The sequence below is a fragment of the Phyllobates terribilis genome, unplaced genomic scaffold (assembly GCF_046119375.1).
Source record: "Phyllobates terribilis strain yellow unplaced genomic scaffold, ASM4611937v1 Scaffold_5__5_contigs__length_657084704, whole genome shotgun sequence".
NCBI lineage: Eukaryota > Metazoa > Chordata > Amphibia > Anura > Dendrobatidae > Phyllobates > Phyllobates terribilis.
In genome coordinates, this window is record NW_027362765.1 from 268,119,388 (window position 1) to 268,263,566 (window position 144,179).

At 45.5% G+C, this 144,179-nt stretch overlaps 1 protein-coding gene across 3 annotated transcripts; it reads left to right on the plus strand.

Annotated features, from left to right (window-relative positions):
• Positions 1 to 36,759: 36,759 nt before the first annotated feature.
• TMEM100 (transmembrane protein 100) lies at positions 36,760 to 107,458 on the plus strand. 3 transcript variants are annotated; one of them, XR_012322041.1, is made up of 4 exons: positions 36,760 to 36,875; positions 81,889 to 82,075; positions 103,358 to 105,902; positions 106,143 to 107,458. XR_012322041.1 is itself a non-coding variant. In XM_073684136.1 (4 exons), exon 4 carries the CDS (start codon positions 103,424 to 103,426, stop codon positions 103,826 to 103,828), a length of 405 nt encoding a protein of 134 aa, XP_073540237.1. In that variant the 5' UTR covers positions 36,799 to 36,875; positions 81,542 to 81,612; positions 81,889 to 82,075; positions 103,358 to 103,423; the 3' UTR covers positions 103,829 to 107,458. The 3 variants fall into 3 exon arrangements, 2 of the variants coding, with proteins under 2 accessions (XP_073540236.1, XP_073540237.1); XM_073684136.1 differs by adding an exon at positions 81,542 to 81,612 and having other exon boundaries at positions 36,799 to 36,875; positions 103,358 to 107,458; XM_073684135.1 differs by having other exon boundaries at positions 103,358 to 107,458.
• Positions 107,459 to 144,179: the final 36,721 nt, after the last annotated feature.

Genomic DNA, 144,179 nt, shown 5'->3' on the forward strand with positions numbered 1-144,179 from the left:
ATTTTTTCAGATCGATAAAGATGACCCAACTCGTGTTATCTGTAACATTTGTCAGCAAAAGCTAAGTAGAGGCCAAAAAATACATAGTTTGAGTACTTCATGCATGAACCGGCACATGGACATGAATCATAAGTTGCAGTGGGAAGCTCAGTGTGCTACAATGCGGCCTAGCCGGCCGGGCCAACCACCGTCTGCCATATCTTGTGCATCCGCGGCCTCTTCATCCTCTGTGACTGGGGGGACAGCAGTCACATCTGTTTTGGGGCGCAGACCTGCCACCTCTTTACCCGCAACAGCCAGCGTGATTGGCAGGTCATCATTTTCTTTGGAGGTGGTAACACCAGCTGGTGTTGAGCGCTGTCCGACATCGATAGCACCACCTTTGGATCAAGGCAACCTAACAGGTCCGCCTGCATCTTCCTCACAGACCGGCAGTTTGCCGGGGACACCCTTATCAACCCCGTCTAAGCACAATAGCCAGCCCTCGGTCCCTCAGATGTGGACAAGTAAAAGACCATTTCCTCCTAGCCATGAGAAAGCTAAGAGGTTGAATTTCACCATCTGCAAGCTCTTGGCTACAGAAATGCTGCCTTTCCGCCTGGTGGACACAGAGGATTTTCGAGACCTTATGTCCGTCGCAGTGCCCCAGTACCAGATGCCCAGTCGGCACTACTTCTCAAAGAAAGGTGTGCCTGCGCTCCACCAGCATGTCGCACACAACATCACCGCTTCTTTGAGAAACTCTGTGTGTGACAGGGTGCATTTCACCACAGACACTTGGACGAGTAGGCATGGACAGGGGCGTTACATGTCGCTGACTGGGCACTGGGTAACTATGGTGACAGCAGGACAAGGGGCTGCTGTCCAAGTCTTGCCGTCCCCACGAGTTGTGCGTCAATCCTCTTTATGTCAAAGTTCCTCCACCTCTTCTGCCTCCTCAACCTCCTCTCGGTCTTCCAACTGCACCCAAAGCCTGTCTGGTCATTCCACAAGCTTTCTAACTGCGCAGAAGGGATCCTGCACACCTCCTTACTATGCTGGCAGTAGGGCTCAACGTCATCAGGCGGTTTTTACTTTGAAATGTCTGGGAAATGTGAGTCACACAGCTGAGGAGTTGTGGTCAGCTCTGGAGAACCAATTTCATGAATGGTTGTCTCCACTGGACCTGAAACCAGGGAAGGCCGTGTGCGACAATGCTGCAAACCTGGGTGCGGCCCTTCGCCGGGGCAATGTCACACACGTGCCTTGTATGGCTCACGTGTTGAACCTGGTTGTCCAGCAATTTTTAGCCCACTATCCCAGACTAGATGGCCTTCTGCAGAGGGCACGGTCGCTGTGTGCTCACTTCCGCCGTTCGCATCCCGCTGCTCAGCGACTTACATCTCTACAGAAGTCGTTGGGCCTGCCACTTCACCGGCTAAAATGCGATGTGCCTACCCGGTGGAATTCAACTCTGCACATGTTGCAGCGACTGTGGCAGCACCGACAAGCCCTGGTGCAATACGTTCTGACGTATAGCCTGGGCCAACGAGATCCAGAGGTGGGGCAAATCACGCTGGAGGAGTGGTCTCAGATCAGGGACCTATGCACCCTTCTGCACAGTTTTGAAATGGCGACGAAGATGTTTAGTGCTGACGATGCCATTGTCAGCATGACTATTCCGGTGATTTACATGCTGGAGCACATGTTAAACAGAATTCGGAGTCAGGTGGTGGCACAAGAGAAGGTGGAGGAAGTAGAGGAGGAGGAGTTGTATGCGGAAGGGCTAACATCTGCAAGGTCCAGACGGTCGGCAGCACCAAGGCGGCAGGCATGTGAGGGTGGGGGAGATGGTTTTACCAGGGCGCATGGTAGCAGCCAAACTAGTGAGGAAGGTGCAGGAGCCCAGGAAGAAGTGGAGGACGAACTGATGGAAGACTCATCAGATGAGGGAGACCTTGATCACATTTCTGTTGTGCGAGGTTGGGGGGAGAGGACAGAGGAAGGAAGCATGATTGTTACCTCGCCACCAACACAACAGGGACTTGGTGCTCCTGGATGCGCAACACACATGAGTGCCTTCTTGCTGCACTACCTGCAACATGACCCTCGAATTGTGAGAATTAGAAATAATCCTGACTACTGGGTTGCCACACTGTTAGATTCCCGGTACAAAAGTAAATTTGCAGAAATTATTCCTGCCATAGAAAGGGATGCATGCATGCAAGAGTATCAGCAGAGACTGTTGCAGAATCTTACATGTGCTTTTCCACAAAACACCAGTGGTGCACGTAGTGAATCTCACAGTAACAACTTGCCAACCGTGGGACCGTCAAATGTTCAGCACTCAAACCGTAACAGAACCACAGTATCTGCTGGTAACATCAATTTTGCGGAATCATTTCGCCACTTTTTTAGCCCATCCTTTGCAAGGCCACAGGAGACAAGAAGTCTGACACATAGTCAACGCCTAGAGACGATGGTACAGGAGTATCTCCAAGTAAACATTGAAGCCATGACTGTGTCACTGGACCCTTGCTCTTTTTGGGCTTCCAATCTGGATAAATGGCCGGAGCTAGCCACTTACGCCTTGGAGATCTTGTCATGCCCCGCAGCCAGCGTTCTGTCTGAACGTGTGTTCAGCGCTGCTGGTGGTGTGCTGACAGATAAGCGCACGCGGCTCTCCACTGATAATGTAGACAGACTCACGTTCATAAAGATGAACAAATCATGGATCCGAAATGACTTTTCTACCCTTGTGTCATCCTGGGGAGAGTAAAAGCTTGATGATTGGTTAAAATCACCCTACCAACCATTTTAAGCTTTCAAATTACTAATCATGTTTATCTGTATCTTGGCTGGAAAATAATTTGGGCTTTGTAGCAGTGTGCAGCACTGATTCTATTAGGCCATCTATAATAAGCTCCACCAGATTAAAAATTACTAATCATGTTTATCTGTATCTTGACTGGAAAATAATTTGGGCTTTGTAGCAGTGTGCAGCACTGATCCTATTAGGCCATCTATACTAAGCTCCACCAGATTTAAAATTAATAATAATTTTTAGCTGCATCTAGCCCGGAAAATAATTTTGGGGCTCCGAGATGCGCAAGACACATAAGTGCCTTCTTGCTGCACTACCTGCAACATGACCCTCATATTGTCAGAATTTGAAGTAATCATGACTACTGGGTTGCCACACTCTTAGATCCCCCAAACTTTTCGATCAACCTTTTCATTTTAATAAAGACCAAAAAAATGGTCATTTTTGAAATTATAAGCATTAGCAGGTTATTAGAAACTGAAATCAAACAGTTTTCAACTCAAAACTTTATTCTAGGTGATGTTTCATTTTCAGATAGGACCCCTTGTTCGAAAGGAGCTTCTGAACTCTCTCGTCCATTGAATTTGTCAGGTTTTGGATGGTTTCTGCTTCAATTGTTTTGCATGAGGACAGAATACCCTCCCAGAGCTGTTGCTTAGATGTGAACTGCCTCCCGCCATCATAGACACTCCTTTTGATGATGCTCCAGAGGTTCTGAATGGGGTAGAGGTCAGGGGAGCATGGGGGTCACACCATAAGTTTGTCCCCTTTTATGCCCATATCAGCCAGAGATGCAGATGTTTTATGTGCAGCATGAGATGGTGCATTATCATGCAAAAAAATGATCTTGCTGTGAAATACACGGTTCTTCTTCTTGAACCATGGCAGGAAGTGCTGTTTGAGAAAATCCACATACATTATGGAGTTCATCTTTAGCGCCTTCAGGGATCCTAAAGGGGCCGACAATCTCTCTCCCCATGATTCCAGCCCAAAACATTACTCCACCTCCTCCTTGTTGGCGCTGTAGCCGTGTTTGCGTGGGGTGTCCATCAACCAGCCATCCTCCACTCCATCCATCTGGACCATCGAGCGCTGCACGGCACTCATCCGTGAACAAAACAGTTTTGAAATCAGTCTTCATGTAATGTTTGGCCCACTGGAGCCGTTTCTGCTTGTGTGAAGTGGATAGAGGAGGTCGACAGGATGGCGTATGCACAGCTGCAAACCTCTGAAGGACCCTGCATCTTGTTGTTCGGGGGACGTTGGAGGCACCAGCAGCTTCAAAAACTTGTCTGCTGCTATGACAAGGCTTTTTTGCCGCTGCTCTTTTAACCTGACGTAATTGCCTGTAGGAAAGAGTCCTCAATTTGCCCTTATCAGCATGCACACGTGTGTACTGTGAATCAGCTACATACTTCTTGATTGCCAAGACACTTCATCCTGATCATCGCACAATGTTGATTGTAGTCATGCCTTGACCTAAACACTCCACAATTTGTTGCTTCTCAGCAGCCGACACATCCTTTTTCTTTCCCATTTTGGCAGAAAATGTAGGCTGCTTAATAATGTGAGACAGCCTTCTTCAGTAGTCTTGCCTTTCATTGGACACACCTGCCAAACTAATTAGCACAGGTGTCTGCAATTGCTTACAGTGATATAAAGAGCCCTGACACACATCACCATCAATGAGTTTAACTGACAAACAAACAAATTCTTCCCTTATCACTCCTAAACACTTTTTGCATAATAATTTGGAACACAGTGTACATGTGCTTTTCCACAAAACACCAGTGGTTCACATAGTGAATCTTACAGTTCTAACTTGCCAACCGTGGTCTGTATGGAGTTGTTCAATAAAGGGCCCAAAATTAAGATAACATAGATGGGAGAGGTCTCTATGAATAGGAATTCCTAAGAATTTGATACCCTGTGAGGGCCAGGCAAAGGGAAAGTTGGACTGGATGGAATCCTATATGGATTTGGGGAGGGAGACATCGAGGGCCTCAGACTTCGCTGCATTGATTTTAAAATTTGACCATGTAACAAAGTGATCTATTTCAGCCATAACAGCATGGATGGATATATGTGATTGAGTGATATATACTAGGACATCATCAGCAAATAGAGAGCACTTGTACTCGGTGCCTCCCACCTCAATCCACCTAATATTGGGGTTATGGCGAATTGATGAGAGCAGGTGCTCCGTCACTAGGATGTATAAGAGAGGGGACAGAGGACATCCCTGCCTTGTCCCATTGGTGATTGTGAAAGGTGATGAAAATGTTCTGATGCACCCCCTGGGCCTTGGGACACCCGGAGCCGGACCCTTTTTGGTGGATGCTGGTGGTTGTAGTCTTCGTGGCGGCGACCCGGTTCCGTGGCTCAGGGCGGTCAAACCAGTGGCGGAACTATTTATGTGGTTTTGATGTTTAAATGTCCGACTACGCCACCCGTGGATTGCGGTCAGAGTGAACCGCCGCTGCAGGGCAGACCGCTGAGGCTGGTGTTGTGGGTGCAGCAGAGCGTAGCATAACTCCCCACGGTAGGAGTATAGCCTCAGGGCAGTGTATGCGGAGGATGGGGGTGATGGTGCAGGGCAGCAGCAGTAACGACACGGAGTCAGTGATGCAGTCCAGGGCCTTTACTCACAGTTCTTATTATCCAGACCACGTCTGCAGGTAACGGCTGCCCACGTCGTACTGTGCTCACCAGGTGAGGGGCTCAGACAACTCCCAGATAACTTTGGAGCGCTTCACAGGACCCCCTTTGTGTGTCCTTTGTCTGGCCTTTCTTACAAACCCTTCTGTCCGGCTGCCTCGGGCCTCCTCTTGGTAAACTTGGCGCCATTTTCCCTGACCCTATGTGGTGCCTTCCTAGCGGGTGTAGCGAGGGGCTGCGCCACATAAAATGTCACAGCCTCCAGTTTCTAGCTGAGGGTCGTTTCCTGCCTCCACTAGTTTCGGGGACCGGTCTCCCCCTTTGGCCTGACCTCTCCACGCAGGTGGATTCGGGCGTGCGGTGGCGACTCGCCCGTTCGCACCCCTGGGATCCCTTCATTCCTCGTTCCTGGAGCCTTCTCCGCTCCTCTTCCTTCCTTCTCCCTCTTCCAGGCCTGGGCCTCTGTTACTAGGCCCGCCTCCGGAGCAGAGTTCATGCAGAGCCCCTGCTCCCTGCCACTTCTGCTCAGACTTCTCTGCACTGAACTAAGATGGTGCCCACCTTTTATACTCCCTTCTCAATGCACCCAGGAACTGCTTCCTCCCTGCTCCTGCACTACAGGGTTCCCCTTCCTCAGTGTTCCCTCCCCCCACTCCAGCCAGGGACAGGGACTGTCGTGCCCATCTCAGAGGCATATTGGTCGCCCTGCCCCACGGCAATGTGGTGTAATGCATGCAGGTGTCGGGTCCTGATCCACACTCCATCCTTACCTGAGAGTGAGATATCACACCTCTGGGTGAGGTGCAATACCTCTGTAGCAACCGAGCCCTCAGGGTGCTCCAGTTCCATTTATCTTCAGCCTAGGTGACGTATTGTGATACAGGGCCGTGATTTTGGCTATAAAAGGGTCCCCTAGACCCCTACCCCAAGCTTTTTAAGAGAATCATATATGGCGTGCCAGGAGACTCTATGGAATGCTTTCTCAGAATCCAACGAGAGTATCTAATTACAAATTTTTAACTGCATCTAGCCCAGGAAATACTTTGTGCCTAGTAGCAGTGTCTGCTAGTCAGCGGATTATCCCGGCTGTTAAGCAAGCTACACCACCTGTAGTTTGGACACTTAATTTTTTCAAAGGAAATGCTTCGGGACCACGGGATACTCAGTGAAGAGCATCAGGAGGCACCCCAAGGCATAGGGGCTGGGACTGGCAGTAGGATGCCTTGCAGTGGACAGCCGAGCTCGATCCTTATAAAAGCTTTTTAACTGCAGCAGCTTTAGTGGACGCTACTGGAGCTGGAATTACGCGGCTGCTGGCATGAGACTTGCCCTCCAATAGATCCTTGTAAATGGATTTAAAGTGTATTCATTCAAATTAGAGAGACAATTTAAATTAAAAAGCTTAGAGCTGCCTCCACCACAGGGGGGCTCGCTCGACCCACCAGCGGACAGGCACCAGTATTGGGAGAGGGGGGCTGGCCGTCAGGGTTCACCGCGGCTCTGGCAGAAACCCGGCGACACGGAGGTGGCACGGGCAGGAGCGGACTGAACGTGTCGGCTTCTCACTTTTTGGATTTTAGAAGGGCATGACATGCCTATATCTGTGTCTCCCCCTCCTTTTACTCCTCCACCTCTTTTCTTTTCGCATGACTATATGTACTTGTCACTTTTCCATGTGTTAGTTGTGTCTTCTGAGCAGTTTGTCAGCTTTTGGACACCTTTGAAGGTGTTTTCTATGTGTTTCTATGTGTTTTTGTTTGCCTGCCATTGGTTTTAACGGTGTTCGAAGGTGTTCGACGAACAGTTCGATGAACAGTTCGGTGAACACACGGGTGTTCGACGAACTGAACCGAACTCGAACACTACGGGGTGGCTCAACACTACTCAGGACCAACCCCCTTCCAATCCACAAGAAAAAAAGGTTTTTCCTCTTACCCCCTTGGAAGCCAAAATGTTCTCTACCTCTAAAGCGTCCTTAGCGCTGACTGGAGCTGGACTGGTACCCGAATCGTCAGAAAAAGGATTGAGGACAACAGACCTGAGGAGAGACACATGGAAGAAATTGGGGATCCGTAACGAGGCAGGAAGTTTCAACTTGTACGCCACAGGATTAATTTGGCTCAGAATCTCAAACGGACCAATGAACCGCGGACCCAACTTGTAAGAAGTCTTCTTGAGACGAACATACTTGGAGGAAAGCCAGACCTTGTCCCCTGGACGGAATAGAGGCAGGTCTTGATGTCTCTTATCAGCATGTCTCTTCATCCTCTCAGAGGATTGTAGCAATGCCGTCTTAGTGTCCTCCCAAATCACCGAAAAGTCTCTGAAGAGGGACTCTGCAGCAGGGTTGTCAACAGAAGCAGAAACAGGAAAAGGAATATTGGGATTCTGACCGTACACCACAAAGAAAGGAGATTTGGCTGAGGATTCACTCACATGGTTATTGTAGGAAAATTCGGCCCAAGGTAGGAGCTCCACCCAGTTGCTATGATGAGCATTGACGAACTGCCGAAGGAAACTAGTGAGGATCTGATTGATACGTTCAACCTAACCATTGGACTGAAGATGATAGGCCGAAGAGAAGTCCAAAGCGACATTCAGCAGCTTACATGTGGCTCTCCAGAAGCGTGAAGTAAACTGAACCCCTCTATCCAAGACAATATGGAGAGGTAGGCCGTGGAGACGGAAAATGTGAAGGATGAAGTCTTTGACAAGCACTGGCACAGAAGGAAGACTAGGCAAGGGAATGAAGTGAGCCATCTTGGAGAAGCAGTCAGCGACCACCCAAATGACAGTACAACCGGCCGATACAGGAAGATCCATGATGAAATCCATCGCGATATGTTGCCACGGAGCAGAAGGCACAGGAAAAGGAAGAAGTCGACCAGTCGGAAGTTGTCTAGGCATCTTGTTACGGGCACAGGGAGAGCAATCAGAGACAAAATCCGCAACGTCCTTGCACAGAGTCGGCCACCAATAATGGCAGGAAATTAGCAGAAAAGTTTCCCTCTGACCGGCATGTCCAGCCAGTTTGGACGAATGACCCCAGAGTAAGACTCTCCTCCTATGCGGAGCTGCCACAAAGGTCTTACCAGGAGGAAGATGAGACAGGTCAAATGGGGTGACAGTCATTATTCTGGAGGGGTCAATGATGTGCATGAGCTCCTCCTCTTGATTAGAAGACAGAAATGAGCGGGAGAGTGCGTCTGCCTTAATATTCTTGTCAGCTGGATGGAAATGGAGCGTGAAGTTGAAGCAAGCAAAGAATAGGGACCATCTGGCCTGACGAGGATTGAGTCTTTGAGTGGATTTCAAGTAGGAGAGATTCTTGTGATCCGTATAGATGACCACTGAGTGCAAAGCCCCCTCTAGCAAGAACTGCCATTCCTCCAATGCCAGTTTGATAGCAAGCAGTTGTTGATTACCAATGGAGTAATTGCGCTCCGAAGGAGAGAAGAGCTTGGAAAAGAAGTCGCAGGTTACCATACGCCCGGATGAGGACTTCGAAGTGAGAACTGCTCTGGTCCCAGAGGAAGAAGCGTCAACCTCCAGGAAGAACTGCTTGCTACAGTCAGGACGATGAAGCATCGGGGCAAAGGAGAAGGCTTGTTTCAAGGATACAAAGGTATTTTCCGCCTCGGGAGTCCATTCCTTGGGGTTAACAAGTTTGTGGGTCAGAGCAGAGATTGGAGCTGTCCGGGAGGAAAAATGAGGAATGAACAGGCGGTAATAATTAGCGAACCCCAGAAACCGCTGAATAACCTTCAACCCCTCCGGTCGGGACCACTTAAGAACGGCAGACACCTTTTCGGGATCCATCTTAAGCCAAGTCTCTGAGATTATGTATCCCAGGAAGGGAAGAGAAGTCTGTTCAAAGACGCATTTCTCGAATTTGGCATACAGACAATTCTTCATGAGCCTCAGCAGCACCTGTCGAATGTCTCTTCGATGCGAAGGCAGATCAGAAGAGAACACCAGGATGTCGTCCAGATACACTACCATGCACGAGTACAGAAGATCTAGGAAGATATCATTCACCAGTTCTTGGAAGACTGCCGGTGCATTGCAGATTCCGAAGGGCATCATGCGGTACTCGTAGTGGCCATCCCGGGTGTTTAATGCCGTCTTCCACTCATCACCATGGCGAATCCGGATAAGATTGTATGCACCAATGAGATCGAGCTTAGTGAAGACCTTGGCGCCCTTGAGGCGGTCAAACAACTCGGAGATGAGAGGCAAAGGATACTTTTTTTTTATAGTGATTTGATTCAGGCCCCGATAGTCGATACACGGGTGAAGAGAGCCATTCTTCTTATTGACAAAGAAGAATCCTGCTCCAGCCGGAGAGGTGGATTTTTGGATAAATCCTCTTTATAGTTCTTTTCATTTTTTGAAGATAGGGACAACATTTGCCCTTCTCCAATCTTTTGGGATTTCTCCTGTTCTTCAGGATTTTTCAAAGATTTTAGCTAGTGGTTCGGCAATTTCCTCTGCAATGTCTTTCAGTACCCTAGGATGTAATTAATCTGGACCAGAAGATTTAAATTCATTTAAATTAGTTAAGTGTTCCCTCACCATCTCTCTGTTTATAGATAGTGTGGATTCTTTTATTCCTTCAATACCATGGTGAAAATCTGTTGATGTTACTATTGCTTTCTTACAGAACACATATACAGAATAGGAATTTAAAAGTTCTGCCTTCTCAACATAATTTTTGACCACTTCATCCTATTCATCCTGTAAAAATCCTATAGCATTTTCTATTTTTGTTTGCTTGTGACTTACCTCCAAAATCCTTTTTTACTGCTTTTGGTCTCCCTTGCAAGCTTCACTTCATTACTGGCTTTATCTCTTCTAACGCTTGCCCTGCATTCCTTGCAGACAGCATTATATTCTTCTTTAGATATGCCCCCCTCTTTCCATTTAATGTACATTTCTTTTTTCCTTTTTAACAAATGTTTAAGTTCTGTGTTCATCGATCCTGGTCTCTTTATTGCTTTCAATTCTTCCTTCTTTTCAGGATTGTTACTGATTGTGCAGTGAGAATTTCCTTTAGCAAAATTTCCCATCCTTCTTGGACATTTCTGCCCTTTAGAACATCAAGCCATTGGAACCTTCCTACCCTCTTTTTGAGTGCATTAAAATCTGCCTTTCTGAAGTCCAAACTTAAAGTATGAGTCCTTACTAGTCTTCCTCCTCTTGTAATCTAAAATTTGAGGATAGAATGATTGCTGCCTCCTAAATTCCAAGCCAGCTTTACTTTCTCAACCATTTCCTCCCTGTTAGTAAGAATTAGGTCCAAGATGTTCTCTCTTCTACCTTATGAAAGATAAAGTTGTCAACAAGAGAAGATAAGAATTTTCTGGACCCATTACAGAGAGAGATTTCCAACCAATATCTGGATAGTTAAAATCTCAAATGATCACTCTGTCATACTTTTTTGAGAAAAGAGACATCTGGTGTAAAAAGAGTTCATCCATATCTTCAGTCTGTCCAGGTGGCCTATATTAAACATCTACAATAGTGTCCTTTCTGTTCTTCTCTCCTAGTATTCTTCCCAAACAGTTTCTGCAGAGCTATCATTCTCTGAAACTTGGATCTCTGTGGAGATATATGTTTTTCTAACATACAATGCAACACCTCCACCCCTCTTGTTAATCTTTTTCTAATAAATAAGTTGGAGCCTTCGAGGTTTATATTCCAATCATGTGTGTCATGCCACCAATTTCAGTGTTTCCTGTGACATCATATCTCTCTTCCTGTGTTTACAGCTCCAATTCTCCTTGTTTGTTTCCCATGCTCTGTGCAGTTGTATAGACACATTTTAGTTTGCAGTCAGTGTCTCTTGTCCCTCTATTTTCTTTCAGAATTTGTTGTTTTTGTTCTTTATTTCCACTTTGGATAGCAGGGTTTTCAAAAGAACTCATTAGCTGTATATTTTTTCCTGGCCGTATGTTTTCCATCCCATAATGCCCTAGTTTAAAGGTCTTCTGATGAGTGTAGCAAGGCGTCTACAAAATATGTGTTTTCCTGTTTTCGTAAGATGCACTCCATCTGTAGCAATGAGTCATACAGTTAATTCAATCCATGGTCAAGAAACCCAAAACATTGCTCATGGCACCATCGACATAGCCAGTTGTTCACCTGTAGAATCATGTTCAATCTCCTTGGTCCATGTCCATCCACTTGGAGGATGAATGAGAAGATAACCTGTGCTCCCAGTTCCTTCACTTTCCGGCCTAGGTCTTCAAAGTCTCCGTATATAGTTTTCAGGCCCTTTTTTGCTGTGTCATGTGTTTCTTCATATATTAGTAGACATAGGTAGTCGTCTTTAGCACCAAAGAGTCTTGATACTCTATCAGACACATCTTTGATTTGGGCACCTGGTAGACAGCACACTTCTCATGAGATAATGTCCGGTCGGCAGATAGCGGCTCCTGTTCCTATCAGTAGGGAATCCCCCACGACCACCACTCTCCTTTTCTTCTTCACCATAGCGCTTCTTTTTCTCCCTTCAAGATGCTTCTGATTTCTTACTGGAATGTTCTTTGTGGGCAAAACACTTTTTTTATGTACATCTTCATAGTTGTCCTGCGTTAGAGCCTGGTAGTGGTTCTTCAGCAGTATGGGTCTGACTGCCTCCTCATTCTCCTGCTTCTTTAGGTTACATGCTTCCATTTCTCTTCTTCTGCAGGAACATTGAAAGGTGCTTCTCTCAGAACATTCTGAAGAGTTATTTCTACTCTCATTAGCTTCTGCAGGAATGCTGAAAAGTTGTTCTCTTGCAACATTCTGAAGAGATTCTTCTGCTCTGTCAAGGAAATCCTCATCTTCTTTAATGAGCTTCAGGGTAGCTATTCTCTCCTGAAGACTTTGCACCTTGCATTGCTGGCAAAGTTTGTCTTTTACTCTGGCAACTCTGTAAACATATAGCACACATTGCAGCACAACATATGGGTAATCTCCTTGCCCATGTTGAACAAAATTAATTTCTGTTGAATCGCCGTAAATAATATGCAAATTATCTCCCTCAAGCTTCAATTCCTTGTTGATAGACCTAGATCTCTTTTCAACCTATGTAACTATGTACTGTAGAGGACCTTTTTATTAGTTTTTTCTGGAAATTCTCCTTTTTGTGACACAAGGAGCTAAGCTATATATATATCCTGCACATACACTGTAATTTCAAAATGATTTATCTGTATCATCAAGTAAGTCCTTTAAGTGGTTGCATCTATAATTATAATTAAATGGGATATTCTGAATTAAGTTATTTTTTATTGGCCATAAGAAGATTTGCTAGGATAGGTTCCCATATTGTGGTCCCTGCTAGTGTAAGAGTGTGACAGGGACAGTCATACGCTTCTCCCTTAATATGAAAATGGTTATAACTTGTGTAATAAAAAATCTGTTTTATTGTGCATAGAACCTTATAGGCACCAAGGTGCATGGTTAATGTATTGTAATGTACATAGTATAATATGTGCAATTTCAAAGAGTTTTGTAAGGACTTAGTTATGTGGATCTCCTGATTTGTTTTTGATGAATGTATAATGTATTGCTGTATTAGGAATAAGGGAAAGTGTAGGATATAGGATATAGGATATAGCGTTAGTATCAGATACAAGTTAGGATTGGGAAAAGTGCAGTTGTGTGGGCACAATAGATTCAGGAAGTAGATTAGCACAGGTTAGGAATCAGTTAAAGTGTTCAGGAACAGCCCCAATATGGGAGACCCAGGTTTAGATAAAGGGGAGCACTTCCTGATTAGAGTTAGATGAGGAGATAAGGTAAAAGTGTAGATGGCAGAAGTTCAAGGCCAGAGGGTTGAAGAGCACAAGAGATAACAGACTGTGTGGGCAGCATGAGAACAGGCGTATCAAACTGGAACCCCCCTGGAACGTCCGAGGCCTATGGGCTGAACTAGGCATGGAGAAGCCTGCCTTATTCTCTTTCCACAAGGGAAAGCTGGATGGGGAATCATATGCAGAAGTTGGGATGGGACTCAGGAGTGCTGCGGAGCAGGACAGAGTATCCCAGAGGCCAGGGGATGCCAGACAGGAAAGTGATAGCTCTGGCTGAAGGAACCATAACTATGACAACATATTGTGCTGTAACTACAATTGAACTTGGACTGCTCAGTAAAGTTAATCTGTTTGAAAAGAACAGTGTCTCCTATTAACTGTGCGGCTGTTCCTGGATCCAGGATCACAAAGACAGCGGAGGCCTCTGGCCAAAATGTGAGTGTTATACAATTCACACAGAGCACAAGGGGAAACAGGACATTTTTTACTTGTAGGGTGCCAGGGTGTGGAACACAGCAGCCCCTCGCCGATGGCTACCGTCCTGCGCACGTTACAACTTGGCGTAGTTGGCAGGATTTAGAGTCCTCGCACACAGAAAGCAGAGGAACCCCTGAAACGACCAAGATGGCGGCTGTTAGAAGTTTTAAGTTGGTAGATGATGGCGCGGAGGCTGGTCATAGGCAGAGCGCCTATCGTGGACTTCCAAACAGAGCCCAGAATTCCGCCCCCTGTGAGCAGTACTCACCCTCAGTGGGCGCAACGAAGCAATATTAAACCCTGCCCCTTCATGGAAATCCTCTAAGAATGGTTGGAGACTGAGACTAAATGGGTGGAGCTGCCAGAAGTGGCCCCACCGAAGGATGGGTGGGGTCCAGAAGAAGAGTCCTTCGTGCCCAGCATCTTGGCTCAATTATTGGAGAAGAGAGCGAATAGGATGCAACTCATGATCATGTCTTTCCGGAGCAGTATCGGCCACATGGAGTGGGAGCGGCGAGTGCCGGGGCAGCAGGAGCGGCCTGGAGGCCTGCAGGAAGTGGACAACTCTGATGAGGATCCCATTGACGACTGCCTCCCCATACTGGTCAGGAAGATGTTCCAGTGACAGTCAGATGTGAGAAGTGGAAGCGGCCGCGAAGGGGATGCATCCAAGGCACCTGAACCATGCGGCCGTGGAGCTATTGCAGCCGTGGCACTGAAACCCTGGTTGAGATGAGCTCACCGTCGATGCTCTTTCACCCTGTCCACCCCCGGCGAAGTCCCCATACATGCGGCGTCCTACAGTTCCCTGCCATCCATGCATGAGAAGCAGGTTCCCATCCCTACCCCTGAGCAAGTGGAGTGGATAGCGGGGGTAGTGGAAGACTGCCTAACTACAATTGAACTTGGACTGCTCAGTAAAGTTAATCTGTTTGAAAAAAAACAAAGTGTCTCCTATTGACTGTACGCCTATTCCTGGATCCGGGATCATGGAGACAGCGGGTGCCTCTGGCCCAAGTGTATTCATTCTAAAATTCACACAGAGCACAAGGGAAAAGGGACATTATTTACTTGTAGGGTGCCAGGGTGTAGAAACACAGCAGCCCTTCGCCCATGACTACTGGCCTGCGAATCTTTCACTAGCCCACTGCGTAGCCAAAACACAGCCGAAATATAACTCTGTCATGAAAGTTACAATGGCTTTAAAATGGTTTATTATTAATTTTCATACATGTGAGTTTTAGAGTCACATGCTTAACGATCCAATGAGGTCGATCACATGTATTTGGGTCGACATGTTCCAATGAGTGATGAGCGAGCGTGCTAGTTTAACCTGCTTTGGTGCTTCCCAAGTATCTTCGGCGTGCTCGTAAGTTATGTTTGAGTCCCTGTGTCTGCATGATTGCTGGCTGTTACACAGCCTCAACACATACAGGGATTGATTGTTTGTTAATAAATCCTCACATGTGTTCAGTCTGTCTAACAGCCATAAATCATGCAGACGCAGGGACTGGAACATAATATATGAGAATGTCGAAGCTACTCGGTAAAAACGCTCGGTTAAAGGGTTAAAAGAACACACTAGCTGATCACTCGGTCCAATCTAATGACAGTAAATGGAGAAAATTATTGGCTTGAAGGGTTATTCTTAAATTATGTCTTGAGCAGCACACAGCTCTCCAGCTTACTTTTGCTCTGTGGGTAGGCATTCCTTCTTGAGTGACAGTTCTGGTTCAGTAGACTCATCCAACTTCTGAGCTAATGCTGCTACTGTGGTATATTAACCTCTTCACCTCTGGGCAATTTTCCAATTTTTCCTTTTCGTTTTTTTTCCCTCCCCTTCTTCTAAGAGCCATAGCTTTTTTATTTTTTCATCCATATAGCCGCATGATGGCTTGTTTTTTGCTGGACAAGTTGTACTTTTGAATGACATCATTCATTTTATAATGTGAAGCAGTAGAAAGCATGAAAAAAAATTCATTTGCTTCCTCCTCTGCCCAGGAGCTGTGGTATGATCAGACCATGTTCCATACACGGTCAGATACAGCCATTACACAGTACACAGCAGGGGCACATGTATAAGATTATCTAAGTACAGAAACATATTATTTAAACACATACAATTGTGGAAGTTATTATTATTCCAAGATGTATTGATTAAAATGAACTTTCGTTCGTGGGAAAACCCATTTAAATGCTGCTGTCACAGATTGACAGCCACGTTTGGAGCGGAGTTGTTAACGGCACGTGGTGGCTGATTAAATCAGCCATCATATGCCGGGAAAGATGCGGGCTTGTATGAAAGGCACAGATACGACTTTTGATGTACATGTACAGTACAGACCAAAAGTTTGGACACACCTTCTCATTTAAAGATTTTTCTGTATTTTCATGACTATGAGAATTGTACATTCACACTGAAGGCATCAAAACTATGAATTAACACATGTGGAATTATATACTTAACAAAAAAAGTGTGAAACAACTGAAAATATGTCTTATATTCTAGCTTCTTCAAAGTAGCCACCTTTTTGCTTTGATGACTGCTTTTCACACTCTTGGCATTCTCTTGATGAGCTTCAAGAGGTAGTCACCGGAAATGGTTTACACTTCACAGGTGTGCCCTGTCAGGTTTAATAAGTGGGATTTCTTGCCTTATAAATGGGGTTGAGACCATCAGTTGTGTTGTGCAGAAGTATGGTGGATACACAGCTGATAGTCCTACTGAATAGACTGTTAGCTGCTTTTTTCTTGCCATAATACAAATTCTAAGCAAAGAAAAACGAGTGGCCATCATTACTTTAAGAAATGAAGGTCAGTCAGTGCCAAAAATTGGTCAAACTTTGAATGTGTCACCAAGTGCAGTTGCAAAAATCTTCAAGCGCTACAAAGAAACTGGCTCACATGAGGATCGCCCCAGGAAAGGAAGACCAAGAGTCACCTCTGCTTCTGAGGATAAGTTTATCCGAGTCACCAGCCTCAGAAATGGCAGGTTAACAGCAGCTCAGATTAGAGACCAGGTCAATGCCACACAGAGTTCTAGCAGCAGACACATCTCTTCAACAACTGTTAAGAGGAGACTTTGTGCAGCAGGCCTTCATGCTAAAATAGCTGCTAGGAAACCACTGCTAAGGACAGGCAACAAGCATAAGAGACTTGTTTGGGCTATAGAACACAAGGAATGGACATTAGACCAGTGGAAATCTGTGCTTTGGTCTGATGAGTCCAAATTTGAGATCTTTGGTTCCAACCACCGTGTCTTTGTGCGACGCAGAAAAGGTGAACGGATGGACTCTACATGCCTGGTTCCCACCGTGAAGCATGGAGGAGGAGGTGTGATGGTGTGGGGGTGCTTTGCTGGTGACACTGTTGGGGATTTATTCAAAATTGAAGGCATACTGAACCAGCATGGCTACCACAGCATCTTGCAGCGGCATGCTGTTCCATCCGGTTTGCGTTTAGTTGGACCATCATCTATTTTTCAACAGGACAATGACCCCAAACACACCTCCTGTCCGTATAAGGGCTATTTGACCAACAAGGAGAGTGATGGGGTGCTACGCCAGATGACCTGGCCTCCACAGTCACCAGAACTGAACCGAATAAAGATGGTTTGGGGTGAGCTGGACCGCAGAGTGAAGGTAAAAGGGCCAACAAGTGCTAAGCATCTCTGCGAACTCCTTCAAGATTGTTGGAAGACCATTTCCGGTGACTACCTCTTGAAGCTCATCAAAAGAATGCCAAGAGTGTGCAAAGCAGTCATCAAAGCAAAAGGTGGCTACTTTGAAGAACCTAGAATATAAGACATATTTTCATTTGTTTCACACTTTTTTGTTAAGTATATAATTCCACGTGTGCTAATTCATAGTTTTGATGCCTTCAGTGTGAATGTACAATTTTCATAGTCAAGAAAATACAGAAAAATCTTTAAATGAGAAGGTGTGTCCAAACTTTTGGTCTGTACTGTATGTCAAAAGTCGTGACAGGGTTAACGACCTGTCAGTGTTTGTTCTGAAATCTACACTATAAAAAATAGGAGTTCTCATAGCAGGAGATTAACAGTAGATAGAAAAAGCAAGTAAATTGCAAACTTGCTTATTTTCATGCAATCTGACTCACTACACTAATTTCATAACATGAGAATACCCCTTTAAATATCCATAGGACAATATTTATTGAATTATTTTTAGTTTAGATTCCCCTTAATGACCACCAATACGACTTAAAACTGACCTGCAATATAAGAGACTTGCATCCTCTGACTTGTGACAATCCAGTAGCTATCAGCTATACACTATAGGTGACAACTTGCTGCATCAGCCATGATCAATGTTGGAACAGACCATTTAACCCCTTAAATGCTACTGGCAATAGTGACTACAACATCCAGATGGTTAACAGAGTGCGGGGGCTCCATCGTTAACCCTATTGGCTCCCTAAAATCTTGATTGTGCGTTCCTGATGTTTCAATGGCAATTCATATCCAAATAACGGCCTTAAAGTCTTTCAGCTACAGCGGCCTGTTCAGAAATTAGAACCATTTAGGTGGTAAAAATATATTTTGTCATGACACTTTGCATTAATTCTTGAAAAGCACCTGAAGGATTAATAAACTACCTGAAAGCTATTTTGAATATGTTGAGGGATGCTGTTTTTAAAATGGCATCATTTTTGGGGATTTCTGGTATATAGGACCCCCAAAGTCGCTTAAAACCTGACTAGGTCCCTAAAAAAATAAGTTTTGTAAATTTCCTTAAAAAAAAATGAAAAATGACTGCTACATTTTCAAACCTTCTAAAATGCTAACAAAATAGAACATTTTACAAATGATGCTGATGTAAAGCAGACATGAGGAAAATGTTATTTATTAATCTTTTTGTGTGGCCTGACTATCTGGATTAAAGGGATAATCATTCAAAGTTTGAAAATTGCAATTTTTTTTTACCATTTTTGTCACGTTTGATATTTATAAAACTAAACATAAGACATATCAACCTAAATTTACCATTATCATAAAGCATAATGTGTCACGAAAAAACTGTCTCAAAATCAATGGGATATGTTGAATGTTGAAGCATTACAGAGTTATTACTACATAAAGTGACACATGTCAGATTTCAAAAATTTGGCTTGGTCATTAAGGGGTTAATCCCAGGAAGACAGCTTTATAGTGTTGTTATATTTCCTTTATGTGTTTTTAGAAATAGTAACAGCAACCAGTATAAAAATCTCATAATGTTCCTTCCAAAATGTTGTTAAACTCTTCAACTCTGTTTACGTAAAGGCTATATAAGTTTTTTTTTTCCCAGATAAACACTTTCATTTACTTTTCATGCAGTATTTCTAATTTATCTAAACTGCTGTGACATTTGGAAGAGAGCTGCAAACATCAAAGTAGTGGCGTAAAGCATATTGTAATGTTTGTGCTAAAGCTCTTCACAAAAAATACAGTAGATTTCATTTTATCTAGTGTCCACAGGAATTAGTAGGTCAACACTATCCGCACTTCCTGACACCTAAGCCTACTCTACCCATAACCCTCATAAAATCACTTAACTGTACTTTCTTCCTAGCATTGGCCCTGTGCACATGTAGCAGAATCATTGCATTTTTCTTAAAGATTTGTCATGCGGAATTCAAAAAGAAAAATTCAGAGCAATGTATGTTAAAGGAAATTTACAAAATGCATCCTGAGGGAAAACTCTTTATCCTCATATTTCGGGGACTGCTGCTATTTTCCAACAGTGCAATTTTTTTCTTATAGTTTTCAACAATTGAATTGATATTCACTGCATAAAATATGTGTTATCCATATTTTGCTATGCATCTACAGTCTAACAGCTCAACTTAAAATATTTAGCACACAAAAGGATTGTCTCTTCATTGTGGATTCTGCCAGTGGAATATTTGGTCAACTGTACATTTCCTTTACAGCAGACACTGCAACATCTGAAACAACGGATACTGGAAGCCTGTGCTAGCATTTCTTCTGCGGTGTTGCTATCAGTATCAAGAGTGGGAGAAGAGGGTTGCATTGACAATCCAACACAATGGGCAGCACGTTGAACACATTTTATAAGTGGTCATAAACTTGTAAAAAACTCATGAAAGAATAAAGTTACATTAAAACCAAGCACACCATTGTTTTTCTTATGAAATTCTCAATAAGTTTGATGTGTCACATGACCCTCTTCACATTGAAAAAAATAAAGTTGGATCCAAAATGACCAACTTCAAAAGGGCCGCCATGGTCACCAACCATCTGGAAAAGTTTTCCCCCTCCCATATACTAATGTGCCACAAGCAGGAAGTTGATATCACCAACCATTCCCATTTAATTTAGGTGTATCCATATAAATGGCCCACCCTGTACATTAAATGTATATATTGACCTTTGTTCACCGGACCAAAGCCAAATGAGTCAAGTCTCCTTAGATATCAGGCAGCAGTACTCAGAGTTGTGATGAGATTTTGTGGATACATGTTAATGAAAGTGGACTACTACTTGCGCCAAAGCTTAACATGTCACACTGGTTTGTGGATAAAGCCAAAAAAGTATTTTTATTTCCGTGGACTAGTGCTATTCATGCAAGATACCTGCACCTAATATTAAACTCACCACTGCTATCGTTAGCTCCTCCCAGGGCCCCTCCGGTCCCACAGAACCATCTTGCGACCGCAACTTCTGACTGACTGAAAATCAGGAGTAACGATCACAAGCTCTGAATGCAAGTCTATGAGAGCCAGATTGAAGGTCTTATAGACTTGTGTTGAAAAGTGACCTCTGGCTCACCCAGCAAGCACTTGAGCGGTCCGGCAGGTCAAAAACTGCTGGAAAGCAACCGGAGTGGCGCACATAACAGCAGAGGATGGTGGAGGGTAAGTATAAAACTAAATGCAGGGGCTCCACCACTCCAGTGCTGCAATAGAAAAAAAACACTGGAGTGGTGTGTTAACTAGCAATACCTAAAGAAATAGAGGATTCGGCATGTAAGAATATATTTTAGGCTAGGTTCATGCTACCAGTCTTTTGCCTTTCACCTCTGTAGTACAAAATACAGGATCAGTCAGAAAAAATAGCCTGCATCATTTTAGTGTTTTGTGTTATTGTTTCAGTGGTAAATTTGAAAAAAAAGTACCTCTCACTAGAATGAAACTTAATGTGAAGCTAGCCTTTTTTGGGAAAATGCTGAAGAAGATTTAATTCTGCATTAAAAGTGCATTATGATGATGGATGCTTTTTAATAATCATTGGAAATGCTAAAGTGATTAATAACAGATGTAATAGTTAAAGGGAACCTGTCAGCTGCCCAAACCACAGGTAGTATGAATCAGAGCTTAGCTGCACGATTGCATCCAAGAATATTTTTCTTAATTTCTCTGTGGTTCTGTCTCTGGCAGGCTTTCCCCCCCACTGCTTTAGTTGATTGACAGATCTATCCCATGTGTGTGGATTGTGGCACCTGCGGCGGTGTTGAGAGAAGCCGGACTAGTCTTGTCTCCTGCTATGGTCCCCGGCCGGCTCTTCCAACTATATTTTCATTTTAATGCCGGAGCATTTCAAAGCAAAATATACTTGACTGCAATCATATAGCCAGGGTATAATTCATGCTGACAAAACCTAAGATACAAACAAAATGAACATATACCCTGCTGTAAGTAAATAAGTAAAAGCAATAGTGCATATAAATAACATAGGGTACTTGGGAAACACTGTTTTTGTTCAAAAAAAGTGTTAAAGCCATCTCACTAGTGTCAAAGTGAACCCAAATTCGGATGGTCCTAACCTCTAGTATTAAAACTCTACCATGTGTCAAAGTGACATCAATGTGAATAAGGGTTGAGCAGGACTGGGTCCCAATTTGGACACCCATTAATGGGAAGCTATATAAACTGTAATGTCCCTTGTTGACGCCCTCGCATGAGTCTCCAACTCTCTCCATGCGGGAACGGCGACATACTCACTGTCCCAAACACAGCAGTATCCTCGCAATGCTCCTCCTCCTGTGCTCCCCTGCTCTTAAAGGGGCCTCCAGACAATAACTGGGAGGTATCTTGCATATAAGGCACCCTCCCCAATAGGGAGGTGCTGTCATGCAAGGTGTGGGAAAGACTAAGTGCAACACAAAGGGAAGAGGGGAAGGGAGCCCCGACTCTAGGGAAAGGGGGAGAGGAGAACCTCTAGGCTGATCTGATATCACCCGGTCTCAACTATCGTCCCTATATTGATTCCTCACCAATCGCCCCACAGGAACCTAAACTCTGTATTTCCCTAGCGCTTGGCCCTGGATAAGGAAGGGAGAGATGAGCACTAGTCAGTCCCCACTAACAACTAAAGACAACAAAGGAGACAAACACGGGGAAAAGTAACTTAGCTTGAGCTGACTTTAGAGAGATTACTCCTAATATCCTCCAAGCACCAATGAGGAAGTAAGCAGACTGCAACAGCTCCAAGCCTTCACAAGAAACAAGTGAATATCACCGGTGCCTCCCTATAGCAAACAGCAAGTATTTAAACACCCAGGCCTGGTTGCAATTAGCTGGAGGGAGGTAGCCGCTGGGTTCTAGAGTGAGACAGCTAAGAAGGTGTCTGTAATGCCAAATGAAGAGATCTTCTGCAACCAACTGCAGGGTGACTGTCTGTCACTTCTGACACACCCGTGACAGGTGCCTGAGCAACCCTTATAGTTAGTTTGTAGTAGTAGAGTGTGCAACTGTATGTTGTGAGATCCCCCATCCTTAGTCTCTTTATAGAATTCCCCTATTTAGTATATTCTCTTTAGCGCTGGGTAGTCTGTACGTGATCCTATGGCCGCTCTGACGGTGCCCGAACCCTGAAACCGTGTCGGAGGTACCTGAACCGTTTCCCGATAAACTGCATGTCTGAACGTGAACCTATCTACGAGATCCATGTTATCTGGACTGTCCATCAGTCTCCGAATTTTGCTTGTAAATGACACCAATCACATCGCCCTGCCCAATGAACCCGATCAGCTGTGGTACCGGGGACTGCCTAGGAGTAATACCTGGTGGCTACCTGCAGTTCAAGCCTGACTCCACCATCAGGAGCTCCAGTGAACATCAGGTAGCTGCTTAGCTATGCCCCTCCCAGGCAAGCCAGCTCCCGTGGTCCACGAACCAGGTGCCCCACCTGCGAGCATGACAGTTTGCTCAGGCCGTGGATCCCATTGATCCCAAGATCCACCAGTCCTCTGAGCTGTACCAAGAGCTGACTCGTCAGTGAGATCATCAAGAAAAAATGTTGTTGCATCTACGGACTGTGAATACTCAGTTGGATGCTCTGACCACAGCTGCTTCTTCTGCTCCAGCTCAAATTGCCACAGCTATGGTCGAGTCTACTCTGCCTGCAACCTACGTTTCAGGAGTTAATCTTCATTTATCGGCTCCACCACGTTTCAACAGAGTTCCCGACTGATCAGGTTAAAGTGGGATTTCTCATGTCTCGCCTTGCAGGAGAAGCCTTAGCATGGATTAACCCCTTGTGGGAGAGAGGGGACCCTGTGACTATGGATCTATAGCCCTTCCTGGTGGCCTTCCAAAAGGTCTTCAATGAGCCTGATCATGCTTCCTCCACTGAATCTTCTTTTCTCAGACTGCATCAGGGAGAATTGTCCATAAACCAGTACACTGTATGGTACCTCACCCTGTCCTCCAAACTTGGATGGAATGATGAAGCATTGGTAGTTGCCTTCTGAGAGGGATTAACCGGAAGGATCAAGGACGTACCATCCCAGCCACTTTAGACTAATTAATCTCCCTGGTAATCCGAATCGACCGCAGGTTTCAAGAGCGGACCAGAGAGGTGATGCGTGAAAGGAAACAGTTGCTTCTGGCTCCTTCCCTCCATAGACTGCTTTTTCTTCAGCTTCCAGAAACAGTCAGCCTCATGGAACCCATGCAGATCAATCAAGTTAGGCTGCGAGAGTGGCAGCTGGAATGTGGTTGTACCAAGCAAGTGTGCTTCGGCTGCTGTAGCGATGAGCACTTTATTCGTGGCTGTCCTGAGTGGTCTAAAAAAAACATAAGCCTAGGGCCTGTAGGTGAAGCTTCCCTAGGTGAGAGAGGAGATTCTTCACCACTGACTTTGAACGTATCCGTGTCCTGTGGAAGTATCCGGTTCAGTGAAAGAGCATATATTGACTCCAGTTTGGCAGGAAATTTCTTAAAGCAGGCCGTGGTGGATCGGTATCGGATTCCCACCGACGCCTCCAGATCCCGCTGAGAGTACAATCCATTGAAAGAAAGGATCTATCTGAAGTTGGTCAAGTCGTCACAGAACCTGTAGAACTCCAGATAGGAGGACTGCATTCAGAGAAAATTGCTTTGCATGAGCTGTCTGATATTTTTCACCCACTTCCATGGCTGAGAACTCATGAGCCTTTGCTAGACTGAAAGTCCAGTGAAGTGCTTAGTTGGGAACAGTCATATCACGAGAGGTGTCTGTTCCCTATACTTTCAGCTGGGCCGAAACTGTTGCCATCTTCTACACCAGGCGACTATTCCAATGACCTGTTTCCTGGAAATTCCCCGCCTCAAGGACATATCCTCGGTGAGACCAATTTGAAGATTGACCCAGAGAATGTATCTTCTAGTTCCAGGTGGTGACAAGATGAGAATGTCAAGGTGGAGGCATATTCCGAGTCTCTACTATCTACCAACCAGGACGAAGCATCACAGTCCATCTTTGATCCTTCCAAGCGGATAGCTAGTCTTGCCGGGCTAAGAGAGACCCAGCAATCTAAGGCTATTTCCAAACCCACTCCGTTATACTCCATGGATGTCCAGTCTGTGAGATGCAGATGCAGACCAAGAAGAAGGTGGAAGATTTAACCTGTCTTCCAGTGGCTTGGAGAAAATGTGGTCTTGATGAGAAGTTGTGGGAGTTCGAGATGAAGAGTCTGGCTCAATCTTCTCTGCAGGGAGTCCTCGCGGACTTGAAGCAGAGGGGGCGTAAAGGGGGGTACTGTAATGTCTATTGCCTGTGCCCCCGCATGGTTCTCCTGCTCCATGCGGGGATGCCGACATACTCAACGCCTCAGCTGCAGCAGCGTCCTCACGCTTCTCCTTCCCCCTTTGCATGCTGCACTGTCTTCCTAGTGCATGTGCGCATTCCCCTGCTCTTAAAGGGGCTCCTGGGAGACATTTTGTGTATAAGGCACCCTCCCCAATAGGGAGTTGCCTGAACAATCCCTATGGTTAGTTTGTAGTGATAGTGTGTGCAACTGTATGTTGCTAGGTCCCCCGTCCTTAGTCTGTTTATAGTATTCCCCTATTCAGTATATTTCCTTTAGCCCTGTGTAGTCTGCACGTGATCCCATGGCAGCTCTGGTGGAGCCCGAATCCTGAAACCGCATCTGCGGTACCTGAACTGCCTTCCTGACCAGGCCAATTTTTTGAATTCTGACCACTGTCACTTTTTTTCCCGATAAACTGTGTGAGTGAACATGAACCTATCTCTGAGATCCACATTACCCGGACTGTCCGTGAGTCTACAAATCATGCTTGCCAGTGACTCCTGTCAGATCACCCCATTAAGAGAACCCGACCCCTTCGGCTTGTCAGCTGCGGTACTGGGGACTGCCTAGGAGTGGTACCTGGCAGCTATCTGCAGCTCAAGCCTGACCATCAGGAGCTCCAATGAACACCAGGTAGCCGCTTAGCTGCGCCCCTCCCAGGCAACCCTGATCCCGTGGGTCCATGAACCACGTGCATCACCTGCGAACATGACATAAACATATTGTCAAGCTCAAAGAAAGGGAGGCCACACCCTTACCTCCACTGAGTGCAGAAACCTGAAACTTAACCGACAAAAATTAACTTGAGTATAAGTTGGTATGCATGCAAAATATAGGAGCATGTTTACACTGGCCATTAAACAGAAAAAAAGCTAAGATAGAAGCAAAATGAACATATACCCTCCTATAAGTAAATAAGTAAAAGCAATAGTTCATATGAATAACACTGTTATGATCTGCAACATAAACTAGGGAAAGAAGAGGAGAGCTGTCCCTACAGTAAGACTAAGCTGAGTCCCTACGTTGTAGCGGGCGACCTGTTCCTTGTGAACAGATCCGCCTTCATCCTCGGCTAGTCTGAACGGAGACCTATAGAGAAAGGGAGGGGTCCCTAAAAGAACTAAGGACTGGGACAAAAATGGGACACCTCCGAACAGAAGTTGTTGCAGAGCAAAAGATAAACTGACAAAAGTACTAGAGGTCCAGAGGACCAAGCAAACTAGAGATAGATAGGCACAAAAGCACCTGGCTAGAAAGACAGTCTAAACAACACTGAAGTCCAGCAAGGCCAGAAGGGAGGAGCTGGAATATATAGGAAGATGGTCATATGACCGCAAAACACCAGATAGAAACAAAAACAAACAGGAGGGTTCTAACAAACACATGGTACTGGGTAAACACAATTTTTAATCAAAAAAAGTGTAAAAGCCATCCCACCAGCGTGAAGGTGCACCCAAATTGGTTCTGATTCATGCTGGTTTGAGCAACATGAATCACCTGTCAGGTTCCCTTTAAAGAAGCACTCCCATAAATGTTTTATCCTCTTAATACACTGCTAAAAAAAATAAAAGGGAACACTTAAACAACAGAATATAACTCCAAGTAAATCAAACTTCTGTGAAATCAAACTGTCCACTTAGGAAGCAACACTGATTGACAATCAATTTCTCATGCTGTTGTGCAAATGGAATAGACAATAGATGGAAATTATTGGCAATTATCAAGACACCCTCAATAAAGGAGTGGTTCTGCAGGTGGGGACCACAGACCACATCTCAGTACCATTGCTTTCTGGCTGATGTTTTGGTCACTTTTGAATGTTGGTTGTGCTTTCACACTTGTGGTATCATGAGACGTACTCTACAACTCAGAGAAGTTGCTCAGGTAGTCGAGCTCATCCAATATGGCACATCAATGCGAGCTGTGGCAAGAAGGTTTGATGTGTCTGTCAGCGTAGTGTCCAGAGGCTGGAGGCGCTACCAGGAGAAAGGCCAGTACACCAGGAGATGTGGAGGGGGCCGTAGGAAGGCAACAACCCAGCAACAGGACCGCTACCTCCGCCTTTGTGCAAGGAGGTACAGGAGGAGCACTGCCAGAGCCCTGCAAAATGACCTATGAGGGCCCGACGTCCACAGATGGGGGTTGTGCTCATAGCCCAACACCGTGCAGGACGCTTGGCATTTGCTACAGAACACCAGGATTGGCAAAGTCGCCACTGGCGCCCTGTGCTCTTCACAGATGAAAGCAGTTTCACACTGAGCACATGTGACAGACGTGACAGAGTCTGTAGACGCCATGTAGAGCGATCTGCTGCCTGCAACATCCTTCAGCATGACCGGTTTGGCAGTGGGTCAGTAATGGTGTGCGGTGGCATTTCTTTGGAGGGCAGCACAGCCATCCATGTGCTCGCCAGAGGTAGCCTGATTGCCATTAGGTACCGAGATGAGATCCTCAGACCCCTTGTGAGACCATATGCTGGTGCGGTTGGCCCAGGGTTCCTCCTAATGCAGAAACGGCTGACACACTCCAGCCACATGAGGTCTGGCATTGTCCTGCAAGATGAAGGCATTGAAGCTATGGACTGCTCCGCCAGTTCCCCAGACCTGAATCCGATTGAGCACATCTGGGACATCATGTCTCGCTCCATCCACCAACCACCGTCCACTGTGTCTTGCACCACAGACTGTCCAGGAGTTGGTGGATGCTTTAGTCCAGGTCTGGGAGGAGATCCCACAGGAGACCATCCGCAACCTCATCAGGAGCATGCCCAGGCATTGTAGGGAGGTCATACAGGCACGTGGAGGCCACACACAATACTGAGCCTCACTTTGACTTGTCTTAAGGACATTACATCAAAGTTGGATCAGCCTGTAGTGTGTTTTTCCACTTTAATTTTGGGGGTGACTCCAAATCCAGGCCTCCATTGGTTAATAAATTTGATTTCCATTGATGATTTTTGTGTGATTTTGTTGTCAGCACATTCAACTTTGTACAGAACCAAGTACTCAATGAGAATATTTCATTCATTCAGATCTAGGATGTGTTATTTGAGTGCTCCCTTTATTTTTTTGAGCAGTGTATATTGCAGTCATCATATTATATGGCACTGAGTACTTACATTTCTACCCAGTTAATTCTTCTCTCTTCCATTATGTCTATGACATCACGTGATTAAAAGCAGACTAGCTAAATCATTCTAAGCTTTATGTAGAAGCTGGAAGTCTCTTTTTCCTGCATAATTCATCATTGCTAAAGTCCCTGGCTGGGGGAGAGGAGTGGAGCAGCTGGGTCAGGAGTTGAAGAGGGGATGACTTATGCATGGAAAAGAGACTTCCTGTTTCTACATAGAGCAGAGAAAAGAGAAGAATTAGCTGGGTAGAAATGCAAAATGAGCAATTGTAAGTACACAGTGCTATATAACATGATGATTGAAATATTTACATGACATAATTTATGTCTCTCTAGTATTTCCCATAGCTCTCAAACATCCTGGAATCAGCTGGACTGTCTTGATTTGAGTTCCGCCATGTCAGGGCTTTATCCTGACTGATGCTCCTCTTCGGGGGGCAAGGCTGCATCTCTCTGCAAGACATAAATTAAATTATAACATTCACACGTTTTTCTTCTGTGATTGGCTCTCCTCAGGCCTTGAATTGAGCTCTACCCTTTTTGCAGCCAGGTGCTGTATCTATGAGCCACAGCCCACAATGATAAACATAGGAGAATTTGGTATTCTTGAACTGTATTTCAGGGAGTGAACCCAGACACTGATTTTACATGTAAATAGAAATGCATTGTATATAACAATCTATTTCTATGTTTTCTGTATACTAGAAGTGAAAAATAAGTCAGATTTTTTGTTCCTATAAAACTGCTGAAAATAATAAAAACAATTACAAAAATGTAATTTTTTCATTTTTGTGAGTTTCCCTGGGACTTCAACCCACAAACTTCAATATTACAGGCAGGAGGTAAAGCAACTGAGTAACAGGTTCTGGTGACATCAGAGGAATAATTTTGTGTACTTGATTCGTGGCTCTCACTCCATAGGCAGATTGTACTGATAAATTGTGCACCGCAGTGTATTTCTATGTATTTGTATTCTAGAGGGAGAATAAAAGAGATTTTTTTCATCCTATGAAATTACTAAAAAATAATGAAAAACACTTGATAATGAAAAAATAATGTAATTTTTAATGTGTTTTTTAAAAAATTAATAAACATCACAAATCAGCAAATAGCAGACATAATTGGTTGTCACTGTAATCGTGACAACCTGCATAACACAGTGATGAGATTATTTATGGGGATTGGTAAATGACTTAAAAAAATGGCATGAATGATATTTTTTCTCTATTAACCCCATAAAAAATGTAATAAAATGTAACGCTGAGGCCGTGTTCACATGTAGCTTAAATGCTGTGTTTTTTCTACTGCTTTTTTTTCAGCAGGTGTCCTCATCATCACACAAAGCTACAACAATCTTCTCAGTTTATTGTGTGTTTGCTGCTTTTCTTTTTTGCATTATCCCCCTTATTTGATGCGAATTTGGTGCAGATATGAAGCAGAGTTTTTAATAGTACAGAAAAAATTTTATTCTGCGCTTAAAAATGCAACAGCGTTTTTTTTTCTTGCTTTTTTTTTTCATGCTTTTTTTTTTTCAGATGAAGCCTATAGAGAAAAAATAGATCCAAATTGCAGGGTTCAGCAGCGTCTTTAGATGCATGGAGGGCAGAGATTTCTTGAAATCACATCCACTTTGCTTGGAAATTTAGGTTGTGTTCACATGTAGCGTAAATGCTGCATATTTTCTGCTGCTTTTTTGCACAGGAATTCTGCTGTGTTTAACAGTAAAGTGGATGTGATTTCATGAAAACTGCGCCCCCTGTGGTCTAAAGAAACCGCTGAACTGTGCTAATTTGGTCCTTTTTGTTCTTTAGAGGCTTCTTCGTGGAGCCTGAAAAAAAGCATGTAAAAAACTGCAGTTACTTTTTCAAGCACAAAATAGTGATGGGCGAGAACTAAAATGCTCGGGTGCTTGATGCTCGGGTCGAGCACATTGGAATGCTCGGATGCTCGACCCGAGCAACGAGCCCAATGTAAGTCTATGGGAAACTCGAGCATTTTTTAGGCGACTCCCCCCGGCGGTCTGCAGAGGGCCTAAAAATTGCCAAATCGATGGGAACAGCATGGGGAAGACCCCTGGAAGCATTTATGACTCCCAGGTCACTGCTGTCAACAACGTTGTCAGAGGTATTACACCACTTTTACGGACTCACAATAAAACATACAAAAACAAAACCAAAATGGATTTTCCTGGGAAATATGTTAAGGAACATCCTTTCCAGGGTAATGACTTGTATATAAGGCAAAATAAGTATACAAAAACAAAAATTCTCCTTCACACCTTGGACTATGTTCACGCGTAGCATTTTTGATGTGTTTTTGCACATTTGCATTGCTTTCAACCAAGATTAATGCATTCACAGGGAAATGTAATGTTAACATTTTACAACTTTATCTGGCCATGTGGTGTGTGACACATCATCAGACACATTCTGTTTCATTTATGATGGAGGGACTCTGAAAGTCACAAAGCCTATTTTTATAGGGCCATCAGGCGGCCCTTACTATTCTTAAAGGGCCAGCAGTCGGCCCTCGCTATTATTAGAGAGCCATCAGCCGGCTATGCTTTGTTGTTCCCATTATTAACGAGTGGGTCTCCAATACTGTTATTGCATATGCAGTGACTGCAAGGGCTGCCAAAAATTTGGAGGCACTCCAATGCCCCTTGGAAGAGACGTAGAGGTCGGACAGTCTGCTAAAAACAATGTTTCCATTATTAGGAAGTGGGTCTCCCATAGTGTTTGCCTATGCAGTGAATGCAAAAGCTGCCAAAAATTTGAAGGCACTCCACTGTCCCTTGGCAGAGACGTAGAGGTCGGACAGTCTGCTAAAAACAATGTTCCCATTATTAGGAAGTGGGTCTCCCATAGTGTTTGCCTATGCAGTGAATGCAAAAGCTGCCAAAAATTTGGAGGCACTCCAATGCCCCTTGGAAAAGACATAGAGGTAGGAGAGCAAACTAAAAACTGTAACATCCCTGGCGGCGTGCTTGCATGGCTTACCATCTCCCACCATGCAAGACCGCAATCTTACCTTTCATGCCAGGCTGCACACTTTTGCTCCAGTGCCTGCTGTTTGTATGTCTCTTGTCTGCTGGCTTAGGGCATCGGCGCTGTTGCTTTCTGATTCTTAAAGCTACAGTGAGCCCAGTCCTAATGCGTCCCCAGCCTATTGATATGAGTCACTGGATACTTAAACCCCCTCCACCCAGTAGGAGGTACCTGAGCAACACTTTCTTACAGTCTGTTCTGTGCAACTGTGAGTTGCCAGGTCCTGTCCTGACTCTAGTCTGTCCACCACCCTGGGGGCTGAGTACCCAGGGCCTCTACCTGTACCTGTGACTTCTAGTCAGTTTCCGGCACCCTGGGGGCTGAGTACCCAGGGCCACTACCTGTATCTCTGACTTCTAGTCTGTTTCCGCCACCCTGGGGGCTGAGTTCCCAGGCTCGTTCCTGTATCTTGTTCCCGGTTCAGTTCCTGTCTGAACAGTGTCCTAGCCCGTTACCTGTTCGTCTCTATGTCCGAAACTTCCCTTTTCCTGCAGTGTCTGAACCTGCACCTAACTCCAACTCGTTGTCTCTGTACTTCTGTTTGTGAGTTTTGTGTCCACTCGCTATTTTGTTGTAAGTACCTTGTGTGTATCGGGTTCTGCTTGTCCCCTTTCCCTTCCTCCGTATCTACCTCCTGTGTTCTAACCATCTTACTGTATTTTCCAGTCTGTTGCATGTGAACAGAGCCCTGTCCTGTCTCCCTGCACCTTCTGCTCTGTTCTGCTCTGCTTGTTCACCGCACCCGCGGTTCCGCTCTGCTCGTTCACCGCACCTACGTTTCCGCTCCGCTCTGCTTGTTCACGGCACCTGCGGTTTTGCTCCACTCTGCTTGTTCACCGCACCTGCATTTTTGCGCCGCTCTGCTTGTTCGCCGCACCTGCGGTTTTGCTCCGCTCTGCTTGTTCACCGCACCTGCGGTTTTGCTCCGCTCTGCTTGTTCACCGCATCTGCGGTTTCGCCCTGCTCTGTTTGTTCACCGCTCCGGCAGTTCTGCTCTGCTTGTTCACCGCATCTGCGGTTTCGCTCTGCTCTGCTGTCCACCACACCTGCGGCTCCGTTTCTGTGTCCCAGTCTGTACTGGTCCCTATCCTGCCTGCGTTCCTACCTGCCAGTACCCACCTGTCTGCATGTCAGCCGTGCCTGCCTATGCCCACCTGTCTGCATGCCAGCCGTGCCTGTCAGTGCCCAGCTGCCTGCATACCAGCTGTGCCTGTCAATATCCATCTGTCTGCATACCAGCCGTGCCTACCAGTGCCCACCTGTCAATATGCCAGTCTAACCTGCCTGTTCCTGCATTTCCCGGTGTGAGTCAACAGCTGTGACCGGGGTCTGACCTGGAGTAGCACCTGGTCCCTCTGCTCGGTTCCTCCCTGGTTCACGGAGTCGACTGAGCTGCCGTGCGACCTTGGTCGGACCGAGTTGATACTTAGTTACGCCCCTCCAGTCACTCCTCGGTTCATGGTACAGTGGGATCACTAATCACGCTCACGCCAGTCAGTCAGGGCGCGAGCGTAACAAAAACAATGTTCCCATTATTAGGAAGTGGGTCTCTCACAGCGTTTGCCTATGCAGTGAATGCAAAAGCTGCCAAAAATTTGGAGGAACTCCAGTGTTCCTTGCAAGACACGTAGAGGAGGTGATATGGTAGATATGGTGGTGAATGATATGGTGATGGAGGAAGAAGAGAAGGAGGAGGACAAGAGCAAATAGACAAAATCAGGACCAGGACCTCCAAGGCGTAGAGAGCTAGTTCATTCCACATGTCCAGCTTGGATACCCAGTAATTATAAGGCACAGAGGAATCACGGAGGACATTGGTAGGGTCGGCAAGGTACTCCCTCACCATCTTCCCAAACTTTGCACTCCTTGTGAGAGTACCCCACGCCTCAGGGCCTGTAAGATGGGAGGGTCTGAGAAAACTGTCCCAGAACTTTGACAGTATTTCCCTGCCTCTGCTGGATTGGAGTTGTGTCTCTCTCGCCTGTACTCCTTGGTTGTCCAATAAACTGTGACCTCTGCCGCCAGCCTTTTCAGATGGGAATTTTTTTAACAATTCCTCAACAAGGGCTTTTCTGCCCCATTTTAGTAGACCTGTCCGCCTGGGAAATAAGAAATAGAAAGTTCTCCTTGTAGCGTGGGTCACCAACCAGTAATGCTTGTCACCCGAAATTTTGCGAATGTGAGGGTCATGGGAAAGGCAGCGTAATATAAACTCAGCCATGTGTGCCAGACTGGTAACAGGCAAGACTTCCGTGTCCTCACCAAGAGGATGACTGACCATGCTCTCCTCCTTCTCCTCCTCCCTGTCCTCAGGCCATCCACGCTGAATAGACGGTATGACACTTGTGCAGGTAGTACCGTCTATAGCGCATGAAACTAGCTCCTCCTCCTCATTGTCACCCAATCCACGTTGGGATGAGATGAGGCTGGTCTGTGTGTAATCACCCTGTATGGTTCCTTGCTCCATCTCATCGTGCTCTGCCTGCAATGCATCCTCTTTGATTGTGAGCAGAGAGCATTTCAGAAGACAGAGAAGCGGGATGGTGACGCTAATTATGGCATCATCGCCGCTCACCATCTTGGTGGAGTCCTCAAAGTTTTGGAGGATAGTACATATGTCTGACATCCATGTCCACTCCTGAGGTCTTATGTGTGGAGTCTGAACTGAATACCGACGGCCTTGTTGATGCTGGTAGTCAACAACTGCCCTCTTCTGCTCATAAATCCTTCCCAACATCTGTAATGTAGAGTTCCAACGCATGGGGACATCACACACAAATCGGTGAGCCGGAAGCTGTAGGTGATTTTCTAAAATGGGCACACAGGCAGCGTACTTTGACAAGCAGATCCTGCAGCTCCGGGTAGGTTTTGAGAAACCACTGAACCACGAGGTTAAGCACATGGGCCAGGCATGGTACGTGTGTGAGCTCGCCTCACCTCAGAGCCGCCACCAGGTTCTGGCCATTGTCACACACGACAATGTCTGGCTGTAGATTCAGTGGTGTCAGCCACAGATCTGCCTGCTCTTTCAGAGCTGTCCACAACTCTTTAGCATTGTGTGGTTTGTCACCTAAGCATATTTGCTTCAGCACAGCCTGTTACCACTTGGCCGAGGCAGTGCTGCAGTGCTTCCAGCTTGTGACTGATGTGGTCATTTCAGAGATGGATGCTGAAGAGGAGGAGGAGGTGCAGGAGCTGTAGAATGTGGGGGCAACCCTGATTGACCCAGGGCCCGCAATCCTCGGCTTTGGAAGGACGTGTTCCGTCCCATGGTCTGACTGGGTCCCGGCTTTCACTATATTAACCCAAGTGTGCCGTCAGCGAGACGTACTGTCCCAAGCACTTGTCCACGTGTCCGTGGTTAGGTGCACTTTCCCAGTAACTGTGTTGTTGAGGGCATGGCTAATGTTGTGGGACACGTGTTCATGTAATGCGGAGACGGCACACCGGGAGAAATAGTGGAGGCTGGGGACCGAGTACCGAGGGACTGCCGCCGCCATCAGGTTGTGGAAAGCTTATGTCTCCACAAGCCTAAAAGGCAACATTTCAAAAGCAAGCAGTCGCGAAATGTGTGAATTCAGTAGTGTGGTCTGTGGAGCGTTGGCTGCGTATTTGAGCTTGCATTCCAAGGACTTGGTTAGGGATAACTGAACGCTACTTGCTGGTGGTGCTAGTTGACAGTGTGCAACGACAGGTGCAGGGCAGGAGGCATCTTCTCATGCGCCATGGACAGAGGATTGGCTTGAACGCACAACAGCAGAAGAAGCAGTGGTGCCACCCGCAAACACTGTTCCTGGAACCTGGGGTTCAGCCCACTTAGTCGGGTGCTTTGCTGCCATATGCCTAATCATGCTGGTGGTGGTCAGGCTGCTAGCTTTGCTACCCCTGCTGATTCTGGCATGGCAGGTGGTGCAAATGGCCTTTTTGGGGTTATCGGCAGAGTCTTTAAAAAACAACCAGACTAGGGAAGACCTAACAGTTGTACTTGCAACTTCCTTCGTGTTGATGTTACGGTGAATGGTTGCCCGCCTTCTGTCTGCGACCACCACACTCCTTCTTGCTGCCTGTTGTGGTTTTATAGCTGGCCTATAGGTAACTATTTTTAACAGCGACCTTGTGTAAATAACTTCACTAACACACTGCAACAAAATTTCAATGGAGGCCAGAAATGGCTGAATTTTCTGCGCACTTATATGTGATTCGTGTGATGCACAAACCACAGTTTTAAATAGATGGATTTTTAGTGCTGTAAAATGGAAAAGACTTGGCTGTATTCTGCAGTGCCAACAAGCAAATGGAGCAGAAAAACGGTGTTCTCTGGATTGCTTTTTAAGCAAATAATCAGGATTAAGATCCAAAAAAAAATTATTCCTGGCCCCTGATACCTGGGGCTATTTCTAGAAATATCTGTAAAAGCACCAGCAGACAGAACTGGAATGGACCCTCTTGATATGTGCACTGCAGTCTGCTATATACCCTGTCTGCCTAGCAGTGATATCTATGCAGCTGGATTAGTCCTCAGAAGGACTGTTAGTTGAGATGGATATGTGAACAATATATAGTGGTATACCTACACTAACTAAGAAACAAGCAAATCTCTCCCTAGCTCAGCAGCATCTCTCCCTACACTGTCTGATTCCGGAGTGACTGTGACGAACATGGCGGCGCCAGGTCTGATATAGACCTGATGACGCTGTGCGGCCAGCCAGTCATTGTAATGCCACAACCAACATGGCTGCGGCATTACAGTGTGTGGCAGACAATCCCTGCATGTTCATTGACTCTCTAAAAAGCGCCAAACATGCAGGGAGGGGACCCGAGCTCCCGCCGAGCAACTCCGGAAATACTCAGCGAGCGCCGAGCATCTTGAGCAGTGAGATGCTCGGGCGAGCACCGAACAGTAGCGAGCATGCTCGCTCATCACTAGTGCAGAATCAAAACTTTTCTGTACTATAAAAAAACAGCTTCACATCTGCACCAGAAACGCATCAAATAAGGCAGAAAAGGCCTAAAAAATGCAGCAATGATCAGAGAAGATTGGTATTGTGGAGTTTGGTGCGGACATCTGCAGAAAAGAAAGCACAGTATTTATGCAACGTGTGAACACGGCCTTACAGACACAAAAAAAAACGGATGTCATATAGTAAAGCTACATAAAGATGAGAAAGTTCCGGCTGCTATGACTATAAATAAATGAACAAAAAAATAAATCCACAGGTCGCAACTAGGGCATGACACACATATGACGTCGCACCAGCCCTAGGTGATCCCATGGTGTGGACGCCGGATGTATGAGATTCGCAGCCTCCCATCAAGTCGCCAGGTAGCACTGATCTGTACACTGGACCGGTGTGCCCATGAATCGATCCGCTCATCTCTAGTCCCAACTGTTCCGGATACAGCAAGACAATCCCGGCTTTGGGTCTATGCCCTGCAGTCTCAGGCCTCAGCTGATATCTCCTCCTGCCAGGGTAGAAAGAAATGGTAAATTTGCGTGGATTGGGGTGTGGTCAGAGGCGTCGCCAAAACTTGCATGCCGCACGATTTCTCCCTCTTTCTGTTCTTCCAAAAGTTGGAAGGTATGGTATTGCCCCTACAACTGTATAGTTTGTACTGATAATTACGTAGAAAGAATGAACATAGGAAGCAAAGTACAGATCAGATGGTTCTCATTAACATACCTCCTCCATACATGTTTACATGGTATTATATGTGGAATAGTCGAACTTTCTTCTGCATGGATAAGACTACAGAGAACTGTTGTCACCCTGTCACATATTTTACCACCCTCCCTAAGAGCTCTTCCCAGCCAAACAGCAATTTGAAGCCATTCCCTTACAGTGTGTGCTTTGCATTCAGTCACTGATTTTCTTCTGTACATGTGTCTGCCTCAGTTCAGTTGCAGCCTGCCTGTGGAAAGGTAAGGTCTGGCTCACTGCTGCTTTATCTGTTCATTTCTGTAGAACATTAGGCATTCTTTATTTATTTATTTTTTGTTATATTGCTGATTTATTTGCAAAAATGTGTAATATATATGCATGACTTAGGATTATGATTAAACTTTGGGCTAATTGTGTAAAGTGAGTGTACAATAAATCATCATAATAAAACCCTGTTATTTCATTTAGATGCCTGTTATTATAATGACTTTTATAAAGTGAAAATAGTGTATAACATATATATGTGATATTGTGTAGAGATATAGTCAATAATGTGCCATGCTGTGGGCAGCTGTTGTACTGTGTTGTTGCAGGAACATTTTCATATACTTGCATTTTATTATTGGCAATGAATACATATTATCTATGGAAAAAAACACCATATTCAGACTTACGGAGCCCTTATCCTGTATGAAGTGAGCAAATAAAAATGTTTTTCACAATTTTGTACTTCTCCATAGTAGCATTAAAAAGGGTGATTGGAGCCATAGTGGCCGAGCATCTTTACAGTCTCTATAGGCTCAATATGTTAGCGCTCCAAACTGATCCACGTATCGTAGAGCTAAACGTGTCACTCCGAGCAATCCATCAGCATAATATCAGAATGTGTTAAGAATGATTTCATATCGGTCTGTGAGTAAATTTACTGCATTATCTTGCCTTTGAGATAGCAGTGTGCACAAATCTAACTGCAAAATCAGCTCTTCTTCATCTATATAAGCTTGTAGTCCCTACAGTTATGTATAACTACATACCGTTTAGGAATGAATATCCGAAACACTGGAATCCTTCATTTTTATGCCATGATCATAAACTTTGCTGGAATGTCTTGAATTGACTTGATATGTTTCGATGCAATATTTATAGGCTTGTGATGATAACGCTTCTTTTGCAAATGTAGGATTGGACACATTACTGTAAAATGATATTAATTGAGATCAGTTCCTAGAGAGGACTTTACTTGTACCTTGTTTTCATTGTAGGGCAGAAGCATTTCTTGCTATGTCATCTGAGGTGTGTACATCTGTTTGCTATGTCTGTGGTGCACCTATAGATGATACCTACTATCTATCTATCTATCTATCTATCTATCTATCATCTATATATCTATCTATCTATGTTCTTTTGATGAAAAAAATAAAATAAAAAAGATATGAGTAGGGATAAGCGGACCCAATGTTGTTCGCGTTCGTCGGGTTTAGTCCAAAGTTCGGTTCGGGTACCAGAACTCTACCTGAACTTGAACGAGAACCCAAATCCTGTATAAGTTAATAGGGACCTGAACTTTTGTGTTGTTAAATGGTCTCTCTCGGTTCCGTTACCAACCCCAAACTTTACAGTTTGTGTTTGTTCATCTCTAGATATGAGCTACAGATGATTGATAATAGATAGATAGATAAATAGATATGGATAGATATTGATAGATAGATGGATAGATAGATGATAGATAGATTTATGAATAGATAGATACAGATAGATAAATAGATATGGATGGATAGATAAATAAATAAATAGATAGATGATAGTTATGGATAGATAATAGATAGATATATGGATAGAACCCTAACCCTTAACCCAACCTACTGTATCCTCTCCATTCCCGTAGAATGTAAGCCTGCAAGTGCAGGGTCCTCTTCCCTCCTTACCAGTCTATCATTGTTAGTTTGTTTACTGTAGTGATATTCTTATTTTGTATGTAACCCCTTATGTACAGCGCCATGGAATCAATGGCGCAATATGAATTATTAATAATAATAATAATAATAATAGATGAAAGATGGATCGATAGATAGATATGGATAGATAGATAATAGATAGATAGAGACCTATAGATGATAGATAGATAGACAGACAGATAGATATGACATAGATAGATAGATATAGAGGGATAGATAGATAAATAGATAGATAGATAGATAGATAGATAGATAGATTAGATAGATAGATAGATAGATAGATAGATAGATAGATAGATAGATGATAGTTATGGATAGAGGGATAGAGAGATAGATATAGATATAGATAGATAAAAGATAGATGGAGACGTATAGATGATAGATTTATAGATGATAGATAGATGGATAGATGAGATATATACTGTATATATATATATATATATATATATATATATATATATATATATATACAGTACAGACCAAAAGTTTGGACGCACCTTCTCATTTAAAGATTTTTCTGTATTTTCATGACTATGAAAATTGTACATTCACACTGAAGGCATCAAAACTATGAATTAACACATGTGGAATTATATACTTAACAAAAAAGTGTGAAACAACTGAAAATATGTCTTATATTCTAGGTTCTTCAAAGTAGCCACCTTTTGCTTTGATGACTGCTTTGCACACTCTTGGCATTCTCTTGATGAGCTTCAAGAGGTAGTCACCAGAAATGGTTTTCACTTCACAGGTGTGCCCTGTCAGGTTTAATAAGTGGGATTTCTTGCCTTATAAATGGGGTTGGGACCATCAGTTGTGTTGTGCAGAAGTCTGGTGGATACACAGCTGATAGTTCTACTGAATAGACTGTTAGAATTTGTATTATGGCAAGAAAAAAGCAGCTAAGTAGAGAAAAACGAGTGGCCATCATTACTTTAAGAAGTGAAGATCAGTCAGTCCGAAAAAATTGGGAAAACTTTGAAAGTGTCCCCAAGTGCAGATGCAAAAACCATCAAGCTCTACAAAGAAACAGTCTCACATGAGGACCGTCCCAGGAAAGGAAGACCAAGAGCACCTCTGCTTCTGAGGATAAGTTTATCCGAGTCACCAGCCTCAGAAATCGCAGGTTAACAGCAGCTCAGATTAGAGACCAGGTCAATGCCACACAGAGTTCTAGCAGGAGACACATCTCTACAACAATTGTTAAGAGGATACTTTGTGCAGCTGGCCTTCATGGTAAAATAGCTGCTAGGAAACCACTGCTAAGGACAGGCAACAAGCAGAAGAGACTTGTTTGGGCTAAAGAACACAAGGAATGGACATTAGACCAGTGGAAATCTGTGCTTTGGTCTGATGAGTCCAAATTTGAGATCTTTGGTTCCAACCACCATGTCTTTGTGCGACACAGAAAAGGTGAACGGATGGACTCTACATGCCTGGTTCCCACCGTGAAGCATGGAGGAGGAGGTGTGATGGTGTGGGGGTGCTTTGCTGGTGACACTGTTGGGGATTTATTCAAAATTGAAGGCATACTGAACCAGCATGGCTACCACAGCATCTTGCAGCGGCATGCTATTCCATCCGGTTTGCGTTTAGTTGGGCCATCATTTATTTTTCAACAGGACAATGACCCCAAACACACCTCCAGGCTGTGTAAGGGCTATTTGACCAAGAGGGAGAGTGATGGGGTGCTACGCCAGATGACCTAGCCTCCACAGTCACCAGACCTGAACCCAATCGAGATGGTTTGGGGTGAGCTGGACCGCAGAGTGAAGGCAAAAGGGCCAACAAGTGCTAAGCATCTCTGGGAACTCCTTCAAGATTGTTGGAAGACCATTTCCGGTGACTACCTCTTGAAGCTCATCAAGAGAATGCCAAGAGTGTGCAAAGCAGTCATCAAAGCAAAAGGTGGCTACTTTGAAGAACCTAGAATATAAGACATATTTTCAGTTGTTTCACACTTTTTTGTTAAGTATATAATTCCACATGTGTTAATTCATAGTTTTGATGCCTTCAGTGTGAATGTACAATTTTCATAGTCATGAAAATACAGAAAAATCTTTAAATGAGAAGGTGTGTCCAAACTTTTGGTCTGTACTGCATATATATATATGACTCGCCCCCTGGGCCGTGGGGCACTCGGAGCCGGGCATTCGGGAAACGATGGGGGTAGTAGTGGCAACCCGGTTCCATGGCTCAGGGTGGTCAGACCATTGGTAGTCTGCGACGCGCTGTTGATGTGTCCGACTACGCCACCCGTGGATTGCGGTCAGTGCGGACCGCCGCTGCCAGGTAGACCGCTGGGGCTGATGATGTATGCAGCTGGGATAGTGTGACTCCCCACGGGAAGAGTGCGGCCCCAGGGCAGTATAATGGAAGATGGGGGTGATGGTGCAGGACGTCCCAGTACCGTTAGTGCTGGAGGAGCAAGGAGCACACAGACAACAGGTTGCAGTCCAGGGTCTTTACTAGAACAGGTGAACTGACCCACAAACAGGCCCGGCTAGGAGGGGGCCTGGACGTCTGAGAGCAAACGGGAAATTGGCCCTGGTCAGGGTGAGGGTGTAGGCCTACCTTGCTCTCTGCGCTCCTTCTGGCTATCTCCGCCTGGTAGGGTAACAGCCCACGGTCCCGAGCTCACCGTGTCCTCTCGCCCGTATGGTTTGCAACGTGGGTTCCTTTCTACTCCCGGCCTGGTACGGCTCTGCTGGTCCCTTCTGCTGTGGCAGAGCCTCCGGGCTTCTTAGGCCAAGGAACGTACAGTCCCCTGCGGACTGGTTATCTGCTGTAGGACGTGGAATCCTCACAGCCTCAGACGCCAAAGTCTGGTAAATTTGGTTCTTTATCTGACAGGACAGGCGTACTTCACCTCTTGTCCCTGGCTTGTGGCTCTCCTACTGCCACACGTCCTCTTAGGGTGCTATACAACTGTTTCTCACTGCTCTGGGACACCTCTCAATCTAGAGACAGGTCGTCCAGTTCTCCCTAACCCTGCCCCCAGTTCCAGCTTTTATAGGGGCAGCCTGCTCCCCCTACTGGCCTGAGACAGGAGGTATTGCATGCTAATGTTCCCCTGACCAGAGAACCTCCCCCTTGCTCTCAGACACAGCTTTATTATATTTGTGGCATCCAGGCCAGGGTGACACATATACACTAGCTATTGAACCCATTCTATGCCCGGGTGGCGAGCATTTTTATTGGTATATGGTCTCCCATGCTGGTATGTGCTGCCCCCCTCCTGGTATTTGTGCTGCCCCCATCCTGTCCCCACCATCCTATCCTGGTATGCATGGCACCCCTCACCCCCAATCCTGGTATGCATGGCACCTCTCATCCCCAATCCTGGTATGCATGGCACCCCTCAACCCCAATCCTGGTATACATGGCACCCCTCACCCCCAATCCTGGTATGCGTGCCACCCCTCATCCCCAATCCTGGTATGTGTGGTACCCCATCCCTCATCCCTATCCTGGTATGTATGGTATCCCTCATCCTGGTATGCATGGGCTCCTCACCCACATCCTGGTATGCATGGCACCCCTCATCCCCATCCTGGTATGCATGGCCCCTCATCCTGGTATGCATGGCACTGCACATCCCTATCCTGGTATGCATGGCACCCCTCATCCGCAATCCTGGTATGCATGACTCCCTCATCCGCAATCCTGGTATGCATGGCACCCCTCATCCCCAATCCTCGTATGCATGGCACCCCTCATCCCCAATCCTGGTATGCATGGCATACCCTCATCCCCAATCCTGGTATGCATGGCTCCCTCATCCCCAATCCTGGTATGCATGGCTCCCTCATTCCCAATCCTGATATGCATGGCACCCCTCATACCCAATCCTGGCATGCATTGCTCCCCTCACCCCCATCCTGGTATGCATGGCACTCCTCATCCCTATCCTGATATGCATGGGCCCCTCATCCCCAATCCTGGTATACATGGTACCCCTTATCCCCAATCCTGGCATCCCTATCCTGGTATGTATGTTACCCCTCATCCTGGTATGCATGGCACCCCTCATCCCTATTCTGGTATGTATGGTACCCCTCATCCTGGTATGCATGGCACCCTTCACCCCAATTCTGGTATGTATGGCCTCCTCATCCCAGAAACCTGGCATGCATGGCACCCAATCCCTCATCCTAGTATGCATGGCACCCCTCATCCTTATCCTGGTATGCATGGTACCCCTCATACCTATTCTGTTATGCATGATACACCTCATCCTGGTATGCATGGCACCCCATCCCTCATCCTCGTATGTATGGTACCCCGCATTCCTATCCTGGTATGTATGGTACCCCTCATCCCTATTCTGGTATGCATGGCACCCCTCACCCCCCCAATCCTGGTATGCATGGCACCCCTCACCCCCCAATCCTGGTATGCATGGTCCCCTCACCCCCCAATCCTGGTATGCATGATCCCCTCACACCCCAATCCTGGTATGCATGGTCCCCTCACCCACCAATCCTGGTATGTGTGGCCCCCTCACCCTCAAATCCTGGTATGTGCGGTACTCCTCATCCTGGTATGCATGGTCCCCTCACCCCCCAATCCTGGTATGTGTGGTACCCCTCATCCCCCAATCCTGGTATGCATGGTCCCCTCACCCCGCAATCCTGGTATGTGTGGTACCCCTCACTCCCCAATCCTGGTATGCATGGTCCCCTCACCTCCTAATCCTGGTATGTGTGCTACCCCTCACCCCCCAATCCTGGTATGCATGGTCCCCTCACCCCCCAATCCTGGTATGTGTGGTACCCCTCATCCTGGTATGCATGATCCCCTCACCCCACAATCCTGGTATGTGTGGCCCCCTCACCCTCCAATCCTGGTATGTGTGGCCCCCTCTTCCCTTTCACACTGTACACACATACAAAAAAATAAACAGTTATACTCACCTTTCTTCTCTGTGCTCCAGCGCTGCTGCGTCCTGTTCTGCCGGAGGCCGAGGGAGGAGTGCGGCACCAGAGCACCGCGCTGTCCTGCGCCATTTTGCTGAAGACACACTTCAAATGTGTCTTCAGTAAAATGGCGCCGGGTAGGGCTATGCGCATGCGCCGATCCGACGCCTCACTCCTGCCCTGGTCTCCGGCGAAGAGAGGCGCCGCGGCAACGCTCCTCCAGGTCAGGTAAGTATGTATGTATGGCGCCGGAGATCCCGGTACGCAATCAGTGCCTACGCATACCGCGATCTCCGGCGCCATACACTCCTCTTACCTGTAACGGCTGGATGCGTGATTCTGTCTGGAGTCAAACTGCGCGTCGCGCATTCTTCAGTCTATCGAGGCTTCAGACAGAGACACGCATCCCCGGTTATATTATAGATATGGATAGATAGATAATCTATGTGATAGATAGATGATAGATTTATAGCTAGATAGATATACTCCAGAAACATTTAAGTGAAAAAATAAGCCTTTTTTCACCCATAGTGTAGTTGTGTTGTTTCGGTACCAAACACAATACTGAACCTTGCTCAGGCTGAAATGTTGAAACTACACTATAGAAAAATGAGTCTATTTTTTCTCTTGAATGGTTTTGGAGGTCTGCCTTTTTCCCAGATTGTGTACTTTGGACATTTTGGTAATTGTCCTGGGACCTGCACCCATAGTTATTATATAGCAGTGCTGCTTTAATTCTGTTCAGATAGATAGTTATATTTCATTATTTTACTCACTTATATAGCACCATTAATTCCACCGTGCTTTACATACATCAGCATCACTGTCTTCATTGAGGCTCACAATCTAAATTCCCTATTACTTTGTTTTTGGAAAGCCGGAGGAAACCCACGCAAACACAGGGAGAACATACAAACTCCTTACAGATGTTGTCCTTGGTGGCATTTAAACCTTGGACTGCAAGACTACATTGCTAACCACTGAGCCACCGTGCTGCCAAATAATGTACATCTTCCATTCTAATAGTGCATATTCTCAAAGATTTCTTATTGTAAAGATCCATTTTCTGGAAATTTTAGCCTGCTCTTCATACAACGTTCAAACATCTTAATAATTTACAGTTTTAGTTAAAAAAAAATGAGCCCATTTGAGAATTACTCTACAGAGTAGAATTGTGTTTTCGTGCCTATCTCTTTTGTACAATAATGCACATGAACACCCGGTCTATTGTTTCCCCAGACACAGTGCTATATAGATAATTGGGAGTCGGGACTGTGGCTGGTACTGCAGCTCACAGTTTCTCAGTCCCATTTATCTGAGTGAGGCTGACCTGCAGTGCAAGGCACAGTCACAATCTAATGTACATGGCTGTGTCAGGTAAACAATGAAGGGGATGTAATGTTACATGGAGTGCTTGTGGCCCCGTCATCTTCAGTCAGCTTGGGGGGCTTGGCAGTGTAGCCTTACCCCTACTGATCAAATATTCAATGACAATCCATGAAAATGACTTTGTTGCTTCATATACATGCTATCCTTTGTATAATGTTTTTTATTTTATGACATAATTGCAATGCCCCTGATTTGGTGTTACAGTCTTTCGATGGATCATTTTTAGTGTTGAGCGAGCACTAAAATGCTCGGGTGCTCAAAGCTCGGGCCGAGCTCGCCGTGATACTCGGGTGCTCGACCCGAGCAACGAGCCCAATGTTAGTCTATGGGAGACTCGAGCATTTTTGCGGTGGCACCCCCGGCAGTCTTTTAAAAGCCTAACAAGTGCCCAAAACGATAGTGACAGTGCTCAAATGACATGGGGACAGCATGGGGATCGCCCCAGGAAGCATTTCTGACCCCCAGGTCACTGCTGTCAACAACGTGGTCAGAGGTATTAAGCCACTTTTACAGGCTCACAATAAAACGAAAGTGAAACTTTTTTCCTGTGAAATATGTTAAGGAACATCCTTTCCAGGGAAAAGACTTGTGTATAAGTTAAAATAAATGACCAAAAACAAAAATACTCCTCCACACCTTCGGCTATGTTCACAAGTAGCATTTTTTATGTGTTTTTGCGCTTTTGTATTGCTTTCAACTATGACAAATGCATTCACCGGGAAATGTCATTTTAACATTTTACAACCTTATCTGGCCATGTCCTGTGTGACACATGCATAAAGTGCTGAAAAGACATGGGAACAGCATGGGGAAGACCCCTGGAAGCATCTCTGACTCCCAGGTCACTGTCTAAAAGTGTGCCCATCATATGTGATCCTTGCCGCATCAGAAGATGCAGACTTGCAACTATCCCCATGCAAGTTCTAGTCCCAGGGCAGTGTTCAATTGTACCTCCCCCATTCCTTGCAATACAAGCGCAAGTATGCAGCCTGCCACCCACCCACCCCCAGGCTGCAATACCATACTGCTTGCTTGAACTTGAAATTGGGCCTTTTAGGCATGTAGAGGCGGAATCCGGCCACCACGTCATGGCTGTTTTGGCGGCCTGGAATCCATACTCAGTCCCCAGCCGCCCGGCGGCCGGGTGTCCATACTCAGTACCCAGCCGCCCCGCGGCCGAGTGTCCACACGGTCCCCAGCCGCCTGGGGGCAGTCGGGTGTCCATAAACGGTCCCCAGCCGCCCCCATTTCTCCTTGGAACATCCCCCCACACACTTTTCTTAGCCCGGCCTGCTTTAGGCAGCATTGGACGAGCCCACCAGAGAACCAGACTCCTCCGGTGGACCCTGACTTCTCCATCGGTGGAGTTGAGAGTGCCAAGGTGAGGAGCATGATGATGATGACAGAAGTTAGCATCTGCTATGTTTTCTTTTAATGCAAGTGTAAGTGTGCAGCCTGCCACCCACCCACCCCCAGACTGCAATTCATACTGCTAGCTTACACTTGAAATGGGGCCTTTTAGTTTAGAGGAGGCCGAAGCTGGCCACTACCTCATGGCTGCTTCGGCAGCGAGGTATCCATACTCAGTCCCCAGCCGCCCCTATTTGTCCTGGTGTGCCTTATACATAAGATTAAGCGCGTATACCAAAACATTACCTGTGCCCTCCCCAGTGCATTTAGTGGGAAGGAGAGCCTATTCCGCTGTAGTGTGTGCATGCCAAACCCCTGTTCATGGTACATGCGAAGATGCCTCCCTCCTTGCACCTGTCATTGCAGACTTGCAACTATCCCCATTCAAGTCCTTGTCCCAGGGCAGTGTTCAATTGTACCTCTCCCATTCCTTGCAATGCAAGCGCAAGTATGCAGCCTGCCACCCATCCACCCCCAGGCTGCAATACCATACTGCTTGCTTGCTTGCACTTTAAATTGGGCCTTTTAGGCATGTGGAGGCGGAATCTGGCCACCACGCCATGGCTGTGTCGGCGGCCTGGTATGCATACTCAGTCCCCAGCCGCCTGGTGGCCGGGTGTCCCCGCTTGCTCCCCAGCCTCCAGGGGGTGGCCGGGTGTCCATACTCGGTCCCCAGCCACCCCTATTTGTACCGGTAACCTTTCCCACACTTTTCTTAGCCTGGCCTGCTTTAGGGCAGCATTGGCCGAGCCCACCGGACTATCAGACTCCTCCGGTGGGCCCTGGCTTCTCCATCAGGGGAGTTGAGAGTGCCAAGGTGAGGAGCATGATGAGGATGATAGAAGTTAGCATCTGCTTTGTTTTGTTGTAATGCAAGCGCATGTATGTAGTAGCGGCTAGGCCTGAGGAGGTCAGCGTTTTGGCGCATATCCTACCTCCTCCGAGGATTGCTGGATGTTTTCCTTCTACTATCCAAGTTCTATGACTCCCGTTAAAACAAAGCTTCAGGTGATAAATGATGGATGAGGTAGTGGCAAAGGAGAAAGAGCAGGAGGAACAGGGACCATTCACATCAATATCAGGCCAGTCAACCAGATATGTCTTGTAGGATATGTTTCTGTAACAAAAGGAGCGGTTCGGCTACACAGTTATAGGGCATACAGTGAGTGCAATGCCTACCAAAAATTTCGAGGCACTCCAATGCCCCTTGGAAATGACATGGAGGTCAATGGGCGTTAACTAAACCTTTTTTTCCATTTCTAGCAACTGGGTCTCCTGTGCACTGTTGGCCTAAGCAGTGAATGGAATGCTTTCCAAAAATTATGAGGTACTGCAATGCCCCTTACAAGAGCCATGTGTGGCACCCCAGGGGTCTGGTCACCACAGTAATAGAGATTACGTCGGAGAGCAAGTGGGAGGTTTCCTGGTCAGGATCCCTTAAACATGCAACATCCTCCTGCCCCAGTCCTGGGAGGGGAGAATTCTGCCCTTATAAACTGGATCTGGGGTGGGGTTGAGTGAGTCAGAGAACAGAGAACAGTCAGAGTCAGAGTGAGGGCAAGGGAAAGTAACAGCAAGGAGCTCTGTAGGAGCTAGGAGCTAAAGACGAGGGGCTGGAAGCTGAGCAGAGCTCGCCCTGGCAGAAGACAATAGGAACCGGACACAGGAGTCCGAAGCTGTGAGGACTTATATATCCAGCAGCAGAAACCATCCGGCAGGGTATTTCAGGTCCTCTGGCCATAGAAGCCCGGAGGCTCAGTCAGAAGCAAGGGACCAGCACCGCCGTCATGGAGCGGAGACTAGCAGAAGGCCCCAAGTCACCTGCCATACGGGTGAGCACTACACGGTACACTCAGGGACGTGGGCTACTTCTACCCGCTTACAGCAAGGTAGCCAGGAAGAGTGCAGACAGACGGGGAGGCCTACAACTCCACCTGGCCAGGGGAACTCCTGCTTGCTCACAGACTGACCAGGCCTCTTATGCTAGCCAGTACTCCCGGGAGGGTCTACCTTATAATCATCAGTAAAGACCCTGAACTGCACTGCAAAGGCTCTGAGTCATTCCTGCTGCGCTCGTGCACCATCACCCCCATCATCCACACTCACTGCCCTGAGGCTATACTCCTCCCGAGGGGAGTTATCCCATTTTATGCTGCGCACACAACACCAGCCTCAGCGGTCTGCCTCGCAGCGGTGGTACTCCCTGACCGCAATCCACGGGTGGCGCAGTCGGACAATTAACCTCAAAACCTAAGAAAGATTGCCACTGGTTTGACCAGCCTGAGCCACGGGACCGGGTCACCGCCACGGAGACTACAGACCCCAGAGACCCGGCACCGGGTATCTCACACACGTGTACACACGGCCCAGGGGGCGCATCACATGCAGTACAGCATATTACAAACATAAGTCCCATTATTGGGGAGTGGGTGTCCCATAGTATTTGCTTATGCCTTGCAAGCAAAAGCTGCCAAAAATTAGGACGGAGCAACTTGCAATGCCCCTTACAAGAGCCATGCAGTACAGCATATTACAAATATAAGTCCCATTATTGGGGAGTGGGTCTCCCATAGTATTTGCTTATTCTTTCCCAGCAAAAGCTGCCAAAAATTAGGATGGAGCAACTTGCAATGCCCCTTACAAGAGCCATGCAGTACAGCATATTACAAACATAAGTCCCATTATTGGGGAGTGGGTCTCCCATAGTATTTGCTTATGCTTTCCCAGCAAAAGCTGCCAAAAATTAGGACGGAGCAACTTACAATGCCCCTTACAAGAGCCATGCAGTACAGCATATTACAAACATAAGTCCCATTATTGGGGAGTGGGTCTCCCATAGTATTTGCTTATTCTTTCCCAGCAAAAGCTGCCAAAAATTAGGATGGAGCAACTTGCAATGCCCCTTACAAGAGCCATGCAGTACAGCATATTACAAACATAAGTCCCATTGTTGGGGAGTGGGTCTCCCATAGTATTTGCTTATGCTTTCCCAGCAAAAGCTGCCAAAAATTAGGATGGAGCAACTTGCAATGCCCCTTACAAGAGCCATGCAGTACAGCATATTACAAACATAAGTCCCATTATTGGGGAGTGGGTCTCCCATAGTATTTGCTTATGCTTTCCCAGCAAAAGCTGCCAAAAATTAGGATGGAGCAACTTGCCATGCCCCTTACAAGAGCCATGCAGTACAGCATATTACAAACATAAGTCCCATTATTGGGGAGTGGGTGTCCCATGGTATTTGCTTATGCTTTCCCAGCAAAAGCTGCCAAAAATTAGGACGGAGGAACTTGCAATGCTGGCACCCTGGTGGTATAGTGGTGGTGGAGGCTGAGGATAAGGAGAAGAAGATTAAACAGCCGAAACGAGGAAGCGTATACCCATGTGTGGGTGTGAAGCGGTGCATGTGAATACACCTCCCGAAATAACACAGTGCATTTGACTTTATGTTACTCTGCTGTCATTTGGTGGTGATGAGAAGTCTGGCCCAATCCAGCCCTTGTTCATTTTGATAAGGGTCAGCTTGTCAGCATTGTCAGTTGACAGGCGAGTGCACTTATCAGTTATAGTTCCCCCAGCGGCACTAAAAACACGCTCCGATAACACGCTAGCGGCAGGGCAGGCCAGGACCTCCAAGGCGTACAGAGCGAGTTCATTCCAAGTGTCCAGCTTGGATACCCAATAATTAAAAGGCACAGAGGAATCACGGAGGATGCTGGTACGATCGGCAAGGTACTCCCTCATCATCTTTTGAAACTTTCCACTCCTTGTGAGAGTACCCCGCGCCTCAGGGCCTGTAAGCTGGGCGGGTGTCAGAAAACTGTCCCAGAACGTTGAGAGTGTTCCCCTGCCTCTGCTGGATTGGAGTTGCATCTCTCTCGCCTGTACGCCTTGGTTGGGCAACAAACTGTGACCTCTGCCGCTAGCGTGTTCAGATGGGAATTTTTTTAAGAGTTCTGCAGCAAGGGCCTTCTGGTATTGCCCCATTTTTGTAGACCTCTCCACCTCAGGAATAAGAGAGTGAAAGTTCTCCTTGTAGCGGGGGTCTACAAGTGTCACCAACCAGTAATGACTGTCACCCAACATTTTGACAACGCGAGGGTCACGGTTAAGGCAGCGTAACATAAAGTCAGCCATGCGTGCCAGACTGGTAACGGGCAAGATTTCCGTGTCCTCACCAAGATGACGACTGACCTTGCTCTCCTCCTCCTCCTCCTCTTCCTCCTCCCCCCTGTCCTCAGGCCACCCATGCTGAACCGACGGTATGACACTTGTACAGGTACTACCGTCTACAACGCATGATAGCAGCTCCTGTTCTTCCTCCTCCTCCTCCTCCTCCTCTCCCTCATTGTCCCCCAATGCACGTTGGGATGAGATGAGGCTGGGCTGTGTGTAATCGCCCGCTACGGCTTCTTGATCCATCTCATCATACTCTGGCTGCAATGCCTCCTCTTTAATTCTCTGCAGAGAGCGTTGCAAAAGACAGACAAGTGGGATGCTGACACTAATGATGGCGTCATCGCCACTCACCATCTTGGTGGCCTCCTCAAAGTTTGTCAGGATGGTACATATGTCAGACATCCAGATCCACTCCTGAGGTCTTATGTGTGGAGTCTGACCTGAATATCGACGGCCTTGTTGCAGCTGGTACTCCACAACTGCTCTCTTCTGCTCACAAATCCTTTGCAACATGTGGAGGGTAGAGTTCCAATGTGTGGGGACATCACACACCAGTCGGTGTGCCGGAAGCTGCAAACGCTGCTGCAACACAGCAAGGGCGGCGGAAGCTGTAGCCGACTTGCGAAAATGAGCTGACAGGCGGCGTACTTTCACGAGCAGATCTGGCAACTCGGGGTACGATTTAAGAAACTGCTGAACCACGAGGTTAAGCACATGAGCCAGGCATGGTACGTGTGTGATCTCACCTCGCCTCAGAGCCGCCACCAGGTTACGGCCATTGTCACACACGACCATGCCGGGATGTAGGTTCAGCGGTCTCAGCCACAGATCTGCCTGCTCTTTCACAGCTGTCCACAACTCACAAGCAGTGTGAGGTTTATCACCTAAGCTTATGAGTTTCAGCACAGCCTGTTGCCGCTTGGGGGAGGCAGTACTGCAATGCTTCCAGCTTGTAACTGATGTGGTGATATCTGAGATGGAGGCTGAACATGAGGAGGAGGAGGAGGAGGAGGATGCGCAGGAGCTGTACACTGTGGGGGCAACTCTGACTGACATAGGGCCCACAATCCTCGGTGTGGGGAGGATGTGTTCCGTCCCAAGGTCCGACTGGGTCCCGGCTTCCACTATGTTTACCCAGTGTGCCGTCAGAGAGATGTACCGTCCCTGGCCACAAGCACTTGTCCACGTGTCAGGTGGACTCTCCCAGTAACTGCGTTGTTGAGGGCACGGCAGATGCTTTGGGACACGTGCTTGTGTAGTGCGGGGATGGTACACCGGGCAAAATAGTGTCGGCTGGGGACCGAGTACCGAGGGACGGCCACCGCCATAAGATTGAGGAAGGATACCGTCTCCACAAGCCTAAAAGGCAGCATTTCCAATGCAAGCAGTCGTGAAATGGGCGAATTTAGGACTGTGGCCTGTGGGGCTTTAGCTGCGAATTTCCGCTTTTGTTCAAAGGTCTGGGATATGGACAATTGAACGCTGCGGTGGGACGTGAACGTGGACGTTGATGCTGTTTCTTGAGAAACTGCCATAACAAGTGAAGACTGAGAGGAGGGGGCATCTTTACATGCAGTATGGACAGGGGATTGCCTTGCACACACAACAGGGGGTTCTATTGCATGCACAACAGTGGAAGAAGCAGTGGTGACACCCGCTGACACTGGTCGTGGACCCTGGGTTTCGCCCCACAAAGTAGGGTGCTTTGCTGCCATGTGCCTGATCATGCTGGTGGTGGTCAGGCTGGTAGTTTTCTCATCCCTGCTGATGCTGGCTTGGCAGGTGGAACATATGGCCTTTTTGGGGTTATCAGCAGAGTCTTTAAAAAAATTCCAGACTCTGGAAGACCTACCGCTTGTCCCTCGTGTTGGTGTTACGGGGAACAGTTGCCTGCCTTCTGTCTGCGGCCACCACACTGCTTCTTCCTGCCTGTTGGGGTACTCTGCCTCCCTCCCCCTGTGTGCTGCTGGCCTCACTCTGCGTGTCCTCCTTCCACGTTGGGTCAGTTACTAGATCATCCACCTCCTCCTCTTCCACTTGCGCACCACGATCCTCCTCCTCACTTCCTGGCAATTGTGTCTCGTCATCGTCAACCTCTTGTGACAGATTGCCAACGTCGACTTCCTGTGGCCGTGGCTGTTCAAATATTTGGGCATCGCAACATGGGATCTCCTCTTCCACCACTTCAAGCGTATCAGGCTAGGGGCCCAAATATGGAAATGGACCAGTGAACAGCTCTTCAGAGTGTCCAAGTGTGGGATCACTTGCTGTCTGACGACACTCGGCATGGTGGGAGGAAGGAGCATCAGGATGAGGAGGAGTATGCGGTCGAGACTAACGGCTACTAAGAGTTGACGGTGTGGAAGACAGACCGGAGGTGGTGGTGCCCAGGTAACTGGAAGTATTGTCTGCTATCCAATTAATAACCTGTTCACACTGATCAGTTCTCAATACTGGTGTTGTTCTGTGCTTCCCTAGTAATTCGGTCAAGAAGTGGGAGCGAGAAGATGTGGCTGTTGGTTGTGGCACATTTTCACCTTGGCCACGACCCCGTCCTCTGCACGAACCATCACCAGAACGTCCACTTCCACGTCCCTTGCCACGCGCCTTGCCCATTGTAAATTAAGTAAAATAGCTTACACTTGCACTATCAATGGAAAAAGGGTAATAAAGAGTAGATTAGAACCGTGGAAGAGGAAAACCACAGTTATTGTTTACTGGGGTATACCACACTCTTTTAAATAGAGATATTTGCGGCTGAACAGTGAGCGACACACTCAGACTGCTTTTTTTTTTAGATACCAAAGGCCCAAAACTGGATAGTACAGCGGATTTACCCGTGGAACTGCGAAACCACACTGGGATGTCGGGCCTACACAAGACTATTTTCAACAGATATATTTTTGTGTCACAACAGTCAGGAGACACTACTGTTTTTCTTTACGGAAAAAACTACCAAAACCTGAATAATAGAGATTTTTTACCGTGGAACAGCAAAACCACAGTTATAATTTACTGGTGTATACCAGGCTTTTTAAAATATATATATATTTGCGGCTGAACAGTGAGCGACACACTCAAACTGTTTTTTTTAGATACAAATGGCCCAAAAGTGGATAATACAGAGGTTTGTACCATGGAACTGCAAAACCACACTTGTATTTCTCGGGCCTACACCAGACTATTTTCAACAGATATATTTGTGTCTGAAAAATCAGGGAGACACTATTTTTTTTTTTTATAGCAAAAAATGCAAAAAGCAGGATAATAGAGATTTTTTACCGTGGAACAGCAAAAGCACACGTCTGTCTCTCTGGCCTACACCAGACTATTTTCAACAGTTATATTTGTGTCTGAAAAATCAGGGAGACACTATTTTTTTTTTTTTTACAGCAAAAAATGCAAAAAGCAGGATAATAGAGATTTTTTACCGTGGAACAGCAAAAGCACACTTGTATTTCTCGGGCCTACACCAGACTATTTTCAACAGATATATTTGTGTCTGAAAAATCAGGGAGACACTATTTTTTTTTTTTTTACAGCAAAAAATGCAAAAAGCAGGATAATAGAGATTTTTTTACCGTGGAACAGCAAAAGCACACTTCTGTCTCTCTGGCCTACACCAGACTATTTTCAACAGATATATTTGTGTCTGAAAAATCAGGGAGACACTATTATTATTTTTATACAGCAAAAAATGCCAAAAACAGGATAATAGAGATGTTTTACAGTGGAACATCAAAACCACAGTAATAATTTACTGGTGTATACCAGGCTTTTTAAAATATATATATGTAGCACCCTGAGGACTCAGCTGCTACAGGGGTATTACGCCTCAAGCCAGAGGTGTGGTATTCCACTCCCGGGTAAGGATGGAGTGTGGGACTGAGCTCAGATAGCTGCATACACTACATACATCCCATTTCCGGGGGACAGACCGACGGTACTCCCACCAGTATATGTGCAGGTACGACAGAGTCTGTCCCTGGCTGGAGTGGGAGGGGGGTGGAACATCTCAGTAGTGTAGGGGCAGATAGGGGGAGCAGTCTGGGTAAGGCTAGGAGCTCATTGGGTGCTGGTCACCTGAGCTCACACATAGAGGGAGTATATAAGGTGGGCACCATCTTAGATCAGGGTCAGTCTTCTGTAGAGGGTCAGTCAGTCCTGAGAGAGGTCCAGGAGCGCCTGCAGAGAGAAAGAGAGAGAGGAGAAGAGAAGGACCCAGAGGGGGAGAAGAAGGAACCCCAAGAACCCAGTATACAACCAGAAGGGTGAAGGGTTGGCACGCAAGGGAACCGGATCCCAAATTAGTGGAGGAGAGAAACTACCCTCAACTAAGAACCGGAGGCTGCGACATTACATGTGGAGCAGCCCCTCACCAAGTCCACTAAGAAGGCACACCGAGCATAGGGTCAGGGAAGCCAAAGAAGGTTCACCCAACAGGAGACCCGAGGGAGCCGGATATAAGTGGACCCCTGGTGGGAACGGCCAGTAGAGAGGACAGTCAGAAAGGGAGCTCAGGACCACGCTCCAGAATTGCTTGGGGGTTGGCCGAGTCCAGGACCTGGTGGACGCAGCACGGCTCGGGCGGTCACTCAAGGCCAGAGTGACCAACAGAACAGCAGTAAGTAAAAACCCTGAACTGCACAGCCCGACTCTGAGTCTTCTTACCATCCACACTGCACCACCACTACCACCATCCTCTACACCTGACCCCCTGAGGCTATACCCCTCCCGTTGGGGGTTATACTACCACAGCTGCACATATACCACCAGCCTCAGCGGACCCTGCTGCAGCGGCGGCCTTTTGACCGCTAATCAACGGGTGGCGTAGTCGACACTAAGAACAACTAATAACATCTGTAAAGACTGCCACACACTGAGTTTGACACCCTGGGCACGGACCGGGTCGCCGCCACTCGGAGACTACAACCCCCATCAGATCCGGCTCCGGGTAATCCCCAAACAGCACTGGCCCAGGGGGCGCGTCAACTTTGGCGTAGTCGGCAGGATTTCGTGCCCGCAACCACCGGGTACTGCGTGCCTGAAGAAAAGTTCAAATTTACCTCAAGAAGAAGTCTCCCGCCGGTTCCAGAGGGTCCCCTCCATGGGACGCCATCACGGATCGTTTCCCGCCGGTTGCCCGCCATCTGCAGCTTTTTCCCGCCATCCACGGAGTTTCCCGCCACTGGGAGACGATTCCCGCCATTTCCAGAAAATTTCCCGCCTTGGAAGAGCGGATGCCATTATGGGCGTGCCAGAGGGTGGCAAGAGGTCACCTCCCATCGTGGGCCAGGTAAAGGAATGGCGCCAAAAGCGGAAACCGCCCCCACCAACGGAGACTGTGATGCTAGAGATGTCCATCAGCGTGAGAGAACTGCCCCTGGAACTGACAATCACAAAGTTGCCCCGGGACCACCTTCAATGTGGGCGGAGACAGAAGAAGAGAGCGAAGATGGGTGCAGCCTGGAGGAGTCTGGAGAGAGCGCACCCGGAGACAAGAAGTCTGGAGAGGACTCCGGAGAAGTCGTACCCGGAGATGGAAGGAGAGTCAGGCAGCACCGACCCTGTGGTCAGGAGCCTGCTGCAAGCAACAACCCCACTAGGCTTAGTGGAGATCCTGGCACAGCTCCCCTGAGACCGGGAGTGTGCGCAGACCGCGCTGGAGCGCCTCGCATGGAGGATGGCCCAGGTGCAGCGAGAGACGCTGACGGAGTGGAGCCGAGAGATGGCCCTGCAGGCAAGAACCCGCCAGCGAAGCACGCCACCCGAGACGAGGAGACAGACCGCCTCTGAGGATGGTGCAGGAGGAGTGAAGGCCGGAGACGGCGCCGAAGAGGGAGCTGAACAGATGGAGGCAGGTAAAGGGGACGTCACTAGCCCGAGCCGAGAAACCGCGTGCCTGTCCCAGCTCCCCGTCGCAGAGCCCGAAATTCCCCCTGCCGTGCCCGTCGCTGCATCGTCACCGCTCCAGACAAGGCCTCAAGCAGAAGCCGCGGCCGCGACCCCTGTGACGTCACGCGCCTCAACCCTGAGCGCGGCAAAGCAGGAAACACCACCGGCCTGGTCGCAAGGTCTAGTACCCCCGGGCGCCGCAGTACCAATAGCGCTCTCTACCTCCACTGAGCCACCGGCCTGGTCGCTGGGCCAAGTAACCCCGGGCGCCGCCGTCTTCACGGTGCCCTTTACGTTCAGGGTACCCCAGGCCTGGTCGCAAGGCCTGGCGAACCCGGGCGCCGCTACCACCACCGCGCCCTCAACATCCACAGCGCCACACCTGGGTGAAGACCTATCTGCCCAGCATACGTGCCCGGATGGGCAGCCCTTTAGATGGCCACCGGAGTACTACCAACTGGAACTCCAAAAAGCAAGGCCCCTGTGCGAGCCCCTGATTCCGGCTCCGAAGCCCGTTAAGAGGACCCCGCTCCCGCTGGAAGACGCGCAGTTCGAGTGGGACCCCACCGGAGGAGACCTCATGGGGTTCACTCAGGAAACTCGGGCAGCCGCAGCGGAGCGTGTGGAGTGCTGCCGCCAGCAGTTGGCAGTCTTCGAGCAAGAACGGAGAGAGAGGCGGGTCCGTGAGCAGCGGCTGCAGGAACAGAGCGCAGGGCAGAAGAGCAGGACCAGGAGAGACCCCCGTGCAGCTCATGGTCCCCGTACCACCGGGACTGTGATTAAGTTTCAATTGCAGCACGGGTGGGGCTTCATCAGGGATCACCACACCCCCGGCGACGTCTTTGTGACCAGAAGAGACGTGGAGTCCCATCTGCCGGAGGGACACAGAGGTCGTGACCTATATGTAGGGGACGAGGTTACGTTCACCCGGCACAAGTGTGCCAAAGGACCCTACGCCCTCCATGTACACCGGCTGATGGAGGAGGAGCTACGGTGTGAAGAGGAGCAAGAGGATCCGGACGGGTCTGAAGGAGGAGCAGGAGTACGCCGTCATTAAAGTACGGTAAAGAGACTGTACATAGTTACCCGTCAGGGTATAAGAACTGTTACTGCTGCTAGTTAAAATATAGTCCCCGTTGGGACCAGCAAATTGAACTGAAACCCGTGTGTCCCTATTCCCACTGACCGAGGACTGAGAGTGGTCATTCCTTTCCTAATACCTGGCCGAGGACTGAGAGCGGCCATATTTCCCCTTGTATATAGTTGCGCTTTTTAAGGCGCCCCCTACTGGTTTTATAGGAAAGCTGTGTTTTTTCTTGAAGAGACTGTCGCACTTTACCCGGTCACAAGTTGCACCGTGGCCGGAGGAACAAGAAAGTTCACAAGAATGTTTATTATGAAAAAGTTTTATGCTGCAGAAATATATATATAATGTTTTATATGTTTATGTTGTTATGAAAAAAAAATTGTATGTTTATGGATGTTTTATTCTCTTACAGCCCGAGGACGTGCTGTGATTTACCAGGGGGGAATGTAGCACCCTGAGGACTCGGCTGCTACAGGGGTATTACGCCTCAAGCCAGAGGTGTGGTATTCCACTCCCGGGTAAGGATGGAGTGTGGGACTGAGCTCAGATAGCTGCATACACTACATACATCCCATTTCCGGGGGACAGACCGACGGTACTCCCACCAGTATATGTGCAGGTACGACAGAGTCTGTCCCTGGCTGGAGTGGGAGGGGGGTGGAACATCCCAGTAGTGTAGGGGCAGATAGGGGGAGCAGTCTGGGTAAGGCTAGGAGCTCATTGGGTGCTGGTCACCTGAGCTCACACATAGAGGGAGTATATAAGGTGGGCACCATCTTAGATCAGGGTCAGTCTTCTGTAGAGGGTCAGTCAGTCCTGAGAGAGGTCCAGGAGCGCCTGCAGAGAGAAAGAGAGAGAGGAGAAGAGAAGGACCCAGAGGGGGAGAAGAAGGAACCCCAAGAACCCAGTATACAACCAGAAGGGTGAAGGGTTGGCACGCAAGGAACCGGATCCCAAATTAGTGGAGGAGAGAAACTACCCTCAACTAAGAACCGGAGGCTGCGACATTACATGTGGAGCAGCCCCTCACCAAGTCCACTAAGAAGGCACACCGAGCATAGGGTCAGGGAAGCCAAAGAAGGTTCACCCAACAGGAGACCCGAGGGAGCCGGATATAAGTGGACCCCTGGTGGGAACGGCCAGTAGAGAGGACAGTCAGAAAGGGAGCTCAGGACCACGCTCCAGAATTGCTTGGGGGTTGGCCGAGTCCAGGACCTGGTGGACGCAGCACGGCTCGGGCGGTCACTCAAGGCCAGAGTGACCAACAGAACAGCAGTAAGTAAAAACCCTGAACTGCACAGCCCGACTCTGAGTCTTCTTACCATCCACACTGCACCACCACTACCACCATCCTCTACACCTGACCCCCTGAGGCTATACCCCTCCCGTTGGGGGTTATACTACCACAGCTGCACATATACCACCAGCCTCAGCGGACCCTGCTGCAGCGGCGGCCTTTTGACCGCTAATCAACGGGTGGCGTAGTCGACACTAAGAACAACTAATAACATCTGTAAAGACTGCCACACACTGAGTTTGACACCCTGGGCACGGACCGGGTCGCCGCCACTCGGAGACTACAACCCCCATCAGATCCGGCTCCGGGTAATCCCCAAACAGCACTGGCCCAGGGGGCGCGTCATATATATTTGCGGCTGAACAGTGAGCGACACACTCAAACTGTTTTTTTTAGATACAAATGGCCCAAAAGTGGATAATACAGAGGTTTGTACCATGGAACTGCAAAACCACACTTGTATTTCTCGGGCCTACACCAGACTATTTTCAACAGATATATTTGTGTCTGAAAAATCAGGGAGAAACTATTTTTTTTTTTTTTTTACAGCAAAAAATGCAAAAAGCAGGATAATAGAGATTTTTTATCGTGGAACAGCAAAAGCACACTTCTGTCTCTCTGGCCTACACCAGACTATTTTCAACAGATATATTTGTGTCTGAAAAATCAGGGAGACACTATTATTATTTTTATACAGCAAAAAATGCCAAAAACAGGATAATAGAGATGTTTTACCGTGGAACATCAAAACCACAGTAATAATTTACTGGTGTATACCAGGCTTTTTAAAATATATATATATTTGCGGCTGAACAGTGGGCGACACACTCAAACTGTTTCTTTTAGATACAAATGGCCCAAAAGTGGATAATACAGAGGTTTGTACCGTGGAACTGCAAAACCACACTTGTATTTCTCGGGCCTACACCAGACTATTTTCAACAGATATATTTGTGTCTGAAAAATCAGGGAGACACTATTTTTTTTTTTTTTTACAGCAAAAAATGCAAAAAGCAGGATAATAGAGATTTTTTACCGTGGAACAGCAAAAGCACACTTCTGACTCTCTGGCCTACACCAGACTATTTTCAACAGATATATTTGTGTCTAAAAAATCAGGGAGACACTATTATTATTTTTATACAGCAAAAAATGCCAAAAACAGGATAATAGAGATGTTTTACCGTGGAACATCAAAACCACAGTAATAATTTACTGGTGTATACTAGGCTTTTTAAAATATATATATATTTGCGGCTGAACAGTGAGCGACACACTCAAACTGTTTTTTTTCGATACAAATGGCCCAAAAGTGGATAATACAGAGGTTTGTACCGTGGAACTGCAAAACCACACTTGTATTTCTCGGGCCTACACCAGACTATTTTCAACAGATATATTTGTGTCTGAAAAATCAGGGAGACACTATTTTTTTTTTTTTACAGCAAAAAATGCAAAAAGCAGGATAATAGAGATTTTTTACCGTGGAACAGCAAAAGCACACTTCTGTCTCTCTGGCCTACACCAGACTATTTTCAACAGATATATTTGTGTCTGAAAAATCAGAGGCACACTTTTTTTTTGGGGGGGGGGGAAGCACCAAAAGGTTAATAAGATGGGTATTTGTACATTGTGACGGAGGAAAAAAAAAAGAGGATTTAGATAAAAAAAAAGGATTTTTCCTGGCCCCCGGGACCTGGAGCTAATCCAGCAATTTCAGCAACAGGAGCAGCACACAGGACTGTAATGCAGCGTTTGCTGGTATAACCACTGCGTCTCCTATACAGCCTGCCTGCCTGCCTGATATACCTGGGATGGATATTAGTCCTGAGAAGGACTGTTTCTTTGATCTGGCAGCCTTTACAGACCCTACACTAACTGTTTTGCAGGATATATCTCTCCCTAAATCAGCAGCGCTGTCCCTACACTGTCTGATCCGGAGCGACTGTGTCCAAGATGGCGGCGCCCGGTTTTAAATACTCGAGGTGACGCTGTGCGGCCAGCCAATCACTGTAATGCCCACAAACAACATGACTGCGGCATTACAGTGACTGGCTGGCAATCCCTGCATGTTCATTGGCTCTGTAAAGAGCGCCAAACATGCAGGGCGGAGACCCGAGCTCCCGCCCGAGTAACCCGGAAATGCTCGGTGCTCGCCGAGCATCCCGAGTAGCGTGATGCTCGGGCGAGTACCGAGCAGTGTCGAGCATGTTCGCTCAACACTAATCATTTTGCATAATTCATTTGTAACTCCTGTTAAAGTTTTGCATTGTATTAATACATTTTTTTAGTTATGTTGTATCCAATCACAAGGGGCTAGAGAATCTTTCTGCCCCATACATTTTGACACTTTAATAACGGTCTCCAAATGGAGGTTCTTCACTAACTGAGAATATGCTGTATATCTTGGAGTTGCTGTTTTGAAAACACTAGAGAGACACAGGTTAGAAACCACTGCTTCAGGTTATGATGACATGTTGGAGATTTGTTGTAGAAAGATCTACGACTATAAATCAAGTCAGTTAATTTTATTAGGGTTTTTCTCCATTCAGCATGTGATTTGATTTCAGCATGTCTCATTCAAATGAATTGGACAGTCATAAATACTTCTGCAACAAATCTACTTTATGTGAATATACCCTTGATCTTGAACCATGGCATCTTGATGGATAGACGATCTGTAAGGAAGATCAATCTTGTGCAAGCATAGATAGGTCCACTAGGGACTTCTCCATCATTATTTTCATAGTATGAAGCCAACCAGTAGCTGCTCTTCCTTTTCACCTTGTTCCTTCTTTTCTTCCAACAATGATGTCCTCTTCAGTGATTGCTCTCTTTGTATGATGTGCCCAAAGTTGACAAGACGTAGGTTAGCGATCCTTGTTTCAAGTGACATGTCTGGCTTAATTTGTTTCAAAATTGATTTGTTTGTTCTTCTTGCCATCCATGGTATTGATAACATCCTTCTCCAGCACCACATTTCAAAGGCATCGATTCGTCTTCTGTCTTGTTTCTTTATTTTCCCGGTTTTGCATCCATATAGTACCACAGAAAAGACCAAATAATGTACAGGCCGTGTCTTTGCTGCCAGTAAAATGTTCCTCGATTTAAAGAACTTGTTCGTTGACTTCATTGTTGATTTGCCCATAGTTGCATCGTGATTGATCATCAATCCGAGTAGGTTAAAGTCCTTTACAACTTCCAGTTTGTCGCCATCTATCTCAAATGTATCCATGTCCAGAAGTTTTGATTCCCTCTTCTTTGTTGACAAGTTCAGCCTTTCTGCAAATAGCTTATGCATATAAATGGAAGGTAAATTTATGCAGCCTTGTCTGACGTCTCGCTCTACTTTGAACCATGCCGGGTTGCCATGTTCCATTCGGACTGATGATTCTTGGTGAATGTAAAGGTTCATAATGAGGCTGATCAGATGGCTCGTCACACCCATATTCTTCATGGTATTCCAAAGTTTCTGTTGATAAACACAGTCTAAGGCTTTGCTATAGTCGATGAAGATAAAATAGATCTCCTTTTTGTATTTTCTGACTTTTTCCCATTTTGTAATGTAAGCAATCACATCTCTTCCTCTGCCTTTTCTGAATCCTGCTTGTTCCTCTGGCAGCATTTTATCAAAATAAACCTACAACCATAGGTTCTTCAGTAGTATTTTGCTTGCGTGAGGTATGAGCACAATAGTCCGATAGTTTCCACAGTCAGTAGCATCTCCCTTCTTTGGAATAGGAATAAACACTGATCTAGTCCAGTCCTTGGGCCATTTACCAGTTCTCCATATCTGTTGACACAGGCATATGATGACATCAACTGCTGCTTCAGAAGACTTTCTTTATTTTAATATTGTCACATCCAGGCGCATTGTTGTTTCACAGAAGCTGTATCGCAGCAACGACTTCATCTTTCAGGATGTTTACCTTTCTATCATTTCCAGTCTCAGTTTCTTCCCATATCACTGAATCATTCTTGTAGAGTTGCTCTGTGTACTCTTTCCATCTTTCCTTCGTTTATTATGGCTCAGTTAGTTTGTTCTCGTTGGCGTCTTTCAACATGCCGATTCTTGGTGGAAACTTTTGTCTTATCTCTTTGATCTTTTGGTATGCCTTCTTCATCTTGTCCCTCGGATGTTCACTTTATATCTCTGTACATATCTTAGTTAGATTAGGTAGTAAAGTTCTTTGTCTGCTCAAATGGCTCTCTTTAGTTTTTTTACTGATGTTGTCAGACTCCTGCTTCTTACCTTTTGCTTTTGCAATTCTTCTTTCTTCAATGATATTTAGGGTCTCTCCTGTCAACCATGGCTGTGAGGGTCTCGTCTACCTCTTATTTATTGTCTTACTGGCTTCTTCAGTAATAATAGTCTTTATATGAGTGCATAATTCCTCAAGCTTTCTTTCATCTGTGTCCAGTGATGTAAATCAGTTGTGCAGAACATTCCAAAAAAACTTCAAGTATGTTGGTCAAATCGAAGTTGGAAACGGCCTATTGCTTAGTCCATTGGCACACCTTGACTCTAATCTTTGATGTAAAAAATTCATGATCTGTTCCACAGTTAGCTCCTGGCTTTATCATGGTAATGATCGACAAACTTCATCTTTGGTGAACACATATGTAGTCAATCGGATTCTTATAGGCCCTATTCGGTGATATCCATGTGTAGAGTTTTTGATTTTAGAAGAAGGCGTTCCACCATTTTCAGTAGGTGACATCACAGCTCCCTTTTCCCTTCTCAAAGACCTTTGCACTTGGTAACTAGATGCTTTAATGTAAAGCATAGGGTCTGAATAAGCCTATTGCTGCTAATGTACATGTAAATTTCCTGAAAAAACAGGAAGTATGAGTCTATAAGTGGCCCCAGTGGCCAGTGTCAAAATTGCAAGATTTGGAATTTTATTTTTAAGACAAATTGGGATATAGAAAAAAACGAATTAACACAAAAAGATAATTTAAACAATGTATCTTTTTCTGATTAAACATTCCTTTGACAGCAGTACAGGCAGGATGGCAACGTCTAGAATTAAACTAATCTAAAATCACAATATGGAAAAATAAAAACAACAACAATAAAAAAATAGATTAGAAAAAAAAGAAATGTTTTTATGTGTCACTATCTGGAATTAATTATTAAAATTAAGTTGATACATTCCCTATTAATACATGGGTTAGGTATAAAACATATAATGGCACTTTAGAATCTTTTTTTTTTCCATTAACATTCATCTTTGTTGAGGTTTTTGAATGATTCACACTTCTGTTTATCATCCTTTTATTTCTCTTTCTTGATCACAACCCACATAGAACAAATAGTTGAATTCTAAGAAATGTATCAAAAAAGTTCTTACATATCATAACTGTCAGGCTGACAAGTGCAACATATTAATGGCTCAATCTTATGTAGATTATCCCATTATATGAAATGTAGATAGAATTTATAAACCATTTTCCTGTATTCAAATCCAAACATAAAATAGTGATTTGAAAGATCCTTGAATGCATAATATCTAACCTAGATCCAGCATTTACATCACACTCTTCAATTAGTCACATCAACTGTAGAATTAACTACTGAGTCACGATTCTATGAGAGAATGTCATCTAATTTAAGTCAATGACAATTTACTATGACCATATACTGATCTTTCTAGACTGCCATAAAATTGAACATTTTCCATATACCAGTGCTATTGCTTTCTTCTTGACTGCTTCCTCTCATATATTTAACTGGCTATTGCAACATGCATTTTTAAAAGTAAACATGTATTAGCCATTATAAAGGTAATCCGATAAAATATACCTCCCCTATAACTTGCCATTTTATTGGGGGCAATATACTATGCTACTGTGATGCTAGTCACTACTCAATGTGACGCTAGTCACTACTCACGGACCTACCGTGAAGCGGTCCGGGGTCAGTACCAAGAGTGCTCATAATAGACAAAGGGAAGATACAAAAGCTAGTCAAGTAACAGTCTGAGGTCAGAGTATTAGGAAGGTAGCGGATCAAGACAAAGGGGTAAGCCAAATGGATGGTCTAAGGTAAATCCAAGGTTGGCAACGGAGATCAGAATACAACTCAGAGCAAACACACACACCACTTGAGCAAAGCTACAATTGGTAATGGTCTGACAATTCCCAGAGTGCTAAATAGCCCTGTAATCACCCAGAATGGATAACACCTGGAGGAGATCCCACAGACCCAGCTAGATAGGACGGCTGAGCTGTCAATCACAATACTCACACCTCTGCCTCAGATTGGGTGGTAGAGCTGTCACTCACTATCCTGACAGCTCAGCAAGCCCTTGATCCCGTAGGGCAGCAGATCTGTCATCAAGCTCGTCCATAGGACACCGTGAGTGGTGGAATCGTGACAGCTACATATTCTACAACATATTCTAAATTGTTGTGCAGCAGTTATCAAGTTTTAAATCAGTCTCAGCCCTAAATCTGTTATGTCCATGTCTCAATACTCTCCAACAACCTCTGCCACCTAAGAGTGTTGAATATCTGTTGTATCAGTTGTAATCAGCTCTTTCCTGTGAGCCATGAGTGGAGCTACTCCTTTTTTAAACCCCAAACAGCTACTTCTAGTTGCCAGGTATCGTTTGTTACTACCCAGATCTGTTGCTTTGTTTAGTCCTTGTGACGCGCCCCTGGGCCTGTGCTGAGTAGCGTTGCGCACGCGGGAGCCTACCCGGAGCCGGATCTGATAGGGGTAGTAGTCTCGTGGCGGTGACCCGGTCCGTGCCCAGGGAGTCAAGCTGAGTGGCAGTATATTAGCAGTAGATGTAGGACGACTACGCCACCCGTTGAATGCAGCTATGGAGCTGCCGCTGCAGGGCAGACCGCTGAGGCCGGTGGAAGGATGGTGCAGCGTGGATGGTATAACCCCCAACGGGAGGGGTATGGCCTCAGGGCAGCCGACGTGGATGATGGGGGTAGTAGGAACCACTCAGAGACGATGCGGTGTAGTTCAGGGTCTTTACTGGTGACAAAGATAGACCCTCCCGGAGTACTGGCTAGCGGTCGGGGCCTGGTCAGTCCTTGAGCAGATGGGATCCCCCTTGGCCAGGCGGAGTTGTAGGCCTCCCCAACTAATTGTACTCTTCTGGCTTCCTTGCTAGAGGCGGGTAAAGGTAGCCCACGTCCCTGAGTGTACCGTGTGGTGCTCACCCGTATGGCCGGTGACTCGGGGCCTTCTAGTGGCTTCCGCTCCACGACGGCGGTGCTGGTCCCACGCGTGTGACCGTGCCTTCGGGTTTCTTGGCCAGAGGACCTGAAATCCCCTGCCGGGCGGTTTCTGCTGCTGGGTCTGGGTTAATCCCCACAGCCTCGGACTCCGGGTCCGGTGGTAACTCTTCAATCAGGGCGAGCTCTTCAGCTGCCAGCCCCTGATTCCTTTTAGCACTGCTCCCACAGAGCTCCTGATCTTTCTTTCCTATGCTGCTCCTCTTCTCTCTACTCTTCTCACTAACCCTGCCTCAGCCCCAGCTTTATATAGGGGAAGTTCTTCCCCTCCCAGGACTGGGCAGGAGGTGTGGCATGCATAGGATTCCTGACCAAGAGACCTCCCACCTGCTCTCAGACATAATATCTCTATTACTGTGGCAACCAGACCCCTGGGGTGTCACATTCCCCCCTAGTAAAATTTAGTACTCCGGGACTAAACATACTTTTGTAACATAACAAATTACAAACAGAAACAACGCAATAAAGAAAAACATTAGAATGGTAACGGCGTGTCCGCAACCGGGTGCAGTTTTTCAAGAAAACAAGGGTGTCTATTTCACCAACACAGGGAGACGTAACCGGGTAGGGGTCTGTCCTGCCCCGAGTCCTTAACAGTCTTTCAGTCCGTCCTGGGATACGCTCCAACTATATACACAAAGGATTCCCGGTTAATCCACCAAAGACTCCTATAAATAACTAGAAACACATAATTATACACAAGTAACAATAGACAGGTAAACATTAATAAAATAGCTTGAACATTTTAGATCCTCCACCGTATGGGCAGCTGGCCTCTAGTGACCCTAGTGGACCTACGGAGCTGGTTGATTGGTCCTGAGCTACAGGGTATAGGAGCTGTCAAGGGTAAACTGGGTATGAACCTTCGGTAGTAGCCTACCAACCCGAGGAACTGCCTCACTTCCTTTACGCTGGAGGGGCTTGGCCATTCCTTAATTGCGGTGATCTTATCAGGGTCGGGAGCCACTCCGTCAGCACTCACCACGTGTCCCAGGTACTGCACCTTTGGCTTCAGAAGGTGACACTTGGAAGGTTTCACCTTTAGGCCGTAACTTGCCAGAGCTTCAAACACTTCCGCCAGGTGCTTCAGGTGGTCCTCGTAGGTCTTGGAGTAGACGATGATATCGTCCAGGTATAACAGGACCGTCTCAAAGTTCCGGTGTCCCAGACAGCACTCCATCAGTCGCTGGAAGGTTCCTGGTGCGTTGCAGAGTCCAAACGGCATGCAGGTAAACTCGCTAAGTCCCATCGGGGTGGTGAATGCGGTCTTCTCCCGGTCCGCCTCTGCTACAGGAACCTGCCAGTACCCGCTAGTGAGATCCAAGGTGGAGAAGAAGTTAGCAGATTTTAAAGCAGCCAAAGACTCCTCTATCCTTGGTAAGGGGTACGCATCTTTGTGTGTGATACGGTTGATTTTCCGGTAATCTACACACATTTTCATGGTGTTGTCTTTCTTTTTAACCAAGACTAGTGGAGCTGCCCAGGGGCTACAGCTATCCCTGATTACCCCAGCCTCCTTCATGTCTCTAAGCATCCCCTTGGCGTGTTGGTAGTGTGCAGGGGGTACGGGCTGATACCTCTCTTTTATGGGAGGATGGTCTCCCGTGGGGATGTGGTGTTCTACCCCCTTGACTCGCCCGAAGTCTAACGGGTGTTTACTAAACACTCTCTCGTACTCTTGAACCACCCGGTAGACTCCCTGTTTCTGGTGGGAGGGAGTGGAGTCAGTACCCAAATGTAGTTGCTGACACCAATCCTTCATTATTTTCGTAGAGCCGTTACCTTCCTCCGGGTGAGATGGAGGCAAGGGTTCCACAAACTGTATAGAATTTTGGTTGATAGTATATAATTTGGCTAGCGTAGCATACCGGGGCAGGTATACTTCCCTTTTCCCAATATTTATTATGCGAACGGGTACCCTCCCATGGCGTACATCAACTACCCCCCGTGCTGTCAAAATGGTGGGCCTACTGTCTGAGTAGACTGGTTCTACCATGGCCTGGTAATCTCTACCTCTCAGACCAATAGCTGCCCGGCACCAAATCATCATTTCACTTTTCGGGGGTATGGCAATAGGGAAAGGGTCACACATTCTTACGCTACCAATCTCACCGCCGGAGAGTTCCACTTGTTGCCGTCGCATCAGTGCCCGGATCTCTTTCTGGAGCACTCGCTGCTGGCCGGAGCTGGCGTTCTTGGCAACCTGCTGTAAAATGAAAATCACCTCTGCAAGACAATTTTCAATCACATTAGTTCCTAGAGTTATCTTTGGGTGACTCTCGCGCTTGTCAATGTCTACAATGATCAGTCCCTGTGCTGCCAGTTCGACTCTACCGATTTTAATGGTCATTTCTTTAAATCCGATCTGTGGCACGGGCTGACCATTACTGGCGATGATACTCAAGTCGTCGTCTGGATAGCGGGTTATATCCGAGTCATTCCAGTACTGCTTGAAGAGCACGTACGGGATGGTGGTGACCTGTGACCCGGTGTCCAGTAGGGCACTCATAGGAATGCCATCCAGTACCACAGGCAAGACTGGACGTCCTCCCACATATTTGTCACGCCAGCTCGATGGGCCTGGTGATCTTTTTCCTGGGGGTTGGCCCTCTACCCCAGGTTGTGCCAGTTTAAAGGACAGTACCTTGCCATATGTCCGGGTTGATTGCAGCGGCGGCAGATGGGTTGTCCGTCCTCGTTGTATCGGTCGCTGGGTCTTCCTCTGGCCGGTGGGGTCCTCCTTGGTCGACGCCACGGGACGTCCTCCGGTCCGGATGCCAGCTGGATCTTCCCTGGAGTGGAAACCTGTAAAGACTGCACAGTTCGGGTTAGCGCAGCAACGCTTTTAGCTAGCTCTTGGACCTGATGGTGCAGGTCTGGAGCCGGGTCATTGTTCAAAGCCTGCGCATCAGCCCCCACAGGCCCTGCCGACAAGGGCGCCGCCTCCTGGTGGTAAGTGATAGCTGGGCGCCTGTGGGTCACAACGCCACCCGGTGCCGGTTCTCGGAGCACCCGGATGGCTCTGTCCTTGAACTGTGCAAAGTCCAGATGAGGATCCTGTAAGGCTATGGCCCGCAACTGGGTTCGGTGGACATTGCAATATAGTCCCTCTATAAATTGTTCGGTCAACAGCCTGTCCTCGTTTCCCACACTGTCGGGGTCGGTCTGCTTAATGACTCTCAGGGCCTCTTGTAGGTTTAGTGCATAGTCCCTTATACTCTCATGTGCTCGCTGCTTGCACCCATAGAATTTAAGCTTAATCTCGGCTGAGGTGCAGGTATCAAAGGTGTCCCTCAGCCGGGTTAGTATCCCCACGACAGTCCTCCTCCCAGGTGGCCAGGACTTTACCTCCCTTTGGGCTGCCCCGGTTAGTTGGGCCACCAGGATGCTCACTTTTTGCTCTTCTGTGAGGGGGTACACCTGGAAGAGGCTATCCAGCTTTTCTCTAAAGTCATTCAGGGTATGTGACTCCCCTGAGTATTGGGGTAGCCAGGCTGCTCCCGGGATATAGGGCATGGTAAAAGGCATGACTGCAGCAGCGCTGGCGCTGGCGGGGGTTGAGGCAGTGAAGCTCTCCTCCGTATCCGACATCTTCCTCCCCCCTAGTGGACCGTGGCCTACCTTGCGATGATCCTCTTCCGTAGGCCGCGGCTCCACAGTGGATCGTCAGGGTTGAGGACCTTCCGTCGCGCTCCTGTGACGTCAGCGTCTGCTGGGCTCCTTCCAGGACCTTACGCGACGTCTGGACGTGAGGCGGGGCTTCAGTTCTCGCGCGCTTTTGGAGTCCACGCCCCTCTTCTTCCCGCGCGGCGTCTTCAAGATGGCGTCCAACGGCGGGAAAACTCCACGGAAGGCGGGAAGAAGGCTGAAAATGGCGCCGGATGGCAGGAAAACTTCACGGATGGCGGGAAGAAGGCTGAAGATGGCGCCGGATGGCGGGAATCTTCACCACAGGTTAGTTTAAAAGTCTCTTTTTCAGGCACGCAGTACCCGGTGGTTGCGGGCACGGTATCCTGCCGACTACGCCAAAAGCTGACGCGCCCCTGGGCCTGTGCTGAGTAGCGTTGCGCACGCGGGAGCCTACCCGGAGCCGGATCTGATAGGGGTAGTAGTCTCGTGGCGGTGACCCGGTCCATGCCCAGGGAGTCAAGCTGAGTGGCAGTATATTAGCAGTAGGTGTAGGACGACTACGCCACCCGTTGAATGCAGCTATGGAGCTGCCGCTGCAGGGCAGACCACTGAGGCCGGTGGAAGGATGGTGCAGCGTGGATGGTATAACCCCCAACGGGAGGGGTATGGCCTCAGGGCAGCCGACGTGGATGATGGGGGTAGTAGGAACCACTCAGAGACGATGCGGTGTAGTTCAGGGTCTTTACTGGTGACAAAGATAGACCCTCCCGGAGTACTGGCTAGCGGTCGGGGCCTGGTCAGTCCTTGAGCAGATGGGATCCCCCTTGGCCAGGCGGAGTTGTAGGCCTCCCCAACTAATTGTACTCTTCTGGCTTCCTTGCTAGAGGCGGGTAAAGGTAGCCCACGTCCCTGAGTGTACCGTGTGGTGCTCACCCGTATGGCCGGTGACTCGGGGCCTTCTAGTGGCTTCCGCTCCACGACGGCGGTGCTGGTCCCACGCGTGTGACCGTGCCTTCGGGTTTCTTGGCCAGAGGACCTGAAATCCCCTGCCGGGCGGTTTCTGCTGCTGGGTCTGGGTTAATCCCCACAGCCTCGGACTCCGGGTCCGGTGGTAACTCTTCAATCAGGGCGAGCTCTTCAGCTGCCAGCCCCTGATTCCTTTTAGCACTGCTCCCACAGAGCTCCTGATCTTTCTTTCCTATGCTGCTCCTCTTCTTCTCTCTACTCTTCTCACTAACCCTGCCTCAGCCCCAGCTTTATATAGGGGAAGTTCTTCCCCTCCCAGGACTGGGCAGGAGGTGTGGCATGCATAGGATTCCTGACCAAGAGACCTCCCACCTGCTCTCAGACATAATATCTCTATTACTGTGGCAACCAGACCCCTGGGGTGTCACACTTGTATAATGTATCTCCTGATATTTAGTTCCTGATTTTGGCTTGTTTTTCTTTTAACTGACTGACTCACGATTCTGTCACTGACTTTGACTTCCTGATAACGACCCAACTTGATGACAATCCTCTTTGCCATCTTATTTCTTTGGCCACCAGCCCCTCTGTGGATGTAACCCAGTTGACACTGCATAACTCAAGATCCCTGTAAAGGTATTAAAAGGTGAAGGCAAAAGCTCTCCTGGGATCTTCTAAACGGAGTGACTTGTGCAAAGCTTGTCCATGGAAGTCTTATTATAAGTTGTCAGGTGAACAGAGCTATATTACAAAACCTAAATCTTAATGACACACAATAATGCCACTGGGACATGCAGCAGAAGTGCCCCTCACATTGTGAAGAATCATGTTCAAGGTTTGCTGGTGTCCAGTTTGTATGACGCAAAAAGCTGGGGCAATCGGGAATAACTTGCACTTTGATTTTAGCGATGTTCCAAACAGAGGTCCCCATTTCAACATGTGACCAAGCATTAAAACTAGTACAAAACGTAAAAATAAAATGGGGAAGAACCTAATTAATCCATGAGAACATTATATAGTTGCATAATAGTTATTCTGAAGCAAATCATCCATCAATTTGTCAGCGATGGCAGCTCCCTACCAGTCAGAAGAATGAAGGCGCAGCAACACTTTGTGTAGTGCCTTAGCCCCTTTACAGCAACTTGTGTATACAGCTCTGTATACATCTCACATAATAATCCTTTAATTATCCTTGTGTTCCTGCACCATCTTTGCTTCTTCCTAGTTCCAACAAAATCAATAGAACGTGGAAGAGCAAAAGATGAAGGCTGAAAGGAGTTGTCCAGTCTACATCTACAGCATGTGACCGATGAAGCCAATTACTGGCCTTTTAAGGGTATGTGCCCACAATCAGGAGCCACTGGGGGTTTGACACTGTGTGTTTATGCAGTGTCAAACCTGCAGCGGCCAGCTGTTACAGCATAGTGGATGAGATTTCTAGATATCCCATATCCACTATGCGTCTCTGTGCACCTGCGGCTCACCCTCAGACACGGATATGTCGCACGTCTTTCAGACCCGCAGCATGTCAATTTCTCATGCAGGTCCGCATGTGGACTTTCCCCATAGATTAACATCAATGAAGAAAGTCTGTGTGTGAAAAAAAAAATTGAGGCCGCTCATTTGCATAATGAGGGCAGAAGCTGCGCGACTGTTCTGTAGCGTCGGGGCCACAGTGGCTCCGGATCGTGGGCACATACCTAAATTGGGCACAAGTCCGCTAAGTCCAGAGGAGTAAGTCTATGAAAACAATAAACGAAGACCTAGTAGCTCATAAATTCTGCTTTGAGACTGAGTCTTTCAAGCTCTATTTTCTGTTTATTGCTTAGACTTTCTTAGTTTTAAAATGTGCCCAAATATTAAGGGGTTATTTAGGATTAGAAAAAAAGTATTTTTTACCCCGGAAAAACACTATTCTTGTCCAATTGTATTGCAATTGCTCCCAATTGATGTGGATATACCTATGCTGCAATACCAGACACAGCCTATGGACAAGACTAGCATATACCTGCATATCTTCAAGAATTCTCCTAGTTTACTGACAACAAGCAGCAAATAGAAATGCTTCAGAACCATAACTTTTTTATTTTTAGCCTCAGAGCTTGATTACCACATAATGTATGTGTCAATTGTTCCCCCTTATATAATTACTGTTCCAGTACCACAGTGACAGTCTGCATAAAATGAAAAGTATCTTAGAAGAAATATTACCTCTCCATTAAGTACACTCACTGCTGATTCCCCAGCCCACCTGCCCTGATTGACAGCTATCTCCCTATACATATGATAGGGACAAAGCTGGCAATCATTGGAGTTAGATGGGGTAAGTGACAGCTCATGAACAAAAAGACCTCAAGACTGCAAAAGATAACCAATAATTTTAGAAAAATGGAAAAATTTAAAAAAGAAAAGCAAAGGAATCATGGTTTCTATTGTTACTTAATAGGTATTCTCCTCTCCAAGATCCTATCCCAATATGTAGTAGGTGTAATAATAATATTAGTGAATACCTCCAATTAAAAATGTAGCATAGTTTTTCTGATCAGCTATGTTGCTAACCCCATGTGCAGAGTACTGCAGTAGCTTAGGTGTCAATGGTTAGGACCACTCTATAGTGACAGTTATTAGTGGTCATAATCATGGATACCTAAGCTACTCTTGTCCCCTGCACATGGGGTAAGCAACATAGTGAATCATAATAATAATATTAGCAAATGTAGTATAGTTCTTCTGATTCACTATGTTGCTTACCCCATGTCCAGGGCACAGCAGTAGCTTAGATATCCATGGTTATGACCACTAGCAACTAACTGTAACTATATGAGTGGTCATAACCATGGATATGCCTACTACATATTGGGATTGGATCTTGGAGATGGTAATACCCCTTTAATGTTGCCATCGGATAGGTCAGCAAAAAGCTAGTGACAGACTCCATTAAAGATTGGTTATGATGACTTTGAGTGTAAATGAATGGTACTGGAATGGGGTCTGTACCAAACCGTCCATAAAAGGGGAAGACTGCAACCTATTTTGCATCGTCCTCCAAGTCTGTCTGAAGATTCAGGAAGGATCAGTAAAAAGTAGTGTACACTCTAAGGTACATTAGACCAGATTGTACCTTTGCATCTCCCGAGGCTGCCACCCAAGCATGTCCCTGAAGAATATGTTGACATTAAATTAATTTCTTCAAGTGTATAAAGAAAGAGAAATGGAGTAGAAATTTTGCAAGGTAGCAGTAATTATTTACTGGATGTACAGTATTTACTGGATGTTCATCTACACCAAAGTTTGTATAATGAAATTAAATGATCAGCCCAGGAAAAAAAAAATTGATCATGTTTCTAAAAATGTTGTATGTAATGGAACACATAGGAAATTGTGTTCGAAGTTATCTGTCATTTTGAGAAAACTTAGGATTAATTAAGGCCAAATCAGTTGCTAAAACAAAAGACTGTGACTGTCACGATTACACCCCCCTGTGTGTCTGTGATGCAGGTACTGACAGCTCAGTGGTCAAATCTGGCACAGGAGCATTCTGAAGTTGTCAGTACTTTGATTGACACCTCAGTGTCCAGTCTGGTGCAGGGGGTTGCCGAGCTGTCGGAGATTTGATTGACAGCTCGGCTGTCCAATCTGAGACTGGGAGGCGCTGGCTTTCTCCAGGTGTTCATTGTCCCAGGTGATTGCTCAGCTACTTAGCTGGGCTGTTAGTCCCAGACCTCTGCCAGACGTAGCTTCAGCTAAGTGTGGTTGGTTTTCTATGTGCCTAGTGTTTTGCTTGATGATCTTCCATTGGCTGACCTAGGACCTCGTTCTGACCATCCGTCTGTTTTACCCCTTTGTTCTGATCCGCTGTCTTTCTCGTATTTTGACCTCAGACCGTTACCTGACTACTCCTTTGTCTCATCCCTCTGTTGCCTAATGGCAACCAAGAAAAAGTCTGTTAAGTGGAAGTCTCAGTACTTGGCATTCATTGATGACTTCTGACTTTTTGCAATGTCAAAAATAATATGTGAATCTAAAAGAGAACTGGAGGGAGACCAGTATGTCCAAGAAGGTTTGGGAATAACATATAATTTTTTTTATAGAAGAATTCTAAGCAGATTCAAGCATTTTTGAGAGTTTGTTATACAGTAGTTAGACTAATCAACCCACCATACACATTAGACAAAGGATGGCCGAAACCATTGATATCGATGGGTTTGGCAGACAGTCTACTGTGTATCTGTATGGGGGCCACAAAGATGATTGTCAGATGAGATAAGGATCTGGCATGACAGATTTCAGACTGCCAAACCTTTTGTTCTCCCTGAGATAAGTGGCCAACAGAGATGTCTATAGGAAAGATGGCAAAGATAGCTGCCATCTGTACGATCGGCTAAACCGTACATGATTTATGGGGGCTTTAAAGTAGGATAATGATGTGTTTGCTATACCTACATTAGGATGTTTGTTATGTTATAATGTGGAGAAATATATAAAATGCTAACCAATTATTATCTTCTAGTTTGATTGGCTTTTGATTTGGCTATTATCCTAAGTCATATTGCATGACTCGTTAAAGGGTTGATTGTGACTTGTAGGGTTGCTGCTTCCAATAGCTGTCGCTATAGAGTTCAAATCCTCTTTTTCTCTGAAGAGGCAGTTTGCATATTAAATTTTCCAGAGGAGCATTGCACGTCGAATAAATCTCCTTACCTTGGCATGCCAGAGCCGATATGTCACTCTCCACAAGGAGAAACGTTGCCCCTTAGACCTCAGTCCAGAGCCTCTCACCTAGCCAAATCAGTTCTCATACTTTTCACTGATGAGGGCAAACTGCCCAAAACACCGTGTCTGCAAATTGAGATTCTGCTTTGGCTTTCATTCAAAGTCATATTGCACGACTCGTTAAAGGATCGATTGTGACTTGTAGGATTGCTGCTTCCAATAGATGGCGCTATAGAGTTCAAGTTCTCTTTTTCTCTGAAGAGGCAATTTACATATCTTCTAGTTGTAATTGGCATATAATAATTTATGATAAACTTTGTAAGAACCTTGAAAGGAACAGAACAAATGTTTTTCTAAACTTCATTCAACATGTACTTATGTTATATATTAGCCATCATTACAATGTATACCTTAGAAAGCTATTAACTTAGCAATGTATGTCTTCTAGTGTAAATGCAAAGTCATAAAATGCTTAACATTAGTCTCCTTGCCAGATCTATGTTGTCTTTATTCTTGTAGCTTGGTAACGTACAAGAAAATGTCTTAAAAACTGCTGCTAAATTTATTATCTCTGCATTATATCAGTTTCAGAATACTTATATTGAGCAGATCCTGTTACGACAGTATTCTACAGGCTATGTCATAATGTCTCATACAATGTCAGGTGCAAGTTCCACTTCTGGGATCTGCAACCTTCTTGAGAACAGTGGCAAGAAGGTTGTACATTTTTTTTTTCTTATTTTTAACATGTCACGTTATACTGTATATCTATGGGATAGGTTGAGTTAACAGACAAGTTGAAGGGACTCTTGGAGAATAGTAAAAAATAAAGAAAATGTCATTATGGAAAAAGAAATCCTAAATGCATTTAATTAGAAAATTATACTTGATTCTTCAAGGGAGGTAATCACGGTAGTACTTTAACCCCTTTACAACCCAAGGTGGTTTGCACGTTAATGACCGGGCCAATTTTTACAATTCTGACCACTGTCACTTTATGAGGTAATTACTCTGGAACACTTCAACGGATCCCCCTGATTCCGAGACTGTTTTTTCGTGACATATTGTACTTCATGATTGTGGTAAAATGTCTTCGATATCACTTGCGTTTATTTGTGAAAAAAACGGGAATTTGGCGAAAATTTAGCAATTTTCAAAATTTGAATTTTTATGCCCTTAAATCAGAGAGATCTGTCACACAAAATAGTTAATAAATAACATTTCCCACATGTCTACTTTACATCAGCACAATTTTGGAATCAAAATTTTTTTTTATTGGAGAGCTATAAGGGTTAAAAGTTGACCAGCGATTTCTCATTTTTCCAGCAAAATTTACAAAACCATTTTTTTAGGGACCACATCATATTTAAAGTCACTTTGAGAGGTCTTTATGACAGAAAATACCCAAAAGTGACACCATTCTAAAAACTGCACCCCTCAAGGTGCTCAAAACCACATTCAAGAACTTTATTAACCCTTCAGGTGCTTCACAGGAATTTTTGGAATGTGGAAGAAAAAAATTAACATTTAACTTTTTTCACAAAAATGTTACTTTAAACCCCTTTTTTTTTTTTTTTCGCAGGGGTAACAGTAAAAAATGGACCCCAAAATTTGTTGTGCCATTTTCCCTGGGCACGCAGATACCCCATATGTGGGGAAAAAAACACTGTTTGGGCGCATGGCAGGATTCGGAAGGGAAGGAGCGCCATTTGACTTTTTGAATGTAAAATTTGCTTGAATAATTAGCGGACGCCATGTTGCATTTGGGGAGCCCCTGATGTGCCTAAACAGTGGAAACCCCCCACAAGTGACACCATTTTGGAAACTAGACCCCTCAGGGAACTTATCTAGATGTGTGGTGAGCACCTTGAACCCCCAGGTGCTTCGCAGAAGTTTATAACATTGAGCCATAAAAATAAAATTTTCACATTTTTCCCACAAAAATGTATTTCAGCCCCCACTTTTGCATTTTCTTAAGGGTAACAGGAGAAATTGCACCATGAAATTTGTTGTGCAATTTCTCCTGAGTAAGCAAATACCCCATATGTGGGGGAAAACCACTGTTTGGGCGCACGGCAGGGTTCGGAAGGGAAGGAGCGCCATTTGACTTTTTAAATGTAAAATTTGCTTGAATAATTAGCGGACACCATGTTGCATTTGGGGAGCCCCTGATGTGCCTAAACAGTGGAAACTCCCCTCAAGTGACACCATTTTGGAAACTAGACCCCTCAAGGAACGTATATCTAGATGTGTGGTGAGCACCTGAACCCCCAGGTGCTTCACAGAAGTTTATAATATTGAGCCATAAAAATAACATTTTCACATTTTTCCCACAAAAATGTTTTTCAGCCCCCACTTTTGCATTTTCATAAGGCTAACAGAAGAAATTGCACTATGCAGTTTTTTGTGCAATTTCTCCTGAGCTAGCAGAGACCCCATATGTTGGGGAAAACCACTGTTTGGGCGCGCGGCAGGGTTCGGAAGGGAAGGAGTGCCATTTGACTTTTTGATTGTAAAATTTGCTTGAATAATTAGCGGATGTGCCCCTAATGTGCCTAAACAGTGGAAACCCCCCACAAGTGACACCATTTTGGAAACTAGACCCCTCAGGGAACTTATCTAGATGTGTGGTGAGCACCTTGAACCCCCAAGTCCTTTACAGAAGTTTATAACATGGAGCCGTGAAAATAAAAAAATCAACTTTTTCCACGAAAATTATGTTTTAGCCCCAATTTTTTTATTTTCACAATGGTAAGAGGAGAAAATGGACCCCAAAAACTTTTGTGCAATTTCTCCTGAGTACGCCAATACCCCATATATGGGGAAAATACAGTGTTTGGGCGCATGGCAGAGTTCAGAAGGGAAGGAGCACTGTGTGACTTTTTGAACGCAAAATCGTCTGGAATCGAGAGCGGACGCCATGTCGCATTTGGAGAGCCCCTGATGTGCCTAAATAGTGGAAACCCCCCACAAGTGACCCCATTTTGGAAACTACACCCCTCAAGAATTTTATCAAGGGGTATAGTTAACATTTTGAACCCAGAGGTACGACACAGAATTTGATCACATTAGGTCACCATATTGAATAAGTTGTCATTAGTCTTGAGCGCAAGTGCTCGCTACTTGAGTTTGCATCGGGTACTCAGGTATGCACCATGTATCACGGGTGCTCAAGTGAAATTCTCGAGTCCCCGTCCGCATGTTTCACGGTTATTAGACACCCCCAAAAAAACATGCGGGGATCGCTCGTGCATGGCAGGCAATCCCCGCAAGGTTTTTTTGGCCGCGAAGGACATGGGGCGGAGACTCGAGCACCCGCGATACTCAATGCTTACCCGAGCACCCGATGCAAACTCAAGTAGCGAGCACTTGCGTTCAACACTAGTTGCCATATCGTCATCTTTTTTTTTTTTTTTTTTTACTTTTGAAAAAAAAACTAACCCTAACCCCAACCCCAACCCTAACCCTACCCTAGCCCAACCCTAACCCCAACCCTAACGTTAGCACAACCCTAACCCCAACCCCAGCCTTAGCGTTTATTTTTTACGCCGTTCCTAGTGCGGTATAAGTGATTAGATGACCTAATTCTTCGGGTCGGTGTGACTACAGAGATACCAGAATCATATTGGGTTTTTATGATTGACAGCTGTCGCACACTAAAAGACACATATTTTGTAAAATCTAGTTTTTGCATCGCCATATTTTGAGAGCTATAATTTTTCCATATTTTGGCCGACAGAGTCATGTGATGGCTTGTTTTTTGCGGGATGTGTTGACGTTTTTATTGGTGCTATTTTCAGGCACGTGACATTTTTTGATTGCTTTCTATTCCAGCTTTTGGGAGGCAGAATAAACAAAAACCAACAATTCAGGAATTGTTTTTTTTTAAAAAATTTTTATTCTACTCCGCTTGTGGTAAAATTGATAAGGTAGCTTTATTCTTTGGGTCAGTACGTTTACAGCGGTACCACATTTATATCGTTTTTCTATGTTTTGGCACTTTTACACAATAAAAGTTAATTTATAGAAAAAATTATTTTTTTGCATCGCTTTATTCTGAGAGTTATAACTTTTTGATTTTTCAGATGATGGAGCTGTATGGCGGCTTGTTTTTTGCGGGACAAGATGACGTTTTCAGCTGTACCATTTTTATTTATATTCGCCTTTTTGATCGCGTGTTATTCCATTTTTTGTTTGGCGGTATGGTGATAAGGCATCGTTTTTTGCTTCGTTTTTTATTTATTTTTTTACCGTGTTTACTGAAGGGGTTAACTAGTGGGACAGTTTTATAGGTCAGGTCGTTCCGGACGCAGCGATACCAAATATGTGTACTTTTATTGTTTGTTTGTTTTTTTTTCAGAATAATATTTATTGATGGGTACATTATATTTTTATTTTTGGTGGATTATTTATTTATTTATTTTTTTATATTTTTACAATTTTTTTTTCACTTTCTGACAGTTTTTTTATTTTTATACTTTGTCCCACTATGGGACTTTCACTTTTTTTATTCTGATCGCCTGCATAGCATAGGGATGGAGCACCATCCCTGTGCTATGCAGGCTGTCAGCGCTGCACAGTGAGAAGATAGTTTGGTCATGTACTGCGCATGACCAAAAAATCTTCGTGCTGTCTGGTGACCCGGATGTTGTCATGACGACATCGGGTCGTCATGGAAACACCCGGGAAGCCGCGGCAGACCGCGCTGGAGGCCGGAACAGGAGGTGAGTATACCGATCACCTCCCCTTAGCCACCGCAATGCTGCGATCGACTTCGATCGCAGCATTGCAGGGGTTAATGTGCCGGGAACGGTGCGGGACTGCTCCCTGCACATAGTACCGGGTGTCAGCAGTGACAGTCAGCTGACACCCGGCGGCAATCGTGCCCGCACAGCCTGTGTGCGCGCGCGATCGCATGACTTACTAATACGGGTCAGGCTCTTAAGTCCCAGGGCACAGACGCGTATTAGTACGTCATGGGCTTTAAAGGGGTTAAAATGGCCACTGTTTTGTGATACTAAGAGAAATATCTCCAAAAATGTCAGGGCAGGTGCCTGTGAGCATGTACAGTAGGAAGCTCTGTCCCCTCCCTTTATGTGGATGAAGATATCCAACCGGATATTTTAATAATGGAAGTACCAGTGGTGCTGAAATAAGAAGAGATTGCTCACACTGCTGTCCACCCAGTCTTTCTGATCTAAACCAGGGGTGCTGAGATAAGGAGAAGCTGCTGACACTGCTCTCCACCCTGTCTTTCTGATTTAATATTGGAGTTACCAGAGGTGCTGAAGTTGAAGTAAGGAAAGGGTTCTCACAATGCTGACTACCACACCTTTTAGATCTAAATCAGGAGTGCTGAGGTAAGAAGAGGCTGCTCACACTGCTGTCCACCCTGTCTTTCTAATTTAATATTGGAGTTACCAGAGGTGCTGAAGTTGAAGTAAGGAAAGACTTCTCACACTGCTGGCTACCCCACCTTTCTGATCTAAAGCTGGCATGCTGAGGTTATTAGAGACTGCTCACACTGCTGTCCACCCAGCCTTTCTGATTTAGACCAGGGTTGCAGAGGTAAGAAGAGGCTGCTCACACTGCTGTCCACCCTATCTTTCTGATTTAATATTTGCGCTACCAGGGGTGCTGAAGTAAGGAAATGCTGCTTATACTGCTGACCACACTGCCTTTCTCATCTAATAATAAATATACCAAGGGTGTTAAGAAAAGGCTGTTCACGCTACTGACCAGCCTGCCTTTCTGATCTAAATCAGAGGTGCTGAGGTAAGAAGGGGCTGCTCACTTTGCTGTCCAACCTGCCTTTCTGATCTAAGTCAGGGGTGCTGAAGTAAGAAGAGGCTTCTCACTTTGCTGTCCATCTCTCTTTCTAGTCTAATACTGGCAATATCAGGGGTGCTTAGGTAAGGGCTGCTTATACCTCTGTCCATGCTGTCTATCTGAATGCTGAGCTACTGCTGTGACCAGAAGATAGCTTTACATTGTATGGTATAGGTTATATCCAGGTCACAGCAGCGGAGCTTCCTACTGCACATGCTCACAGGTACTTGTCAAATTAACATGATAAGGCAGGTTTCTATCAGTGTAACAAGACAATAGCCATTTTAATGTACTACATTGCCTCCGTATACAAAATAAGTGTGATTTACTAATTATAAGGTATTTAGTGGAATTTATTAATAATGGCATTTTCTTTCTTTCTCTATTTTATTCCTTTAAGGAAGGATACATCTGTACACCCTTCTATAATATCCTTCAGCTTGAGACTTTATTTCATGGAATATCAGAAAGGTATTGTCATTTTGCCTTCCGATCCTTTGCTTGGCAGTCTCTTCATCTGTTAATACTTCTAAATTCACTTAGTCACAATCTACCACAAAATAGGTGACCAAGAGGTCAGAAAGCTAGACATTGCTGCCAAGAAATTAAATCTCCACAGAGGTGTAAAAGGCAGAGATTTTCTCCTGGAGCCTGGCCCCTTTCTCCTCAGTACGGCCCATTAAGAATTGCTAACAAACGCCTATTCACTCTTTTCTGATTCGTGTTCCATTTTTTTTCTTTCCATAGAAAACCTCTGCGCTAACTATGTGTCATCTGTAACTCAGCCTCAAGCTGCAGACTGGTATTCACAGCCACAGGCACAGCATTTCCTCTTGGTGTTCCTGCCGAGTACAAACTGGAACGAGACAAAATACATGTTTTGTTGACTAAGAACCCTTGGGATTTGTCATACCATGGATTACAGATTTTCACGGTAGGTTCAAATTTTAATGCTTGCTTGTAAAATCTGAATTGTTACACATCTCTTAGCTTTTAAGATTGTTGGCATTTAGCTCTACAGACGTCTTGTGGAATAATTATGCCTTCTGCTAAAATAAGAACTTGTAAAGTTTTACCGTAACCGATTTACAGTCAGTTTATCGACAAGCTAACAAAGAACATTGACATTTGAAATGAAACAAAAATATATATTTTAATCTCTGCAAAATAAAACCACATGGTTTATGTGCTGGTATAACTGCGCTGTATTGTCCAGAATATAATATGAACAATATATTATATCATGGCATAATAATTAGAATTAGGGAAATAAATATGAAAGCAGAGAATTGGAGGATATTGTGGGTGATGTGGACGGGTCTGATTGAATGTGTTACTGCACAGAACGTTATACTGTATGGGTCTCCTTAGGAGGGCATTGCAGGATATTTAGAGTTGTGGACCAGTCTGACCGAATGTGTCACTGCATATGCTGCTCATCAAGTTATATAGTATCCAATAATTATTATCATACTTGCTTAAATTTAAACAAGCTAGTCTGTATATGGAGATATTTAATCCATTGATAAGGGTACTTTTCATGTTTTATTTTTATAATATTGCATATTCTGATAAAAACTGCTGGAAAATAAGTTTAGATATTTTTAACTTTATTTTTTTGTTACCACAAAAATATAAAAATATCATAATCTCATTATTAAATAGTATTTATGACTATTACATTTTACTAATTAGCAAAATGCAGTAGACAGATGCAGGAGATAGATAGATAGATAGATAGATAGATAGATAGATAGATAGATAGATAGATAGATAGATAGATAGATAGAGGGATAGATAGATAGATAGATAGATAGATAGATAGATAGATAGATAGATAGATAGATAGATAGATAGATAGATAGAGGGATAGATACAGTAGATACATTAATAGACAGACAGATAGATAGATAGATAGATAGATAGATAGATAGATAGATAGATAGATAGAATCCAAAGAGTATGGAGGCAGCACAGAGTGAAAAAAAATATTCAAATTTTAATAGCCCATGTGGCGACGTCCTCAGTATGGGACCGAGACGTCGCCACATGGGCTATTAAAATTTGAATATTTTTTCACTCTCTGTGCTGCCTCCATACTCTTTGGATTATATCATAGGACTGGTATGTACGTACCTAGGGGGCTTTGCACCTGGAACAACTTTTTTTGCTTGTGCTGTTTTTTCAGCTCTTATTGTACTAGATAGATAGATAGATAGATACTGTAGATAGATTGATGAATAGATAGATAGATAGATAGATAGATAATGTAGATAGATTGATGAATAGATAGATAGATAGATAGATACTGTAGATAGATTGATGAATAGATAGATAGATAGATAGATAGATAGATAGACAGATAGATAGATAGATAGATAGATAGATAGATAGATAAAAGAATATAAAGGTACAGCACCAGCAAGGCAAAAAGATTTTTAGATTGGTGCAAAACCTACCAGGCAAAACCAAACCTCAATGCATATCCAAAAAAGATGAACTCAGCACTCCAGTTATCCAAGTATCAATGGTTTATTGATTTGAATAAGGCGATTTTTCTTTCCAAGTGTGGAACTTTTTCAAGCTTGAAAAAGTTGCACACTTGGATTGCATGTCGTCTTATTCAAATCAATAAACCATTGATACTTGGATAACTGGAGTGCTGAGTTCATCTTTTTTGGATATAGATAGATAGATAGATAGATAGATAGATAGATAGATAGATAGATAGATAGACGGGATAGATAGATAGAGGGGATAGATAGATAGACGGGATAGATAGATTAGATAGATAGACGGGATAAATAGATTAGATAGATAGACGGGATAGATAGATTAAATAGATAGACGGGATATATAGATAGATTAGGAAAATGGAAGCATCAGTGTCACAGCCTAGGGTGCAAGTTCAATTCAGATCTTAACCTTCAAAAAGGCTCCAGGAGGAACTGAAATGTTGCTATTGGATGTGCACTAATAAAAGGCACCTTATTTTATTCACATATTGGAGGACTGCTGCCATTTTTTGGAGATTAGATAGATAAATAGACATATGATAAATTAGGTATAGTGTAAATAGATATACTGTAAATAGATTCTATAGATAAATAAAAATAACACTGAAAATCAAGAAGTTTTGGTTATGTGTCCTTGAAATGGTTACAAATAACTTTCTGAATATGGAATTTCATTGTGCTTTGATAACAAGATTCTGTATTTTAGACACATTTCTTGGGGGGTCTTGGAAGTATGCATTTGAATCAGAAAAAAATACACTCCGACAGAAACGTTGTTTAGATAAAGCGTAATGGGTGAAACATATGTCAAATGGGTATTTGTTTGACACATGTTTGTTCATATTTCTATTTGAGTCTGTTTTATTAAGGGATCAAAACAGCATCATCTGCTGGGATTTTTTTAACCTTAAAAAAAATTGAAGCTAGACATCTCCATTTTGTTGTTCTTTCTTTTTTTTACATTAAATCTATAGATAATGTATGCAAATATTTTGACTTATGTTTTCTAGTCCATTTTTCTATGTTGTCTCCAAAAAACAGTCACATGATCTGCTCTGTCCCCTCTAAAATAAATGTAACATTTTTTTATTAAATCACATGCAGTGTATGTGTTAAAAAACTGACATTCCTGCTTTAAAAAGCATCTTTTTTTCTTACACTATAAAAATGCATAGCTTTAGCAGATTACAAAGACATGGTGTGAATCTAGTCTTACATTGTAAATTCCCATTGTTTAAGACATCTTATGTGGTTTCATATGGGCCTATAGTATCACTTCTGTTTATGAAAAATGAATTTATAGTCAATTAATCCTTAATTCATTCCTATAAGCTAAATTTGCAATTTGTCATCATTTGTCACAACCAGGTTCCGTGATTTTTTCATAGATATGCAGGTCAACCCATTGCTGCCACAGATAAATGTATAGCCCATATTTTATTTTATATTTTAATGACGAAGTTAATAAAAGTACCATAAATAGAAAAGAAAAATTATATCTGAGAAAAATGCAAGCTTAAAATTGGCAGAATACATACAGTAATTTCAGGAAAAAACAAAAGTTGCGTCTTTTGGTTTCATGTATACATATATATTTTTGGCATTTGTATTTGCATCGATTAAATTTACAGGAATACTTATTATCATGACTGGTGATATCATATAATACTAATATAGCATAATATAATATTTTCTCAAGTTTTACATTCTGTATTCATTTTTTTAAAACGCTAAGAGGGTGAGTATCTTGGATGGTGGTTCAATAATTTGTTTTTAACAACGTAGCTGCATTAATATTGTTACAAGCCCTCTTGTAAATGAATCACTAATATGGCACTAATTCCAGATAATTAGTAAGTAAGCTGTGCATGTGAGAGAGTGGTACTAACCTCCTTATAACTGCATTCTCAGATTAGTTTGACAAGACAGATAACTTTTTAACCCCATGCTGATGTTGGGTTAGGGGATTATTTTTATTAGGATAATCCAGGACAGCATCTCTTATAAAAGATTTTGCTTAAAAGTAGAGGTTACATTTATAGGCCAATAGTTTCCCGGCTCAGTTTTCGACCCTTTTTTGAATATTGGCACCACATTTGCTATGTGCCAGTTCTCTGATAAAGACTTTTTTATGAAATCCTTGAATATTAGAAATAATGGTCTGATCTATCACGGTACTTAATTACGGCAGTACTCAGAGATGTATGCCATTCAGGCTCATTGATTTGTCAATCGATTTTCTTTCTGTAGTAGTGCATTACTTCCTGCTGGGTTAAATAGGTGACATTTAATAGACAATTTATGGTTTCCCTGATCATGTCATGTGTCATGGGATTATCTTGTGTAAATAATTTAGAGAAGAAGAAGTTTAATAGATTGCCCTTTCCTTCATCCTCTTCCTCCATTTCACTCAGACTGAAAAATTATAGTGTTTGCCCCTTAAAAATAATTTATTACTGTTTACTTAGTTAAAGAATACTTTTGGATTATTCTTACTTTCTTTGGCAATAAGATTTATATTTTACACATTTTATTTTTCTCCCAATAATGTAGTATGGTTACTACCTTCTTGCTTTAGATCGCTAAATGTTTTCCTTTTGTCAATTATTTATTGTGCCTCTTGCAGCTCTTTTTAGCCGTGGTGGTTTTCTCCTATTTCTAGGTTGTTTATTCCCATTGTTCACAACTCCTATTCAGGATGCTTATAAAAGTGTCCTATTTGCTTTGTGTACTTTTATTTCTCAGGACATTGTCCCAGTTTATGGCATTAAGATCATCTCTTAGCCGATTGAATTTAGCCGATCAAATTTAGCATTCTTGAAGTTTAGTGGCCCCTCTACTAAATATCTCAGCAAAGGATAAGTAAAACTTTTTTGTTCATCACTATTTCAAAGTGATCCCAAACATCTACATTTGATACACTGGCATTTTGGTTAGAATTATGTCTAGAAGTGCCCCTCCTCTTGTTACATTCTGAACTGCTTGTAATTGTCTTTTGTTATTAAAAATGTCACGCCGGTAACACGCATGCCTCCTCAGCACCGACCTACTCACCATGGTCACCGTGCTGCATCTCTTCACATCAGGTTGGCTCGCTGAGGTTTGCTTCTTGCAGCACTCCTCTGCATGACTACTACAGCATGGTGTTTCCATTTATTTGGCATTAGGGGTGGGTGGCCAGTCTCTGCAGGAATATAATCCTACTGTGCCCTGCAGAGAGCTGGCTTCTTGGCCTATCTCATGCTAGCAGGCACTATATTAGGAAGCTCTTCCCATCACTCCTTGCTCGAAAGTTTGGTTCCTACCTTGTAGTCCATGTTCATGCTCATCTCTGTGTTCCGCTTCCTGTTAACGACCTGGCTAGTTTTCCCATCCTACCTGACCTCTCCGCTCCGGACCTCGGCTATACCTTCTGATCCTGTGCTGCCTGCCCCAACTTCAGACTGTCTGACCATGTTTTGTCTGTGCCCTCCTGTACCACATACCTGTGCCTCTGACCCTCTGGTCAGCTGCTCAAATCCGGGGGACTTTCCTGGATTGGTACCTGGTGATTACCTGACCTGTGGCCAAGCCTAATCTCACCATTAGAGGCTCTAGAGAAAGCCAAGTAGTCGCTTAGTCACGCCACTCCAGGCTAAGCCCGGACCGTAGCGCAGTGGGTCCACCAGCGTTACAAAAAACCTTTGCTGAACCTAAATGTTTCTGCTCCCTAATTTATATTAGTTAAAGTCCTCCATAATTATTACTTCACCCTGATTTGTTCTCACATGTATTTGGCTTTACGAGGATATTTTCTACTGCTTCAACTATACTAGGAGACTTATTTTATTATTCTTTCTCCCATTGCTTATTTCCACCCATAGGGACTCTGCATTTTCATTGACCTCATATACATTATTATGCTTGATGGGTTTTAGGGAAGGTTTTACATATAAGAAAACCCTTCCCCTTGCTTATTTGTACTGTTATTGATGAACAGATTATAGCCCTGTAAATTAACAGCCCTATCATAGCTGTTATCCAGCTATGTCTCTGTTATCTCCACTATATCACATTTTTCTTCCAACATTTTTCTAATTCCTCTATTTTGTTGCTGAGGCACTTTATGTATTTTTCTGTATCTTTATTCTTCCTCTTTGTAATAACTGTTCTAACCACTTTCATCATTCAGCCCCCATGTTCATTATGTAGGCCCAGGTCACAATCTACACTATCTTCCCCTGTACAGTAATTATCCTTCCAAAAGTTGCTAGTTTAAACTCTCCTCCAACTTTCTAGCTAGTTTTTCCCCCAGCACATCTGCACCCTCCCCATTGAGGTGCTTTCTATCCCTACCTTAGAACCTGTAGCCAACAGAGAGGTCGGCCACATTCTTCAGGAACCTAAAACTCTCTTTCCTACATCAATTCCTGAGCCACTTATCTAATCTCCCTAATATCCCGCACATGGTACAGGTAGTATTTCAGAGAATACTACCTTTGAGGTTAAGCTTATATAGTTCACCGAAACCATTTTTAAGGGTTATCTTTCTCTAACTTTGTCATTGATGCCGATGCACACCACAACCACTGGGTACTCACCAGCATCTCCCAGTAATCTATTAACCCAATCTGCGATGTGTCAAACTCGAGCGAAAGGAAGACAACACACTGTTCAAAGATCCAGACCTTCATGACAGATTGCCCTGCCTGTTTCCCTAATAATTGACTCCCCTACTATCTGCACCTGTCTGTCTTTTCCTGCCCTCCTGTTCCCCCCTTTACTGGAGCAAACACTCCCACGGCTTACAGGGTCTGGCAGTTCAAGGATTGCATACATATGGCAAGATGTACACTGGATGACATTGTCAATAATGGTACCAAGAAAAGAGACAGAGGCGCTCCCTTGTGTGAGCCCGCTCAGGCTGACATCATGGAGCCAGTTGTGGACAGGCTCACCTTGACGAGTTGCGCAATCACAGGCACAGCTCTGGTATAGGCAGACTGCAGCACTCATCGTCAATCCCAGCAGGGATAAAGGAATCCAAGGAACAAAAAAGAAAAAAATGACGATCTTACGGCGCTGTCTCACTGGATTAATTTAAAATAACAGTTTTTATTAATAAAACAATGCTTTTCTAGAACGGACCGCTTTCTTCATCAGGTACAAATAAAGACATACATACTGAGTGATTTGCATTCTTATAAGTACATAAACCAGGTATAGGTGTTTAGATTCATTAATTATTTAACCCTTACCATGTAATCACTTTTCAGTACAAACATATACCCCCATAATTAACTCGGTGCGGTTAATAATCAAACAAAAATCAATATGTCCCTATGCAACCTGTATGGTCTATACATTTATTCAATCCTTCAGGAACTAATGTGGACAATTTAAAAATCCAGAAACTTTCCCTTTTCACCAATCTTTGATATCTGTTGGTATGACTAGCCGGTACTTGTTCTATTATAGTAAGTTCTAGATTGATGTTTTTTTTTTCATGTATATGAAAAAAGTGCCTTGGGAGACTGTGATTCATAATTCCATTTTTTATATTAGACCTGTACTTATTCATTCTGAAATGTATTGGCATGGTGGCCCAGCCCACATATTGTAATTTGAATTGACCCTGCAATACATAAATGACATACAAACTGTTACAATTTAAAAAACTTTTACCAAAAAACTTTCCCCTGTAGTAACTGATACAAATTGCTTTCTACCTGAGTGCATCCATTTGCAGCTCTTATATTTTTGATTACCACGTGATAGATCCATCTAATCAAGTTAGAGATGATATGTCCAGTCATCCATCAAGGGTTTTCTTTAATTCCCGTCCACATCATCCTTCGGGTTTATTGAACGTGGCAGTTGAACACCGGGGGATAGAGAATAAAAATAAAAATATCAATAAAGAATCTGAATTTGAGGGAGTAGTGGAGTGATATATTGATTTTTGTTTGATTATTAACCGCTCTGAGTAATATCTGGGGGTATATGTTTGTACTGAAAATTGATTACATGGTAAGGGTTAAATAGGTAATGAATCTAAACACCTACACTTGGTTTATGTACTTATAAGAATGCAATTCACTCTATATGTTTTTATTTGTACCTGATGAAGAGAGCAGTCCACTGTAGAAACGCGTTGTTTTATTAATAAAAAGTTATTTTAAATTAAAGGGGTATTCCCATCTCCAAGATCATATTGCAATACGTAGTGGGTGTAATAATAATAATATTAGCAAATACCTCCAATTACAAATGTAGTAACGTTTTTCTGACTCGCTACGTCTCTTTCCTCATGTGCAGAGTATTGCAGGACCTTAGGTATCCATGGTTACAACCACTGATATAGTGACAGTTAGCTAGTTGCTAGTGGTCATAACCATGGAAACCTAAGGTTCTTCAATGCCCTACATAGGGAAAGAGACATAGCGAATCAGAAGAACTATACTACATTTCTAATTGGAGATATTTATTAATTTTATTATTATTACACCTACTACATATTGGGATAGGATCATGGAGATGGGATTACCCCTTTAATCCGGGGAGACAGCGCCATGAGATCATCATTTTTTCTTTTTTTTTTGTTCCATGGATTGTCAATAATGGAGCTCATTTTATTAATAATGCACAAACACAGGAAAACCTACAAATAAAAACTTCCATGACCTGTAAAAAATTTACTTTTTTTTCATACAATGTAAAATAACTGGGCCTTTAGGTACAGTATACTGTCAAAAAGGAGAAACTGTCTCTGTTGCCCACAGCAACCAATCAAAGATCAGCTCTCATTTTTTTTTAACAGTGCTGATAAAATGAAAGTTGCCGTGTGATTGGTTGCTATGGACAACATAGACATAGGACAGCACACGTAGTGGAAATATATCTGAAACACTTACAGAATTAGAGGATGGAGGATTAGAAACCTAAACACAGGGCGGCGGGGACAGAGAACAATGACTTTTGTTGATGATATACTAGAAGCTGTGCACAGCACCATGTTATGGCAGTTTCACACGTCCAGATATTTCTGGTACCGGAAAAACCTGTACCAGAAATATTCGTGTCCCGTGTGTCCGTGTATGGCACACGTGTGGCAACCGTGTGCTGGCCGTGTGCCGCATCAGGAGCACACGTACCGGCGCCTGGGAATCAGTGTACAGTTCCTGCTGTTCCCAAGCGCCGGGTGCTGAACGCTGCCCTCAACATTGTCCCTTGTTTGCTCTGTGATCAGCAAGAACAAGGGACAATGTTGGGAGTAGTAGTCTGTTCACACAGTGTCCATGTGTAAAAATAAGAATAAAATATTAAAATCCTTATACTCACCTGTCCAGCAATGTCCCCCGCTGTAATCCTCTTACCACTGACGCCGATGAGCCGGGAAGAATGAGTCGCTGCAGTGAGCGGGGCCCTGCACTGAGCGGAGCTAAGTGAGTGACAGGACACTGCTCCTGAGCTCAGCACAGCTCCAGGGCCCGCTCGCCCACAGATTTGAATGGATCTGCGTGTGTCAGTGTCTTCAGTACGTGTGGAAACTGTCACCACTAGTGATGAGCGAGCATGCTCGCCACTGCTCGGTACTTGCCCGAGCATCTCAGTACTCCAGACGCTCCTAGCTCGCTGAGTACTTGCGCGATGCTCGGGCGGATGCTCGGGTCCCCGTCCTGCATGTTTGGCGCTATTTACAGCGCCAATCAACATGCAGGGATTGCCTGCCACTCACTGTAATGCCGCAGCCATGTTGGTTATGGCATTACAGCGATTGCCCAAATTGATGGGAACAGTGCTCAGTGAAACATGAAAAGCCGGCAATTCATCAGCTGCATACAGTTATAACATCGGTACCCGACAATTTAGAACAGAAAGAATAGAGCATCACACATAGATTAGATAGATAGAAACATGTCAGTCACATATATAATAAGCACAGTGACAGTGTTGGTTACTGTACTTGTCATTTAGTGTTAAAATAAAGGATTTATTAAAAAAAAAAATTGGCGTGGGGTTCCCCGTAATTTTAGTCTCTAGCGGAGGTTAAGCACACGGCTGGGGCAGATGTTTGAAGCCTGGGAAGGGGGTAATACCCACGGAGCTTCCCAGGCTACTAATATCAGCCCCCAGCTGAATACCTAGCCTTTACTAGCTATTAAAATGGGGGGCCAAAAAAAAATGACTTGGTGTCCCCCTATTTTAATAGCTAACAAAGGCTAGGCAGACTGCTGGGGGCTGATATTAATAGCCCAGGAAGGGTGCCATGAATATTGGCCCTCTCCGAAGCTAGAAACTCCAGCTCTCAGCCGCCCCAGAAATGGTGCATCCATAGGATGTGCCAATTCTGGCACTTAGCCTTGCTCTTTCCACTGCCCTGTAGTGGTGGCAGTGGGGTTATAGGGTTGGGGTTTATGTCAGCTTATAATGCCAGCTGACATCAAGCCCAGGTTAGTAATGGGGAGGCGTCTATAAGACGCCCCCATTACTAACCCCATAGTGAAAGTGAAAAAAAACACCAACACCCAGAATAAAATCTTTTATTTGAAATAAACACACAATACTTTAATATTCTAAATTAAACTCTACTTACCGTATCGCCCATTCCAGCTGAAGCCAGTGTCTCCTGCAATAAAAGTAAAATAATTAACAAACCTCATCCTTACCTTTCCATGGTTCCCACGACGGCTCCAGCTCTGCTACATTGAGACAGCAGGCTGGATTGTAGCAGAACGCTGCCATCCAGCTTGCCATGCCGCAGAGACATTGAGAAGCGTTCTGCTACGATCCAGCCTGCCATCTCAATGCCATCCCAGCGTGGGAGAATTTTCCTGTTCAAGCGGTGATGTCATTTGCTAGACTACAGGAAGTTTGGAAAAAATAATATATTCTGGGATAACCCCTTTAAGACAAGCCACCCTATAGATAAAGCTCTCGGAAGGTCGCTCCCACATCTTCTCAGACAGCTTCTCATTTAAAGATACTTTCTTGTCCTTTGCTGCAATACAGCCTGCAATTCACTCAGAAAAAGATGGATAAAAGTCACAAGTTCTCCCTGAGAGCAAACTCATGAAGGATTCTCTATTAACTCATTCTGAAGCCAGAAGTAGATTGTGCAATTAAGAGGTTATAGACTTACAATATTTTTAATGATACCCAGTTGTAAAAATTATTTTTTGCCCCAAAATCTTGCAGATAAGTAAAAAAGAAAAAAACACTTAAGGTGTCTATATCCTGTTTTAACTGCAATGGCAAGATCAATTGACAGGTATGTGACGCGTCCCCTGGGGTACTCGGTAGCCGGCCGGACCGGTCCTTTTTGCGGTAGTCACGGTGGCAGTGACCTGGTCCGTGGCCCAGGGCGGTCAATAAAGAACAGTAAAGTGGGGAAATAAAGTGTGTGGGGATAAAGTTTGTGACGCCACCCGTAGTATGCGGCTATATGTGGCCGTCGCTGCTATTCAGATCCACTGGAGCTGTTGGTGACGCAGCAAAGATGGTTCAGCTCTCCACGGGCAGAGGTAAGCCCCAGGGCAGTATATAGGACTTGATGAGGTAGATGTTGTTGGTGTAGTGCAAGGCAGGTGATGCAGCAATTAAGTGAAGGACACAGCGGGGTGCAGTCTTCAAGTATTTACTCACAGTTAGCAAGATGCTCCAGGTTACAATTGCCAGATTATAACCGCCCACGTCGTCCTGTGTCCTCCGGGGAAGTGATCCAGCCAACTCTCAGATAACTTAGGTGCACTTGAACGGGAGCCCTTTCTTATGTACCTTCCCAGGTCGTCTCTCTGCGCTGGCTCTCAATCTCCTGCCCTGCACCTCACACACAGTGTCCCGAGTCAGTGGCCCCGGGCCTTGTTGGGCGACGTCTGGTCTGTACCCTTTTGTCCTGTATGGCCACCTTTTCAGCGAATTTGTGTGGTTGTTGGTTACTGCACTTGAAGATACCGCAACCTCCGGTTTGCTAGCTGAGTCTTGCAGTCCTCCACTAGTCTGGGGCCGGTCCCCTTCTGCGGTCTGATCCCTCCACGATCAGCGTGAACTCGGGCGCATGGGTGGTATCCCGCACTCGCCATGCCCCTAGGATCCCTTCTATCTCTGGAGCCCCTCTCACTGCTCCGGAGTTATCTCCTCACTCTCCTTCTGGGCCCCTTTTACTGGGCCACTTCGCCGTCAGGACCTTACTCTTCACGGTCCTCTGACAGAACTCTCCACTCAACTCCACTCAACTCCTCTGGAACTCCTTCTAGATATTTCTACTCTTCCTTTTATACTCCTCATTCAGTGCTCCCCTAAACTACTTCCTCCACCCACCTCCTCTTCTTAGTTCCACGTTCCTAACTAGGACCAGGCCTGTGCTCTCCCTTATAAGCTATCTGGACCTTCCCTTATGAAGTGGTGTAGTGTTGCATGTAAGTAGTTGGGTCCCGGGTAGTGCTCCCTTCTTACCTGAGAGTTGGGTACCACACCTCTGGCTGAGATGCAGTACCTCTGTGGCAACTAGACCCGCAGGGGCGCCACATATGTACTTTATGTATATATGTTAAAGGGAACCTGTCACCAGGTTTTTCCTGTATAAAGAAGGTCCAACACCTGTACGCCCTAAGTGTCAGCATTCTAGAATGCTGTCTATATGTCCCCAATGTGCTCTCCATAAAACAAAACATAGCTATTATTTTACTCACCTACGGGGAGGTCCAGTCCGATGGGTGTTGCTTTTCTGGATCCGGCACCTCCTCTGTTCTTGCTTTGTGTGGATGACTCTTTTTACGTCATTCACACAGTGTCCTTGACATCTCACTCCTGTGCAGGCGTACTTCTCTGCCTTATCGATGGCAGGGCTAAGCATTGCAGTGTGCATACGCTGGCGCTCTTTGGCCTTTCCCCGTGCATGCGCATTACAGTACTTTGCTCTGTCCTCGGCAGGGTAGAGAAGTACGCCTGCAAAGGAACGCGATGCCGAAGACACAGTGTGGATGCTGTAGGATGCGTCATCCATATGAATCAAGTAGAGAGGAGGCACCAGATCAAGAACAGCTATGCCCATTGGACTGGACCACCCCGTAGGTGAGTAAAATGAAAGTTATTTTTTTATGGAGAGCGCATTTGGGACATATGTGTCACGGGTGTGTCGCCACGAAGATCGTCACGAGTACACAGCCTGACTTCTCGCAGCTGACTTGTTGGTGCTTTGTGTTTTTCGGCAGTGAGGGAGTTAATTCTCTCTCTCTCTGTGCTAGACGAGGTCCAGCCTCGCCCAGCTGCAATCAATACTGCTGTAGTGAGACTCCTTCAAATTCCTGCTGGTCTGTTTGGGAAGTGTCGGTGAAAGCATTTCATTCTGACTAACAGAGCGGATCGTGGTATTTGGAGTTTCTGAGATAAGTGTATTTGGAGTGTTTTTTCCCTTCCTCGCTTTATCATTTATCTCCTTTCCCGTTGGTGTTCCCTCTGTTGTAGTTGTGTAGTTGTTGTATGCAAGGTGGTTTTGGTTTTTCCCTTGTACTGTCTCGTTCGTCTAAGTACTGTGTGTGGGCATATTATTACTTGTCCCCTTTTGTTGTGATCGGGGTCCTTCTCAGGACTAGATTACTTAGGTGCAGGGATCCTCAGGAGGTAGGGGTTACGCTGGCGGCCTGGACCTCTGTACCTTTAACAGTACCTCCAGGTTGAGGGATTAGTCAGGGCCCCAGCTTAGGGTCAGCTTAGGCCCCCTACCTCCAGTATACAGAGACAACGTGACATTTTCACCGACCCACTTAGTTTTTCTCCAGCTACCATGGATCCAGTAGCCAGTCTAGCTCGGCAGTTGCAGAGTTTGTCCATGGAGCTGGCGGACGTTAGGTCCAAGGTTTTGCATCCTTAGGAGCAAGCCGGACCAGAACCTAAAGTAGCTCTCCCTGACAGGTTCACTGGGGGGCGGGACAAGTTTTTTGTTTTCCGGGAGGCATGCAAGTTGTACTTTCGGCTGCGGCCTCGGTCATCGGGGAGTGAAGAACAAAGGGTGGGAATTGTCATCTCGCTCCTACAAGGGGACCCACAATCTTGGGCGTTCTCTCTTCCCCCGGGCTCCCCGGCTCTCCAGTCAGTGGATAGGTTTTTCGCTGCTCTGGGACTCGTATATGATGACCCAGATCGGATCTCCCTTGCTGAGTCTAAGTTACGTAGGATCCAGCAGGGAGATCGTCCGGCGGAGGAATTCTGTTCGGAGTTCCGTAGGTGGGCCACGGACACCCAGTGGAATGACCCGGCTCTTAGGAGCCAGTTTTGTCAAGGTTTATCCGACAAATTACAGGATGTGTTGGCACAGTATGACTCTCCCGCGTCACTGGAAGCCGCTATGGCCCTTGCTATTCGCGTTGACAGACGGCTGCGGGACAGGTGCGGGATAACTCTACCCCCTGTGATGACTCCACCTCCTACAAGGTCCCCTCATATGGTGGTTCCCCTGGTCAGTCCAGAGGAGCCTATGAAATTAGGAGGGACATCATTTCGGGGGAGGGGACCGGTGGTGCGCCATAAGACAGGAAGGTGTTTCTTCTGCGGGAGAGAGGGACATTTTATTGGGGGGTGTCCATCCCGTCCCTTGCAGAGTGAAGAGTCGTCGGAAAACTGTTGATCCCAGGTTGTGTGGTGGACGACAATCTGGGAGTAGGTATTTCGTCCCTAGGTTCGTCTCAGTTTCTCGTACCGGCGGAGGTGGTGGTGGGTACGAGAACTGAGAGGATATCTGTTCTTCTGGATAGTGGGGCCGGGGCTAATCTGGTTGATGCTCGGTTTGCCCGGGTTCAAGGTATGCGATTGAGTGAGTTGGCTAAACCCATCCCCATATTCTCGATCGATGCCAGGCCTCTCGGTCAGGGAAGTGTTTTGCAAGCTGTGCATGACGTAAAACTTCAAGTGGGGGCGATACATAAAGAACTGTTGTCTTGCTACGTGTTGGAGGGTCTTCCCACTCCTATAGTGTTGGGCCTTCCTTGGTTAGCTAAGCATAACCCGGTTATTAATTGGCAAACCAGAGAGATAAGCCAATGGAGTAAATTCTGTAATAAAAACTGCATGAACACGGTCATCGGTGCGGTTACTCCTTGGGTCTTACCTCCATTTCTGGCGGACTTTGAGGATGTATTCTCGGAGAAAGGGTGTCAGGAACTACCTCCTCATCGCGAGTATGACTGTTCTGTAAAACTGCTCCCTGAGGCCAAGTTACCTAAAGCTAGGTTGTATAACCTTTCTGGTCCTGAGAGGCAGGCCATGAAGGATTATATTTCAGAAAGTCTGGCTAAGGGGCATATTAGACCTTCATCTTCACCGGTGGCTGCGGGGTTCTTCTTTGTTAAGAAGAAAGATGGAGGCCTACGCCCTTGCCTGGATTTCCGTGAACTTAATCGGATTACGGTCCGAGATCCGTATCCGCTCGCACTTATTCCCGATCTCTTTAATCAGATCGTGGGCGCCAAATGGTTCTCTAAGTTGGATCTCAGGGGGGCGTACAATCTGATTAGGATGAAGGAGGGGGATGAGTGGAAGACGGCGTTTAACACTCCGGAGGGGCATTATGAGAACCTTGTCATGCCATTCGGTCTGACTAATGCCCCGGCGGTGTTCCAACACTTTGTTAATGACATTTTTCGCCGCCTGGTGGGACAGTTTGTTGTCATATATCTGGATGATATCTTAATTTACTCGCCGGATCTGGTGTCTCATCAGGAGCACGTTAGGCAGGTGTTACAGATCTTGCGGGATAATAAACTGTATGCCAAATGGGAAAAGTGTGTGTTCGCCGTACAGGAACTCCAGTTTTTAGGCTTCCTGGTTTCAGCGTCCGGTTTTCGTATGGACCCTGGGAAAGTGCGGGCAGTTCTTGAGTGGGATCGGCCAGAGAATCTTAAGGCACTACAACGTTTCCTGGGGTTTGCTAATTATTACCGGAAGTTCATTCATAATTTCTCGTCCATGGTTAAGCCTCTCACAGACATGACTAAAAAGGGGACGGATTTTTCTAGGTGGTCTGACAAGGCTTGTCAAGCATTCTCCTCCTTGAAAAAATGTTTTGCCTCGGCACCCATACTCATTCAACCTGATGCGTCACAGCCATTCATTGTAGAGGTAGACGCTTCCGAGGTAGGGGTGGGAGCAGTATTGTCACAGGGTTCGTCCCCTGGTAAGTGGCATCCGTGCGCCTTTTTCTCTAAAAAATTGTCGTCCGCTGAGAGGAATTACGATGTCGGCAATAGGGAACTCTTGGCCATTAAGTTAGCTTTTGAGGAGTGGCGCCATTTTTTGGAGGGGGCAGTCCATCCGGTCACCGTCATCACCGATCACAAGAACCTGCTATATCTGGAGTCCGAGAAACGTCTGAATCCCAGACAAGCTAGGTGGTCATTGTTTTTTTACCAGGTTTAATTTTGTCGTTACATATCGTCCTGGGTCAAAACATGTAAAGGCGGATGCCTTATCTCGTAGTTTCCCTGGGGCCGGGAATACGGACGACCCGATGCCTATCCTTCAGGAGGGGGTGGTGGTTTCGGCAGTATGCTCTGAGCTGGAGGAGGAGGTATTGGAGGCTCAGGGGGACGCCCCTGTTGGACCTCCGGGGAGACTGTTTGTTCCAGATCAGTTGCGACAAAAGGTGATCGAGGCACACCATAACTCAGTTTTTGCAGGACACCCGGGGAGTAAAGCAACTGTGGATCTCCTCTCGCGTCGGTTTTGGTGGCCTAACTTACATAAGGAGGTGGTAACTTTTCTCGCGTCCTGTGGGGTTTGTGCGCGCTCTAAGACCTCACATACCCGTCCGCCTGGGGCCCTCTTACCTTTGAAGATCCCGGAGCGTCTTTGGACTCATCTGTCTATGGACTTTATTACGGACCTCCCTCCGTCTTCGGGTAAAACGGTCATACTCGTTGTAGTGGACAGGTTCAGCAAGATGGCACATTTTATCGCTCTTCCGGCTCTCCCTAATGCTAAAACTCTTGCGCAGGTGTTCATTGGGGAGATTGTGAGGCTTCACGGGGTACCCTCCGAGGTGGTGTCTGATCGGGGGTCTCAGTTTGTGTCCAAGTTCTGGAAGGCGTTTTGTGCACGGCGGGGGATGCATTTGTCATTCTCATCGGCTTTTCATCCTCAGACCAATGGTCAGACGGAACGTATGAACCAGAGCTTGGAGACATATCTCCGGTGTTTTGTGTCAGAGAACCAGGAGGACTGGGCTTCTTTCTTACCTCTGGCAGAGTTTGCTCTTAATAATAGGCGGAGCGAGTCCACTGGTAAGTCCCCGTTTTTTGGGGCATATGGTTTTCACCCCCAGTTTTGTACTTTCAGTAGGGGGGGCTCTTCGGGGGTTCCTGAGGAGGAACGATTTTCCTCATCACTCGCTTCAGTATGGAGAGGGGTGCTGAAGAATCTGAATACTATGGGGAACCGATACAAACGTATGGCTGATAGGAGGAGAGTGTCTGGTCCGGACCTAAGTGTGAACGATCGGGTATGGTTGTCTACCAGGAATATTAAACTTAAGGTTCCCTCCTGGAAACTGGGTCCCAGGTTCATCGGGCCGTACAGAATCAGTTCTATTATTAATCCGGTGGCATTCCGTCTTGACCTCCCCCCTACGTTTAAAATTCACAACGTGTTCCACAGATCGTTGCTTAAGAGGTATGTGGCGCCGGTGGTACCGTCACCTTTACCTCCCCCTCCAGTGGTGGTCAATGGTAACTTGGAGTTCCAGGTATCGAGGGTCATCGATTCACGCTTTAATCGCTGGTCCCTTCAGTACCTGGTTCATTGGAAAGGGTATGGTCCTGAGGAGAGGATGTGGGTTCCTGCGTCGGATATTAACGCAGACCGATTAGTTCGGGCCTTCCACACGACTCACCCGGATAAACCTGGCCCTGAGGGTCCGGAGGCCCCTCGTAGAAGGGGGGTACTGTCACGGGTGTGTCGCCACGAAGATCGTCACGAGTACACAGCCTGACTTCTCGCAGCTGACTTGTTGGTGCTTTGTGTTTTTCGGCAGTGAGGGAGTTAATTCTCTCTCTCTCTGTGCTAGACGAGGTCCAGCCTCGCCCAGCTGCAATCAATACTGCTGTAGTGAGACTCCTTCAAATGCCTGCTGGTCTGTTTGGGAAGTGTCGGTGAAAGCATTTCATTCTGACTAACAGAGCGGATCGTGGTATTTGGAGTTTCTGAGATAAGTGTATTTGGAGTGTTTTTTCCCTTCCTCGCTTTATCATTTATCTCCTTTCCCGTTGGTGTTCCCTCTGTTGTAGTTGTGTAGTTGTTGTATGCAAGGTGGTTTTGGTTTTTCCCTTGTACTATCTCGTTCGTCTAAGTACTGTGTGTGGGCATATTATTACTTGTCCCCTTTTGTTGTGATCGGGGTCCTTCTCAGGACTAGATTACTTAGGTGCAGGGATCCTCAGGAGGTAGGGGTTACGCTGGCGGCCTGGACCTCTGTACCTTTAACAGTACCTCCAGGTTGAGGGATTAGTCAGGGCCCCAGCTTAGGGTCAGCTTAGGCCCCCTACCTCCAGTATACAGAGACAACGTGACAATATGTACAGCATTCTAGAATGCTGTATATGAAGGCTTACAGGTGCTGGTTCTACTTTATATGGGAAAAACCTGATGACGGGCTAACTTTGATGAAGAAGCTTTATCTTCCAGTTCTTACAAAATCTACTACTATAAATATGTACTATATTACATGTGCAATATTTAGTAAGCATGACGAGGCAGCAGGACAGGAGTACGATACAGATCTAAACATGTCCCTAGACCTAATCATGCCAACCAGAATATAAATCCTCCATTGTTGTCTACGCTGGTGGGGGCCTTTACCAATTCTGGATGCAGGGCTGATTTAGACTGATTATACTTTTAAGCCTGCATGCTCTTAATATTAATATATACAGTGTGGCCAGCTTTGTAATAATAATAATAATAATAATGTTTTATTTATATAGCGTGAACATATTCTGAAGCACTTTACAATTAAGTAGGGACATGTACAGACAATATAAACCATACAATGAATCACATTTCAACAGTTACATGAGGAGTGCGGGCCCTGCTCGCAAGCTTACAGTCTATATGGAAATGGGGGGACACAATAGGTAGAACATGGTCATCAGCCAGTACCTATATGTCTAAGTGCAATTACCATGTGGTATTTGGTGCATGGAGGATGTGGAGACAGATGAAGACGCAGGGGCAGATTAAAATTAAGATTTAGGAGGGAACAGGGGAGAGTTAGGTTGGTGAGTTGAGGTGATAGGCTTGACTAAACAGATGTGTTTTTCAAGCATGTTTAAAGACATGGGGGCTAGATATTAGTCAGATTGTTTGGGGCAGTGCATTCCAGAAAACTATAAGCACGAGAAAAGTCTTGGTCTTGGAGACAGAGGTGTGAGGTTCGGATTAAGGAGGATGTTAGTTTTACATCAGTTGCAGAACGGAGGGCACGGGAGGGGCGATAGACAGAAATGAGGGATGAGATATAGGGCGGTGCAGAACTGTGGAGAGCTTGGTGGGTGAGAGAGATGAGTTTGTATTGTATTCTGTGGTGAATGGGTAACCAGTGCAATGACTGGCACAGGGTAGAGGCGTCGGTGAAGCGGCCTGATAGAAATACGACCCTGGCTGCCACATTCAGAATGGATTGGAGAGGAGAGAGTTTGTTTAAAGGGAGACCAATTAGAAGAGAGTTGCAGTAGTCCAAACGAGAGTTAATAAGAGCAACAGTAAGAGTTTTTGCAGTATCAAAGGTGAGAAAAGGTCGGATTCTGGAGATGTTTTTAAGATGCAGGTGACATGAGCGAGTAAGTGATTGTATATGGGGATTAAAGGAAAGTTGTGTGTCAAATATGATTCCAAGACAGGGAGTTATGGTGGCACCACCCACGGAAATTGAAAAGTCAGGTATAGGTAGGTTAGTAGAGGGAGGAAAAATAAGGTGCTCAGTTTTGGATAGATTCCGTTTCAGATAGAGGGAGGACATGATGTTAGAGACAGCGGAAAGACAATAACTGGTATTTTGTATTAGAGTGGGGCTGATGTCAGGTGAAGAGGTGTATAGTTGGGTGTCATCAGCATAGTGATGATACTGGAAACCAAATCTGCTGACTGTTTGTCCAATAGGGGCAGTATACAAGGAGAAAAGGAGGGGACCTAGGACTGATCCTTGTGAAACCCCGATAGTAAGGGGAAAATTAGAGAAAGAAGAGCCGGCGAAAGATACTGTGAAGGAGCGGTCAGAGAGATAAGAGAAGAACCAGGAGAGAGCAGTGTCCATGAGGCCTATAGAGTGGAGCATAGTGAGGAGGAGCTGGTGATCCACGGTGTCAAAAGCGGCAGAGAGATCCAGGAGAATCAGCAGGGAGTAGTGACCATTAGATTTAGCTGTTAGTAAATCATTAGAGACTTTAGTGAGGGCAGTTTCAGTAGAGTGTGAGGAGCAGAAACTGGATTGTAAAGGGTCGAGAAGAGAGTTATCTGAGAGATAGCGGATTAGACGGGAGTGGACCAAGCGTTCCAGGAGTTCAGAAATGAAGGGAAGATTAGAGACCGGTCTGTAGTTAGCAGTGCAGTTCTCGTCCAGGGATGGCTTTTTAAGTAAAGGGGTTATGATGGCATGTTTGAATGAAGACGGAAAGATACCCGAAGAAAGAGAGTTAAATATTTTAGTTAGGTGGGTAATGACAACTGAAGGAGAAGGGACTGAAGGAGATGTGAGGGAATAGGGTCACTGTTGCAGGTTGTAGGGCGAGAAGAAGCAAGGAGTCTGGTCACTTCATCTTCTGTGACTGGCTTGAAGATGGAAAGTGAACTTGAGGTGCGGGAGGGAAGGGAATCCAGACTCTGAGGGGATTGTGCAAGAATGTCTTGACGGATATGATTGATTTTTTGTAGGAAATTAGTGGCCAGATCATCAGCACTTAGGTTGGTGACGAGGGTCTGTACTTTAGGGCTCAGGAGGGAGAGGAAGTTTTCAAAGAGTCATTTAGGATTGTTGGCTAGAGATGTGATGAGATTGGTAAAGTAGACTTGTTTAGCCAGATGGAGAGCAGAGTTATAAGTTTTGAGCATGAACTTATAGTGGATGAAGTCTTCTGCTGAAAGTGATTTTCTCCACAGACGCTCAGCACACCTTAAGCAGCGCTGGAGAAAACGTATTTGCATCATGTGCCAGGGCTGCCGTCTATGCTGGGCCATTCTGCGTGTAGCAGGTGCTGCTTCATCCAGGGCACTCTGCAATGTGTTGTTATAGTGTGACAATGTTGAGTCTGGACAGGAGAGGGAGAGGATGGGCACTAAAGATGACTGTAGATTGTTCATAAGTTGCTGGGTATTAATAGAACGTAGATTTCTGTGTGTATAGTAAGTGAGGGTGTCCCGGGTGAGGAGACAGTCCTTGACTGAGACGGAAAGAAGGTTGTGGTCAGAGTGGTAGTGGCTGTAGTACAGATTCCCATGAAAGCACATATTAAAGTGGTTGTATCATTTTTGCAACCAACCTATCTTCAAATTAAAGACACGGATCCAGCTTCAAAACCTTACCGTACAGCATCCAGCTGCAATCACAATCTTTTAAATGAACTGACATCTATGCAATATTTTGGTCTTAGATGTAGAATTACATGTTATACTTATATATTATATATGGATATATATGGATATTTAACTAATTTGTGTTTGTTTGTTTTTCTGCACAGTTTAATTAGATTTGGACCCAATAAAGAAGTTGCATAAATTCACACCTCAAACTTGATGGAAGCAAAATGATGGAGCAGCCTATCAAAGATATACTTTTGGGTTCTCCAAAGTCTTCAGACCCTATGATGGTGGAGAAGCGTGCCAATGACTGTGTCATTACAACTATTCCAAGAGTGAATGAAACCCAACTAACTGCAGCGACAGGTGGAGCAGAGCTATCTTGCTATCGTTGCACTATCCCTTTTGGAGTGGTTATTCTAATAGCAGGCATTGTAGTCACAGCAGTGGCTTATAGTTTCAACTCTCATGGATCCATTATCTCTGTCTTTGGGCTGGTCCTACTTTCTTCTGGACTCCTTCTGGTCTGCTCCAGTGCATTGTGCTGGAAAATTAGGCAACGGAAAAAAAGAGCTAAAAGGAGAGAGAGTCAGACAGCATTAGTGGCAAACCAAAGGAGTTTATTTGCTTAATTGTGGAGGACATCTTGAATGATGTGGGCTACAACTGGTCTGCATCAGTTGGACATATTGGACATTTTTGAAACAATTGAGCTTTGGCATTTATTTGTACATTGAGCTGAGGTTGTGATGAGTATGATAGGGTTCATTTTGACATTTAGGGTCAGTGCATTTCTCATACAGTTTTCTAATTTCAGCTCCTGAAATTGGGCCATGCATGTTGGTTATTATGAGGACTTCTGATTGTAATAGCAATATTTGGTTGGTCGGTTCAAATTATCTTTAATGCTCCTATTCTGTAACCAGAGCAGCAATGTTAATGTTATGTACATACTTGCATTTTTTTCTATCCAGTGTTATATTCACTATAGAGGCCAATGAGTTCCTCAACTGGAGCATTTCTTGCCCAATGGTTGTCCATTTTTGCTGGAAAAATAGGACACACACATAGCCTAAGTTTACTTTGTTTCGTTAGGCAAGTTGTGTTATTAAGTCATTTTTTAATGTGGATTATAGTAAAGTAGCAGCAGCCATCATGTTTTTGGATGTTGACTCTTCTGTTATAACTCAAGCTACATTAAACTGAAATCAATAAGGGGAACTGCACATGAATAATGTAATAATAGTTGTAAAGATGTTAGAAGCCTATTAGATGTATCATTAGATTAAGAATTACATCCTAATGAGTGATTCATGTCTAATTTGCACAAAAATATACTTGCAGACACTAGTCATAATAATTATATTAAGCCTAGAGTGATACACAGTATTAAAAATGCATAGATATTATCAGCACAGGAACATACTTCTGAAGTGTACTAAACTCAGCTACGAGGCTTTGGCAATATACACAATACTATTCTAATATAATAAAAGACATACAGAGAACAGATATTTCAGGTAGAATCTAATATATTATTTAGTCACAATTTCTTTGTATTTCCAATTGTCACCTAATGACAAGATATTTTCTTCAACAAGTTGTCAGTCAAATTGAATTTGACTTATTAAATTGTTCCATTGTGACTTTCAGTTACTAATTCCCAAGTTCAAACACTAAAAACAAAAAACAGAAAACCTCAGGTTTCAGACAATCCCCATGTAAATGCTTAATTTTTGTCATTATTTTACTAAACCTATTGGTAAATTTGGATGACATTTCATCATAATCATACTGTATAAGAACAAGTATGTAAACTGTGGAAGGAACATAGCAAAATTAATATGGGTCCAACCCCAACTTCAGCCTCCCCACAAAATCCGGCGTCTTTCCTTTGCTAGATCTGTAACTACGAAAAGGATAGATGCTATGGGATAAACTGAACCACGTAGTACGCATGATTATTCATTAACCTCCTTTTCTCTTCTGCCCTTTTACCTATGGGATTTTCAAATTGGCATGTGTGTAATTTTTTCGCAATTGATAGAAAGTTGGTATTATAGTCCTACAGTAAAGACTTGGACGAATTCTCCATATTGTCATATTTCATGGGTGAATCAACTATAGTTCACTATGCAAGACGACAGACATTTAGTTAATATTGTAAAATTATTTATAATAAATAAATGTTCTTATCTGAAAGAACCTATGAATGTCCCTAGTTTCCATGTAACCCGACTTGTACAGGATTTTCAAAGCTAATGAAAGTACAGCCATTTTGTTGGCCTCTGAAGGGGAAACGATTAGTGTTAGAAAGTGGGAGGACTAGATGCTCACTCTTGTATTCTATTTAAAGGGAATCTGTCAGTAGGATAAACCCTCCTAACCCGTCTATATGACGTCTATTATGTAATAGAAAGCTGAATAAAATGATACTTTCATATATGAGATCCAATGTCTTATTCCACAGAAATCCATGTTTTTCTTAATATGTAAATGAGATGTTGAGATCTATAGACGAGACACTGATCTACATGAGAATCTGCCTCCTAAGCTTATTTTAAATGAAAGGGGGTGTTACCAGTGTGAGACATGTAATGACTGACAGTTTGCTTCCCTGATCTACATATCACACTGGTAATGCCCCCTTTCATTTATATTAAAGGTGTATTCCCATCTCCAAAATCCTATCCCAATATGTAGTAGGTGTAATAATATCGGCAAATACCTCCAATTAGAAATGTAGTATAGTTTTTCTGATTCGCTGTGTCTCTTTCCTCATGTGCAGCCATTGCAGGACCTTAGGTATCCATGGTTACGACCACTAGCAACTAGCTAACTAACTGTCACTATATCAGTGGTCGTAACCATGGATACTTAAGGTCCTGCAATTCCCTGTATGGGGAAAGAGACATACCGTATCAGAAAAACAATTTCTAATTGGAGGTATTTGCTAATATTATTATTATCATTACACCTGCTACATATTGGGATGGGATATTGGAGATGGGATTCCCCTTTAAGAACTGGAAACAGACTCTCCGGAAGATCTGTCATGCATTAGATCTTAACAGCTCATTTACTTATTACAAACAACATGGATTTCTCTGGAATAAGACATTGGATTGCTGATATCAAGGTATCATTTAATCAGTTTTCTATGACCTGTATTCCTATATAGACAGCTTAGGAGGGTTGAACCTACTGACAGATTCCCTTTAATTGGTGTAACCTGAAGCTCCATAGCCCCTAATACTAAACTTTTTCCAAGCATAATGAGCTGTCCTCCTATGTAGTAGGGAGGCCATTAGGCTTTATGTGGGCCTCCCAAAGCATCATGGGGTGTCTTCCTATGTAGTAATGAGACCATTAGGCTTTATATGGGCCTCTCCAAGTATCATACTGATGTCCTCCTATTTAGTAGTGGGCCACTGGAGCTATGTGAGCCTTCTCACAGCTTCCCAAGCATTATACAGGTGTCCTCCTTGTTAGTAGTGTAGTTATTGCACTTTATGTGAGCCTCTCCAAGTGGGGCCTGCCCAAGCATCATATTGTTGTCCTCCTATATAGTTGTAGGTCCATTGGGCTTTATCAGGCACCAGTGCTTAGAGACATTTGCATTTACTGTGCTACCTATATTACATCCCTGTTATCTAACAATTTTGGTCCAACAGTAGAATGCCTTTAAACCTGCTCTTTGCAAAATCTGTACATTGAATATATTATGAATTGTGAACTTGCTATAATAAGCTTTAATTCTCACTTGTAGAAACTCCCTCAAACCCTATGAAAACAACCAGTGATGGCATATCTGGCAAACATTATAATTGCTTTTTTCTGTCTCCAGAAATAATATGCATTCAGATGACTTATCTAAACGTTCAGCTTCGCAGATAATCAAAACTGTATCTTGGAAATTCAAAGAAGGATGAAATGTCCGTAGCTGTAGCAATTATTCCATGAGACTAAAAGTGCAACAAAACTAATCTAGTGTCCGAGACATAGGTCTGAAATCAAATCTTGGATGTCAGTACTTCATTGTGCTGCAGTGAATGATATTGGTGGTACTTGTAGATTTTTTTTACTCATGTTGTATTTACAGTGTATTTAGATGGCTAATTGTAATTCTGTTTGTCTTAAATGTGATTTATACTTAAATGTGTCACCTTTTGTAAATTAACGATAAACTTATTCAACCTAGCACTTTTTGGTCTGTTTTTGTATGAGATATATGTTTTATTAAAAAATAGTGCTGCTATTAAGGCTGTGTTTTTTGTTTGGTATTAATAAATTTAAAATCTTTTTTTACAGGTTCCCTTGTTGGCAATTTTAGAGGATTTTGTAGCAAATTTTGCTGCAACGCGTATTAAAAATTGCGACTTGATCTGCATGTGTTCCATGTGAATTATACATTTAACCCTTCACCCCGTGGTGATTTTCCGGTTTTCGTTTTTTCCTCCCCTTCTTCCAAGAGCCATAACTTTTTTATTTTTCCAGCTATATAGCCGTATGAGGGCTTGTTTGCAGGACGAGTTGTACTTTTAAATGACACCATTCATTCTGCTACATAGTGTACTGGAAAATGGGGAAAAAATTCCAAGTGCGGGGAAATTGCAAAAAAAAAGTGCAATTCCACAATGTTTTTTTTTTTTCCAGTTTTTTATTTACAATGTACAAAATATCATAAAGCTGACCTGGCAATTTGACTCTCCAGGTTAGTATGAGTGCGCAGATACCGTAATAATATATAATATAGTATAATTTTATTTTTACTTAACTGGAGAAAAACAATTCAGAAATTTGTAAAAAAAAAATTTTTGCTTTTGTCGCCAATTTCCGAGACTCGTAACAGTCTAATTTTTCAGGATCTGGGGCTGTGTTAGGACTTATTTTTTGCGCCCTGAGCTGATGTTTTTACTGATACATTTTGGGGTAGATACGATCTTTTGATCGCCTCTTATTGCATTTTATTGCAATGTTTCAGAACCCAAAAAACGTAATTCTGGTGTTTTGATTTTTTTTCTCGTTACGCTGTTTACCAATCAGATTAATTTATTGTATATTTTGATAGATTGGACATTTCTAAAAGTGGCGATACCAAATATGTGTATTTTTTTTTTTAAATTGTTTTATTTTTAATGGGGCAAATGAGGGTGATTTGAAGTTTTGTATTTTTTTCATTTTTTTTAGATTTTTTCAAACTTTTTTTTTTTACTTTTTACTGTATTTAATAGTCCTTTTAGGATACTTGAAGATGTGATCATTCCATCGCCTGTGCTATACATAGCAGAACTTCAGCACTGTTATGTATAGCAAAAATCATATTCTCTTATGAACGCCGACCACAGGCTGGTGTTCATGGGAGGATCGTCGTGACAGGCACTGGGATCTTCAGCAGACCCCCAGCTGTCATGACAACCCATCGGCACCCTGCGATCCCGTGACGGGCACTCCAATGGGCAGGCTCAATGATGCGCTTCATGTCTGCAAGTGTTAAATGCTGCGGTCAATGATTGACAGCGGCATTTAATGATTAACAGCTGTTAGAGGCACTTGATGGCTGATTAAATCGGCCATAAAGTTCAGGGAAAGATACATGCTCAGCGTGTGAGCCTGCATCAAAGACAGGGACATGGCCGATGAAGTAAATATACGTCATCGGTCGTGCAGGGGTTAATGCGAATTTGCCCTGGTTTCCGCAGCATAAATTGTCAGGAAATGGGATTAAATTCTACAACAGTGGTCAATTTCCATTATGGATTCTTTCTACATCATAAGGAGAAGATCCGAGTTGAAAATCCACAGTGCATCCACTTGGCTTGAACATAACATAATATTAGTGACTTTTTTTTTAAATTCTGCATTGAGCTAATACTACATTTTTTTTGATAAAGTTGTTCAATTTGAGCTTTGATATTACTTCTTTGATTTGTTTTATTTGTCTGAATTCCCATTTTTGTCATGTCTGAAATAGAGGGCTAATTTGGACCTTATATTCCCGATCCACTTTTTACTTCAATGATGGTCTACCTATATGGACATGGGTTTAAGTCTTTTAGAAGTTGACCAAACCATTACTATAAGACCCAGGTTTCGTGGATACTATCATATATGCTCTTAGGCAGTAAAAATCTGCTCAGGATTCCTTTCTCCACTAGTACTGCATTTTTACAAAAGAAAAGTGTTGGAGGAGACAAAGTCCACTCCCGTTTTGTCCAGGGTAGCAAAGCCAACATTATAATGAGGTGCCACTGTGTGAAATTTAGGCTCCATCTCTTATGTGTCTGCCACTGTAAATGCCCTACATTAGTAGCCAAGATGCATGAACATCCTTCTCATTAGTAAGCTATTAGAAGCATGACTGATGGCTGAGTGTTGAAGATATACTAATAACAATTGGTCAGCTAAAAGACAGTAGCGGTAATAATGGAAAAAATGCTACTTTTATAAAGTCTTTCTTTCCTATCACTAAACATGAATCCTGCGGCTCTAGAGGAAAAAATAAACTCATAGGAAGTTCTCACTGTCATATCGCTTGTTCAAAAGAACAATTACATCCGACTTTCAACACAGCAATATCCACAGGTTGCTCAGCTTGATGTGCAATATGAAATCAACAGGGATTTGTATGATCATGTGAAGACTGGTTAACTGTTTCCCGCTAAAGAACAACTTAAAAATGTAAATCTAGAAAGTCTACACTCATACCTTACAGCTAGTTACAAAATGTGATCAGCAGTGTGCCAAGACTTTGTGTTTGTTTCCTCAGTGTTCATACTATAATGTAGAAATGGTTTAGCCAGCTATAAAGAAAACACCACTACTGAATAATCCCTTATTAATGCTTGCAGGGATTTGGAAATAAGGCCACGTTCACAGGTTCAGTATTTGGTCAGTATTTTACATCAGTATCTGTAAGCCGAAACCAGGAATGGGTGATAAATACAGAACGTGTTTCTATTATATTTTTCCTATGAGTGTTCCATTTCTGATATTGGATTACAAATACTGAAGTAAAATACTGACCAAATACTGAACGTGTGAACATGGCCTTAAAGGGGTTTTCCCACAAACAAAAGTTGATTTTAATCAATAGATCTTGGAATAATAATAACTTCTACAATTGGATGTGTTTAAATAAAATGTTCCTGTGCTGAGATAATCTTATAAATGTTCCCCTGTGTAAGCCAAGAAAGATCTGGTGAGTGCTGCTTTCCACATTTCTTAATATTGATGTCAGTTTTGAACTATAGCTTATGCACCACCGTAAAAGATCGTAAGTAACTGCTGATATTGAGAATATCACTTAAGCTTGTGGGATTGATGCTAATATACTTCTAAGTGTCCGATTTGAATTAACTGTGGAGAAGCAACACTGATCCAGGAGGTGAGTATCTTTTTTTGGTGTTTTTTCTTGCTTCTTTGGGCACATTAATAAGATGTTTTCTGTTAGTGGATGACCCTTTAAAAAAAATCTGACGTAAAAGCTCTGCATGTTCATTGTAAAACTTAGTATAAATGGTCTGGTCACATCTGCAGCAATCACATGTGTATTCCCGTCAGAAAAGAAAACTCGGAGACCTTTGGAGGATTCGAGCTTCTCTAAAGAGGAGCAGTGGGAAATCGGGAGATAAGTACATATTTTTTTAGTTTTGGACCATGCTTGGGCCTGTTTGAGACAAGAAGGTCTAAAGAACCCAATGAAGTGTCAAGTTAATGCTTGCAGATTTCCAACTGAACTACACTTGTAACTATAAGTTTCGGTGAAGGCTGTAACCGATAAACCAATAAATATTTGGGTGTTGATGCCTCAAGATGTTCCACTCAATGTCTTTACTCAGTGAGCAGGATGGGACCATGAAAGGTTTTTTGTAATGTTCCTGCCTGTAAAATTATAGAGAGAAGGGGGATCTGAGTGACTAGGTGACAGAAGAACCAACCACATGAAAGATAATATGGCTGACAAAAGTGGATGTCATGGAGCCACATTTTGATACAGAAACAGAAGGCAGGTCACGTCTGGAGTAAAAACAGCTATGCTTACTAGGCAAAGTGTTACCGAGACTTACGGTACATAGGAATTTGTGAGCACAGTCGAGTTCATATTTCCAGTATGCTTAGACCATAGCTGAGGTTACATTTTTAAAATAAAACTCATGATAAAGTGAGTAGATGAAATCTGCCTGTTGTGTATGAATGATGGATTGTGATATGGATGAGGAAGTGTCAGGCCATTGTAATGTGTGAAATTTCAGTTTGCCTGATGGGATCTTGCTGCATAGTTTAATAAAATATTCTCTACAAATCAGGTATTAACCTAAAGAACATACATAGACCATTTCTAGTTAAAATATGGAAGGGTCTACATAATAAGTGCTGCTAATTTGCGATCATTGACTTCCCTTTTGCAGATTTGAACATCTGTCACATTTTTGGGGAAAATCAATCACTATTTCACTTTTTCCCTCAATCATCTGCTTAGTTAGACAGGTTTGTGTTTGGTCTTGTTGACACAGTCCTCCATAAGTGTTTCTGCCTGAACGTCTTAGATATCTCATTCATAGTCTCCTCCTCTCCCCCTGTCCAATGTCTTCAGACATACCCATTCTCCCTGTATTTGTGGTTATCCATTCAAAGTGAAATAGATCATCTTTTTCTTTTCATCATACGGTACTTTATACTGCTGTATAAAATGGACTATTGCAATTCTTATTTTTATATTATTAATGTGAAAAATGTAATACATTTTTTTTTAAGTAAACATGAAGAACCCAATATTTTTAGCTAATATAACCCTAAAAAAAATCTAAAATTTCATATATCCGTCTGAAATTGTATTCTATTAAGGATCTGGAGGCATACACAAATAAATTCTGGATGCATCTGGAGATTTGAGGGCACATCGGTGGTTTGATAGATATCTCCGATGCCAGTGTTTTAAAATAGGACTTGCTATACATGTAGAAGGCTGGATGGGGGGAGAGCAGAGCGGTGTATTTAAAGCCACTGTTTGCGTTGCTACATTGCTCTGTTACCAGACACTATAATAAAATGTCTTGCATCAGAGGAAAGTTGACAACACATTTTGTTACATTCATAGCTCCAACTTAATCACGACAGGAAGCTTTCCTGCTGCTGGGAGAACATATTGCGTCACTAGGAACACCTGACACGGCTATCCAATGTCAATCACTTTGCTTAAGGTCATTAAAAATATTAGGGTGTCCACTTACAACATAAAGCCTGTGCATGAGTGACAATTAACAGGAAACACATAGCATGATAAATAATTGAACAGGTGGATTAAAGAAAAAAGGATTCCTAGTTCTAGCATTGCCAGAACGGGAGTGAGCTTTAGTAGTGTACAGTTTAGGTGTTCTGTGGGACTGGGTGCTACAGCTGTTGACTAAGGTTTCCTAGTGCAGTCTAAAGCCTAGTCTGGTTGATGTATGCCGGTCACAGTGACGTTGGAGGGGGAATGGAATTTCATGTTATTTGCGTTATGTTTATTGCGGTTGCTACTTGGTTGTGAGTTTAACCTCTTCAAGTACATTCATTCTTGGCCTGCCCAGAACTTCATCCAGCCGACTAAGCCAGGAATGTCAGCTATTTAGGTGGCCGGTTTTGGCAGGTTAATACAACAACCCTCTTTTAACCAATATACAGTTAGAGATAGATAGATAGATAGATAGATAGATAGATAGATAGATAGATAGATAGATAGAATAAAATCACTAACCATTCAAAATGCATTAGAAGTAGCATCAATTGCTGTGATTGTACAAGAGTAATTTGCACCATGGCTCTAAAAATACATTCATTCAATCATTTTGAATTCTTATTTCATCAGATTCAGTGTAATATATATACAGTCATGGCCGAAAGTGAAATTTTTCCAGAAAAAGAAGTATTTAACGCCAGAAAATTATTTCAATACCGCATTTTGCGGACTATAAGATGCACCCCAAATTTTGGGGAGGAAAATAGGAAAAAATAAATAAATAAAATGGTGGTGCATCCTGTAGTCCGATTTTACGGTAGCTTACCGGCGATAGGGGGAGGCAGCAGCCGCAGGAGTGGGGCAATGCTGGGGGGCCTGTGCTGGGAGGAGAGGGTGTCCCGACGGTGTGAGGCTGCGAACCCTGGGCTTTCAAAAAATGTCAGCTGTGAGCGGAGTCCCCTTCCCATTGATTTCCCTGCGGCACATGTGCAGATTGAGATCTCGGGAGTTTTCGTTCCCTTTTCAGCAGCTGACCTTGTGTCTATTAGTGCCAGCAGGTCTTTGAAATATGTGGAACCACTAAAGGAAAAAAGGAGGGGAGGACAACATAGGTAAGGCAATTTTTTGTTATCTTTCTTCTCGCACCGGCAGATTTTTCCAAAACTAATCAAAGTAGGTGCACAGTATTAGAGGAATTAGCACAAAGCCCATTTTTTGGCACTTTGGGTTTTTTTAGGATAAAATGTCTCACAATCCTTTCAAATGTTGAAAGTAAATCTTTAACTGCGCAAAACACCAGACAGATTTTGAACTTTAGGATGTTAGCTGAGCGGAATTGTGCAAAAATTGCAGTTGGTGACTTAGGCTAAAACAGCTGCATGACCAAAACAGCACCCATAATTCTGAGCAAAAAAAGAAAGATGAAACCAAGAACAGTTAATATAAAAAAGGTGCAAATTAAAGAAGCACTCACATCAATATTTTTATCCTCTTAATATATTGCAATCATCATATTATATAGCACTGTGGACTTATGATTGTTAATTTCTACCCAGTTAATTCTTCTCTTTTCCATTAGACTTATGATATCATGTGATTAAAAACGGACTAGCTGAATCCTTCTAAGCTTATAAACCTAATTTGCATTGATTGATGAATAATTTTGATTACAACTGAGTTTTCTAAGCAATTTGTTAGAATTCTTCACATTCTGTATAGCTTTGAACTGTCGTATACTAATAATCCAGGCTGCATTCTTAAGTGGGATATTATCATGCTGCTTTTAAGCTGGGAATGTCTTCCTGCTGATGTAAAAAGGGTATTCTGATCACCAAGTGGCCCCTTAAAGTTAGGAGAGTTCTGGTGGGAGTAGATAGACTTTTCACAATAGTCTGGCTCACCCTTCCTGAAATCCCTGCCAGTGTCGTTCCCAGCTATTGTGATTCATAAGGAGCCAACACTTAAGCAGAAACTGTTATGCTGTAAAAGAATATTGTAGCCATGCTGCGAAAACAAAAGGATTATATAAAACATGCCAAAACAGAAAAATGAATAAAAGGAAATGCAGAGGGTGTATATATTTTGTGTGAGTGACAAGTAGTCAGCTATCTGCACTCATAAAGAAAAGCAATATAATAGCGACGAGCACACCTAAAATAATGAAAATTTTATTGGACACACAGTACAAATTTAAAACCATTAAGAACTCTTAAAATTATCAATACACACACTGACATCCATTGTATGCAGTGAAGAAATGGGCTAAATCTGTAAACTATTTAACATATTATTATTATTATAGCGCTATTAATTTCATGGCGCGTTACATGTGAAAAAGGGGTATAAATAGCAAACAACAAGTACAATAGTTTGAACAAAAAAAAGTTTGTCACCAACTGGTACAGGAGGAGAGAGGACCCTGCCCGCGAGGGCTTATATATATAAAAAAACATAAAAATAAAGAATATACTGTCTAGACCAGTTATGCATACATGTATAAAAACAAATATAGAAAAGGGATCTGTGTCCAAAAAATCATGTCAAGAATAATATATCCTGTGTACCAGCCCATAAAGTGATATGACTGAAAAGTGTAATAATGCAAGAAATATGGCCAAGTGCTAGAACCAATATGAAATCAATAAGTATCAAATAAACCCATAATATGTAAAGGTAAAGCAATAAACACGCCCAAAATGAAACAAAAAATCACACAATCCTATATGATAAGTGCATAGCCTAATCGTCTGTAAAGATAAAGACAATGATGGAATCTAAATGGACGAAAACATAGCCCAGATGTCATGAGACAAACCCCACGCGTACCGCTGCATGTCACAGCTTCATCAGGGGAAGAGAGTGTGTGTGTGCTATGCTATGTGTATGAGTGTGTTTGTGTTTCTATGAGTATAAGTGTGTGTGTAGCAGTGTGTGTGTTATTCTATGTGTATGTATCAGTGGGGGCGGATGTGCAGTACCCGGCCACTATCAGTAGACGGAGCAGCTCCATAACTGAGCACTTCTGGCAGCCGCCGGCAAGGAGAAAAGCTGATGGGCGGGGGGTGCAGGGTGTCACACCCCCACCAATCAAACATTGATGACCTATCATGTTATATGTTTCCTATATGATATAAGTAACTATGCATACAGTATATACAGAGAAGGAAATAAGTATTTGCTCCTTTGCTGTTTTACTAAGTTTGCCCACTGAAAAAGACATGAACAGTCTATAATTTTAAGGGTAGGTTAATTTTAACATTGAGAGATAGAATATCCCCACAAAAAAATCAAGAAAATCACATTGTATAAATTAGATACATTTTTTGGGATTTTGCAGTGAGAAATAAGTATTTGATCCCTCTGGCAAACAGCACTTAATACAGTCATATGAAAAAGTTTGGGCACCCCTATTAATCTTAAGCTTAATGTTTTATAAAAATTGGTGTTTTTGCAGCAGCTATTTCAGTTTGATATATGTAATAACTGTTGGACACAGTAATGTTTCTGCCTTGAAATGAGGTTTATTGCACTAACAGAAAATGTGCAATCTGCATTCAAACAAAATTTGACTGGTGCATAAGTATGGGCACCTCACCAGAAAAGTGACCTTAATATTTAATAGATCCTCCTTTTGCAAAAATAACAGCCTCTAGTCGCTTCCTGTAGCTTTCAATGAGTTCCTGGATCCTGGATGAAGGTATTTTTGACCATTCCTCTTTATAAAACAATTCCAGTTCAGTTAAGTTTGATGGTCGCCGAGCATGGACAGCCCTCTTCAAATGATCCCACAGATGTTCAATGATATTCAGGTCTGGGGACTGTGATGGCCATTCCAGAACATTGTAATTGTTCCTCTGCATGAATGCCTGAGTAGATTTGGAGCGGTGTTTTGGATCATTGTCTTGCTGAAAGATCCATCCCCTGCGTAACTTCAACTTTATCACTGATTCTTGAACATTATTGTCAAGAATCTGCTGATACTGAGTGGAATCCATGCGTCCCTCAACTTTAACAAGATTCCCAGTGCCGGCATTGGCCACACAGCCCCAAAGCATGATGGAACCTCCACCAAATTTTACTGTGGGTAGCAAGTGTTTCTCTTGGAATGCTGTGTTTTTTTGCCACCATGCATAACGCCTTTTTGTATGACCAAACAACTCAATCTTGGTTTCATCAGTCCACAGGACCTTCTTCCAAAAAGAAATTGGCTTCTCCAAATGTGCTTTTGCATACCTCAGCCGACTCTGTTTGTGGCGTGCTTGCAGAAACGGCTTCTTTCGCATCACTCTCCCATACAGCTTCTCCTTGTGCAAAGTGCATTGTATAGTTGACCGATGCACAGTGACACCATCTGCAGCAAGTTGATGCTGCAGCTCTCTGGAGGTGGTCTGAGGATTGTCCTTGACTGATCTCACCATTCTTCTTCTCTGCCTTTCTGATGTTTTTATTGGCCTGCCACTTCTGGCCTTAACAAGAACTGTCCCTGTGTTCTTCCATTTCCTTACTATGTTCCTCACAGTGGAAACTGACAGGTTAAATCTCTGAGACAGCTTTTTGTATCCTTCCCCTGAACAGCTATGTAGAATAATCTTTGTTTTCAGATCATTTGACAGTTGTTTTGAGGAGCCCATGATGCCACTCTTCAGAGGAGATTCAAACAGGAGAACAACTTGCAAGTGGCCACTTTAAGTAGCTTTTCTCATGATTGCATACACCTGGCTATGAAGTTCAAAGCTCAATGAGGTTACAAAATCAAAAAAAGTGCTTTAGTAAGTCAGTAAAAAGTAGGTAGGAGTATTTAAAACAAGAAAATGATAAGGGTGCCCATACTTATGCACCTGTCAAATTTTGTTTGAATGCAGATTGCACATTTTCTGTTAGTACAATAAACCTCATTTCAAGGCAGAAACATTACTGTGTCCAACAGTTATTACATATATCAAACTGAAATAGCTGTTGCAAAAACACCAATTTTTATAAAACATTAAGCTTAAGATTAATAGGGGTGCCCAAACTTTTTCATATGACTGTACTTGGTGGCAAAATCCTTGTTGGCAAGCAAAGCAGTCAGACATTTTTTGTAGTTGGTGATGAGGTTTGCGCACATGTCAGGAGGAATTTTCCACTCCTCTTTGCAGATCATCTCTAAATCATTAAGATTTTGAGGCTGCCGCTTGGCAACTCGGAGCTTCAACTCCCTCCATAAGTTTTCTATGGGATTAAGATCTGGAGACTGGCTAGGTCACTCCATGACTTGCTTCTTTTAGAGCCACTCCTTTGTTGCCTTGGCTGTATGTTTTGGGTCATTGTCTTGCTGGAAGACCCAGCCATGACCCATCTTCAATGCTCTTAGGGAAGGAAGTTGTTGGACAAAATCTCTCGATACATGATCCCATCCATCTTCCCTTCAGTACGGTGCAGTCGTCATGTTCCCTTTGCAGACATGCACCCCCAAAGTATAATGTTTCCCTCATCATACTTCACCGTTGGGACGATGTTCTTAGAGTTATACTCATCCTTCTTCTTCCTCCAAACACGATGAGTTGAGTTAATGCTGAAGAGCTCAATTTTTGATTCATCTGACCACAGCACCTTCTCCCAATAACTCACAGAATCATCCAGGTGTTCATTGGCAAACTTCAGATGGGCCTGCACATGTGCCTTCTTGAGCAGGGGGACCTTGCAGGCTCTGCAGGATTTTAAACCTTTAAGGCGTAATGTGTTACCAATGGTTTTCTTGGTGACTGTGGTCCCAGCTGCCTTGAAATCATTAACAATTCCCCCCGTGTAGTTTTAGGCTGATCTCTCACCTTCCTCATGATCCAGGATACCACACGAGGTGAGATTTTGCATGGTGCCCCAGATCTATGTCGATTGACAGTCATTTTGTATTTCTTCCATTTTCTTACTATTGCAGCAACAGTTGTCTCCTTCTCAACCAGCGTCTTACTTATGGTTTTGTAGCCCATTCTAGTTTTGTGCAGGTCTATGATTTTGTCCGTGACATCCTTAGAAAGCTCTTTGGTCTTGCTCATGTTGTAGAGGTTAGAGTCTGACTGATTAATTGAGTCTGTGGACAGAAGTCTTTTATACAGGTGATTATGTAAGACAGTTGTCTTTAATGCAGGTAACGAGTTGATTAGGAGCGTCTAACTGGTCTGTAGGAGCGAGAACTCATAATGGTTTGAAGGGGATCAAATACTTATTTCTCACTTCAAAATGAAAAAAAAAATCTAATTTATACAATGTGTGATTTTCTTGATTTTTTTTGGATATTCTATCTCTCAATGTTTAAATGAACCTACCCTTAAAATTATACATGGTTCATGTCTTTGTCAGTGGGCAAACTTACAAAAACAGCGAGGGATCCAATACTTATTTCCTTCACTGTATATACAGTATATATAGATATATATATATATATATATACAGGGTGGGCCATTTATATGGATACACCTAAATTAAATGTGAATGGTTGGTGATATCAATTTCCTGTTTGTGGCACATTAGTATATGGGAGGGGGAAAACTTTTCCAGATGGGTGGTGACCATTGCGGCCATTTTGAAGTCGGTCATTTTGGATCCAACTTTATTTTTTCAATGGGAAGAGGGTCATGTGACACAAACTTATTGGGAATTTCATAAGAAAAACAATGGTGTGCTTGGTTTTAATGTAACTTTATTCTTTCATGAGTTTTTTACAAGTTTATGACCACTTATAAAATGTGTTCAAAGTGCTGCCCATTGTGTTGGATTGTCAATGTAACCCTCTTCTCCCACTCTTGACACACGGAAAGCAACACCACAGAAGGAATGCTAGCACAGGCTTCCAGTTGTTTCAGATGCTGCACATCTCGTATCTTGATGGTATGGCGTGGTATATAGGGTACAAAGATAGTGGGGCCATTCTTCATCAATGGAAACCTCAATGCCACTGGATATCTGAAATTGCTACATGATGATGTATTGCCCTCTTTATGCACTGAAGATGGCACGTTGCCTGAGTTTTTCCAACAAGATGGTGCACCAGCACATTATGGGTGTCAGGTCCGAGCATTCCTACATGAACAGTTTCCTGGAAAGTGGTTGGTCATCGTGGGCCAGTTGAATGGCCACCAAGGTTTCCCGATCTAACTCCCTTAGACTTTGGGGTCATCTGAAGGCAATGGTCTATGCTATGAAGATACGAGATGTGCAGCATCTGAAACAACGGATACTGAAACCTGTGCTAGCATTTCTTCTGCGGTGTTGCTATCAGTGTGTCAAGAGTGGGAGAAGAGGGTTGCATTGACAATCCAACACAATGGGCAGCACTTTGAACACATTTCATAAGTGGTCATAAACTTGTAAAAAAGCTCATAAAAGAATAAAGTAATGTTAAAAACCAAGTACACCGTTGTTTTTCTTATGAAATTCTCAATAAGTCTGATGTGTCACATGACCCTCTTCCCATTGAAAAAAATAAAGTTGGATCCAAAATGGCCAACTTCAAAATGGCCACCATGGTCACCACCCATCTGGAAAAGTTTTCACCCTCCCATATACTAATGTGCCACAAACAGGAAGTTGATATAACCAACCATTCTGATTTAATTTAGGTGTATCCATATAAATGGCCACCCTGTATATATATACAGTACAGACCAAAAGTTTGGACACACCTTTCATTTAAAGATCAAGAGAATGCCAAGAGTGTGCAAAGCAGTCATCAAAGCAAAAGGTGGCTACTTTGAAGAACCTAGAATATAAGACATATTTGCAGTTGTTTTACACTTTTTTTTGTTAAGTATATAATTCCACATGTGTTAATTCATAGTTTTGATGCCTTCAGTGTGAATGTACAATTTTCATAGTCAAGAAAATACAGAAAAAGCTTTAAATGAGGTGTGTCCAAACTTTTGGTCTGTACTGTATATATATGTATATATATATATATATATATATATATATATATATATAGATGCTGTAAATGTCTTTATGGAAGAAATCGATTGCATTGTCCGAAGCCTCCCTGTTACTTCTCTCTCAGGATATTTAGCATTACACAAAGGTATTCTGTATCCATCATAATGTATGCTCATGTTATAGCTGAGTTTTACCTAAACACATTTTCAGAATGTAATATCCAGCTATATGTTCATTTCTAATAATTTAGTTGAGCCAAGCATTGCCATTTCCTCTCATTTGACTGGGTAGTGATTAAACACCTGTATTAAAAATTCTTGGTTAGTTCTAAGCCTCAAATATGTGAATATAGTTAGAGGCTTTCCTGGAAAACTAGTCCATGACATTATTTCCTTGTGAACTTCATCCACCTGTCATACTAGGGTTTTGGTGGGATGCCAGAAAGTACAGGAAATAATAGGCAGCAGGATACTGGTGTATGTCAATAGCCCTGACCCTCCCATTCCTGCACATGAATACGTCTAGAGGCAGCAAGTCGTCACAGCTGATCACTTTGTGAACCCACAGACATGTATGGGTGGGATGCAAAAATATTAAAACAACATAGAAATGAACCACAGAAACCTTAAAGGATGGGAAGCAGAGAAGTGACTGATGACTTAAACCTGTTCTACAGCTGGTAGCATCTACAATTATTTGTCACACTTTTCTTTTGCTTGTTGACCAGATTGATTTTAGTAAATGGAAATTGTAACATGAATGGTTATTATTAGTGTTGAGCGAGCACTAAAATGCTCTGGTGCTCGAAGTTCGGGCCGAGCTCACTGTGATACTCGGGTGCTCGACCCGAGCAACGAGCCCAATGTTAGTCTATGGGAGACCCGAGCATTTTTGCGGTGGCACCCCCGGCAGTCTTTTAAAAGCCTAACAAGTGCCCAAAACGATAGTGGCAGTGCTCAAATGACATGGTGACAGCATGGGGATCGCCCCTGGAAGCATTTCTGACCCCCAGGTCACTGCTGTCAACAACGTGGTCAGAGGTATTATGCCACTTTTACGGGCTCACAATAAAACGTTCAAAAACGAAACTGAAACGGTTTTCCTGTGAAATATGTTAAGGAATTTCCTTTCCAGGGTAAAGACTTGTGTATAAGGTAAAATAAATAACCAAAAGCGAAAATACTCCTCCACACCTTGGGCTATGTTCACAAGTAGGATTTTTCATGCGTTTTTGCACTTTTGTATTGCTTTCAACCGTGACAAATGCACTCACCGGGAAATGTCATTTTAACATATTACAACCTTATCTGGCCATGTGCTGTGTGACACATGCATACAGTGCTGAAAAGACATGGGAACAGCATGGGGAAGACCCCTGGAAGCATCTCTGACTCCCATCTCTGACTGCAATGCCATACTGCTAGCTTGCACTTCAAATGGGGCCTTTAAGTTTGGAGTAGGCCGAAGCTGGCCACTACCTCATGGCTGCTTCGGCGGCCTGGTATCCATACTCAGTCCCCAGTCGCCCGGTGGCCGGGTGTCCACACTCGATCCCGAGCCGCCAAGGGGCGGCCGGGTGTCCATACTCGATCCCCAGCTGCACCGCGGCCGGTGTCCACACACGGTCCCCAGCCACCTGGGGGCGGCCGGGTGTCCATAAACGGTCCCCAGCCGCCCCTATTTCTCCTGTCACCTTCCCACACACTTTTCTTAGCCTGGCCTGCTTTAGGGCAGCATTGGACGAGCCCACCAGAGAACCAGACTCCTCTGGTGGTCCCTGGCTTCTCCATCAGGGGAGTTGAGAGTGCCAAGGTGAGGAGCATGATGATGATGATAGAAGTTAGCATCTGCTTTGTTTTCTTGGAATGCAAGCGCATGTATGTAGTAGCGGCTAGGCCTGAGGTGGTCAGCGTTTTGGCGTATATCCTACATCCTCCGAGGATTGCTGGATATTTTCCTGCTACTATCCCAGTTCTATGACTCCCGTTAAAACAAAGCTTCAGGTGATAAATGATGGATGAGGTGGTGGCAAAGGAGAAAGAGCAGGAGGAACAGGGACCATTCACATCAATATCAGGCCAGTCAACCACACATGTCTTGTAGGATATGTTTCTGTACCAAAAGGAGCGGTTCGGCTACACAGTTATAGGGCATACAGTGAGTGCAATGCCTACCAAAAATTTAGAGGCACTCCAATGCCCCTTGGAAGTGACATTGAGGTCAGAGGGCCTTAACTAAACCATTTTTTCCATTTATAGCAACTGGGTCTCCTGTGCACTGTTGGCCTAAGCAGTGAATGGAAGGCTTTCCAAAAATTATGAGGAACTGCAATGCCCCTTGAAACAGACGTGGATTACAGAGTACTAAAAACCTTCTACCCATTATTGGGGAGTGGGTCTCCCTTATTATTCGCCTATGCATTGAAAAGCAAAAGCTGACTAAAATTAGGAGGGAATGCAATGCCCGTTGGAAGAGTCGTGGAGGTCGCAGTAGCTTAACAAGATGGTTTTTATGCCCCTTGGAAAAGTGGTGGAGGTCACAGTAGCTTAACAAGATGTTACGGATCCGGGTGGTGGAACCTCTGTGCCGCGGTGCAAGGAGGGACCCAGAGGGGCGTGACTAAGTATCAACTCAGACCGACCCTGGTCGTACGGCGGCTAACGACTCCGTGACCAGGGAGGGACCGAGCAGAGGGACCAGGTGCCACTCGGGGGACGACCTTGTAAGAGAGCAGGTGGCTCCCACGGGTCAGCAGACTGGGACTGACCGGTATAGCGGATGGACAAAACAGGAAGGCAGAAGTCTCTGGATAGTTGACAGGTGGTCACAGCACGTGACGGCAGAGCAGGTTGAAGTCTCTAGGTAACAGACAGGTGGTCACGGCAAGTGACAGCACGAGCCTCCAGGTAGGCTATCAGGTAACAGGCAGGTAACAGGCGAGTGCTCCCAGGCGAGTGGGCTTGCAGGCACGGCAGGTAGCAGGCAGGTAACTGGCAGGTGCTTCCTGGTAAGCAGGCGGACTTGCCCATAGACAGACTGGCGGGTAGAACGGAAGGCAGACTGTCGGGCTGGAGAGTATTCAGACTGGCGGACTGGAACAGTAGTCAGGCTGGCAACTGGACCTGAGGGCTGAAGCAGAGGTAAGTATGCTGTGCATCAACTTTTGCTCGGCACCTCCATTTTGGAGGAGGTGCCTTATATATGGGAGGACCCTCGGCTATTGGCCGGGGACTCCTTAGGACAGCGCGCGGCCCCTTTAAGAGAGAGGGAGCGCGAGCGCCCTAAGCACAGTGCCCGGGAAGCTGGGCACGCCGGCAGCAGCAGGAAGAGGAGCGCAGGAGGACGCCGCGCGGGGAGTGGGGAGGTGAGAGGGACGGCGTCTCTGCCTGGCAGGGGGCAGAGATGCTGATGCTACACAAGATAGTTTGAATGCCCCTTGGAAAAGTGGTGGAGGTTCCAGTAGCTTAACAAGATGGTTTTAATGCCCCTCGGAAGAGACGTGGAGGTCGCAGTAGCTTAACAAGACAGTTTTAATGCCCCTTGGAAAAGTGGTGAAGGTCACAGTAGCTTAACAAGATAATTTGAATGCCCCTTGGAAAAGTGGTGGAGGTCGCAATAACTTAACAAGACGGTTTTAATGCCCCTTACAAGAGCCATACAGTACAGCATCTTAAAAACATTATTCCCATTATTGGGGAGTTGGTCTCCCATAGTCTTTGCTTATGCCTTCCAAGCAAAAGCTGCCAAAAATTAGGAGGAAATGCAATGCCCGTTCGAAGAGTCGTGGAGGTTAGAGTTAATTAAAAACAACATTTCAATGCCCCTTGGAAGAGCTGTGGCGTTCAGAGTGGTTTAACAAGACGCTTTTAATGCCCCTCGAAAGAGACGTGGAGGTCCCAGTAGCTTAACAAGACAGTTTTAATGCCCCTCGGCAGAGACGTGGAGGATGCAGTAGCTTAACAAAACTGTTTTAATGCCCCTTGGAAAAGTGGTGGAGGTCACAGTAGCTTAACAAGATGGTTTTAATGCCCCTTGGAAGAGACGTGGAGGTCCGAGTAGCTTAACAAGACGCTTTTATTGCCCCTCGGAAGAGACATGGAGGTTGCAGTAGCTTAACAAGACGGTTTTAATGCCCCTTGGAAAAGTGGTGGAGGTTGTAGTAGCTTAACAAGACAGTTTTAATGCCCCTTACAAGAGCCATACAGTACAGCATCTTAAAAATATTATTCCTATTATTGGGGAGTGGGTCTCCCACAGTCTTTGCTTATGACTTCCAAGCAAAGGCTGACAAAAATAAGGATGGAGGAACTTTCAATAATGACAACACGGACCACGGTCACCCTGGTGGTATAGTGGTGGTGGAGGCTGAGGATAAGTAGAAGAACATAAAACAGCCGAAATGAGGAAGCGTATACCCATGTGTGGGTGTGAAGCGGTGCATGTGAAAACACCTCCCAAAATAACACAGTGGATTTGACTTTATGTTACTCTGCTGTCATTTGGTGGTGATGAGAAGTCTGGCCCAATCCAGCCCTTGTTCATTTTGATAAGGGACAGCTTGTCAGCATTGTCAGTTGACAGGCGAGTGCGCTTATCAGTTATAATTCCCGCAGCGACACTAAAAACACGCTCCGATAACACGCTAGCGGCAGGGCAGGCCCGGAACTCCAAGGCATACAGAGCGAGTTCATTCCAAGTGTCCAGCTTGGATACCCAATAATTAAAAGGCATAGAGGAATCACGGAGGATGCTGGTACGGTCGGTAAGGTACTCCCTCACCATCTTTTGAAACTTTCCACTCCTTGTGAAAGTACCCCGCGCCTCAGGGTCTGTCCGAAGGGAGGGTCTGAGAAAACTGTCCCAGAACGTTGACAGTGTTCCCCTGCCTCTGCTGGATTCGAGTTGCATCTCTCTCGCATGTGCCCCTTGGTTGGGCAACAAACTGTGACCTCTGTCGCTAGCGTGTTCAAATGGGAATTTTTTTAACAGTTCTGCAGCAAGGGCCTTCTGGTACTGCCCCATTTTTGTAGACCTCTCCACCTCAGGAATAAGACAGTGAAAGTTCTCTTTGTAGCGGGGGTCTAAAAGTGTCACCAACCAGTAATGACTGTCACCCAACATTTTGACAACGCGAGGGTCACGGTTAAGGCGGCGTAACATAAAGTCAGCCATGCGTGCCAGACTGGTAACGGGCAAGACTTCCTTGTCTTCACCTAGATGACGACTGACCATGCTCTCCTCCTCCTTCTCCTCCTCCCCCCTGTCCTCGGGCCACCCAAGCTGAACTGATGGTATTACAGTTGTACAGGTACTACCATCTACAGCGCATGATACAAGCTCCTGTTCTTCCTCCTCCTCCTCTTCTCCCTCATTGTCCCCCAATGCACGTTGGGATGAGATGAGGCAGGGCTGTGTGTAATCGACCGCTATGGCTTCTTGTTCCATCTCATCATACTCTGGCTGCAATGCCTCCACTTTAATTCTCTGCAGAGAACGTTGCAAAAGACAGACAAGTGGAATGCTGACGCTGATGATGGCGTCATCGCCAATCACCATCTTGGTGGACTCCTCAAAGTTTGTCAAGATGGTACATATGTCAGACATCCAGGTCCACTCCTGAGGTCTTATGTGTGGAGTCTGACCTGAATATCGACGGCCTTGTTGCAGCTGGTACTCCACAACTGCTCTCTTCTGCTCTCAAATCCTTTGCAACATGTGGAGGGTAGAGTTCCAACGTGTGGGGACATCACACACCAGTCGGTGTGCCGGAAGCTGCAAACGCTGCTGCAACACAGCAAGGGCGGAGGAAGCTGTAGCCGACTTGCAAAAATAAGCTGACAGGCGGCGTACTTTGACGAGCAGATCTGGCAACTCGGGGTACGATTTAAGAAACCCCTGAACCACGAGGTTAAGCACATGAGCCAGGCATGGTACGTGTGTGATCTCACCTCGCTTCAGAGCCGCCACCAGGTTACGGCCATTTTCACACACGACCATGCCTGGATGTAGGTTCAGCGGTCTCAGCCACAGATCTGCCTGCTCTTTCACAGCTGTCCACAACTCACATGCAGTGTGAGGTTTCTCACCTAAGCTTATGAGTTTCAGCACAGCCTGTTGCCGCTTGGCGGAGGCAGTACTGCAGTGCTTCCAGCTTGTAACTGATGTGGTGATATCTGAGATGGAGGCTGAACATGAGGAGGAGGAGGAGGATGATGCGCAGGAGCTGTACACTGTGGGGGCAACTCTGACTGACATAGGGCCCGCAATCCTCGGTGTGGGGAGGATGTGTTCCGTCCCAAGGTCTGACTGTGTCCCCGCTTCCACTATGTTTACCCAGTGCGCAGTCAGGGAGATGTACCGTCCCTGGCCACAAGCACTTGTCCACGTGTCCGTTGTCAGGTGGACTCTCCCAGTAACTGCGTTGTTGATGGCACGGCAGATGTTTTGGGACACGTGCTTGTGTAGTGAGGGGATGGCACACCGGGCAAAATAGTGTCGACTGGGGACCGAGTACCGAGGGACGGCCACCGCCATAAGGTTTCGGAAGGATTCTGTCTCCACCAGCCTAAAAGGCAGCATTTCCAATGCAAGTAGTCGTGAAATGTGCGAATTTAGGTCTGTGGCCTGTGAGGTGTTGGCTGCGAATTTCCGCTTTCGTTCAAAGGTCTGGGATATGGACAATTGAACGCTGCAGTGGGACGTGGACGTGGATGCTGTTTCTTGAGAAACTGCCATAACAAGTGAAGACTGAGAGGAGGGGTCTTCTTTGCATGCAGTATGGACAGGGGATTGCCTTGCACACACAACAGTGGATTCTATTGCACGCAAAACAGCGGAAGAAGCAGTGGTGACACCCGCTGACACTGGTCGTGGACCCTGGGGTTCACCCCACAAAGTCGGGTGCTTTGCTGCCATGTGCCTGATCATGCTGGTGGTGGTCAGGCTGGTAGTTTTGTCACCCCTGCTGATGTTGGCATAGCAGGTGGTACAAATGGCCTTTTTGGGGTTATCAGCAGAGTCTTTAAAAAAATTCCAGACTCTGGAAGACCTACAGGTTGTACTGGCAATGTCCCTCGTGTTGGTGCTACAGCGAACTGTTGCCTGCCTTCTGTGTGCGGCCACCACACTGCTTCTTCCTGCCTGTTGGGATACTCTGCCTCCCTCACCCTGTGTGGTGCTGGCCTCACTCTGCGTGTCCTCCTGCCATGTTGGGTCAGTTACTAGATCATCCACCACCTCCTCCTCTTCCACTTGCGCACCACGATCCTCCTCCTCACTTCCTGGCAATTGTGTCTCGTCATCGTCCACCTCTTGTGACAAATTGCCAGCGTCGACTTCCTGTGGCCGTGGCTGTTCAAATATTTGGGCATCGCTACATGGGATCTCCTCTTCCACCACTTCAAGCGGAGCAGGCGAGGGGCACAAATCTGGAAATGGACCAGTGAACAGCTCTTCAGAGTGTCCAAGTGTGGGATCAAGTGCTGTCTGACGACACTCGGCATGGTGGGAGGAAGGAGCATCAGGGTGAGGAGGAGTATGCGGTCGAGACTCACGGCTACTAAGATTTGACCGTGTGGAAGACAGACTGGAGGTGGTGGTACCCAGGTAACTGGAAGTATTATCTGCTATCCAATTAATAACCTGTTCACACTGATCAGTTTGCAATACTGGTGTTGTTCTGTGCTTCCCTAGTAATTCGGTCAAGAAGTGGGAGCGAGAAGATGTGGCTGTTGGTTGTGGCACATATTCACCTGGGCCACGGCCCCGTCCTCTGCACACACCATCACCAGAACGTCCAGTTCCACGTCCCTTGCCACGCGCCTTGCCCATTGTAAAGGAAGTAAAATAGCTTACACTCGCACTATCAATGGAAAAAGGGTAATAAAGAGTAGATTAGAACCGTGGAAGAGGAAAACCACAGTTCTACTTCTCTGGCCTACACCCGACTCTTTTAAACAATCTGAACAATCAGGGAGAAACTATTACTGTTTTTCTTTACGGAAAAAATACCAAAAGCTGAATAATAGAGATTTTTTACCGTGGAATGGCAAAACCACAGTTATAGTTTACTGGGGTATACCAGACAATTTTAAATAGATATATTTGTGGTTGAACAGTGAGCGACACACTCAAACTGTTTTTTTTAGATAAAAATGGCCCAAAAGTGGATAATACAGAGGTTTGAACCATGGAACTGCAAAACCACACTTCTATTTCTCTGGCCTACACCAGACTATTTTCAACAAATATATTTGTGTCTGAACAATCAGGAGATACTATTATTGTTTTTCTTTACGGCAAAAAATGCCAAAAGCAGGATAATACAGAGATTTTTTTGCCATGGAATGGCAAAACCACAGTTATAATTTACTGGTGTATACCAGACTCTTTTAAACAGATATATTTGTGTCTGAACAATCAGGAGACACTATTACTGTTTTTCTTTACGGCAAAAAATGCCAAAAGCAGGATAATACAGAGATTTGACCCGTGGAACTGCAAAACCACAGTTCTATTTCTTGGGCCTACACCAGACTATTTTTAACAGATATATTTGTGTCTGAACAATCAGGAGACACTATTACTGTTTTTCTTTACGGCAAAAAATGCCAAAAGCAGGATAATAGAGATTTTTCACCGTGGAACGGCAAAACCACAGTTATAATTTACTGGTGTATACCAGACTCTTTTAAACAGATATATTGGTGTCTGAACAATCAGGAGACACTATTACTGTTTTTCTTTATGGAAAAAATACGAAAAGCTGGATAATAGAGGTTTTTTACCGTGGAACAGCAAAACCACACTTCTATTTCTCTGGCCTACACCAGACTATTTTCAACAAATATATTTGTGTCTGAACAATGAGGGAGACACTATTACAGTTTTTTTTTTACGGCAAAAAATGCCAAAGCAGGATAACAGAGATTTTTTACCGTGTAACGGCAAAACCACAGTTATAATTTACTGGTGTATACCAGACTTTTTTAAATACATATTTTTGCCGCTGAACACTGAGCGACACACTCAAACTGTTTTTTTTTTAGGTAAAAATGGCCCAAAAGTGGATAATACAGAGGTTTGAACAGTGGAACTGCAAAACCACACTTCTATTTCTCTGGTCTACACCAGACTCTTTTAAAAAAATATATTTGTGTCTGAACTGTCACAGACACACTTTTTTTTTTTGGGGGGGGCGGGAGGGGGTGCGGGACACCAAAAGGTTAATAAGATGGGTATTTGTACAGTGTGAAGAAGGAAAAAAAAAAAAAGAGGATTTAGATGAAAAAAAAAGGATTTTTCCTGGCCCCCGAGACCTGGAGCTAAGTCCAGCAATTTCAGCAACAGGAGCACACAGGACTGTAATGCAGCGTTTGCTGGTATAACCACTGCTTCTCCTATACAGCCTGCCTGTCTGCCTGATATCTGGGATGGATATTAGTCCTGAGAAGGACTGTTTGTTTGATCTGGCAGCCTTTACAGACCCTACACTAACTATTTTGCAGTATATATCTCTCCCTAAAGCGGGTATCATGGCGGAGTGTTTTTTAAAATAAAATATTTTTGTGTGTGTTTTTTTTCTTTTAAAAACACACAAAAAAATAGGCACATCTAATGTGATGCACCAATACTGGTATGGCTGCGAGCTGTTTTTTTAAGGCTAGGAAGGGTAAAATAACCATGGTCCATCCCAGCCTGATAATATCAGCCCCCAGCTGTCTGCTTTAACTTGGTTTCTTTTCTGATGGAGGCTGCTGATGGACTGGTCTTCTGGTCAGATGCTGCCCTATCCGCAGTCATTTTACATCTAACAAGTGAGGACTATGTAATAAAGGGAGGGTGCTGTAAGTAACAAAAATAACGAGAATAAGCTATGTAAGGGACAGTGCTATAGCAAGAGATTATACTACTTAATAATGGGACTGCGCTGAACATAACATAGGAAGCTATATAGGACTCTATATAATAAGGGACGGCGCCATACATACCTAGAGAGGATGCTATGTAATAAAGGATGGCTCCATGCATAGCTACAGAGGTGCTACATAATAAGGGTAGTGTTATATATAATAAAGGAAGAAACTATGTAATTAAAGGGATATCCCCATCTCCAAGATCCTATCCCAATATGTAGTCGGCATAATAATATTAGCAAATACCTCAGAAAAAATGTTTCGAATAAAAATGATATTTGCCAGAGCTGGTGTGTCACTCTCCATAAGGAGAAAAATTACCCCTTAGACCTCAGTCCAGAGCCTCTCACCTAGCCAAATCAGTTCTCATACTTTGCACTGACGAGGGCCAACAGCCCTAAACACCGTGTCTGCAAATTGAGATTCTGATTTGGCTTTTATCCTAAGTCATATTGCACGACTCGTAAAAGGGTTGATTGTGACTTGTAGGATTGCTGCTTCCAATAGATGGCGCTATAGAGTTCAAGTGCTCTTTTTCTCTGAAGAGTCAATTTGCATATTTTTTTTCTGCAACTCAATAGAGTGTTGGATTTTTTTCGTCACTCCCCAGTGTATTGCTCCCCCCACTGTGTTGCTTCCCCAGTGTATTACTTCCCACTGTATTGCCCCCCAGTGTTTTTCCTCCCCAGTATATTGCTCCCCCAGTGTATTGCCTCCCCAGTGTATTGCCCCCCAGTGTTTTTCCTCCCCAGTATATTGCTCCCCCAGTGTATTGCCTCCCCAGTGTATTGCCTACCCACTGTATTGCTCCCCCCAGTGTATTGCTCCCCAGTGTATAGCCTCGCTAGTGTATTGCTCCCCTTAGTGTATAGCCTCCCAAGTGTATTGCCTCCCCAGTGTATTGCCTCCCCACTCTATTGCACCCCCCATTGTATTGCCTCACCAGTGTATTGCCTTCCCATTGTATTGCCCCCCAGTGCATTGCCTCCCCAGTGTATTTCTCCCCCCCCAGTGTATTGCTCCCCCAGTGCATTGCCTCCCCAGTGTATTTCCCCCCCCAGTGTATTGCTCCCCCAGTGTATTGCCTCCTCAGTGTATTGCATTCCCAATGTATTGCTACCCATAGTGTATTGCCTTCCAAGTGTATTGCCCCCACAGTGTTAGAACCCTCCTGTTAGCTTTTTCTATCTGGTGTTTTGCGGTCACGTGACCAGCTACCTATATATTCCAGCTCCGCCCTTCTGGCCTTGCTGGACTTCAGTGTTGTTTGACTGTCTCTAGCCAGGTGCTTCGGTACCTATCTCTGTCTAGTTCGCTTGGTCCTCTTGGACCTCTAGTACTTTTTGTCAATTTGTCTTTTGTGTTCTGCAACAACTTCTGTTAGTAGGTGTCCCATTTTTGTCCCAGTCCTTAGTACTTTTAGGGACCCCTCCCTTATTTCTATAGGTCTCCGTTCAGACTAGCCGAGGACAAAAGCGGGTCTGTTCACAAGGAACAGGCAGCCCGCTACATCATAGGGATTCAGCTTAGTCTTACTGTACGGACAGCTTTCCCCTATCTTTCCTTAGTTTATGTTGCAGATCATAACACCCAGTGTATTGCCTTCCCACTGTATTGCTCCCCCCAGTGTATTGCTCCCCAGTGTATTGCCTCGCCAGTGTATTGCTCCCCTTAGTGTATAGCCTCCCAAGAGTATTGCCTCCCCAGTATATTGCCTCCCCACTCTATTGCTCCCCCCAGTGTATTGCCTCACCAGTGTATTGCCTTCCCATTGTATTGCCCCCAGTGCATTGCCTCCCCAGTGTATTGCTCCACCCCAGTGTATTGCTCCCCCAGTGTATTGCCTCCTCAGTGTATTGCATTCCAAATGTATTGCTCCCCTTAGTGTATAGCCTCCCAAGTGTATTGCCCCCACAGTGTATGGCTTCCCCACTCTATTGCTCCCCCAGTGTATTGCTCCTCCAGTGTATTGCCTTCCCGTTGTATTGCCCCCAGTGCATTGCCTCCCCAGTGTATTGCTCCCCCAGTGTATTGCCTTAACACTGTATTGCTCCCCTTAGTGTATTACCTCCCAAGTGTATTGCCTCCCCAGTGTATTGCCTCCCCACTCTATTGCTCCCCCATTGTATTGCTCCTCTAGTGTATTGCCTCCCCACTGTATTGCCTTCCCACCGTATTGCTTCCTACAGTATATTGCTCCCCACAGTGTATTGCTTCCTCCAGTTTATTGCTCCCCCAGTGTATTACTCCCCAGTGTATTGCCTCCCTACTGTATTGCACCCCCCAATTTATTGCTCCCCCAATGTATTGCCACCCCAGTGTATTGATCTCACTGTGTTTTTTCTCCCTAAACTGTATTGCCTCCCTAATGTACTGCCTCCCAGTGTATTGCTTCCCCTAGTGTATTGCTCCCCCAGTGTATTTCCTCCCCAGTGAATTGCCTCCCCACTGTATTGCCTCCCCAGTGTATTGCCTCACCACTGTATTGCTCCCCTCAGTGTATTGCTCCCCCAGTGTATTGCCTCCCTAGTGAATTGCCTCCTCATTGTATTGCCTCCCTGGTGTATTGCTTCCCAAAGTGTATTGCTCCCCCCAGTGTATTGCTCTCCCAGTTTATTGCTTCCTCAATGTACCGCCTTCCCACTGTATTGCTCCCCTTAGTGTATTGCCTCCCAAGTGTATTGCCTTCTTAGTGTATTGCCTCCCCACTCTATTGCTTCCCCAGTGTATTTCTGCCACAGTGTATTGCCTCCCCAGTGTATTGCCTTCCCACTGTATTACTCCCCGCAGTGTATTGCTCCCCAGTGTATTGCCTCGCCAGTGTATTGCTCCCCTTAGTGTATAGCCTCCCAAGAGTATTGCCTCCCCAGTATATTGCCTCCCCACTCTATTGCTCCCCCCAGTGTATTGCCTCACCAGTGTATTGCCTTCCCATTGTATTGCCCCCAGTGCATTGCCTTCCCAGTGTATTGTTCCACCCCAGTGTATTGCTCCCCCAGTGTTTTGCCTCCTCAGTGTATTGCATTCCAAATGTATTGCTCCCCTTAGTGTATAGCCTCCCAAGTGTATTGCCCCCACAGTGTATGGCTTCCCCACTCTATTGCTCCCCCCAGTGTATTGCTCCTCCAGTGTATTGCCTTCCCGTTGTATTGCCCCCAGTGCATTGCCTCCCGAGTGTATTGCTCCCCCAGTGTATTGCCTTAACACTGTATTGCTCCCCTTAGTGTATTACCTCCCAAGTGTATTGCCTCCCCAGTGTATTGCCTCCCCACTCTATTGCTCCCCCATTGTATTGCTCCTCTAGTGTATTGCCTCCCCACTGTATTGCCTTCCCATCGTATTGCTTCCTACAGTATATTGCTCCCCACAGTGTATTGCTTCCTCCAGTTTATTGCTCCCCCAGTGTATTGCTCCCCCCAGTGTATTACTCCCCAGTGTATTGCCTCCCTACTGTATTGCTCCCCCCAATGTATTGCTCCCCCAATGTATTGCCACCCCAGTGTATTGATCTCACTGTGTTTTTTCTCCCTCCACTGTATTGCCTCCCCAATGTATTGCCTCCCAGTGTATTGCTTCCCCTAGTGTATTGCTCCCCCAGTGTATTGCCTCCCCAGTGAATTGCCTCCCCACTGTATTGCCTCCCCATTGTATTGCCTCACCACTGTATTCGTCCCCTCAGTGTATTACTCCCCCAGTGTATTGCCTCCCTAGTGAATTGCCTCCTCATTGTATTGCCTCCCTGGTGTATTGCTTCCCAAAGTGTATTGCTCCCCCCAGTGTATTGTTCTCCCAGTTTATTGCTTCCTCAATGTACCGCCTTCCCACTGTATTGCTCCCCTTAGTGTATTGCCTCCCAAGTGTATTGCCTCCTTAGTGTATTGCCTCCCCACTCTATTGCTTCCCCAGTGTATTTCTGCCACAGTGTATTGCCTCCCCAGTGTATTGCCTTCCCACTGTATTACTCCCCGCAGTGTATTGCTCATCCCAGTGTATTGCTCCCCACAGTGTATTGCTCCCTCCAGTTTATTGCTCCCCCAGTGTATTGCTCCCCACAGTGTATTACTCCCCAGTGTATTGCCTCTCTACTGTATTGCTCCCCACAATGTATTGCTCCCCCGATGTATCGCCACCCCAGTGTATTGATCTCCCAGAGTTTTTTCTCCCCCCAGTGTATTGAATCCCCACTGTATTGCCTTCAAGGTGTATTGTTCCCCCAGTGTATTGCCTCCCCCACTTTATTGCTCCCTCCACTGTATTGCCTCCCAAGTATATTGCCTCGCCAGTGTATTGCTTCCCCTAGCGTATTGCTCCCTCAGTGTATTGCCTCCTCAGCAAATTGCTTCCCCACTGTATTGCCCCCCCCACTGTATGGCCTCAACACTGTATTGCTCCCCCAGTGTATTGCCTCCTCACTGTATTGCCTCCCCAGTGTATTGCTTCCCACAGTGTATTGCTCCATCCACTGCATTGCCTCCCCAGTGAATTTCCTCCCCGCTGTATTGCCTCCCGAGTGAATTGCCTCCCCAGTGTATTGCTTCCCACATTGTATTGCTCCCCCCAATGTATTGCTCCCCAGTGTATTGCCTCCCAATTTTATTGCTTCCCCAGTGTATTGCTCTCCTTAGTTTATTGCCTCCTCAGTGTATTGCTCCTCATATTGTATTTCTCTCCCAGTGAATTGCTCCCCACAGAATATTGCTCCTCCCAATGTATTGCTCCTCAGTGTATTGCCTCCCCACTGTATTGCCTCCCCAGTGTATAGCCTCCCAACTGTATTGCTCCCCTCAGTGTATGGCTCCCCAGTGTGTTGCTCCCCACAGTGTATTGCTCCCCCAGTTTATTGCTCCCCACAGTGTTTTGCTCACGCCAGGTTATTGCTCCCCCTGTGTATTTCTCTCCCCAGTGTAATGCTCCCCAGTCTGTTGCCTCCCCACTGTATGGCTCCCCCCTGTGTATTACTTTCGTCAGTCTATTGCCTCCCCAGTTTATTGCTCCCCCCACTGTATTGCCTCCTCAGTGTACTGTTTCCCCACTTTATTGCTCCCTCCACTTTATTGCCTCCACAGTGTATTGCTCCCCAGTTTATTGTCTCCCCATTATATTGTCACCCCTACTGTATTGCTCTCCTCACTGTATTGCCTCCCTAGTATTTTTCTCCCCACAGTGTATTGCCTCCCCACTGTATTGCCCCATCCACTGTATTGTTCCCCCAGAGTATTGCTCCCCCCAGAGTATTGCTCCCCCCAGTGTATTGCTCCCCACAGTGTATTACTCCCCCCAGTGTATTGCTCTCCCCAGTGTATTGCCCCCTCCACTGTATTGCTCCCCCAGTGTATTGCTCTCCCCACTGTATTCCTCCCCACAGTGTATTGCTCCCCAGTGTATTGCTCCTCCACTGTATTCCTCCCCACAGTGTAGTGCTCCCCACAGTGTATTGCTCCCCAGTGTATTGCTCCCTCCACTGTATTCCACCCAACAGTGTATGGCTCCCCACAGTGTATTGCTCCCCAGTGTATCGCTCCCCCACTGTATTCCTCCCCACAGTGTAGTGTTCCCCCCAGTGTATTCCACCCCACAGTGTATTGCTCCCCAATGTATTGCCTCCCAGTTTATTGATCCCCCCTGTAAGAAAAAAAAATTACACTTGCACACACTCTTCTCACACACACACTCACCTCTCCGTACGTTCCCCCGCAGCATCGCTTCCTTAATCTTGACGGGAACTTTCTAAATGAAACAGAGTGATGACACGCATGCCTGTGTCACAGACAAAGCGCCGGGCAGGAAGCTGAGAATGTGTTCCTGCAGCTCCACTGCCATTTTGTAAAGTGGGTAGTGGAGCCACAGGAACTATCTCTGCCCGGCATGCCGCTTATAATAAGGGCAATCTGACCATGGGCCTCTCGAAGCCTCGGGGGAGATTGCTCTCATTATTAATCACCCTTCAAGGGCCCCCCTCTACTTTCGGGCCCCGATGCAGCTGCAGCGGCTGCACCGACTATATGTCCGCCCCTGAAGTAAACATAATAAGTAATAAGTAACTATGCCAGAAAAAAAATAGAATTAGAGATGGGGCACGTAAAAGGGATTTTACAAATTCAATTTATTAGTCATATAATGGCTCAAAACACATGACAACAACTCATAGCACACATGACATGTTTTTCTGAAAAGTCACCAAAAATGACAAATACTCATGACTCATTTTACCTTGAGCACCATTGATTTCTATGGATGGCACAGCTACTCTGAATGTAAGTGTAGACCAGTCACCAGGGTGTGCCCTTGCCAGCTTCTCCCTTCCTGGTTCTGCTTGATTAAAAAGGCTCTCCCTTTGTGGTTTTCTGAGAAAAACATACGGTACATATCTACAATTTGGAAGCCTGTTTCTGTATAATGCTACCTGCGGTATAACAGAGCCAGCAACAGAGATGTAGGGAAGGGGTTAAGGGTGGGTGGATTCACTAATGACAGATATTATAGCAGCATTTGTGCCACTGGAATCAGTTCCAATATTGTATTGCTTCTAGCTCCAATAAGACAGATTTCTGCACGTTCTGCATCACTTAATATGAATTTGAATGTGCCACAAACTGATGGAAATTATTTATAAATTACATTTCCTGGTGATTACTATTGTGGTTGGGATGGAGAAGTGTAGACATTAAGGGCCTGATGCATCAAAGGAGTCATGACAGAATTCTGGCATAATAGCTTTGAAAAGTCGCAAAATTGAGGCGCAACTCAGAGCTGTGCCTTAATTTTGCAACTTCTGGCATCTTCACGCCAATTTTTTTCAGCTCCTCCTAAATGAGCGGAACTGGGGTGGGATGGGATCGTCAAATTCATGACAGACAGAGGCGTTTGCTTCACCACAAATCTTACTCCAGCAGAGGGTGGAGTAGGATTTGTGCCGAGGTGCACAGAGAGGTGCATGCCACTCTTCCGTCACTCCTGATTCATGAAGAGGTGTATCTGGACCGTCTGACTCCTATACATCTCATCAAGACCAGCGTGAGCAACAGTGTTCTTGATGCATCGGGCCATACATTTAATGTTTTTTTATGTCAATTGAAGCCCAGTTGGGTAAAGATATTACATAATACCTCACATAATATGAAATGGGATATAGGAGCAGGCATGTTACAATGTGCCTATAACAATTTCAGCTATGTGCAGCCATGATAAATGGGATGAATCAAAAAGTATAATAGAAAGAAGGCTGTTAGATTCATTTGGGCCTTAATGACAGAGAAGCGAGTGGGGTCCCTTCACCCTCTGGACTCCTGTTCAGCAGAATCACTACAAGGTGAAATGCTTATCCTGACTTTGCTACTTGACGTTATTAAAATGAATACATCAGGGGCGGAACTACTGCCCGTGCAGCCCGTTCATTGAACGGGGGCCCCGAGGGCGAGGGGGCCCCTCCAGCCTCCAGCAGGGCCGCCATCAGGGCATGACTGTCCTGACTCCAGTATGGGGCCCGGCCGGTAGGGGCCCCCTCGGAGCCCCGTTGGGGACCCCCCTCTTGTGCGTCTCTCTCCTCATGGGGCCCCCGGCCGCATGCTAAGCGCCGGGTCCGGGACATCTCAGCGCTGCGCTGCTGCAGCAGCGCCTTCATGATTCCCCTGACTTCCGGTCATGTGACGGCGCCGTCACATGGCCGGAAGTCAGGAGAACCTGGTGTCAGCGATTTGGACGAGCGCCTGGATTCTGCAGGGATCGCATGGGGGTAAGTATAACAAGTTTTATTTTTTTTTAAATACAATTAACTAGGAGTGGGGGGAATGGGAGATGCACATGTGGGGGGAGATGAGAGATGCACATGTGGGGGGGGGGGATGAGAGATGCACATGTGGGGGGGAGGGGGAGATGAGAGATGCACATGTGGGGGGGTGGATGAGAGATGCACATGTGGGGGGGAGGGGGAGATGAGAGATGCACATGTGGGGGGAGGGGGAGATGAGAGATGCACATGTGGGGGGGAGATGAGAGATGCACATGTGGGAGGGGGGGGAGATGAGAGACGCACATGTGGGGGGGGAGATGAGAGATGTGTAGCACCCTGAGGATTCGGCTGCTACAGGGGTATTGCACCTCAACCCAGAGGTGTGATATTCCACTCCCGGGTAAGGAAGGAGTGTGGAACTGAGCTCAGATAGACTGCATGCACTACATACATCCCATTCCAGAGGAGCAGGCCGACGGTACTCCCACTTAGAAATGTGCAGGTACAACCGAGCCTGTTCCTGGCTGGAGTGGGAGGGGGGTGGTACATCCCATGTAGTGTAGGGGCAGATAGGGGGAGCAGTCTGGGTAGTGATAGGAGCTCATTGGGTGCTGGTCACCTGAGCTCACACATAGAGGGATATATAAGGAGGGCACCAACTTAGATCAGGGTCAGACGCTGAGAACAAGTCACTTGGAGAGGAGAGAGAAGGAAACAGCAGCCCTGGAGAGAGAGAGAGTGGAGCAGAGAAAGACCCAGAGGGGGAAGACTGAAGGGACCCAAGAACCCAAATTAGAGCACCGGGTGAGGAGTCAGCAAGAGGGTACCGGAACCCAAGCTGGTGGGGGCAAAGACATTCCCCAGCCAGAGACCGGAGACCGTGGGCAGTGTCTGTCACGGTCACCCACCACATTCACCCCGAAGGCACACCACATGAAGGGTCAGGGAACCCAGGGCCAAGGGTGTCCCAAAAGAAGGCCCGAGGGAGCTGGACCTAGGTGAATCCCTGGTGGGGACGGCTGAAGAAAGGACAGAGGGAGAGCTCAGGGCCACGCTCTGGACTTGTTTGGGGGTTGGCCGGATCCAGGACCTGGTGGACGCAGCACGGCTCGGGTGGTCACTAGCAGCTGGAGTGACCAGTACAACATCAGCAGTAAGTAAACACCCTTAACTGCACAACCCGAGTCTGTCTTCATTGCCGGCTGCACCGCACCACCACAACCCCCATCCTCTGCGCCTGTCCCCTCTGAGGCTATACCCCTCCCGTTGGGGGTTATCCCACCAAGCTGCGCATCCACCATCAGCCTCAGCGGACCCTGCTGCAGCGGCGGCCACAGTGACCGCATTACAACGGGTGGCGTAGTCGACACAAAAGAACTTTAGTAACATCTGTAAAGCTGCCACATAACACTTAGCTTGACGCCCTGGGCACGGGACCGGGTCACAGCCGCTCGGAGACTACAACCCCCCATCTGATCCGGTGCCGGGTATTCCCCTCAAAAAGGAATATGTCCCAGGGGGCGCGTCAACTTTGGCGTAGTCGGCAGGATTACGTGCCCGCAACACCCGGGTACTGCGTGCCTGAAGAAAAGTGCAAGTTTACCTCAGAAAGAAGTCTCCCGCCGGTTCCGGAGAGTCCACGCCATCGGACTCCATCACCAGTCGTTTCCCGCCGATTGTCCGCCATTTCCAACTTGTTCCCGCCATCTGCAGAGTTTCCCGCCACTGGGCGACGCTTCCCGCCAAAACCGCAGATTTCCCGCCTTGGAAGAGCAGCGGACGCCATTATGGGCGTGCCAAAGGAGGGCAGGAGGCCACCTCCCATCGTGGGCCAGGACAGAAAATGGCGCCAAAAGTGGAAACCGCCCCCACCAACAGAGACTGTGATGCTGGAGGTGTCTGTCAGCGTGAAAGAACTACCCCTGGAGCTGACAGTCACCGAGTTGTCCCGGGACCGCCCTCGAAGTGGGAGGAGACGAAAGAGAAGAGAAAAGATGGGTGTCGCTTGGAGCAGTCTGGAGCGAGCGCACCCGGAGGCAAGAGGTCTAACGAGGAGTAGCGGAGGAGCTCACCCGGAGATGGAGAGAAAGCAGAACAGCACCGGCCCGCTGGCCAGGAGTCTGCTAGAGACCGAGGAAGGAGGGCAGAGCAGCACCGGCCCGCTGGCCAGGAGCCTGCCGGAAGCAGAGCAGAGCAGCACCGACCCGATGGTCAGGAGCCTGCTAGAGTCCACAACCCCGCTAGGTCTAGCGGAGATCCTAGCGCAGCTCCCCCGAGACCGGGAGTGTGCACAAACTGCCCTGGAGGGCCTCGCACGGAGGATGGCCCGGGTACAGCGCGAGATACTGGCGGAGTGGAGCCGGGAGATGACCCAGCAAGCAGAGACCAGTCAACGGAGCACGCTACCCTGGAAGAGGAAGCAGACCGCCTCTGAGGATGGCGCGGGAGGACCCAAGGCCGGAGACGGCGCCGAGGAGGGAGCCGAACGCATGGAGGCAGGTAAAGGGGACGCCTATACCCCAAGCCGAGAAACCGCCGACCTGCCCCAGCTCCCCGTCGCAGAGCCCGAAAGTCCCCCTGCTGTGCCCGTAGCCGCCAGGTCACCGCCATGGACTAGGCCCCGACCGGAAGCCGCCGCAGCGACCCCTGTGACGTCACGCGCCCCGACCCGGAGCGTGACAAAGCAGGAAGTACCACCAGCCTGGTCGCAAGGCCTAGTACCCCCGGGCGCCGCACCACCAACAGCGCCCCCTACCTCCGCGGAGCCTCCGGCCTGGCCGCAAGGCCAGGTAGCCCAGGGCGCCGCCGTCCTAACGGTGCCCTTCACCTTCCAGGTGCCCCAGGCCTGGCCGCAAGGCCTGGGCAACCCGGGCGCCACCACCACCGCGCCCGCGCCCGCAATACCTAGGGTGCCACACCTGGGGGAGGACCTCTTCGGCCAGCTCACATGGCCGGACGGTCGGCCCTTCATCTGGCCCGAAGGGTACCCTGAGCTGGAGCGGCAGCAAAGACTAGGGCCCTTGTGTGAGCCCCTAATCCCGGCTCCGAAGCCCGTGGCTCGGGTCTCGCCTCCTCTAGCAGAAGCCCAATTCGTGTGGGACCCCACGGGAGAAGATTTGATGGGGTTCACCGGAGAAACTCGGGCAGCCGCAGCTGAACGTACAGAGTGTTGCCGTCAACAGCTGGCAGAGTTTAAGAGAGAACGGGAGGAGAGGCGGGTCAGAGAACAACAGGCCCAAATCCAGAGCGCGGAGCAGAAGAGCCGGACTAGGAGGAACCCCCGTGCAGCGCATTGTCCCCGCACCATCGGGACAGTGATAAAGTTCAACCCGCAGCATGGGTGGGGCTTTATTCGGGACCGTAACAACCGCGGTGACGTTTTTGTGACCCGCAGAGACGTCGAGTCCCACCTGCCGGAAGGTCACAAAGGCCGTGACCTCTACGTCGGAGACGAGGTCACCTTCACCCGGCACAAGTGTGCCAAAGGACCTTACGCCCTCCACGTACACCGCTTGACGGAGGAGGAGTTGCGGTACGGAGAGGAGGAGCCAGAGGACCCGGACGGGTCTGAAGAAACATCATATCAAGAAAGAGCAGGAGGAAGACGCCGTTGAGTGCGGCAGAGCAGGAGCTGTAAATAGTTACCCAATCGGGGTATATAGAAACTGAAACTGTTGCTGCTAAAATAGTCCCCGTTGGGACCAGGGAACTGTTTACCCGTTAACCCCTTCATCCTACAGGCTGAGGACTGTGAACAGCCATTCCCTACCCTCTACCTGGCCGAGGACTGAGAGCGGCCAACTTTCAACTTCCCCTGTATATAGTTGCGCGTCCTAAAGCGCCCCTACCGGTTTTATAAGAAAACCAGATTTTTCTAAGAGACTGTCGCACTTTTCCCGGACACACGTTGCACAGTGTCCGGAGGAGGAACCAGAGACAAGAGAAGTCTACGAGAATGTTTATATAAAAAGTTTTATATATATATAATGTTTATATGTTTTATATGTTCATATAAAAATTTTGTAAGTTTTGGTGTTTTATGTCTTACAGCCCGAGGACGTGCTGTGATTTACCAGGGGGGAATGTAGCACCCTGAGGATTCGGCTGCTACAGGGGTATTGCACCTCAACCCAGAGGTGTGATATTCCACTCCCGGGTAAGGAAGGAGTGTGGAACTGAGCTCAGATAGACTGCATGCACTACATACATCCCATTCCAGAGGAGCAGGCCGACGGTACTCCCACTTAGAAATGTGCAGGTACAACCGAGCCTGTTCCTGGCTGGAGTGGGAGGGGGGTGGTACATCCCATGTAGTGTAGGGGCAGATAGGGGGAGCAGTCTGGGTAGTGATAGGAGCTCATTGGGTGCTGGTCACCTGAGCTCACACATAGAGGGATATATAAGGAGGGCACCAACTTAGATCAGGGTCAGACGCTGAGAACAAGTCACTTGGAGAGGAGAGAGAAGGAAACAGCAGCCCTGGAGAGAGAGAGAGTGGAGCAGAGAAAGACCCAGAGGGGGAAGACTGAAGGGACCCAAGAACCCAAATTAGAGCACCGGGTGAGGAGTCAGCAAGAGGGTACCGGAACCCAAGCTGGTGGGGGCAAAGACATTCCCCAGCCAGAGACCGGAGACCGTGGGCAGTGTCTGTCACGGTCACCCACCACATTCACCCCGAAGGCACACCACATGAAGGGTCAGGGAACCCAGGGCCAAGGGTGTCCCAAAAGAAGGCCCGAGGGAGCTGGACCTAGGTGAATCCCTGGTGGGGACGGCTGAAGAAAGGACAGAGGGAGAGCTCAGGGCCACGCTCTGGACTTGTTTGGGGGTTGGCCGGATCCAGGACCTGGTGGACGCAGCACGGCTCGGGTGGTCACTAGCAGCTGGAGTGACCAGTACAACATCAGCAGTAAGTAAACACCCTTAACTGCACAACCCGAGTCTGTCTTCATTGCCGGCTGCACCGCACCACCACAACCCCCATCCTCTGCGCCTGTCCCCTCTGAGGCTATACCCCTCCCGTTGGGGGTTATCCCACCAAGCTGCGCATCCACCATCAGCCTCAGCGGACCCTGCTGCAGCGGCGGCCACAGTGACCGCATTACAACGGGTGGCGTAGTCGACACAAAAGAACTTTAGTAACATCTGTAAAGCTGCCACATAACACTTAGCTTGACGCCCTGGGCACGGGACCGGGTCACAGCCGCTCGGAGACTACAACCCCCCATCTGATCCGGTGCCGGGTATTCCCCTCAAAAAGGAATATGTCCCAGGGGGCGCGTCAGATGCACATGTGGGGGGGATGAGAGATGCACATGGGGGGAGATGAGAGATGCACACGTGGGGGGGGAGATGAGAGATGCACATGTGGGGGGGGTGAGAGATGCACATGTGGGGCGGGGAGATGAGAGATGCACATGTGGGGGGGGAGATGAGAGATGCACATGTGGGGGGGAGATGAGAGATGCACATGTGGGGGGGAGGTGAGAGATGCACATGTGGGGGGGGGAGATGAGAGATGTACATGTGGGGGGGAGATGAGAGATGCACATGTGGGGGGGGGATGAGAGATGCACATGTGGGGGGGAGATGCACATGTGGGGGGGGTGAGAGATACACATGTGAGGGGGGCATGAGGGATACACATGTGGGGGGGGAGATGCACATGGGGGGGAGATGAGAGATGCACATGTGGGGGGGGGATGAGAGATGCACATGTGGGGGGGGAGATGAGAGATGCACATGTGGGGGGGAGATGAAAGATGCACATGTGGTGGAGGGGGGTGAGAGAGGTGCACATGGGGGGAGATGAGAGCTGCACATGGGGGGGGGTTTGAGAGCTTGCCATGGGGGGGTTTGAGAGCTGCACATGGGGGGGGTGAGAGCTGCACATGGGGGGGATAAGAGCTGCACATGGGGGAATTGGGAGTAGGGGGATAATGAGCTGCACATAATGAATGTGGGGTGGGGGAGAGTAAATGATAAATGATGATGGGGTGGGGAGAGCACGGACATGATATATTGAATTGGGGCAGGGGGTTGCATGTAAATAATGAATGCGGGGAGCAGGAAGTATAGAGTAGGGGGCGTTGCGGATGCAGGAGTGTAACTAGTAACAAATTGGCGGAAAGAGTAGAGGTTCTAATTAAATTATATATTAAGTGCCTATTTACAGTTAATGGGGGCACCGTGGTGGATTACAATTTATATTTGGA

Excerpts from the sequence above, each read along its gene's own strand:
- TMEM100 (XM_073684135.1), top strand. The coding sequence starts at position 103,424 with ATGATGGAGCAGCCTATCAAAGATATACTTTTGGGTTCTCCAAAGTCT.